Raw genomic sequence first — 144,179 nt, 5'->3', positions numbered from 1 at the left:
CAGCGGGGTATGTGCGACCTTAAGTCTTACTCATATGCATGCAGAACATCGCTCTTGGCACTGCGGCCACCACGAGCATCACACCTTTTTGGGTGAAAACAACACACTCTGGCTCTTTGGCCCTTACGAGTCTGGTTGCGTAATTGTTCTCAATGAGCATGCATATGATTCGATCTAAATAAATCGGCTATTCGACGTATTTTTATGCAACGAGTCCAAACCTAGCCAAGGCGCAACCTCTACTCCGGCTCAGTGGCCCTGACGAGCAAGGTTCCCTTGCAGTCACAGGGATACGAGTCATTCTGGCATCGTTCCATCAACGGACATCATTATGTCATTCAGCTGGTTCTGGCAGCTCTTCTGCCAACCATTTCGTTAGTACCTCCCTTGCTCTATCGGCAGTGGTGCGACACACCCTTTTACATTGTAGAAGACATTCCATGAACTGGGTAGCACTCTGCTGTATGATAGAGTATCCTGTTACGTTCTTTTTGAGCCATTCTTGGCTTCCTCAGAAATTTCAGCAGCACTTCCTCTTTTTAACAGAGAAAGTGTGTGTTTCTTTTATCCATTTCAGCGGCATCTCTCCTCTTTGGCAGAAAATCGCTACGCTTAACTCGGGAAATGGATGCGCACCGTTGTGCGTACCTTGCATCCATCAAGATTGCAGGAACCCTGGGCCATAGTCAGGCCATACGTAATTGACTTAGTCTTTACGTAAAGAGCATTTTGCCAAAAAGCGAAGCGTTTCCAATAGGGGCTTCATTTATCAAGCAGAATCTTGAACAAGGAGCGGTAAGAGAATCGCATTGGCGATTTGGAGTTGATCTCCATTTGAACGCTCATTTACGCGCCATATAAGTAGTATAAGCAGAAGCCTGTGCTTTATACAGCGGCGGCGTAAAGAAATGCATATACTATTGTTCGGGGTGTTTAACCGAATGAAATATTCTACATATATATTTGTAGAAAGCAGGAGCCTTGGTGTCATTCAACACGACGACATAAGTAAATGCATAATCGGAAATTGCAGAAAGCATGAGCCTTGGCATCATACGACGCGACGACAAAGGTAAATTACATAGCCTGTGCGATATAGGACGCGTCGGCAGAATCAACAAATATATACCTAGATCCGCATCCAACGATAGTTACGAGGCGAGCGGGTGAACACCGAAGTGTTTTGAAGGGCTCAACCAAAAACTAAGGCGAGATACCATTTTGAAGAACACATATACTGCGTATTTGAACATATATATCCGATGATAGTTACGAGACAAGCGGGTGAACACCAAAGTGTCCAAAAAGGGATCAATAAGAACTAAAGCAAGATACTACTTCAGAAAGTATATACTATATACAAACAATCAAATACTTGAGAGAGATGGATCAACGAAGCGAACTTACTTCGATTTGAGGAAGAAACGACTCTGGAGTGCTTCGATGCTTCGAACGAGGCTCGACTTCGAAAAGGATCAACTCTGGACTTTAGACGAAAAAGGACTTGGACTTTGACTTTGAACTAAACCATGTTCAAGTCAAGTCAACTGGGTTTGAGCTAGGTCAGGTGGGTTAGGACTAGGTCAGGCAGGCTAAGACCAGATCAGGCAGGCTCATACCAAGTTAGGTGGGCTCAGGTGGGCTAGGCTAGGTAGGAGAGTTTTAGAGAGAGAAAGAGGAGGAGAGAGAGAGGGGTTGGCGATTTTCTAAAGGAGGAGGGGTCCTCTATTTATAGGGGAGGTTGCTTAGGGGCTAGGCAACCCCATTTACCCAAATGCCCTTGGCTTTTCTGAGAATTTCTTCCATGAAAAGTGCTGGAACATGCTGGAAGGCTCTGGAAGGTCCTTGAAGGTGCTGGAACATTCTAGAATATTTTTCTGAGAAATATTTCTGTGGGTCCCACCAATATTTCTGTGGGTCCCACAAAAAATTCGGGTTTTCGGTGATTTTTTTCACAAAAATTCTGAGTACGTCATTCTCTTCGTATTGACGTAACTAAGAAAGTTGGCTCGAGAAAATCTTTTGATTTCGTTCAGGTAGGAAGTTATGGCTTCCAGAGTGTTTGAGCATATATTCGTGATTCGACGAATATCCTAAGTACAACTGGCTCACAGGAATTGATTTGTTTCGCATTCTAAGAAAAATGCTATTTTTATTAAGAAAATGCCTCATGAGTTTATTCAGATATTTTCTGAAAAATTGCGGGTCTTATAGACCCTGTGAGCGGTCGTTTATGACGATGTGTGTGTCGCAATTATTTTTATTGCTTATGGCCTTTGTTGAGGATTGGGTTCCTGTGGACACCGCAATTTTTTTAAAGGTTTATAAAAATGACCTTTTTACCCCTGACCCCATTTTTTGAGAAAATCAAAGCAATTTAAAAGCTAAAATTCAATTATTCTTCAAATTTTCTGGATTGAATTTCATGCTGATATATTTTAACTCGATTCTGGATCCGGACCCAGTGTTCAAAATCCAAATTTGAGCTTCGTTATCCAAATTTTCAAAATACCAAAAATAACCTTTTGAAAGGCTCAGGCACTCAATCCGGTATCCGTTTGGATCCATCATGTTATATTCCTCGATTCAAGGTTCAAAACTCGAATATTTTCTCAAAACTTGGGTCCAAACCCATTTTCTAAAGAAATCAAACCCAAATTTCTCAAAAAACCCTTCTCTTTGTAAATATTTCTGAAAAATTATAAAATGACTTCTAAATCTCTTATTTTTCTTAGTTTCATAACTTTATATACTAAAAAGAAGAAAAAGAGCAAAAAAATCAAAAGGAAGAGAAAAGTGCAAAAAAGGCGATAGAGTAAGCCTTTTTTCGTTTCTTATAAAAACCTCTTTTAGCAAATTCTCTTAAAAAGAGCCTCCTTTGGAAATTCGTAAAGGAACCTGAGGGACCCCGTTACAAGCCTTTTAGGGTTTTCTCTTTGAGAACCCTTGAAAGGAAGAACGGATGGCCGTCTCTCTCCATCCATTTCTCTCTTCATTCTCTCTCCATTTTCGCCCATCCACCTAGGTTTTCAGCCCAAACCATCCATCTCTGAAACCCCTTTCCTCCATCGTCGATCCCCAACGGCATGGCCTCCTTCCAAAATCATCTTCCCCTCTTTAAGAGGGACGCAATGGGGAAGCATTCAAGGACTGCTTCTTCACTACCGCACCCTTCTTTTCCCTTCCAGCTTCTTCTTCCCTCTCTACGATCCATCTTCACTGCCCCACTGGCGCTCCCGATTTCTTTTTTTCACTTTCCCCTTTTCCTTTATTTCTCCCTTTATCTCTCTCGGGTTCTCGTGGGCATCGGCTGAAGAATCTCTGCAACATCAGATTCTCCACCTGAATCCCTCTTTCTTCTTCCCCTCTCTACCGAAGAGAGCCCTCTCAATTCTCCCGCAAAACTCTGCAAAAACAAAGAAAGTCCTCCTTCATCCTTCAGAGTTTCTGTGAAACTATGGTAAAGAATCCCTTCTTCCTTTTGTTGTTTTCCTTTTTTTTCTTTTTTTCTCTTTCTTTTTCTTCTTTTATGGATCTCTTTGAATTTTAACGTATATTCAAAACCGGATTTCTTCTATTTTCAATTTCTCTATGTAATTCTTGATCGGCAATTTTAGTGTTTATTTCTATAGATCTCAGATTTCTGATTGAATCTCTTCCTTATACGTTGATGTTCGACGATGCCTCGCAATGGCATCGTCGATCCATCTAAACTTCAGTTTCATCTTCGTATTTGTTTTACCGTTGTCATTTACTTTTCTCTGTCTTATTTCTAAATTTTCTATTTTCCCCTCCATCAACGCACTACAGATGAACGTTGGGTTGCTTGTAGCAACTTCGATCTTCCTTCGTGCTACATCAACTGGAATCTCTGATTACAATATTTATTTTTCCTTTTGAAATTTTTGTAGTTTAAAACGATTTGAATATTAATTAGTCCAGCGTATTTCTCTCTGTTATTCCTTTGATGTTTATGTAATTTGTGAATGGGGATATCGTTTGATTTGGTGATTTATGTTTTCTCTCAAATCCCATCTATGCGATTTACAAGCTGTTTTGATGATTTCCACCCTTTTGGGGTATGTTTCTGCAAGTTATAATTCGGACATGATGTTCATCATAAACCATTCTTGTGTTCCCAATTCTTATACTTAAGGCAAATGAGAGAACTGATCATTATGTGTGAGAAACGTGAAGTAACACTGATAAATAAGGATACCGTGGGTTGAACTGACCCAAAATGTCTGTGAATGCCATGCAAGAGGCGATGGTTACCAAGGAGATCAGTGTGAGGCACCCATCAAACAGGTGAGAGTTTTGTTCTAGCCAAGTGAGCAAAGTTTTTGTAGACCTTTGTTGTGTTACAGTCTTACGGAACCCCTAAAGATAGCCAATGTCTCCCTGAGAAGGCATAGCTCTGTGCCATTAGGACCCTAGCCATAGGATAATGCCTATTTCCAGTTGTAAAGGCATCCATTATCATCTCACTCTTAACAGGAAATCTAAAATTCTAGTTTCAAAATTGGAACATGAGGCAAAATGCAGCGCTGACATTTGCAGGACCCTTGGTTTCCTTCAGTTTGAAGGTCCGGACTCTAATTCAAAGATCGCAGCATTCTGTGTGGAAGATAAGTACTATATAAGGTGGATCAAGGAGTTGCAAAAATATTTAGATAAGGCAAACAACATAGTGAAGCCATTCTGCCCACCAGAGGCCCTGAAAGCTGCTCTGAGTGTCACGTCTCCTGTTCCATTTAAAGCATTTCCTGCAACATCTTTTTCAACGTCTTTTACTAGATCATGTTTTAGATAAACATCTGCATTCCTTTTGCACTCATAGAATCATTTGTCCTACATCATCATCAAACTATCCTATGTTAGAGTTTGATGATGATGTATCGTCATTTCGGTTAGCATCATTTTTTTTCTCTGCTAAAAATCGTTGGATACTTGTGCAGCCTGCTTCAAGTCCTCTACACTATCATGCTGAGTTGAGGCCTTAGAGGGTTTAGAGTCTTGTAGCTGGGGTTTGTCATAGAGATGTTAAACCCCAAAATCTTTGTGTTGATCCTCTTGAGGTTTGTAACTTTGGAAGTGCTAAGGTTCTGGTAAGAGGTGAAGCTAACATCTCATACAATTATTCTCATTACTATCTGTAAACACCCCAAATTTTTACTCACCTCCCCGACATCTTCACCAAACATCATCATTCAGCCTTTTGAAATCGCCGGAGGGCAAAATGGTCATTTTCTGAGCTCAGACCTTGCAAAAGTCCAAATTTCATCTGCAACTCTCAAAATTTCTCTATTTTTAGCTCAGATGTTCAAAATTTTACTCCTGACAGGAGACAGGCATCTCCAAGTCTTGGTTCAAGATTATATTGCATAAGACATGACATTGCATATCATTGCATGAGCATCTCATATCATTGCACTGCACAGCATGTCATTTCGAGGTCCAGAACTCTTGATTTCAAAATTTTCAATCCAGATTCGAATTTTAACTATTTTCAAAATTGATTTCAAAACCCTGGGTCTTCAAAATTATCAATTCTTCCCATTTTACCCCCAGGACTCTGAATTTCAAAATATTTCCTCAGGAAAACAATCTAGATAATTCTCAATAAAGTTCAACTCAGATTTTGCCTTTTGTCAGCTATTTCAACTATCATTTCTTTACAAAATTGCCCTACAGGGGCCAACTCTTTCCAAAAATTCCTGTTTTACCCATTAGTCCAGATTTTATGAAAATTCCAAAAAGAAGTTGTTGTTTTATCCTTATTTCAATAAAGAAGCAATGTGGGACCCACATTGAGGTGGTGTCACATAGGCTTTTCTTTTAAAAATTTGAATTTTGAAAAACCCAAAAAAATAGGAGCCTTGTCCTTTGGATTGGCGCCACTTGTCCTTTCTCTCCCATCCCATTTACCTGCCATGTGTCAGCATAGGGTTCACCTAGAGTTGGCGCCACATGTCACCTTCTCTCTTCTGCCATCCTTTGACACGTGTCAGTGTGGGGCCACCTTAAGATGCCGCCACATGTCATTAGTCATCCTCTTCATTTTATGCCACGTGTCAATGTCTACCATCTTCATCCTGTGCCATGTGTCATTCCAAGGTCACCATGAGATGCCACATGTCATGTGTTGTCCTGTTCAGAAAAAGTAGAACTTGTCTCCCCTGAGGTGGCACCATTTGAATTATGTCTCCTGCAAGTGACACATGTCACTCTCTCCTTTCCTCAGGAAAAGCAAGCGACACGTGTCAATCTCTGCTCCTTTCAGAAAAAACAGAGGACACATGTCTCCCTCCTATTTTTCTCAGAAAAGTAGATGACACATGTCATCTCCAGCTTCCTTTAGAAAAAGTAGAAGACACATGTCACTCCCTGCTTTTCTCAGAAAAAGCAAGTGACACATGTCACCCTCTGCTCTTCTTAGAAAAAGCAAGGGACACGTGTCTCTCTCTGCTTTCTTCAGAAAAAGCAAGTGACACATGTCACTTTCTGCCTCCTTCAGAGAAAGCTAGAATTCAAATATTCAAACTCCAGGCTGAGGTGGCGCAAATCCTGAACTTCACCTTTTCTATTTTGTGTGAGATGGTGCCACATGTCCCTTTCCCTCCTTTTCCTCCCTCTTGCCACATGGCATTGTAGGAGCCACCCTGAGGTGGCGCCACATGTCCACCCCCCATTCCTCCAGGGCCAACCTCCATTTGAAATTCAAATTCCCCTCTGAGGTGGCGCCATTTGAGAAGGCCTCCCCAGACAGCTGACACTTGTCCGCCACATGTCCAGACCTCCCTGCATCAGAAAAAGTAGAAAACCCCCCCTATGAGGTGGCGCATTTTGCTTCCTCCCTTCATGTTCTCCTGCCACATGGCATCGTAGGAGCCACTCTGAGAAAATGCCACATGTCAGCCTCTCCTTTCTTGCAGAAAAGTAGAATTTGAATTCTTCTGAGGTGGCACAGTCTGCTTCCTCCACTCCTATCCCTCTAACACATGTCAAGCACCTCCAGAGATGGCGCCACATGGCATGCTCCTACTGCTTCCAACTTTACACCTCAGAACACCTTTTAAGGTGGCGCCAATCCAGAGTTCCACTTGGCTTCAAATTTTATTTTTATTTTATTTTTAATAAAAGTAGCCCACCATGAGGTGGCACCACCTGAGGACTCCCTACAAAAGGTGAGTTTGAATTTCAAATTCCAAGAGAGCACCCTCTGAGGTGGCGCCATCTGGGAGCTTCCTACAGAGAAAATCAAGTAAACCACATTTTGAAAAATTTCAAATCCTGCTGAGGTGTCTCACCCACAAAAATCTTATTTTTTATTTTCTCAAAAATCAAAATAGCACCCCTAAGATGGCGCCACATGGAGGGCTCAGATTGAGCCTGTTTGAAATTCTAATTTTCTTCAGAAAGTTTATAAAAACAAGGCTCCACGCCCAGAGTAGGAGAGCATTTTTTTGAGAGGGGACCATTTTGTGAACTTGAAAATTCGACCTAGCCTTTCTGAAAATCTGACTTTTGCACTTTGGAATTCACGCCCCGTTGGCTCAGTGAAGAAGGTGTAGTGGGTCAATTTTGGTAAAACATCCGAAGCCCGGAGCGAAGGACGAAGGAAGCTCATGATAGCCGCCCCTTTCAAGAGCTTCTACGCTGCGTAACGAAGCAAGGTGCACTTCTTTTCCTCTTGATTTGATTCCATAATTAGATTCGGGAGTCGTTTGAAGAAAGAGCTCATCCGAGAGATGGATTGAGCTATTCTCATAAAATGACATATATAAAAATATTTAATTATGCTTCCTTGATGATTTTTAGCATTCATGCATTTAGCTAGTTTTAATTTGCATTTTATTTCATTAATTTAGCACGTTTCATGAATTAATTAGGATTAATTTAGCATTTATTTCAATTCTGTTCATTTTCAGTAGTTCCTTATTTTTGTCAGTCAGTCCACACGTCATTTTATGCATTTATATTTTATTAAAAATCTCAAACAAATCAGGGAATGCGCCCTTAAGTGTTCCTAGAATTGTGCCAAAAATTCGGAGGCATTTGAATTTGTTTATTATGGTAAACATTCAAAATAGCAAGTCGGGTTTTGTTACCCGGGATGCGTTTTAAAAATCATTTACCGACTTGTAAAATTGAGATCTCCCTCATGGGAGATCCGATTTTTGATGTGAAATATGTTCTGAACTTGAGAAAATGTCTAGTTTTTAACCTGATTTTCTCAGATTTTTCAGATTTTGTTTTATGTCTGACAAAAATCCGAGAGTTTGGGACACGTGTCAGAGCCTGATTTGGGCCTCTGAGATTTTGGATCGACTTAGGGCTTTGACTTCTCTTTGTTTGTTGCTCCAAATCCAAAACCGTAAAAAGTGAAAGTTATGTCCAAGGTATCCTCTGTTTGAATCTGAAAGCCTGTAATTTTTAGAACAGTGTTGACCCCTGCTTCGGATTTTTCTTGTCAGTCCCCTGTTTTGCTACATTTGTCTGCTCTGTTAGTTTAGGCAGGAATAGTTATATTTTTCTCTGTGTGTTTGTTGATCAAATGCCGAAGTCATAAACATGAAAGTTGTTTATGTAGGTGTCGTTGATAACTCTGATTAATTTCATAAATTTCCATGGCTGTTTTATATTTGTTTGGCATTTTACATCAGATTAGGGTGATTTTTACCTCTGTCAGAACTAAATCCCTGTTATTCAACTCACCGTGGCTCAAATCCCGAGACTGTAAAAACCAAAAATGTTCCATTTCGGGTCTTTTAGCAGTCTGCAAAATATCAGAAGTTTTCATGGTGTAAATCTTGCATTATCATGTTAAGCATTGCATTTGGTTCGGATCCATAGGCAAAATCCACCATTTTAGGACTTTCTTTGAATTGTAGCATTTAAATCATATCATTTCGTGATTTTAAACATTCTAGGCTGTTTATCAGAGTAAGTAGATGCTTCATACCGAATTTGGTGCAATTTGGAATCCATTTGAGGTTCGGATTAGCCACAATACCAAAACAGGGTCCCGCAGGACCCGGATCCAAGTGAAAAACAAGCAAAATTCGTTATTTTGAGTAAATTGCAAAATGCCAAGTTCTGATTTTACAGTCCTAATGTGTTTAGCAGCATGTCATACTGCATTTCATCATCATTGAATTCAATTTGAATTTCGAAATCCCAATTTTACTAAGTTTTCCTTCAAAAAACCTTGATTTTAAAGGTGTAACTTTAATTTTAGAGGTATTTTGGTTATTTTGACCCCAATTCCGAATTTCAAACTGTTTTCCACTGAATTTCTAGCATTTTCATCATTTCAAATATCAAGGAAGCATGAGAATAGGGTTTATATCCAATTAAGTCCAATAATTTCATAATATTATTGGAAAATCTTGGAAAAACCCACATATTTGAGCTAACCTTATTTCAAGTTTGGCAGGGACATTCAAATGGAGGAGCTGAAGTCTGCAATTCCATTTATTTTATTTATTTAGTGATGTAATAATGTAAATTTTGGAATAAGATTTTAATTTTCTGCTTAGACTAGGATGCATATCATATAGTTTGAATTTATGCAATATCCTGCTTATGTGATTCATGCATTTTATTTCAAAGCACTATGGATGTTCACGAATGGCACGTGAACTAACTCTTAGGGAGTTGATGGACTCGGTGGGATCCATATTTACGGCCCTAGTCGGAATATGGACGAGACCCACATCCATCATCTTTCTACTAGTCACATTAAGCCTACACTCTTAGGCTATCTTAAAAATGCACATCATATTTCAAATATTTTCAAAGTATTGTGCATTAAATCAATTAAACTCTGAACATATTCATGGCCACAGTCAGAATATGTGAAGGATTTATTTTGACTTAATACACATTTTTTCAACAAATTACTTAGAAAATCTTTCAAAGTGCATTCATTCACTCATATCATTTGCATCATGAAATCATTGGTTTTCTCATGCTTTTCTCAAGAAAACTTCATTCTCAAGAAATCGATTTCTCAAGAAACTCTGAGAACCTTTCAAAATCGATTTCCCCAAGTCAAGTTTTTCCACAGTTTTCCATGGAAAAGGTTATTTTCCTAAGATTTTCAAGAGAAGTCTCTCATCTTTCTCAAAGTCAAAATTGATTTCCAAGGTTAAAATTCTCAGGTTTTCAATTTCCCAAGTTTCAATTTTCCTCTTCCACAAGGGATTTCCAATGAATTTCCATCATTTTCCTAAGAAAACTCTCAAAGTCCAAGTTTTCCTAAGAAGTGTTTTCCTTTTCAAATGTTCACTTTTCTCTAGAATCACTTCCATTTTTCCAGGATTTTCAACCATCCATGATTTTTCCACAACTTCATGAACTTTCCCGTGATTTCAAAAACCCCTTTTTCACATGAGTTTTCCTGAGAAATTGACTTTCAGCTTTTTTCTGAGAGAATCTTTTCAACTCCAAATATTTTCCAAGCATACATCATGTTTTTCCTACTTTCATTTTCCAAAATCTCATAAGCACATGCCTGAATTCTTTGTGCATATAGGATAGAACACGATTTTGATGATTTAACTAAGTCAAGCACAATTTTGGTCTTTGGTTCGATTACCCCTGTTAAAGGCGGCAGGAACGGTCGAACCTCGTACCGACAGGTCGAGCCCCATCCCATGGATTTTCCCGCAATTTTCAAAACGGAGGTGAGTATTTCAAAACCATTTTCAAAATCCGGTCAAGTTTGAAGCGCGAAAGCATTTCCTCTTTCTCTCTTCCGCAAGGAGGGGAAGACGGGGGAAAAATTTCGCGACGATAACAGGTTTGGCGACCGTGATGGTATCTGTCCTTGTCTGACCTAAATTATGCTTGACTTAGTTTAATTATCAAAATTATGTTCACAAAATGTCAGCTCTTTTACTTTCAATATCATGTGAGCCTAGGAGCCTAGATTCTGACCTAGCTGACATTGATTGCATATAGCTTAGGCATGGTTTGGTAGGACTATATTGAGGAGAAATTTTCATGCTCACATAGACTTAGGTCTAAATACAACTCTCCTCAATTTAGGATCTGAATGCAAACAATGTATGCTTCTTCAAAAGATTTTCAAAAGTCTATCTCTCTAGGACTTAGAGCCCTCTATTTCTTGCATGTGATCATTTTTCAAAACCTCCATTACCTATCTTTACCCGGTCTTCACGTTGCTGGGCTCTCTTCCAGAACCTTAGTTCGGGACAGAGCCTCACAACTGGGCCAACTATTTGGGTTAACACCCCCCTACCACGTACCGCGGGCCACAGTCCGAAGTATATCGGTAGGCGCTCAAGGATGTTGGAAAACCTTACCTTAGAACCGGAGTTGAAATTATATGCCACGCACCTCGAATTTCGATTCAGGTATATCGGCATAACTGGATTGGACAAAGATGATCTGAACCTAGAGTTAGGATTAGGGTCCTACAGCTGTTTTCAAAACAATGCATCTAGAGTCAGTCTTTTAGGGAGTGCTGAATGTGCATAAATGTTTGTGCAGGATGTGATTGTTCTTATATTACCTCTATTTTTCCTAAAATATTTTCAAATACCCATATTTTCATCCTTTCCCTTTATTTTCTCAAACCCTGGAAGATTTTCCCAAATATCCAATTTCTTTCAAAACTCCAGGTGATTTTTCCTTCTTCCGTTCTACTGGATCTCGAATTTCCAGCTGCATTTTTATCCTGCCTGCAATTTTTCAAAATCATAGGTTTTCTCTCATTGGATTTTCAATTCTTTTGTCTATTTGCAAAAAATTCTTCACCTTCTTTTCCTCGTGTATACCTTGATTATTGCGGTGGAAATTGTTTACTATGAACACCCCAAATTTTCCAAAAAGTCTTGTAGAAATGACCCTTTTGCCCCTGATTCCATCTTCTGAGAAATTAAAGCAAAATTTTCAGACTTTCTGGATTAAAAACCATATTGATCCACGCAAAATCGTTTTCAGGTTCGAATCCGGTGCTTTAAATCCATATTTCCTCAAAACCCGGGTCCTAACCCATTTCTGAAGAAATTTCCCAAAAATAGCTTTTAATTCTCAGAAAATTTCCCTTTTGTAAATATTTTTTGCAAAAACACAAAAAAAATTAGTTTTAATCTTCGTTTTCTCACAAACTTTAGAATCTTATTATGAAAATACAAAAAAAAAATGAAAAGCAAAACACAAAAAAAACAAAAAAAAAAATGGAAAAACTACGAAGAAAACAAAATGGTTCAAGTTGATTTTTCTGAAAACCTCCCTTTCTAACCACTTTACAAAAATTTCCTAAAAAGGGGCCTTATTTTGAGAAATTGGAAAAGTTACAACGAACTCTCTCCCGCGCATGCTCTCTCCTAATTTACCACCGTTGATCTTCCAACAGTCTCCCCTCTCCTCAACCTTCGATCCTTAACAGCCTCCATTCTCGAACCATCCGGCCTCTCTTTAAGAGGAGACACCCCATCTCCTTGGGGGGAATCGGATTTCCTTCTCCAACGACTCTTCACTGGCATCCATTGTCTTCCTTGAGATCCATTCTCTTCCTTCTGGAGTCGATTATCTACGTTTACGCATCCCTTTTTTTTCAATCAATATCTCTTCTCAGCAAGCATCCACCAGTTTTATTCTGGAGGCATCCATTACAGTTTACCTCCGTCAAATTTCCTTTTCTGAGCGGTGATCAACGTCCATAAAACCTCTCATCAAGCAATATTGGCCAGCGAAACCAGAAGGTCGATCTCCCCCTTCCTTCAAGACTTTTTGCAGAATACAGTAAGCCCTCTCTCTCTCTGCTATCTCCGAGTTTCTATAGTTTTTTTTTTTTTTTTTTTCTTTTTCTTTCTTTCTCTCTCACCGACCCAACAAGACATTTCCGATGGTGTCGACTTGCTCATGCCAAGATCGGTCCATCTGTGTGCCACATTATCAGGAATAGTCGAATTCCAACATTTTTTTTTTTTTATTTATTTTCTGTTTTCTTCCCTCGGTTTGTATTTTTTTTTTCTTTTTTTTCTTTTGTATATAACGATCATGATTTCAATTTATACTCTGTATTATCATTCTCCCCTTATTTTGCTGCTGCACTCACGATGATTTCTTTTTACGCTATGTGTGTATTATTTCATAGCATCCTCCATCTCTCATCATTATGCAGTTCAAAATCGGCTTGAAGAAGATAACTATTTTGGCAAAAAAAAAAAATAGCACATAGCCTGATAAAGATCCCCCTTAGTTGAGAATTCCTTGGAGCAACAAAGATCCCAATGCTCATTGATTTCGGGATTGATAATTTCTGAAGGAAAATGCCTAAGAATTTATGAGTTTCTGCTCATGGCCCTCTGACCTACATGATTGTCTCATTCTCAGAAGTTCGGAGATCTTACCATGATCGTTTCAGCCAGTTGGACTGTCTCTAGCTGCCCTCTTTTGATATTTCATTGATTTCGGAATTAATTCTCTGATAGGTTCGATGTTATTAGTTCATGGTCCCTTACATCTAAGATAAACAACAATGTCGTTTTAAGTTTTATACTTCTCCAGCATATTTCGTTTGAACTCTAGAGAATGGATGAACTCTATACTGAATTATATAATTAATGAGCTGGAAGGATTGCCTCTGAGTGAGGAAGGGTAAACATGATTTCTTGTCCAGGTTGAAGACAAGTAACAGATGGGATCTCCAAAGATATGTCGATTCATTGGTTTGTAGATGCAAAATATGTAAAGGGGTCGATACACTATAAAATGAATACAGAACATTGATATGGGTGGTGATTGCCACTATTATATTAGCCATTTTTTTTTTTTTTGCTGCAGTAGAGTTTGCTACAGATGTTTTATCTGATAACTTTTTCCGTGCATATCCTCTGTGCTCTGTTCCTTTATAATAATTCTCTCAGTTCCAAGGTTTTGGAAGAGTCCATACATTTCAATAGATGATCTTACCAGAGCTTCTTCAAAAAGGTGTGATTCTGCACTTTGAATTCCGATGTTGGCACCTACCAACCTTTCATGTCCCAGCCCATGAATGTTTAAAATGAAGGCCTTCTTTTCATCTAAATTAAAGACAGATCTGGAAAATCCAGATCCGAGCTGGCAGTAAAAGTAACACAGGATCAATGTTCTGGAGGATTTACTTTCAGTTTGCTGAGAAGGTGACACAGTTTTGACAGGTTTTGTATACTTTCGATCGATTGATCGATTTATTATAACTCATTCGTTTATAACTGCTCCATTTAAATATTTCTTCATATACTCAAACATTGTGACCTCTGTTAGTAGCATAGCATTCACAGCCATAGTCGATGCATATCATTTACAAAATACATGCATCACAGCATACCTGCACGTTGATATATTTTCTGCAATACACACTGTTCACCCTTAGGCCAATTAAGAGATTAACTCGGTGTGTGTTGTTTCCTCTACACTTCAAAGAATGCTGATATACTCACCTTTTTATTAGTGTCTATTGCCCGCCATTTCCACCACCATACAGCCTCATCTGTTGTTGTTTCTTACAGCTCATTATGTGCTTAAGTGTTTGTGTATGAGCAGCCACCTGCTGCTTTGTTATATCATCCCGTGACATTTACAACAAATGTCTTGATTTGTTACAAGTATTTATAATCAAACACCCTGTTTTGCTGTAAACCTTTACAGCAAACCTTTTTTTGCTGAAAATCCCCATAGCTTACCTCCATAGCACACCATCAGTTTACTATGTCATTTTCAGTCATCAAGTGTTACATTTTTTTTTTTTCTCTGCTTTAGTTCCCTCACACTCATATAACCTATAATCCAATATAGCATACATCTACCCTGTGCTGGCCCCCTACAGCTGCACATTTTCCTTACTACCTAAGCATCCTTCCATCCATTAGATTCCCAATTTTACGTACTGTATGCTGATTTAATCACCTCACATCATTAGCATTGAGATCTACATATTGATATGTCATAGTGCCTACCTGTCATCTTTCATAACATGGCCATATGGATATTCAAAGTTGTTCTTTTATATTAACATATCATTGTGTGATCATACATTTGTTGAGATATTTTCAAAACAAATATGCCATTTTCCATCCTCTTTATCATACATATATTTTCATCATTTGATTTCCATATGTATATATATATGATTTTCCTTCTCTTTTCATTACTAACCTAGTTGTTTTGCAGGAAACATGTAAAAGACATCATTATTTGGGATTGTACATTTGATTTTATCCATTGTAATAGTTAGGTTGGAATAAGAATTTACATTTCTTGCTTTAGGTAGAATGAATGAGCATCATAGAATACCATGAATTGTTTACTCCATGCATTTTTTTTCTTTATTTCTCAAATTCTCACAATGGTGAAACACGAATGGCACGTGCACCATTTCATAAAAGGTAAGTTAATTCTAAGTTGATGATTTACACCAACGGCCATAGTCGGGGTGTAAACAAGACTTAGTATTCTTATCTTTTATGAAATAATACTGGATCCACACTGGATCCTCTTTAAAAAATCATCATATTCTTCAAATATTTTTTTTCTTTTATCAGAGTTTAACTTAGAATTAATTCAATATATATACCAATGGCCATAGTCAGGGTATATTGAGAGTTAATCCCATTCTAAACTCTATAAAAGCACAAAAATGTGTTTCATTCTTCACTAGAATTTAATTATAGATTATTATATAATACATTCAATGACCATAGTCAAGGATGTATTATATCTTCAATCTTATTTTAATTCATCTGAGGAATGGAATAGCTTTTTTTTAAAATTCTATTTCAAAGTTATTTAAAGTTCATTCATCATATAGGATAGAATCGCATCATATTTTCAAAACTTCCTTTTCGAAATTCCAAGTGATTCTTCTTCTTAAAATCAAATCTTATCCAAATTTTAATGCTATCTCATCTTCAATATTCAAAAATTCAATTTCAAAGTCCAATATTGCTTTGAAATTCCAAAATCATCTGATATTCAAACTTCAATCAAATTCGAAATTCAAATTAACTTTGAAGTTATCTTTTGGATTTCAAATCAATTTATCCTCAATCAATGTTTAGATTTGAAATCTCAAGCTTTAAATTTGGGTTTCTAAAACCCGAATCCATTTTCAAGGTCCTAGTTGGACTTCTCAAAATCCAAATCCAAAAACAAATCCTAGTCTCAAACTTGGATCCAGATTTCCAGGTATGAACTCCATTCCACTTTGGATCTCCCATCACAGATCCGAATTCCATCTAGGATCCAAACTCTTATTCCACTTTGGATCTCCAATCATAGGTCCAAAATTCATCAAGGATCCAGATCCTCGTTCTACCATCCAGATCCCAAAACCAATTCTCAAGATCCAGAATCCAACCCTATTTTGGGTCTCAAATTCAGATCCAAAATCCAACTCTTAGGATCCAGAATCCAATTCTACCATTGGATCTCAGATTCAGATTCAAATTCCAATTCTTAGGATCCAGAATCCAACCCTACTTTGGGTCTCAGATTCAGATCCAAGATCCAATTCTTAGGATCTAGAATCCAATCCTACATTGGATCTCAGACTTCAGATCCAAATCCATTCTAGGATCCAGAACCCAATTCTATTTTGGATCTCAGATTTCAGATCCAATTCCATCTTAGAATCCAGAGTCCAACCTTATTTTGGATCTCAGATTTCAGATCCAAATACCATCTCGTATTCCAAATCTTAAAACCAATCCCCTTCAAAATTCCAAATCCAAAATTCCATTTAAATTCCAATTCTTAAAGCCAATTCCATTTCATTCAGACCAAGTCCCTATTTCGAATCCTAAAAATCAATTCAAAACTCTATCCGGAACTTGGATTCGGATTTCATCTTGAAAATCCAACTTCTACAAATCTCATTTCTTAATTTCTTTAGATTTCCCATATTCAAAAGTGGAATTCAATTCCATTCCAGATATTCGTCCAAAGTTCAAAATTCTAAATTCAAAGTCCATTTATGACTGTGAAAAATTTCCTTCACTCTCTTTTTATTACAAAACTTCAAGGTTAAACTCCAAATTCCAGATTTATCTTCCCAAACTCTTGATCATTCTAAAAACTTAGAACTTTAATCTTAAGTTCTAAGTTAGGAATCATTTTCTTCACTTTATCAATTTCACTTGGAAGTTTTTCAAAACATTTTCAAAAGGAGCATACATCTTTGCATTCGCACAAGCATGATTCATTGTGCATTTAGATTTAGGATAAACACTTAGATAAATTCTTTGCAAAGCAAAAGGCATAAAACTCGACCCTTGGTTCGATTACCCCTGGTAAAGGCGCCAGGAACGGTCGAACCTCGTACCGACGAGCGGATCCCGTCTCCCGATTTTTCCCGCAAATATTTCAAAAACGGAGGCGAGTTATTTCAAAATATTTTTCAAAATTAAGGTCAAGTGAGACCCGCAAAAGAGTTCCTCTTCTCTCCTCTTCTTTCTCTTCTCTCTTTCTTTCCGTCTTTTATATTTCTCCCTTCAAAAAGGAGGAAAATAAGAGGTAGGAAAGGAAAAGAGAAGGAAGAAAGAGAACATTATGAGAGGAAAAATTTTGCGATGATCACAGGTTTGGCGACCGAGATGGGACACGTCTCCGTCCGGTCGAATTATGCCTTTTCTTTTGCTTTGATATTATCTAAGTCTTTATTCTACATATGGCAGCTACATTTTCATGCAAACCTTAGGAGCCTAGACTCTGTCCTAAAGCTGACATCATTGCATATAGGATTTAAGTATGGTTTGGTAGGACCATATTGAGGAGATTATTCCATGCTCACATTAGACTTAGGTCTTGAATACAACTCTCCTCAAATTTAGGGATTGAATGTAAACAATGTATGCAAGTGTATGCTTCTCTTTATTTTTAAATCTATCTCTTTAGGACTTGCATTAGAGCCATCTGACTTTTTGTTGAACATGTTTTCAAAAACATCCCTTACCTATATTGTCCCGGTCTTCACGTTGCTGGGCTGTCTCACTGAACCATAGTTCGGGAGAGAGCCTCACAACTGGACCACTTATTTGGGTTCGCGCCCCCCCTACCACGTACCTAAGGGCCATAGTCCGAGGTATATCGGTAGGTGCTCAAGGATGTTGGGAAGCCATTACCTTAGAACCGGAGAAATATTTCTATGCCACGTACTTTGAGCTTCGACTTGGGTATATCGGCGTATCTTGATCGGAATCAGATAATTTGAACCTTAGAGTTAGGATTAAGGTCCTACAAGCCATTTCAAATATTGCATTTAGAGTCAGCCTTTAGGGAGTGCTGTATGCGCATCCTTGTTTGTGCAGCTTTGGTTGTGTGATATTTTATTCTCTCATATATGTGTATCAGACCCTTTTTCAAAAACCCTGGGTGTATTATTCAAAACTTGCCTTTATTTCTAAAAACCCCAGGTGTATATTTCTCTCTACCTACATTTTCTTTTTCTCTTCTAGATCAAATTTTCTTCAAAACCCTGGAAAATTTCTTTAAAATTTTATCAACCTTTTCAGAAATTTCCAGGTTGATTCTTTAAAGAGTCTATCCATAAGTCCTGCATTCTATCTAATTCTCCTTATTTTCTTTGCCTCAGTATCTCTCCGATGGCATCTGAATCTCCCGATACTATCTTTCCTTGGGATCATGTCCTCTATCAAATAAGGGATGGAACCCCAGATCTGCGGGTCATCCAGTCTCGTACTTTCTTCCCACGGTGGTATTATTCTTGGTTCGCCACCTTCTCACGTATGTTCCCAGATCACTTGGATGACTGTGGGTTGGAGATGGCATCAGCGGTAGGCAAGCGAGTCGTCAATGGAGCGTTGATTCAGGCCGTGGCAGAACGATGGAATCCACGTACCTGCACATTCTGGTTTCCATGGGGAGAAATGACTCTACTGATGGACGAGTTCAACGACATTATGGGATTGCCTGAACCAGCTGGTCAGCCAGATGATCCTGTCGAGCAGCAATTTTTGATCAACATCAGAGGGGTAGATGTTCGAGAAGCCTTAGCAAGAGCAACGGGGAGCAGATCTTGGCCTCTCACCGAGATTGGTGGGAATCAGTTCATCGACCTGTTTGAATTATATCAAAAGTACGGAGCCTACAAAGAGGTTGACACTTTGTCCCGAGCAGCGAAGGACAGAATTCAGCACGCCATGATCCTGTGCACAGTGGGGTTAGCCTTCTTCCAAGATGGTCAGAATTTTATAGACATCAGAGTTGCCCAGCTCTTTCGGAGATGGGGAAGCAAGCAGACCCGTCAGCTCTCAGTCTCCATGGCCGCATTAGCCTTCCTTTACAGAGGTTTGGCTCGATTCGCTCTTGGGGAGACCATTCTGGTAGAAGGATGCACTTATGCCTTGCAGTCGTGGTTCCTACGCCACGTTCCCTCAAAAGCCAGTTCTTTCAGGTTCAACAGTAAGCAACCAAAGACAGTCATCCAATGCCGAGCTCAGATCGAGAAGCTGCATCAGGAGGAGATCAGCTGGGATTTCTTTGACAGAAAAGAGACTGTTCCTCGATACACTTATGCTCGTGACAAGCGCTACAAGTTGATGGGCCCTTTCTTTTGTGTCGATTATCAGCCGGAACGATGTCTGAGGCAGTTTTCACAGCGGCAGGTCCGTGCCAACACCCGTTTTCCGACAGGCAATGTGTCAGAATTCAACCTGCAGTCGGATCAGTGGTCTGGGGCATATCATGTCGCAAAATATACCTGGAACTCCTTTATTTCTCTGTCTATATTTCCTGGGCCAAATGTATCATCCGAATATCAAGAGTGGTGGCAAACTGTCTGCCCACCCTCTCTTTTTCCTTGAAAGTTACAAATATCAATAAAATTTTAGTTTTTGGCCAAAAATGTTATTTTCTGTATTTTGTTTGTAGCACAAATAAAAGTCACAAAAACTTGAGTGACGACCTAATCCCAGGTAAAAGGGATATTCCTTCCGCATTTCTTCAAATCTTATCATGGTTGACGACCTCGCCTAGGTAACAAGGCACATTTCTCTGTTATCATCAAATGGTAACACAATAATCACAAATCATGCGATGACCCAATCCCGGGTAATGGGATAATCTCTTGAAATTGTCTACCAAATCCCCTCATTTCTTGCTTTCTCTCGAAGAAATTATGATTTTCAAAAAGCTTCTCCATACTCTAACCATTCCCATATTCTGCAGGAAAGCTTAGGCATCTGAAAATGGTTCAGACAAGGGCTGACAAAAGGGCTGCTCAACAACACAGTGACAACGAGTCAGAGGAGATGAATTCTCCTAGATTGTCCAAAAAGCATGACTCCGGAAATGAAAGCGATGTTGATCCGGCCATGTACCGGGTTTTTCAGAAAATGATGACTAAAATGATGGCCGAGCAGGCTAAGGCGGCTCCAAAGAAGGTGGCTTCTAAGACCAAGGCTAAGAAGAAGCCCATGAAAAAGCCAGTCAAGATCAGCAAGCAAAAGGTACAGCATGACAGTACCTCTGAAGATTCTGAGTCAGCAGAAGAGAATTCTGAAGAAGAGCAGTTGATATACATCCCGAAACATCTGCGGCAGTCCAAGAGGCCGGTAGAGGAGCCAGTGTCAGTGAACAAGCCCAAGCATGGGCCCCCTGCAGAAGACTCTATCCAGGCACTGACCAAAATCGTCAAAGACCTGCAGGTCCGGGATAAAGGAAAAAGGGCATACACTAGGCAGGATTTCTACCTTGGTTTGGAAGGAGACATCAATTTGGAGAATCTCCCCCGAAAATTCATTAAATTCGATGGATCCGGAGACCCCAAGGCCCACCTTGCAATGTTCTTCGCAGAATGCGCCCGGTTCAGCGAAGACAACCGTGCCCTCTTCCTCTGTTTTCCCCGCAGTTTGGAGGGAATAGCCGCCAAATGGTATGCCGAGCATGTCAATCCCATCGAGTTAAGGGATTTTGACAAAGTCGTTAATATGTTTGTGGAACGCTTCCTATTCAACACGGAAGCTCTGCCCACCCTGAACCACCTGTGTAACCTGAAACAAGAGCCCAATGAAAAGGCTAGGGATTTTATCCACAAGTGGAGAAGCCTGTGCAACAAAATGAGAAACCCTATCTCTGAGGAGCATGCCCTCCAAGTCATTCTCAACAACTTCTCCCAGCCCCTAAAAAGCCTCCTCTTCCCATATCCCTCCAAATCGTTTATTGAACTGACGGAGCGAGCAGAATGGCGCGAGATGGGAGTAGAGAACAGGATGTACGAAGGTGTTGCCTTAGCCAAAAATGTGCAAGACCCAAAGAAGAAGGCACACTTCACCTACTCCGCCGAGGTTCCAGAGGATGATCAGGGCAGTAGCAGTAAACAGGGCAGTGGCAGTGGCACGAAGCCCGAGCAGAACAGAGGAAGGAAAGGGAAATTCTTTAAAAACAATGATAAGCCTCTCCCGACCGGTCCTCAACAAAAGGGGGACCTTCAAGAAAAACCTAAACATATAAACTGGAGCAGGGATCGGAAGTTTACTCCCCTCGACCAGCCACTGGAGAAGATTTTGGAATATTTGCTGTCTCACGGGATGGTAAAACTTCCCAAGGTGGCAGATCCACCAGTGCTCATGGGAAGATTTAAGGAACAATACTGCAAATTCCACAGAGCGATGGGCCACGACACTGAGTACTGCTTCGTCCTGAAGCATCTGATTCAGGATTGTATTGATAAAAGCATCTTCATCGAGGATAAAGAAGAGGGCAAAATGGACATTCTGTTCGCCCCATTCCCAAAACATTCAGTGTCAACCGTTTCAGAAGGTTCTTTTCTCCCGCAGAGTCACATACATCCTTGCTCCAGCAAAGAAATAAGTTTGCAGCATCAGGTGACGGTTCTACATCAGAATCAGCCTGCATTTCAGAGAGGGGATATCCTCTCATTTTTAAATATTAGAAACATGTCAGTTGAGAGTGGAAAGATCCAAGTTTTTCCAAAAAGATTTGTGAAAAGGGAAGCCTGCATAGAGGAAGCAGAAACCTCGAAAGCAGCAGAAGAACGGGCCAAAAGCCTTCAGAAGCCCATTACAGCGCTCTCCAACATCTCCATCTTTGAGTTGACTCACGACTCTCCCCAGCATAAAGAAAAACTAGATGATCTATTAAGAAAGATCAAAGTAAAGCCGGGCACCACGCCCGAAGACATGGCGCAGATAGTAAACCAAGCAATGACTAACGCGCCTATTACCTTTTCAGATGAGGACTTGCCTAAGCCTCATTCATTCCACAACAATGCATTGTATATAGTGGTCAAGACCAGGGGCATGACTGTCCCGCACGTACTCATTGATGGGGGCAGCAGTCTGAATATTTGCCCAGAAATGACAGCGAAAGCATTGGGATTAAAGGAGGAAGAATATGTGCCTGATCCCATCACCATCTATGGCTTCGATAATCATGGGCAAACTGCCAAAGGCAAAGTCTTTTTGGAAATCTTCATCAACTACTCAGTGCATACTGTGTTGTTCCATGTCGTCAATGTACCACCGACTTACAATCTTCTGTTGGGACGAACATGGATCCACAATGCCAATGCCGTTCCATCAACTCTCCACCAGTGCATCAAGTGGTCTAAGGGTGGAATGATCACCACCATTTTGGGTGAAGATCCTGAAGAGAGGCTGCCACAGCCTATGATTCCTCGTCCGACATTCACAGCTGATATTCCAAGCATCCGAGAAGCGGATGAGATCAATCTCAGTGACAGTCTAGAGATGCTGAAGCTAAAAGATGTCATGGAAGAAGAAAATGTCGCAGCCACGGTCCAATGGCGGGGACCTTGTTTCTTCAAGTTAGGAGGACGCATTGATTACGCCTCCTTCAAAGATCACCCTTTATTCCCCCAGTTCTCCAAAGCCAGAAAGGGATTTGATCTGCTGATAAAACATGGATATCAGCCATTCCGGGGCATAGGAAAGAATGAAGATGGTATAGTGGAGCCAATCGTTCCTACTCAGCATTCGGACAATTCAGGGTTGGGGTTCACCGGCCAGGATTCCAGCAAAAAGACAGTTTTTGTCAAAGAAAACAAGTGAAGATGATGCCTTAGTTTTCCTGCTTTCTTTTATTCTCTTTTTTGTAGGGACAATACAGTCCCATCTCTTGTTAAAATCTTGTAAATACTTTACTTCAATCAATGAAAGATCAAAATTTTCTTTTCAAATATCCATCAATTCCTTCTTATACTTTGTCTATATCATCACTCTTGCTTTATATAAAATTTTTTTATTTTTTTGCTCATCACACTTTCTCTTAAAAACAACCTCTTTTTGGCATTTTCAGGACCATTAAACTCCTGAATCAATGACAAGATTTGTTATCAATCCCAAGTATCTAAAATTGGCAAGGTTTCCTGAGATGAAAGACAGAGCAGAGGTCAGTCAGGCAACAGAGCAGACTGAAGAGCCAGCTGAATTTGATTCCACTATTCAGAATTTACCAGAATTTGCTCACATTCAGAAGCAGGATGAACCATCAGCCTTGGTTCAAGATCCAACTGAGGATATCAACATTGGGTCGGAAGATGATCCGAAGATTCTCAAAATTGGGTCGAGTCTAAGCGAAATTGAAAAAGCTAGACTCATCCAATTCCTCCAAAGGCATCAGGAAGTATTTGCCTGGACTTACGAAGATATGCCAGGGTTAGATATCAAACTAGTTGAGCATCGACTCAAGTTGAAACCAGAAGCCAGACCAATCAAGCAGAAATTGAGGAAATTAGACCCTCGAATTGAGCAACAAGTCAAAGAAGGACTGAAAGATTTATTGAAAGCAGGCTTCATCCGGGCCATTGATTACCCAGATTGGTTGGCAAATATCTTAGCAGTCCCTAAAAAAAAATGGAAAAGTTCGGATCTGCATTGATTTCAGGGATCTCAATAAGGCTACCCCGAAAGATGATTATCCACTTCCTAATATTGACCTCTTGATCGATAGCACAGCAGGTCACGCCATGTTTTCTTTCATGGACGGATATTCAGGTTATAATCAGATCAAGTTGGCCGTTCGTGATCAGTCGAAGACCTCATTTACTACTCCATGGGGAACCTTCTGCTATACAGTTATGCCATTTGGGCTCAAAAATGCCGGGGCGACTTATCAAAGGGCAATGGCCGTTATTTTCCATGATCAAATGCACAAGAATATGGATGCGTATGTGGATGACATTTTGGTTAAGTCTAAAGAAGAAGAGGATCACCTCGATGCTCTTAGTCAAGTTTTTGAAAGACTTATTCTTTACAAATTGAGGCTTAACCCTCAGAAATGTGTTTTTGGAGTAGAGTCCGGCAAACTGCTCAGCTTTATTATCAGCAAGAAAGGGATCGAGGTGGATCCTGCTAAAGCAAAAGCCATTATTGACATGCCGCCTCCAACTAATCTGAGAGAACTGCGAAGCCTTCAAGGGCGTATTCAGTCTATTCGCAGATTCATCTCTAATCTGGCCATGAGATGCGAGCCTTTCAACCATTTGCTAAGAAAAGGAGTTAAATTCGAATGGGGGTCAGAATGTCAACTCTCGTTTGAGCGCATCAAGCAGTATCTCCTTAATCCACCAGTTTTGAAGCCGCCTAAGCTGGGAAAGCCTCTCTTGCTATATATTTCAGTCAATCAGAATGCCTGTGGTGGATTCCTCGCTCAGTATGAAAAAGGCAGCCTGATAGAGCACGACATCTACTACGTGAGCAAAACATTCATTGATTATGAAAAGAAGTATTCTCAGATGGATAAGACTTGTCTAGCTCTGGTCTGGATGTGCCAAAAATTGAGACATTACTTGTTGGCTTCTGAAATTAAGTTTCTTTCAAAGCTCAATCCGCTCAGATACATTCTTGAACAACCTTTTCTCACTGGACGAATCGCAAAGTGGCAAGTCCTGTTGATGCAATATGACTTAGAGTATGTTTCTCAAAAGTCGATTAAGGGCCAAGCGATCGCAGATCAGTTGCCAGATTTCCCTCTGACAGAAGAAATTAAAACAGAGGATGATTTTCCTGACGAGCACATCTGTAATGTCCAACAGCCCCCAGTTTGGAACTTGTTCTTCGATGGCTCTAAAAATATGTCTGGCATCGGGATTGGAGTCCTGTTGATCACTCCAGAAAAAGAAATGATCCCTTATTCTCTTAAGCTTGGTTTCCAATGCACTCATAATATGGCCGAGTATGAAGCTTTAATACAAGGCCTCAAAATTCTGCAATGTTTCAATGTCAAGAGAGTGCACGCCTTTGGCGACTCACTACTTGTTGTCAGTCAAGTTAACACTGAATGGCAAGTGAAAGATCCCAAATTGATCCCATATCAGAAGATCGTCTTAGCTCTTGTTGACAGCTTCGAAGAATTTCAGCTCAATCACATCAGAAGAGAGCATAATCAGATAGCCGATGGCTTAGCCAGTTTGGGCTCCATTTTATCATTCAAAGGTGGTGAGTCATGTCGCTCTTTCGAAGTTGGCAGACTCGAACAACCCGCTTTCGATTCAATTATGCAAGTAAATCAGGTCAATCAAAAAGAGAAGCCTTGGTATCAAAATATCAAGAATTTCATTGAGTCTGGTGAATTTCCACTAGAGATGCCAAAGAGGGAGCAACGCGCAATTCAGCGTATGTCTACCCGTTATTTCATTCTTGCCAATGTCCTCTACCGCCGTGGGTTCAGTTCTGAGTATTCAAGATGCTTAGACAAAGAAGAAGCTATGAAAGTTATCCAAGAGGCACATGAAGGGATTTGTGGTGGCCATGTCGGCTATCAGACTCTCGTCAAGCAGATCGTTCGAGCAGGGTACTACTGGAACACCATGCAGCAGGACTGCCATCGATTTGTGCGAAAATGCATCAAGTGCCAATTGCACGCGCCCTACATTCATGCTCCGGCCGCATACCTACAATCAGTTGTTTCCCCTTGGCCATTTTCCATGTGGGCTTTTGACGTCGTCGGCCCAATTACCCCTTCTGCTTCTAACGGCCATAAATACTTCCTGGCTGCGACAGAGTATTTCACGAAATGGGTTGAAGCTGTTACTCTACACACAGTAGAAGGCCGCCATGTGGTTTCTTTCATTCATAAGAACATCCTTTGCCGCTTCGGCATACCACATGATATTGTCTCAGATAATGGAACCCATTTCAAAAATGAGAGGATGAAAACCTTCTGTGCTAAATTCAGAATTTGCCATCACTTCTCAGCTCCTTATTATCCTCAAGGGAATGGCCAAGCAGAGGCCACCAATAAGATCTTGATTCGTATTTTGGAAAGGACTGTGAAGGCAGGTCGAGATTGGCACGAGAAAATTCATGACGCGCTTTGGGCATATCGGACCACCATTCGGACTCCGACTAATGCCACTCCTTCAGAACTCGTTTACGGGACTGAAGTGGTGTTACCTCTCCATATCCAAAAGCCCGCTCTCAAATTCGCTTCTCTCATAGAATTGCCACTTGATCAGTATCAGCAGCAGAGATTGGTGCAACTAGGTTTACTGGATGAAAAGAGGCTCAAAGCAGCAGAGCACGCTCAAGCTTATCGACAGAGGATAGCTCGACATTATGCCAAGTCTGTCATTGAGAGAAAATTTCGAGTTAACGATTTGGTGCTCAGATCGACAGCTCATCTCAAGCATCGACCACAAGGCAAGTGGTCACCCAATTGGGAAGGCCCTTATGTGGTTAAGGAAGCTTTGCCTCGCAATTCGTACCGTCTAATCAATGCAGATGGGGTGGAGATGCCAGATCCCATCAATGCTCTGCATTTGAAGAAATTTTATACTTAGAATTTTCATTCAAAAATCTTTTGTACTATTCAAAGAGCCATTTCAATAAAAATAATGATCTTCTATCAATTCTTACATTCTCCTCCATGATACTGGGGCATTTTATTTTAATCCATAATCATCTTCTTCCATCATATGCAGGCAGGATTAGACGAAAGTTCCTCTCCTCAAATTTTGATAATTCTTAATTGGTCCTGTGATTTTTATTGTCTTTTCATTTGATTCATTTTGCTTTGATCAGATTTACATCAAGCTAATGCTCGTTTATGTCAAGTTTTAACAAATTTTCCAATCTTATTAAAAAAAATTTCTCTACTTTTATCTTCAAATCACCCTTTCAGGATAAGGGATAAACCTGATGCCTCCTCTCAATGAGGTATTCTTCCTTTTATTTCCCCGTTCAGGATAAGGGGATAAATCCTGAATTATCTTCTAAAAACTCATTTTGAAAATCTAGCTCATCTTCAAAACCCAGCTCTCGCACTGGTTATTTCTCAAAATTGAGCTCATTTGGAAAATCCGGTTCTCACACCGGTAACCTTCTAAAATCAGTCTTCTGACCAAAGACCTTTCTCCTTCTAAATTCAAGTTCTGACTTAAATCTCCCAAAACTTCATGTATTTTTCAAAAAAGATCCAGCTTTTGCCGGTCATGTATTTCCAAAGGATCCAGCATCTCACTGGTCATATATTTCCAAAAGATCCAGCATCTCGCTGGTCATGTATTTCCAGAGGATCCAGCATCTCGTTGGTCCTGTATTTCCAAAAGATCCAGCTCCCGCTGGTCGTGTATTCCAAAAGATCAAACCCTTAGGGTGCGACTCCTCAATTCTATCATTTCAAGGTCTTCAATTCTATCAGTTTCCCAACCTCTGGTTGTAATATCCTCAAAGTCTTATCATTTTCTCAACCCTCGAGTTATAATCTCCCAAATTCAATCACTTTCAAACCATCAGATTAAATCCTTCATTCTCAAAATCCAGTATTTTTCACTGGTCGGGATTTGAAATCCAGTTTTCATAACTGGTCGGGATCTGAAATCCAGTATTTTTCAACTGGTCGGGATTTAAAATCCAGTTTTCATAACTGGTCGGGATTTAAAATCCAGTTTTCATAACTGGTCGGGATTTGAAATCCAGTTTTATAACTGGTCGGGATTTAAAATCCAGTTTTCATAACTGGTCGGAATTTGAAATCCAGTATTTTTCACTGGTCGGGATTTGAAATCCAGTTTTCATAACTGGTCGGGATCTGAAATCCAGTATTTTTCAACTGGTCGGGATTTAAAATCCAGTTTTCATAACTGGTCGGGATTTAAAATCCAGTTTTCATAACTGGTCGGGATTTGAAATCCAGTTTTATAACTGGTCGGGATTTAAAATCCAGTTTTCATAACTGGTCGGAATTTGAAATCCAGTAATTTTTAACTGGTCGGGATTTAAAATTCAGTTTTCATAACTGGTCGGGATTTGAAATCCAGTATTTCTCACTGGTCGGGATTATCAAAATCCAGTTTCTCATAACTGGTCGGGATTTCCAAAACCTAATGTATTTCTTCAGTCCAGTTTTCTAAAGTCTGATTCTTACACCATTGCTTTACATTACAGCTAAACGTCTCATCAAAATCTATATTGAGTGATTATTTCACAATAAATGCATGAAAACTTTGCCAATTTGCTAAAAGCATTTGTTGATTCTAAAAGTCTGACTACACAAAAAGAATTTCCTCATATTACCTCTAATATTTCCTTCAAAAAGGTGGAACCTTTTGCGAAAAAGAGGTAAAATTCAAATCTTTTCCTGTTGATCAACCAAAAAGATGTAAGAAATGTCCTCGATATGATCAATGGAAGAAATCTTCAATGATGTTGAAAAGCCAGAAGCGAATTGATATTAACCTTGGCTATGGCACATGTTTTAAAATGACTTTCTGGCAACCAGGCAGTGGAAATATCTTAAGCTATAAAAAGAATTCACTCAAACCCATATCTCCTCATTTTCGTTTAAATAGTTGCAATCAAATATCCGCAAAAGGGATCTCTCAATTGTCGTCAAGATGAAGGCGAATTAAGCGAGTAGACCCCCGGGGCCAAAGAAGATTTGAAACATCTCCAAGATGACGGAGTTTGTGACGCATCCTTCTAGGGAAAGTTCAGATCACCGTCGAGATGAAGGCGAGTGTGATGAACCTACCAACAAACCCTAAAAGATATTTGATTTCTGCTAAAGACCTTTTTGAGCCAATGTCATCAATAGAACCCCTGAGATAAAAGAAGGATCAGAGCATCTCCAAGATGAAGGAGTTTGTGACGTGCCCTTCCCTGAAAAAAAAGAGAAAAAGTCAGGACATCCAAATGAAGGATGATAAGAAAAACCCGAGAAAGCCCAATGACTCAAAAAAAAAAAAAAAAAAAAAAAGAGTGCAAAAGATCATCGTGGGAAAACACCCAGATATCAAATTGCCGAAATTGCCAGAAGTCATCTTTTCTCATGCAAAATTCTTTTATCAATATCTCTTCATTTTCTGCTTTTATGAAACTAAGAATATTTCTTTTATTCTCATATCAGGGAAATGGATAGCTTCCTTAAAGAAAATCATCAGTGCTAAATTTTTGAATTTGACTCTTAAAACCGAGGAGCTAACCTCATTAGAGGAAATACTCTAGGTAAAAGAGGGAATATCCTTGCACATACGCGCACATTTTCAAGCATTTGAATCAGCTATGATTTTATCTTATTGGCAAAAACTTTCTAGCTGTTTCAAAGAACGAAATGAACATTCAATATCCATTTTTGATGCAACCTAGCATTGTTTATATCTTCCAGAAGAGTTGCCTCATTCAGTTGAAGTATTTCTTCCTGTCCCATTGCGGTTTCTTCAGTCAAGGATTCCGTATGGTATTTTCCCCACTCAGGATAAGGGTCAAACCTGAACCATTTGCGAAAGATTCTGTGATTTCAAAAGCTATTTCAGTCTCAGCAATGAGACGCCCAATTTCTTCCCCTTTTCAAAGCTTTAGGGACCCTATATTTCCTCCTTTCGCAAAAACCCCTCTCGGATTTGTTCGTCCAAATTCCGAAGGTCCCATTATGGTTTTCTCCATTTTTGAGAAACCTGTATGGTAGATTTTCCCCACTCAGGATAAGGGTCAAACCTGAACCATTTGCGAAAGATTCTGTGATTTCAAAAGCTATTTCAGTCTCAGCAATGAGACGCCCAATTTCTTCCCCTTTTCAAAGCTTTAGGGACCCTATATTTCCTCCTTTCGCAAAAACCCCTCTCGGATTTGTTCGTCCAAATTCTGAAGGTCCCATTATGGTTTTCTCCATTTTTGAGAAACCTGTATGGTAGATTTTCCCCACTCAGGATAAGGGTCAAACCTGAACCATTTGCGAAAGATTCTGTGATTTCAAAAGCTATTTCAGTCTCAGCAATGAGACGCCCAATTTCTTCCCCTTTTCAAAGCTTTAGGGACCCTATATTTCCTCCTTTCGCAAAAACCCCTCTCGGATTTGTTCGTCCAAATTCTGAAGGTCCCATTATGGTTTTCTCCATTTTTGAGAAACCTGTATGGTAGATTTTCCCCACTCAGGATAAGGGTCAAACCTGAACCATTTGCGAAAGATTCTGTGATTTCAAAAGCTATTTCAGTCTCAGCAATGAGACGCCCAATTTCTTCCCCTTTTCAAAGCTTTAGGGACCCTATATTTCCTCCTTTCGCAAAAACCCTTCTCGGATTTGTTCGTCCAAATTCCGAAGGTCCCATTATGGTTTTCTCCATTTTTGAGAAACCTGTATGGTAGATTTTCCCCACTCAGGATAAGGGTCAAACCTGAACCATCCGCGAAAGATCATTTGATTTCAAAAGCTATTTCAGTCTCAGCAATGAGACACCCAATTTCTTCTCTCTTTTCAAAGCTTTAGGGAACCCTATATTTCCTCCTTTCGCAAGAACCCCTTTCGGATTTGTTCATCCAAATTCCGAAGGTCCCATTATGATTTCTCCATTTGAGAAACTCGTATGGTAGATTTCCTATCCAGGCTAAGAGTTAACCCGGAACCTCGCTTCGCGAGGTATTTTCCATGCAGGTTTGGGATAAACCTAAGACTCTTGTTCCTACAAATTCCTCGTTTTAACCAAATGAGTTCTTCCAGTCCCATCATGGTTCTGCCCATTGATGAATCCATACTTTGTAGATCCATCCAAGAAAGGATTTTGACTTGAACTTCATTTCACGAGGCATTTTTCAAAATGTCCCATCAAGGTACTCATGTATTCCTTTCCTCATTTCCAAAATTCATTTTTTTGATATATCTTCGTCCCATCCAGGTTAAGGGCTAAACCTGAATCATTCCAAAAAGAGTATCTTGTCTCACCCATGAGACCTGATCAAAATTTTCATTTCCCACCATTTCAGAATTTCCATCTAAAGTCCCATCACATTTTCTACTCAATCATATCATCTTACAGGAGTTCGTCCCCCCAAAACCATTCAGGATAAGGTTCCAAGCCTGAAAAGCCATATTTTCAAAATAATTCTTCCACACCCAGTTCAGATCTACTGACTGGAGCATTTTTAAAAATTTGGAGTGTTATCTTTGCCACTAAGCTCGACTTTCAACCGGCTTAGTAGCAAAGAGGGGCATCTGTGAACACCCCAAATTTTCCAAAAAGTCTTGTAGAAATGACCCTTTTGCCCCTGATTCCATCTTCTGAGAAATTAAAGCAAATTTTTCAGACTTTCTGGATTAAAAACCATATTGATCCATGCAAAATCGTTTTCAGGTTCGAATCCGGTGCTTTAAATCCATATTTCCTCAAAACCCGGGTCCTAACCCATTTCTGAAGAAATTTCCCAAAAATAGCTTTTAATTCTCAGAAAATTTCCCTTTTGTAAATATTTTTTGCAAAAACACAAAAAAAATTAGTTTTAATCTTCGTTTTCTCACAAACTTTAGAATCTTATTATGAAAATACAAAAAAAAAAATGAAAAGCAAAACACAAAAAAACAAAAAAAAAAAATGGAAAAACTACGAAGAAAACAAAATGGTTCAAGTTGATTTTTCTGAAAACCTCCCTTTCTAACCACTTTACAAAAATTTCCTAAAAAGGGGCCTTCTTTTGAGAAATTGGAAAAGTTACAACGAACTCTCTCCCGCGCATGCTCTCTCCTAATTTACCACCGTTGATCTTCCAACAGTCTCCCCTCTCCTCAACCTTCGATCCTTAACAGCCTCCATTCTCGAACCATCCGGCCTCTCTTTAAGAGGAGACACCCCATCTCCTTGGGGGGAATCGGATTTCCTTCTCCAACGACTCTTCACTGGCATCCATTGTCTTCCTTGAGATCCATTCTCTTCCTTCTGGAGTCGATTATCTACGTTTACGCATCCCTTTTTTTTCAATCAATATCTCTTCTCAGCAAGCATCCACCAGTTTTATTCTGGAGGCATCCATTACAGTTTACCTCCGTCAAATTTCCTTTTCTGAGCGGTGATCAACGTCCATAAAACCTCTCATCAAGCAATATTGGCCAGCGAAACCAGAAGGTCGATCTCCCCCTTCCTTCAAGACTTTTTGCAGAATACAGTAAGCCCTCTCTCTCTCTGCTATCTCCGAGTTTCTATAGTTTTTTTTTTTTTTTTTTCTTTTTCTTTCTTTCTCTTTCTTTCTCTCTCACCGACCCAACAAGACATTTCCGATGGTGTCGACTTGCTCATGCCAAGATCGGTCCATCTGTGTGCCACATTATCAGGAATAGTCGAATTCCAACATTTTTTTTTTTTATTTATTTTCTGTTTTCTTCCCTCGGTTTGTATTTTTTTTTTCTTTTTTTTCTTTTGTATATAACGATCATGATTTCAATTTATACTCTGTATTATCATTCTCCCCTTATTTTGCTGCTGCACTCACGATGATTTCTTTTTACGCTATGTGTGTATTATTTCATAGCATCATCCATCTCTCATCATTATGCAGTTCAAAATCGGCTTGAAGAAGATAACTATTTTGGCAAAAAAAAAAAAATAGCACATAGCCTGATAAAGATCCCCCTTAGTTGAGAATTCCTTGCAGCAACAAAGATCCCAATGCTCATTGATTTCGGGATTGATAATTTCTGAAGGAAAATGCCTAAGAATTTATGAGTTTCTGCTCATGGCCCTTTGACCTACATGATTGTCTCATTCTCAGAAGTTCGGAGATCTTACCATGATCGTTTCAGCCAGTTGGACTGTCTCTAGCTGCCCTCTTTTGATATTTCACTGATTTCGGAATTAATTCTCTGATAGGTTCGATGTTATTAGTTCATGGTCCCTTACATCTAAGATAAACAACAATGTCGTTTTAAGTTTTATACTTCTCCAGCATATTTCGTTTGAACTCTAGAGAATGGATGAACTCTATACTGAATTATATAATTAATGAGCTGGAAGGATTGCCTCTGAGTGAGGAAGGGTAAACATGATTTCTTGTCCAGGTTGAAGACAAGTAACAGATGGGATCTCCAAAGATATGTCGATTCATTGGTTTGCAGATGCAAAATATGTAAAGGGGTCGATACACTATAAAATGAATACAGAACATTGATATGGGTGGTGATTGCCACTATTATATTAGCCATTTTTTTTTTTTTTTGCTGCAGTAGAGTTTGCTACAGATGTTTTATCTGATAACTTTTTCCGTGCATATCCTCTGTGCTCTGTTCCTTTATAATAATTCTCTCAGTTCCAAGGTTTTGGAAGAGTCCATACATTTCAATAGATGATCTTACCAGAGCTTCTTCAAAAAGGTGTGATTCTGCACTTTGAATTCCGATGTTGGCACCTACCAACCTTTCATGTCCCAGCCCATGAATGTTTAAAATGAAGGCCTTCTTTTCATCTAAATTAAAGACAGATCTGGAAAATCCAGATCCGAGCTGGCAGTAAAAGTAACACAGGATCAATGTTCTGGAGGATTTACTTTCAGTTTGCTGAGAAGGTGACACAGTTTTGACAGGTTTTGTATACTTTCGATCGATTGATCGATTTATTATAACTCATTCGTTTATAACTGCTCCATTTAAATATTTCTTCATATACTCAAACATTGTGACCTCTGTTAGTAGCATAGCATTCACAGCCATAGTCGATGCATATCATTTACAAAATACATGCATCACAGCATACCTGCACGTTGATATATTTTCTGCAATACACACTGTTCACCCTTAGGCCAATTAAGAGATTAACTCGGTGTGTGTTGTTTCCTCTACACTTCAAAGAATGCTGATATACTCACCTTTTTATTAGTGTCTATTGCCCGCCATTTCCACCACCATACAGCCTCATCTGTTGTTGTTTCTTACAGCTCATTATGTGCTTAAGTGTTTGTGTATGAGCAGCCACCTGCTGCTTTGTTATATCATCCCGTGACATTTACAACAAATGTCTTGATTTGTTACAAGTATTTATAATCAAACACCCTGTTTTGTTGTAAACCTTTACAGCAAACCTTTTTTTGCTGAAAATCCCCATAGCTTACCTCCATAGCACACCATCAGTTTACTATGTCATTTTCAGTCATCAAGTGTTACATTTTTTTTTTTTTTTTCTCTGCTTTAGTTCCCTCACACTCATATAACCTATAATCCAATATAGCATACATCTACCCTGTGCTGCCCCCCTACAGCTGCACATTTTCCTTACTACCTAAGCATCCTTCCATCCATTAGATTCCCAATTTTACGTACTGTATGCTGATTTAATCACCTCACATCATTAGCATTGAGATCTACATATTGATATGTCATAGTGCCTACCTGTCATCTTTCATAACATGGCCATATGGATATTCAAAGTTGTTCTTTTATATTAACATATCATTGTGTGATCATACATTTGTTGAGATATTTTCAAAACAAATATGCCATTTTCCATCCTCTTTATCATACATATATTTTCATCATTTGATTTCCATATGTATATATATATGATTTTCCTTCTCTTTTCATTACTAACCTAGTTGTTTTGCAGGAAACATGTAAAAGACATCATTATTTGGGATTGTACATTTGATTTTATCCATTGTAATAGTTAGGTTGGAATAAGAATTTACATTTCTTGCTTTAGGTAGAATGAATGAGCATCATAGAATACCATGAATTGTTTACTCCATGCATTTTTTTTCTTTATTTCTCAAATTCTCACAATGGTGAAACACGAATGGCACGTGCACCATTTCATAAAAGGTAAGTTAATTCTAAGTTGATGATTTACACCAACGGCCATAGTCGGGGTGTAAACAAGACTTAGTATTCTTATCTTTTATGAAATAATACTGGATCCACACTGGATCCTCTTTCAAAAATCATCATATTCTTCAAATATTTTTTTTCTTTTATCAGAGTTTAACTTAGAATTAATTCAATATATATACCAATGGCCATAGTCAGGGTATATTGAGAGTTAATCCCATTCTAAACTCTATAAAAGCACAAAAATGTGTTTCATTCTTCACTAGAATTTAAATATAGATTATTATATAATACATTCAATGATCATAGTCAAGGATGTATTATATCTTCAATCTTATTTTAATTCATCTGAGGAATGGAATAGCTTTTTTTTAAAATTTTATTTCAAAGTTATTTAAAGTTCATTCATCATATAGGATAGAATCGCATCATATTTTCAAAACTTCCTTTTCAAAATTCCAAGTGATTCTTCTTCTTAAAATCAAATCTTATCCAAATTTTAATGCTATCTCATCTTCAATATTCAAAAATTCAATTTCAAAGTCCAATATTGCTTTGAAATTCCAAAATCATCTGATATTCAAACTTCAATCAAATTCGAAATTCAAATTAACTTTGAAGTTATCTTTTGGATTTCAAATCAATTTATCCTCAATCAATGTTTAGATTTGAAATCTCAAGCTTTAAATTTGGGTTTCTAAAACCCGGATCCATTTTCAAGGTCCTAGTTGGACTTCTCAAAATCCAAATCCAAAAACAAATCCTAGTCTCAAACTTGGATCCAGATTTCCAGGTATGAACTCCATTCCACTTTGGATCTCCCATCACAGATCCGAATTCCATCTAGGATCCAAACTCTTATTCCACTTTGGATCTCCAATCACAGGTCCAAAATTCATCAAGGATCCAGATCCTCGTTCTACCATCCAGATCCCAAAACCAATTCTCAAGATCCAGAATCCAACCCTATTTTGGGTCTCAAATTCAGATCCAAAATCCAACTCTTAGGATCCAGAATCCAATTCTACCATTGGATCTCAGATTCAGATTCAAATTCCAATTCTTAGGATCCAGAATCCAACCCTACTTTGGGTCTCAGATTCAGATCCAAGATCCAATTCTTAGGATCTAGAATCCAATCCTACATTGGATCTCAGACTTCAGATCCAAATCCATTCTAGGATCCAGAACCCAATTCTATTTTGGATCTCAGATTTCAGATCCAATTCCATCTTAGAATCCAGAGTCCAACCTTATTTTGGATCTCAGATTTCAGATCCAAATACCATCTCGTATTCCAAATCTTAAAACCAATCCCCTTCAAAATTCCAAATCCAAAATTCCATTTAAATTCCAATTCTTAAAGCCAATTCCATTTCATTTAGACCAAGTCCCTATTTCGAATCCTAAAAATCAATTCAAAACTCTATCCGGAACTTGGATTCGGATTTCATCTTGAAAATCCAACTTCTACAAATCTCATTTCTTAATTTCTTTAGATTTCCCATATTCAAAAGTGGAATTCAATTCCATTCCAGATATTCGTCCAAAGTTCAAAATTCTAAATTCAAAGTCCATTTATGACTGTGAAAAATTTCCTTCACTCTCTTTTTATTACAAAACTTCAAGGTTAAACTCCAAATTCCAGATTTATCTTCCCAAACTCTTGATCATTCTAAAAACTTAGAACTTTAATCTTAAGTTCTAAGTTAGGAATCATTTTCTTCACTTTATCAATTTCACTTGGAAGTTTTTCAAAACATTTTCAAAAGGAGCATACATCTTTGCATTCGCACAAGCATGATTCATTGTGCATTTAGATTTAGGATAAACACTTAGATAAATTCTTTGCAAAGCAAAAGGCATAAAACTCGACCCTTGGTTCGATTACCCCTGGTAAAGGCGCCAGGAACGGTCGAACCTCGTACCGACGAGCGGATCCCGTCTCCCGATTTTTCCCGCAAATATTTCAAAAACGGAGGCGAGTTATTTCAAAATATTTTTCAAAATTAAGGTCAAGTGAGACCCGCAAAAGAGTTCCTCTTCTCTCCTCTTCTTTCTCTTCTCTCTTTCTTTCCGTCTTTTATATTTCTCCCTTCAAAAAGGAGGAAAATAAGAGGTAGGAAAGGAAAAGAGAAGGAAGAAAGAGAACATTATGAGAGGAAAAATTTTGCGATGATCACAGGTTTACCCACTTGCCTTCTCCTTATTCTAAACCCATTTGCGGATTATTGTTTTAAGAGATATCTCTTTCCTTCAAAATGGTGTTTTTCCTCATGGTTGACGACCTCGCCTAGGTAACAAGGCACATTTTCCGTTGTTATTTCTCTTACAAAGAATTACAACACAATTGTCGTAATTTCAGCGGCGACTCTATCCCTAGCAATGGGATATTCTTCCAATTGTCTACCATATCGTCAATAATCATTTTCCTCCCAATTCAAAATTCCCTCAGAGTCTAATCAAGACTTCATCCTGCAGAGAGCATCCATAACATTTGATGGTTCAAACAAGGTCAGAAAGAAGAACCACATCACAACAGTACTCCTCAGCCTCAGAAGAAGAGATGGACTCCCCGCGATCCGAGAGGAGTCAAGAGCAGCAGCAAGGGGAGGATGGCATAGACCCGCAGATGTATGCCATGTTCCAGAAAATGATGACCAAAATGATGAGTGAACAGGCTGGGACCAGTGCAGAGAAGAACCCATTCAGAGAGAAGTTCCATGGGCACAAGGATAAGAAGACTTCCAAGAAGCAAGTTCAGCCAAAAGAAATTTCAGATGAATCAGAATCAGAGGAAAACACCGATGAAGAATATGAAGTGCCTCCAGCATTTCAGAAACATAGCCGAGAACAAAGGAGGAGTAACAAATCAAAAGGTCAAGTTGCAGAAAAGCTTTTGCAGACACAGTTCAGGGAAATGGCCAAAGTGGTCAAGGATCTGCAAGCCCACGACAAGGGCAAGAAAGTCTTCACTAGCGAGGACTTCTACGACGGTTTAGAAGGGGATGATGATCTGGAGAATCTTCCCCGAAAATTCATCAAGTTCGATGGTTCTGGCGACCCAAAAGCCCATCTCGCCATGTTCTTCGCTGAATGCTCTAGGTTCAAGAGAGACAACAAAGCATTGTTCTTATGCTTTCCCCGCAGCCTGGAAGGAGTCGCGGCCAAATGGTACGCGAAACATGTCAATCCTATAGAACTGAAAGAGTTCGACAAAGTCGTGAATTTGTTCGTTGAACGATTCTTGTTCAATACTGAACGCTCCCAACATTGAGCCATCTCTGCAATCTAAGGCAGAATGAAAATGAAAAGGCAAGGGACTTCATTCGCAGATGGAGAGAGACCTGCAACAAAATGAGGGATCCTATATCAGAAAGACATGCTTTATCATTGATCCTCAATAATTTTTCGCAACCATTAAGAGGATTAATCTCTACATCACCCTCCAAATCTTTCATTGAACTCATTGAGCGAGCAGAATGGCTCGAGCTGAGCGTGGAGAATGGAGTCTATGAAGGCTTCACATTTTCCAAGAACAACCCTCAAGGTGAACAAAAGAAGAAGGCTCACTTCACTTTTGCGGCTAAATCTTTCAATAATAGCAAAGGCAACAAGAATGATCATGGCAACAGTTTGGAGGGAATCAAAAAGCAAAAGGGGAAGGACATCAACAGTGATAAACCTCTCCAATCCAGCCCTCAGCATCTAAAGAAAGATCAGGAAAAATCAAAGCACAAGGACTGGAGAACTGATCGAGAATTCACCCCTCTGGATCAGACACTCGAGAGTATCCTCGAGTATATGCTTGAGAAAGACCTTGTCCGGTTGCCTAAAGCCAATGACCCTCCAGCAATTATGGGCAGATTCAAAGAACAGTTTTGCAAGTTTCATCGAGCAATAGAGCACAATACAGAAAACTGCTTCGTCCTTAAGAACATTGTTCAAGACTGCATTGACAAGAAGCTCCTCGTTGAAGATGAAAAGAAGGACTAGTCATCCTGACAAAGATTTTTTCTATAATCATTCAAGAAGATGACAATGCCAACAATTTCCCATTTCCCATCTTGTTTTTCAAAAGAATAATGTAATCCCATTCTCTTTCCTTGATTTTAAAGCATCAATAAAGTCATCAATTTTTTTTTCAATAGCTTGGCGCCATCTTATTTACTTCCTCTTCCTTTTCATAATGTCTCTCTTATGAAGAATATCTTGAGGACATCTATCAGTCAAGAAGCTTGTCGCCTTATTCATCAATTATCCTTCTTTTATTCAAAATTTTCTCCTTAGTTACATTGGGGCATTTTTTGGAAAATTTATCTTTACCTCAAAACATCCTGTATGCAGGCAGGATAAACCATTTTCTCATTTCGCATATATATGCACTCATTTGCATCAATTTGCATTCATTTGCACTTCATTTGCATTTCATGTGCATGTGCATTGCATTTGCATTAACTATGCACCCAATTCCATCCCCATTCAGGATAAGGGGTTAATCCTGAAAATCAGACCACATACATCTAAATATGATGGTCTTTTTCATTGCAAGTCAAATAATCCAGTCCTCGAACTGGCCATTCTCAAAACTTTCAATCCAGTTCCTGCACTGACAATTTGCAAAATTTTGATCCCCTAACTGGGTTTTCCTCTGAAGATCTGAATTCCGATCCAAGCTCCTTTTCCTTCAAACTCCAACTTTCAAGTTGGTCCATATTTTTCTTTTGTTGATCCGAGTTCCGACTCGTGATCTCGATACTTCATTCGAGCTCAGATTCGAGCTCTTCATTTTTCTTTTGTTGATCCGGGTTCCGACTCGAGATCTCTTTATTTACTCGAGCCTTGACTCGAACTCTTCACTTTCTTTTGTTGATCCGGGTTCCGACTCGAGATCTCTCTATTCATTCGAGCTCTGACCTGAGCTCTTTATTTTTCTTTGTTGATCCGGGTTCCGACTCGTGATCTCTTTACTTTATTTGAGCTCTGACTTGAGCCATTCATTCTTCTGCATCGATCCAAGGGTCAGTCGAGTTCTCAAATTTGATATTTTGCCCACCAATTCCAATTCAAATCCTCGAGTCATTCAATTCTTCAATTTCGACCTCCGGGTCACCCAATTTCCAATTTTCAAATTACCAAAATTCTCAATTTCGACCGTCAGGTCATCCAATTTCAAATCCCCGTTCAGGATAAGGGGATAATTCTGAAACCATTCATAGAAGCAATCCAACTCTCTATAATGGTCCTTGTTCTTCATTGAACTGATAGTGTTCCAAGTGAACTGATAGTCGTTCTTCATTGAACTGATAGTGTTCAAGTGAACTGATAGTCGTTCTTCATTGAACTGATAGTGTTCCAAGTGAACTGATATTGTTCCAAGTGAACTGATAGTCGTTCTTCATTGAACTGATATTGTTCACAGTGAACTGATAGTCGTTCTTCACTGAACTGATACTGTTCCAAGCGAACTGATAGTCGTTCCAAGCGAACTGATAGTCGTTCTTCATTGAACTGATAGTGTTCCAAACGAACTGATAGTCGTTCTTCATTGAACTGCTAGTGTTCCAAGTGAACTGATAGTCGTTCTTCATTGAACTGATAGTGTTCCCAAGCGAACTGATAGTCGTTCTTTATTGAACTGATAGTGTTCCCAAGTGAACTGATAGTCGTTCTTCATTGAACTGATAGTGTTCCCAAGTGAACTGATAGTCGTTCTTCATCGAAGTGATAGTGTTCCAAGCGAACTGATAAGTGTTCCAAGCAAACTGACAATCGTTCTTAATTGAACTGATATGGTTCCCAATGAACCGATGGTCGTTCTTCATTGAACTGATATTATTCCCAGCGATGGTCATTCTTAATTGAATTGATATTGTTCCTAGTGAACCGATGGTCGTTCTTAATTGAATTGATATTGTTCCAAGTGAACTGATAGTCGTTCTTCATTGAACTGATAGTGTTCCAAGCGAACTGATAGTCGTTCTTAATTGAACTGATATTATTCCCACCGTTGGGCATTCTTAATTGAACTAATATTGTTTCCAGCGAACCGATGGTCGTTCTTAATTGAACTGATATTGTTCCCAGTGAACTGATAGTCACCTCCTTTGAGGAAAAGAGAGGAGAATTTTCGTCACGGATGCGTTAAGCTGGACCTCATGTGCTCTCTTTCATCAAGGATTTCAAGAAAATTTTGTCAATTTGTCAATCAATTGTTGATTTCAGAATCTTTATTGCACAAATCTTTATTTTAGTTTACCTTCAGCATTACTTCCAAAAGAGTGAAGCTTCTGCGGAAAGAGATTCAAACTTTAAATTCTTTCTATTGGCTAACCAAAAGGATGAAGGATAAATCCTCGATATGGCAAAAAAAAAAAGATTCAATGTTATTGAAAAGTCATAGGTGATCGATATTGATCGCAGTCAATGGCACATCTTTAAAGGCTATTCTTGTAAAGACGAGGCAGTGGAAATATCCTTAGTGCTAGAAAAGAGAGCATTTACCCAAACCCTGTCTCCTCAGAATCACCTAAGCTACAATTAAATATCCGCAAAAGGGATCTCTCACCTATCGTCAAGATGAAGGCGAATTAGGCGAGTAGACCCCTGGGGCCAAAAAAGATTCGAAACATCTCCAAGATGACGGAGTTTGTGACGGGTCCTTCCAGGGAAAGTCCAAAGCACTATCGAGATGAAGGCAGATGCGATGAACCTCTCGACAATCCCTAAAAGATATTTAATTTCAGCTATCATCCAAAGATCTCCAAACCCATCGTCCAAGAAGGATCGAAACATCTCCAAGATGAAGGAGTTTGTGACGTACCCTTCCAAAAGAGAGCAAGAGAGGAAAAAGAAAGAGAGAAAAAAAAAGTCAAAATATCTCCAAAATGAAGGAGAGTGTAGCAAAAACCCAGAGAGCCAAAAGAGTGCAGAAAGATTATCAAGAAAGAAGCTCTCAGGATATCAAGCTGCCAGATTTATCAAGAATCCTCTTTAATCTTGTGAAATTCTATTATCAATACTCTTTCATCAATTGCTTTCATAATATCAAATTCTCTTTCTTGTTCATATCAAAAAAATTGATAACTTCCTTGAAGAAGGTCAATTGCGAGCAATTTGGGTTTCAAATCTCGATTCTACGAAGTGAACCCTGTTTGGAGGTAATGCTTTGGGTAGAAAAGAAAGAATATCTTTGCAGCCATGTGCAACATTTTCAAAAACTTGGAATCAACAACAAAATTCTCAATATTTTGACAATATTTTCTAGCTATCCTGACGTGAAGTGAGAGCTTGATATCCGTCTTTGATACATCCAGACACCAATTTTAAATCCCTCTTAAGGACTTGATTCCTTCCCTTCTTTGAGAGCATGAACTCTCAGATTTGCACACTTCCCTGTGTCCCCACTGTCCCACCATAGACAGTCCCATTTCGGTTCGAGGTCAAACCACCAATCATTTCCCGCAAAAGGCAATTTCAAAAGCTGATTTTAGTCTCAGCAATGAGACGCCCAAAATCAATCCCTTTTCAAGCTTTAGGGACCCCATTTTCCTTCCTTTTGCAAAAACCCTATTGGATTTATTGCGCAAAATCCGAAGGTTCCATCATGGTCTCTTCCTTCGAGGATTCCATTTCATTTTCCACCCGATCAGGATAAGGGTATAAACCTGAGCCTCATTCAAAGAGGTATTTCATTTTCCGCCCGATCAGGATAAGGGTACAAACCTGAGCCTCCTTCGAAGAGGTATTTCATTTTCCGCCCGATCAAGATAAGGGTATAAACCTGAGCCTCATCCAAAGAGGTATTTCATTTTCCGCTCGATCAGGATAAGGGTATAAAACCTGAGCCTCATCCAAAGAGGTATTCCATTTTCCGCCCGATCAGGATAAGGGTATAAATCTGAGCCTCAATCAAAGAAGTATTTCATTTTCCGCCCGATCAGGATAAGGGTACAAACTTGAGCCTCAATCAAAGAGGTATTCCATTTTCCGCCCGATCAGGATAAGGGTATAAACCTGAGCCTCAATCAAAGAGGTATTTCATCTTCCGCCCAACCAGGTTAAGGGTACAAACCTGAGTCTCATGTTATGAGATATTCCATCCCCAATCAGGTTAAGGGCCAAACCTGAGCTTCGTTCCATACTAGGTATTTCTGTCCCATCAGGGTTAAGGGCATAAAACCTGAATTTCACTCTCATAGAGTGAGTCTTTTCTCTTCATTCTTCGCTTCATATCTACCATCTTCCTCGGGCTAATTTCTTCATACCTAGTGAGATCCTTCTAACTGGGGCATTTTTTTATGTATAGCCCAAATTTGGTGTGTTTTTCTTTGCCACTAAGCTCGGTCATGAGCCGGCTTAGTAGCAAAGAGGGGCATCTGTAAACACCCCAAATTTTTACTCACCTCCCCGACATCTTCACCAAACATCATCATTCAGCCTTTTGAAATCGCCGGAGGGCAAAATGGTCATTTTCTGAGCTCAGACCTTGCAAAAGTCCAAATTTCATCTGCAACTCTCAAAATTTCTCTATTTTTAGCTCAGATGTTCAAAATTTTACTCCTGACAGGAGACAGGCATCTCCAAGTCTTGGTTCAAGATTATATTGCATAAGACATGACATTGCATATCATTGCATGAGCATCTCATATCATTGCACTGCACAGCATGTCATTTCGAGGTCCAGAACTCTTGATTTCAAAATTTTCAATCCAGATTCGAATTTTAACTATTTTCAAAATTGATTTCAAAACCCTGGGTCTTCAAAATTATCAATTCTTCCCATTTTACCCCCAGGACTCTGAATTTCAAAATATTTCCTCAGAAAAACAATCTAGATAATTCTCAATAAAGTTCAACTCAGATTTTGCCTTTTGTCAGCCATTTCAACTATCATTTCTTTACAAAATTTCCCTACAGGGGCCAACTCTTTCCAAAAATTCCTGTTTTACCCATTAGTCCAGATTTTATGAAAATTCCAAAAAGAAGTTGTTGTTTTATCCTTATTTCAATAAAGAAGCAATGTGGGACCCACATTGAGGTGGTGTCACATAGGCTTTTCTTTTGAAAATTTGAATTTTGAAAAACCCAAAAAAATAGGAGCCTTGTCCTTTGTATTGGCTCCACTTGTCCTTTCTCTCTCCTCCCATTTACCTGCCATGTGTCAGCATAGGGTTCACCTAGAGTTGGCGCCACATGTCACCTTCTCTCTTCTGCCATCCTTTGACACGTGTCAGTGTGGGGCCACCTTAAGATGCCGCCACATGTCATTAGTCATCCTCTTCATTTTATGCCACGTGTCAATGTCTACCATCTTCATCCTGTGCCATGTGTCATTCCAAGGTCACCATGAGATGCCACATGTCATGTGTTGTCCTGTTCAGAAAAAGTAGAACTTGTCTCCCCTGAGGTGGCACCATTTGAATTATGTCTCCTGCAAGTGACACATGTCACTCTCTCCTTTCCTCAGGAAAAGCAAGCGACACGTGTCAATCTCTGCTCCTTTCAGAAAAAACAGAGGACACATGTCTCCCTCCTATTTTTCTCAGAAAAGTAGATGACACATGTCATCTCCAGCTTCCTTTAGAAAAAGTAGAAGACACATGTCACTCCCTGTTTTTCTCAGAAAAAGCAAGTGACACATGTCACCCTCTGCTCTTCTTAGAAAAAGCAAGGGACACGTGTCTCTCTCTGCTTTCTTCAGAAAAAGCAAGTGACACATGTCACTTTCTGCCTCCTTCAGAGAAAGCTAGAATTCAAATATTCAAACTCCAGGCTGAGGTGGCGCAAATCCTGAACTTCACCTTTTCTATTTTGTGTGAGATGGTGCCACATGTCCCTTTCCCTCCTTTTCCTCCCTCTTGCCACATGGCATTGTAGGAGCCACCCTGAGGTGGCGCCACATGTCCACCCCCCATTCCTTCAGGGCCAACCTCCATTTGAAATTCAAATTCCCCTCTGAGGTGGCGCCATTTGAGAAGGCCTCCCCATACAGCTGACACTTGTCCGCCACATGTCTAGACCTCCCTGCATCAGAAAAAGTAGAAACCCCCCCTATGAGGTGGCGCATTTTGCTTCCTCCCTTCATGTTCTCCTGCCACATGGCATCGTAGGAGCCACTCTGAGAAAATGCCACATGTCAGCCTCTCCTTTCTTGCAGAAAAGTAGAATTTGAATTCTTCTGAGGTGGCACAGTCTGCTTCCTCCACTCCTATCCCTCTGACACATGTCAAGCACCTCCAGAGATGGCGCCACATGGCATGCTCCTACTGCTTCCAACTTTACACCTCAGAACACCTTTTAAGGTGGCGCCAATCCAGAGTCCCACTTGGCTTCAAATTTTATTTTTATTTTATTTTTAATAAAAGTAGCCCACCATGAGGTGGCGCCACCTGAGGACTCCCTACAAAAGGTGAGTTTGAATTTCAAATTCCAAGAGAGCACCCTCTGAGGTGGCGCCATCTGGGAGCTTCCTACAGAGAAAATCAAGTAAACCACATTTTGAAAAATTTCAAATCCTGTTGAGGTGTCTCACCCACAAAAATCTTATTTTTTATTTTCTCAAAAATCAAAATAGCACCCCTAAGATGGCGCCACATGGAGGGCTCAGATTGAGCCTGTTTGAAATTCTAATTTTCTTCAGAAAGTTTATAAAAACAAGGCTCCACGCCCAGGGTAGGAGAGCATTTTTTTGAGAGGGGACCATTTTGTGAACTTGAAAATTCGACCTAGCCTTTCTGAAAATCCGACTTTTGCACTTTGGAATTCACGCCCCTTTGGCTCAGTGAAGAAGGTGTAGTGGGTCGATTTTGGTAAAACATCCGAAGCCCGGAGCGAAGGATGAAGGAAGCTCGTGATAGCCGCCCCTTTCAAGAGCTTCTACGCTGCGTAACGAAGCAAGGTGCACTTCTTTTCCTCTTGATTTGATTCCATAATTAGATTCGGGAGTCGTTTGAAGAAAGAGCTCATCCGAGAGATGGATTGAGCTATTCTCATAAAATGACATATATAAAAATATTTAATTATGCTTCCTTGATGATTTTTAGCATTCATGCATTTAGCTAGTTTTAATTTGCATTTTATTTCATTAATTTAGCATGTTTCATGAATTAATTAGGATTAATTTAGCATTTATTTCAATTCTGTTCATTTTCAGTAGTTCCCTATTTTTGTCAGTCAGTCCACACGTCATTTTATGCATTTATATTTTATTAAAAATATCAAAAAAATCAGGGAATGCGCCCTTAAGTGTTCCTAGAATTGTTCCAAAAATTCGGAGGCATTTGAATTTGTTTATTATGGTAAACATTCAAAATAGCAAGTTGGGTTTTGTTACCCGGGATGCGTTTTAAAAATCATTTACCGACTTGTAAAATTGAGATCTCCCTCATGGGAGATCCGATTTTCGATGCGAAATATGTTCTGAACTTGAGAAAATGTCTAGTCGTTAACCTGATTTTCTCAGATTTTTCAGATTTTGTTTTATGTCTGACAAAAATCCGAAAGTTCGGGACACGTGTCAGAGCCTGATTTGGGCCTCTGAGATTTTGGATCGACTTAGGGCTTCGGATTCTCTTTGTGTGTTGCTCCAAATCCAAAACCGTAAAAAGTGAAAGTTATGTCCAAGGTGTCCTATGTTTGAATATGAAAGCCTGTAATTTTTAGAACAGTGTTGACCCCTGCTTCGGATTTTTCTTGTCAGTCTCCTGTTTTGCTACATTTGTCTGCTCTGTTAGTTTAGGCAGGAATAGTTATATTTTTCTCTGTGTTTCTGTTGATCAAATGCCGAAGTCATAAACATGAAAGTTGTTTATGTAGGTGTCTTTTATAGCTCTGATTAATTTCATAAATTTCCATGTCTGTTTTATATTTGTTTGGAATTTTACATCAGATTATGGTGATTTTTACCTCTGTCAGAACTAAATCCCTGTTATTGAACTCACCGTGGCTCAAATCCCGAGACTGTAAAAACCAAAAATGTTCCATTTCAGGGCTTTTAGTAGTCTGAAATATATCAGAAGTTTTCATGGTGTAAATCTTGCATTATCATGTTAAGCATTGCATTTGGTTCGGATCCATAGGCAAAATCCACCATTTTAGGACTTTCTTTGAATTGTAGCATTTAAATCATATCATTTCATAATTTTTAGTATTCTAGGCTGTTTATCAGAGTAAGTAGATGCTTCATACCGAATTTGGTGCAATTTGAAATCCATTTGAGGTTCGGATTAGCCACAATACCAAAACAGGGTCCCGCAGGACCCGGATCCAAGTGAAAAACAAGCGAAATTCGTTATTTTGAGTAAATTGCAAAATGCCAAGTTCTGATTTTATAGTCCTAATGTGTTTAGCAGCATGTCATACTGCATTTCATCATCATTGAATTCAATTTGAATTTCGAAATCCCAATTTTACTAAGTTTTCCTTCAAAAAACCCTGATTTTAAAGGTGTAACTTTAATTTTAGGGGTATTTTGGTCATTTTGACCCCAATTCCGAATTTCAAACTATTTTCCACTGAATTTCTAGCATTTTCATCATTTCAAATATCAAGGAAGCATGAGAATAAGGTTTATATCCAATTAAGTCCAATAATTTTATAATATTATTAGAAAATCTTGGAAAAACCCACATATTTGAGCTAACCTTATTTCAAGTTTGGCAGGGACATTCAAATGGAGGAGCTGAAGTCTGCAATTCCATTTATTTTATTTATTTAGTGATGTAATAATGTAAATTTTGGAATAAGATTTTAATTTCCTGCTTAGACTAGGATGCATATCATATAGTTTGAATTTATGCAATATCCTGCTTATGTGATTCATGCATTTTATTTCAAAGCACTATGGATGTTCACGAATGGCACGTGCACTAACTCTTAGGGAGTTGATGGACTCGGTGGGATCCATATTTACGGCCCTAGTCGGAATATAGACGAGACCCAGATCCATCATCTTTCTACTAGTCACATTGAGCCTACACTCTTAGGCTATCTTAAAAATGCACATCATATTTCAAATATTTTCAAAGTATTGTGCATTAAATCAATTAAACTCTGAACATATTCATGGCCACAGTCAGAATATGTGAAGGATTTATTTTGACTTAATACACATTTTTCCAACAAATTACTTAGAAAATCTTTCAAAGTGCATTCATTCACTCATATCATTTGCATCATGAAATCATTGGTTTTCTCATGCTTTTCTCAAGAAAACTTCATTCTCAAGAAATCGATTTCTCAAGAAACTCTGAGAACCTTTCAAAATCGATTTCCCCAAGTCAAGTTTTTCCACAGTTTTCCATGGAAAAGGTTATTTTCTTAAGATTTTCAAGAGAAGTCTCTCATCTTTCTCAAAGTCAAAATTGATTTCCAAGGTTAAAATTCTCAGGTTTTCAATTTCCCAAGTTTCAATTTTCCTCTTCCACAAGGGATTTCCAATGAATTTCCATCATTTTCCTAAGAAAACTCTCAAAGTCCAAGTTTTCCTAAGAAGTGTTTCCCTTTTCAAATGTTCACCTTTTCTCTAGAATCACTTCCATTTTCCCAGGATTTTCAACCATCCATGATTTTTCCACAACTTCATGAACTTTCCCGTGATTTCAAAAACCCCTTTTTCACATGAGTTTTCCTGAGAATTTGACTTTCAGCTTTTTCCTGAGAGAATCTTTTCAACTCCAAATATTTTCCAAGCATACATCATGTTTTTCCTACTTCCATTTTCCAAAATCTCATAAGCACATGCCTGAATTCTTTGTGCATATAGGATAGAACACGATTTTGATGATTTAACTAAGTCAAGCACAATTTTGGTCCTTGGTTCGATTACCCCTGTTAAAGGCGGCAGGAACGGTCGAACCTCGTACTGACAGGTCGAGCCCCATCCCATGGATTTTCTCGCAATTTTCAAAACGGAGGCGAGTATTTCAAAACCATTTTCAAAATCCGGTCAAGTTTGAAGCGCGAAAGCATTTCCTCTTTCTCTCTTCCGCAAGGAGGGGAAGACGGGGAAAAATTTCGCGACGATAACACTATCGAGTTCCAAAACTCATATTTGGAGCTACAGAATATACCACTCCTATTAATATATGGTCAGCAGGAGGTGTTTTAGTTGAGTTACTTCTTGGACAGCCACTGTTTCCTGGAGAAAGTGCAGTAGACCAACTTGTTGAGATCATTAAAGTGCTTGGCACACCAACTGACAAAGAAGGTAACATCAGCAGATTTGTTCTGAATGCATTGAAGAAGAGACTGCATTATCAATTTTTGTCAGCATCCAAATGAATTCAGTTTGCTGTGAGAGTGGATGCTGTCCATGATTGTCTCAAATGCATTTAGAAGAATCTCCAAGGTTGAACTGTGTCCCCAGTACCTGAAATCAAATTGTGCATAAACCTCAACAAGGTAAGGTTGAACAGGATACTTCCTTGAATAACTTAATCCTTTATTATTGTATGTTGATCTTGTCACAGGTTTCTCCAATAACTCCCTGTTACCACTCTGTCATGTTACATTACTGTTATCATCACAAAATTTTTTCTTTTTGCGAGTCAAACTGACCTTTGAAAAAGATTTTGAAAATAACTCGCCTCCGTTTTAAAATGCGGGATAATTCTGAAGAATGGGACTCGCCTATCGGTACGAGGTTCAACCATTCCTGGCGCCTTTACCAGGGGTAATTGAACCAAGGATCAATCTACTGCTTTGCTCTGTTCAACTTGTCTAAACCATATTCTAATTCCTAAATGCACAAAGAATCAGGCATGTGCTATGAATTTCTGAAAATGCATATTTGAAAACATGATGTTTGCTTTGAATATTTGAAATACTTGGAAGATATGTCACTTGGAAAATCATGAATCATGTTGAAAGAACACTTATGAAGAATGTGAAAATCGATTTTTGAAGAATCTAGAGGTTTTTGTGAAAATCGATTTTGAGAAATGTGAAATAACTTTGGAAAACTTGATTTCTTTGGATTCAAACTTTGAAATTAAAAATATAACTTATAAAATCAAATTTGGAACTTGGGAAATACTTGAAATATCATTGGCAAATCAATATTTTGAGAAAATCGATTTTTGAATAAGACTTAGAAAAAATTGAGAAAACTGATTTCTCTTAATTGAAATTGAAATTTGTAAATGCATGATTTGAATGAATATGGATTTGAAATACTTGATTATGAGGAATTGAGAAAATCCTTTTTGTATTTTTGAGAAATGCAATGCATTTTGAAGTTAGCCTAAGAGTGTAGGCTGAATGTGGCTAATACGAAGATTACAAATCTGGGTATCATTCGTATTCTGACTATGGCCATAAATACAAATTCCACCGAGTTTGTCAACTCCATAAGAGCTAGTGCACGTGCCATTAGTGTAGACCATAGTGAATTTATGAAAATGTGCATGACTGATACATTCATCAGACATTTAATATTTGCAGAATTAAACTATATGCAATGCAATCCTAGTCTAAGCTGAAATTTAAATTCTTATTCCAAATTTGATTTAATTTACATCACTATTGAATTTAAATACAAGAAATTAAAGGAAAGTAAAGTCTTCAATGTCCCTGCAAAACTAGAAAACTTTGTTAGTGACGATATGTTGGCTTTTCTAGGTTTTTCCAGTAATATCTAGAAATTACTGGATTTTGCTAAATATAAGCCTTTTCCATGATTCCCTTAAATAAAAATTGATAAAATATGAAATAAAATTTAATACATATGAAAATAGAATTTGAAATTTCGAAATTGGGGTCAAAATGACCAAAATACCCCTGATAGCAAGACTATGGCCTTGAAATCAGGGTTTTTAGAAAGATATTTTGTAAAAATGCAACTTTTAAAATCCAAATAAGAATAAATTGAACTAAGTATGATGTGACATGATTAAAAATATGAAAATTAGGGTTTAGAATTTCGAAATTTAGGTCAAATCACCAAAATGCCCCTAATAGCAAGACTATGGCCTTGAAATCAGGGTTTTCTGAAATAGATTTTGATAAAACTTGAGATTTATGATGACAATAAACACAAAATAAAACATGAAACATACTAACATGATTACAAACATGAAAAAACCCTAAAAACATGCACTTATACATAAAAATCAAGAAATATCACAAAAATTGTGATTTTGGCAGTGTTTTTGGATCTTTCAGGTACCCTGTTTTGCAATTTTATTAATTCAGGCATCAAATGAATTCCAAATCTCATAAAAATTGTCACATACACTTATTATAGCCCTAAAATCAGATTGGAATTGCAAAAATAATTTTTTGACATTATTTTAATCCGAAACTTGCATTAAAACCCTAAAATAAGTTATTTTTAACCTAGGTCACAAACTAGTTTCAGAGTTAGACCCGAATCAGGGGTCAATCCTCCCTGAAAACTTCTGAATTTTTACAGAGATAAACTAGGAATAAAAACAGAGATTTCCCAAATTACAGATTGGAAAAAGCATCTCCGGTTAGGGAGAAACTCTTCCGACAATCTGAACTAAAATCTAACAAATCTAACAGGAGTTAAAACAGACACTTCAGATTGAAAATACAGGAATAAATAGAAATATTAATCTAAAATATCTAAGATTTTAGCAGTAAACAGTGATTAAAAAAATAACAATACTCACTTTTTACAGATTATGAATCAAATCTATGGTTTGGGATTTATGAATAACACAAGTCTGATTAGGGTTTGATAAACCCTAACGAGTTTTAAATTTAAAATCACACTTTCTGTCGAAGGAAAAATACTAAACTGATATAAAAAAATCTCAAACTTTCACAGTAAATAGATCTAGTCATTATGAATCCATGGCACTTTACAGATCTCAAATCGGATATAAGATAAGAAAAATATCATCACAGCAAGTTACCCTCCTGATTTTAACAACGATTTTAAAGATTTAAAAATCCAATTTGATGTCTGATTTTTCTAACAGGGTTCCCGAATCCCAAAAACTCTGATTGTTTTACAGTAGTTCAATTACATATGCATGTATCGCATATAAAAAAATCAGACATTAACAGTAAATATTTCAATACGAAATAACAAGCTCTTTTCTGATCTAAGCTTAAAACACACAGAAATTTGATAAAACCTAATAAAGCATGCATTAATCAATGAAAACAATAAAGAAAATACCAAAACAGTAAAATAAAAATTATTTCTATGCTGTAAAACATGTAATAAACATGAATAAACAAATAAATAAATAAATATTAGGGAATCAATGGCTGGAATTTGATGTTACCTTTAAAAGCATGGATTTAACCCATTAAAACGGTAAATCACATGTTTTATTGGTTAATAATGTAAAGACCTATGTTAAAATTGATTCTAATGGATTAGAATCTCTGTAAACACCATGAAACAGAGTTAGATCACTTTCTTGAACCTCTCTTGAGGTTCTTGGACTTGAATCCATGGTTTAATCCATGGAATAGATGGTATTAATGGCTAAAATTGATTTAAAACTATTAAAAACATTAAATAAGAGCTAAAAATTAAGGAAAAACAATTACCTTGAGGTTGCTGCAATGGAGGAAGGCTGAAGCTGGAGAGAGAGGCTCCAAGAATTTCTCAAGAGGTGTCTGAAAAAATTGACCCCCTATGGGTCTCAATTTGTAAAAAATTTTAGGTTTTGAAAATTAACAGTTTTGAAAATTTTGGACTCTTCTAAGGGGGGGCGATTTTTGGGTGGAGTTACTATACTACCCCTAGTCTAAATTATCCTAAATAATGCCTAATTAACCCCTAGCCTATCCTAGAAAATCCTCAAATGTGATGCCACTTGGCATTTTCCACATTTGGGTTTTTAAAGTTCTTTAAAAACCTTTAAAAACCTTTAAAAACACTAGTTTTAAAATCCAAACTTTAAAATGAGTTTTTAAAATAACTTTTGACCCTTCTAAACCTCGAACACTAACCAAGACACTCACTAACCTAGTCTAGCCCTGACTTACTCGAATATGGCGCCACCCCGAGTGGGCCCTACTTGAGTTTTCCAAAAAGCGATTTTAAAACTTGAAATTGAGAAAGTTTTAAAAAGATTTTCAAAATTAACTTTAAAATTAAAATTTTTGAAATGGCATAGGGTTCTAACTGGGTCAGAACTCCTCTAGATATGGTGCCAACTGAGTGGGCCCACATCGATTTTTGAAATCTTTGAAATAACACTGAAAATGACTTTGAAAAGGGGTTAAAATCAATAATTGAAATTTGAGATTTCTTGAACCTCTCTTGAGGTTCTTGGACTTAAATCCATGGTTTAATCCATGGAATAGATGGTATTAATGGCTAAAATTGATTTAAAACTATTAAAAACATTAAATAAGAGCTAAAAATTAAGGAAAAATAATTACCTTGAGGTTGCTGCAATGGAGGAAGGCTGGAGCTGGAAAAAGAGGCTCCAAGAATTGCTCAAGAGGTGGCAGGAAAAATCGACCCCCTATGGGTCTCAATTTATAGAAATTTTTAGGTTTTGAAAATTAACAGTTTTGAAAATTTTGGACTCTTCTAATGGGGGGCGATTTTTGGGTGGATTTACTATACTACCCATAGTCTAAATTATACTAATTAACCCCTAGCCTATCCTAGAAAATCCTCAAGTGTGATGCCACTTGGCATTTTCCACATTTGGGTTTTTAAAGTTCTTTAAAAACCTTTAAAAACACTAGTTTTAAAATCCAAACTTTAAAATGAGTTTTTAAAATAACTTTTGACTCTTCTAAACCTATAACACTAACCAAGACACTGACTAACCCTAGTCTAGCCCTGACTTACTCGAATATGGAGCCACCCCGAGTGGGCCCTACTTGTGTTTTGCAAAAAGCGATTTTAAAACTTGAAATTGAGAAAGTTTTCAAAAGATTTTCAAAAGTAAACTTTAAAATTAAATTTTTTGAAATAGCATAGGGTTCTAACTGGGTCAGAACTCCTCTGGATATGGTTCCAACTGAGTGGGCCCACATCGATTTTTGAAATCTTTGAAATAACACTGAAAATGACTTTGAAAAGGGGTTAAAATCAATAATTGAAATTTGAGATTTTTGAAAATAGAGTCTCAAGCGAACTGGAACTCCGGGTTAGAGTCCTGAACTCTTAGGATTATGAGATTTTGGATTTTAAAAGCCAAATAAAAAGTTTTTGAAAGAATTTATCAGAAATTGGTGAAACAAGTTGAAAAATACAGTCAGGTTTAGACTCCTAACTCAATCAGGACTCTGAAATAGAGTCCTGGATTAACTGGACTCTATAAAATGACCTAATTTTTGAAAACAAATGGAAATAAGTGAAAATGGAATAAAAACAGACTTCAAAATAGACTCCTGACTGGACTAGGACTCTGGGACAGAGTTCTGATCGGACTAAAACTCTAGATTTTTTTGGTATTTTTCTGAAAAACGGATAAAAAAACTTGTGAAAGCAGTGAAAACAATAACAAATATTGAAATAAGACAGAATTCTAATTCAACCAAAACTCTAAGGACAGAGTCCTAATTGAACTAGGACTCTCAGATTTTTGGATTTTCTAAGAAAATAAATGAGAGAATTTTGAAAAACAGTTAAAAACAGGATGAAATCGAAGTTTTGGTTCAGAGTCCTGTTCTGATTAGGACTCTGAGAAAGAGTTCTGATTTGATCAGAACTCTAAGAATTTTAGCTTTCTGATAAGCAAATGATGAAATTTAAGCAAAGCTTTTGAAAACTAGTGAAAATGAAGTGAGAAAATTAATTTTGGATAGAGTCCTACTTCGATCAGGACTCTGGGATAGAGTCCTGATTTGATCAGGACTCTAAGATAAAATCTCAGAATTTTGAAATTCTTTGATAAAAGTGTAATAGTTTTGGTAGATGAAAATATTTTTTAAAAGATTCTTTCAAAATTAAAATCAGGATCAGAGTCCTGATCCAACTAGGACTCTCTGAACAGAGTCCGGTTTTGACTGAAACTCTGAGTTTCTGACTCATTTTGAAAGATTTGATTGAAAATAGATAAAATAGCTGTAAAAGATTAGAGTTCTAATCCGATTAAAACTCTGAAAAAGAGTCCTGATCCGACTGGACTCTTGAAGAAGAGTCCTAATCCAACTAGGACTCTCTGAACAGAGTCCGGTTTTGACTGAAACTTTGAGTTTCTGACTCATTTTGAAAGATTTGATTGAAAATAGATAAAATAGCTGTAAAAGATTAGAGTTCTAATCCGATTAAAACTCTGAAAAAGAGTCCTGATCCGACTGGACTCTTGAAGAAGAGTCCTAATCCAACTAGGACTCTGAAATTTTTGCCAAAACAGAAAATCTTGAAAAGTTCTTTTCAAAAACAGGTAAAAAGGTAGTGAAAATTAAAATTTTTGATCCGACTAAGACTCCGGAAAAAGAGTCCTGATCCAATTAGGACTCTAAAATTTTTGAGATTTTTGATAAATGAAGGAATCCAGAAGCGACACCACCTAAATGGGCCTTATCTCAGAATTGAAATCAATTGAAATTGAGTTTGAAATGAATCCAGATTGTTTTCTGAGAAAACATTTCGAAATGTAAGGTTCCAGGGGTTGGAAAATGACAGAATGTTGAATAAAAACCCAGGTTTTGAAATTGATTTCGAAAGGAAAAGTTTTAAAACTCAAATCTGGATTAAATATTTTGAAAACATGGGTGCTGGATCTCGAAAATGAGATGTAATGACATGCAATGCCATGCAATGCAGTGAGATGATATGCCGAATGCATGCAATGATATGCAACAACACATGAAATGCATGAACACTGGATGAGGGTGAAAATTTGGGGTGTTTACAGATGCCCCTCTTTGCTGCTAAGCCGGTTGAAAGCCGAGCTTAGTGGCAAAGAAAACACACCAAATTTGGATTAAAAAAATGCCCTAGTTAGAAAATTTTAGCTGGGTATGAAGGAATCAACTATGACGGTGATCATGATAGATGTGAAATAGAAAGTAAAGAAGATTTACTTCAAAAGAAGTGAGATTTAGATTTTGCCCTTAACCTGGATGGGACAGAAAATACCTCGCGTAGAAACGAAGCTCAGGTTTGACCCTTAACCTGACCGAGAAATGAAATACCTCATCAAAATGAAGCTTAGGTTTAATCCCTTATCCTGACCGGGAAATGAAATACCTCATCAAAGGAGGCTCAGGTTTATACCCTTATCCTGACCGGGCAATGAAAATGAAATACCTCATTAAAAGAGGCTCAAGTTTGTACCCTTATCCTGATTGGGCAAAAAATGAAATACCTCATCAAGGAGGCTCAGGTTTGTACCCTTATCCTGATTGGGCAGAAAATGAAATACCTCATCAAAGAGGCTCAGGTTTGTACCCTTATCCTGATTGGGCGGAAAATGAAATACCTCATCAAAGGAGGCTCAGGTTTGTACCCTTAACCTGATCGGGCAATGAAAATGAAATACCTCATCAAATGAGGCTCAGGTTTGTACCCTTAACCTGATCAGGCAATGAAAATGAAATACCTCATTAAATGAGGCTCAGGTTTGTACCCTTAACCTGATCGGACAATGAAAATGAAATACCTCATCAAATGAGGCTTAGGTTTATACCCTTAACCTGATCGGGCAATGAAATACCTCATCAAAGGAGGCTCAGGTTTGTACCCTTATCCTGATTGGGCATAAAATGAAATACCTCATCAAAAGAGGCTCAGGTTTGTACCCTTATCTTGATTAAGCAATGAAAATGAAATACCTCATCAAAGGAGGCTCAGATTTGTACCCTTATCCTGATTGGGCAATGAAATACCTCAACAAAGTGAACCTCAGGTTTAACCCCTTAACCTAATTGGGCAATGAAATACCTCATCATAGGAGGCTCAGGTTTATACCCTTAACCTGATCGGGCAATGAAATACATCATCAAAGGAGGCTCAGGTTTATACCCTTAACTTGATCAGGCAATGAAATACCTCATCAAAGGAGTCTCAGGTTTATACCCTTAACCTGATCGGGCAATGAAATACCTCATCAAAGGAGGCTCAGGTTTGTACCCTTATCCTGATTGGGCAGAAATGAACGGAATCCTCTAAAGAAGAGACCATGATGGAACCTTCGAATTTTGCACAATAAATTCGATAGGGGTTTTGCAAAAGGATGAAATTGGGGTCCCTAAAGTTTATAAAGGGATTTGTTTTTGGGCGCCTTATTGCTGAGACTAAGTAACCTTTTGAAATTGTCTTTTGCTGGAATTGGTGGCTTAACCTCAAGCCGAAATTGGAATGTCTATGGTGAGACAGTGGGGACACTGGGAAGTGTGCGAATCTGAGAGCCCGTGCGCTCAGACTATACCAAAGAAGGGAAGGAATCTTCAAAACTCCCGTTATCAAGTCCTAAAAGGGATGGTGTCAGGATGCGCCAAAGATGAACCTCAAGCTCTCGCTTTATGCCAGGATAGCTAGAAAATATTGTCAAAATGTTGAAAATTATTGTTGATTCAAAATAATTGAAAGTGATGCATATTGTTTTGAAAATATCTCCTCTTTTCTACCTGAAGTATTACCTCCGACTGAGCTTAACTCCGTAGAATCAAGATTCGAATTCAAATTGCTTGCGATTGGCTTTCTTTCAAGGAAGCTATCAATCTCCTTGATATGGGCAGAAAAGAGAGTATTCTTGATATTGCGAAAATCATTGGTGAAAGAATATTGATAATAGAATTTCACAAAATTAAAGAAGATTCTTGGTATATTCAGCAGTCTGATATCCTTGGATTCTTTTCTCATGATGATCTTTCTGCATTCTCTTTTTAACAGAATTGGAGCTCTCTTGGATTTTTTCGAGAATTACATCATCCTTCATTTTGGAGATGTCCTGACTTTTCTCTCTTTTTTTTTTTGGAAGGGTACGTCACAAACTCCTTCATCTCGAAGATGTTCTGATCCTTCTTTTCTCTCAGGGATTATATTGACGGTTATTGGCTCTTTGGTTGAAAATCTCTTCATGATAGCATAAATTAAATATCCTTTAGGGTTTGTCGGTAGGCTCATCACACTCGCCTTCATCTCGACGGTGATCTGAACTTTCCCTAGAAGGATCCGTCACAAACTCCGTCATCTTGGAGATGATCCAAATCTTCTTTGGCCCCGGGGGTCGACTCGCTTTATTTGCCTTCATCTTGACGACAATTGAGAGATCCCTTTTGCAGATATTTAATTGTAGCTTAGGTGATTGAGGAGATATGGAGATTGAGTGGATTTTTCTGTGTCACCCAGGATATTTCAACTGCTTTATTTTTCAAGAATGGTCTTTAAAAATGTGCCATTGACTGTGATCAATATCAATCACTCATGTCTTTGCAACAACCTTGAATATTCTTTGTTGGCCATATCGCGGATTTATTCTTCATCATTTTGGTTGGCCAATAGAAAGATTTTGAACTTTGAATCCTTTTTCGCGAAAGCTTTGTCCTTTCGGAAGTAATACTGAGGGTATTCTGAGGTAATAATTTTGTGCAATAAAGATTTTTGAAATCAACAAATATTCGATGACAAATTGGCAAAATTTTCTTGAAATCCTTTGTGAAAGCGAGCATTTGAGGCACAACGCAACACATCTATGACAGAAATTCTCTTCTCCTTTCCCCAAAGGAGAAGATTTAGAAATTCGAATTAGAAATTACTCCTATCTTCCCTGAAGAGGAGGTGTTTGCAAAACGAACTTTCGAAGAGAAATTAAGCTTTCGTCAAAACTTCCTAACATTAGGCTTCTCTTATGGAAAGGGGGCCGGTATTGGTGAGGTCAGTGAATTGGTCATGAAGAAGCGAGTTCATCACACTCTCCCTGAAAAGAGGGTCCTTCACGATGAAATGGCCTAGTCTGAAATTATGGTCACAAGGAAAGCGAACTTCCGTCGAAGCTTTCCCTAAACTAAGGGTTCCTTGTATGAAATTGGAATTTTATTTTGCAAACGGTTCACAAAGACACGAGTCCCTTCAAACTCTCCCTGAAAAGGGGCTAAGTCAATAAATTGGATAGCATGCGAAAAGAACGAGCTCCCTCGAACTCTCCCTATACAAAGGGTCTCTCGCAAGAGAAATTTATTGGAATTGGTATTGGATGACCAAAAGGTCGAAATTTGGAAGTTGGAATTTTGAATTTTTGAAATTTGAATTTTGATATTTGAAATTAGAAATTGGAAGATTGGAATTTGGAATTTTTGAAATTTGAATTTTGATATTTGAAATTAGAAATTGAAAGTTTGGAATTTTTGAAATTTGAATTTTGATATTTGAAATTAGAAATTGGAAGTTTGGAATTTGGAATTTTTGAAATTTGAATTTTGATATTTGAAATTAGAAATTGGAAGTTTGGAATTTGGAATTTTTGAAATTCGAATTTTGATATTTGAAATTAGAAATTGGAAGTTTGGAATTTGGAATTTGGAATTTGGAATTTTTGAAATTTGAATTTTGATATTTGAAATTAAAAATTGGAAGTTTGGAATTTGGAATTTTTGAAATTTGAAATTTGAAATTTGAAATTAGAAATTGGAAGTTTGGAATTTGGAAATTGATATTCAGAAATTGGGAATTGATTGACCGAAAGGTCGAAATTGAAAATTGGAAATTAGATGACCTGAAGATCAAAATTGTGAATTGGTTTACTGGGAACAACATGGGTTCTGTAGGGATTCAGCCTAAGAACGACATTGCTTCAGTCGAGAACGACATTGATTCATTGAGAACGACATGGGTTCAATTGAGAACGACATTGGTTCACTTGGAACGACATGGGTTCTGTAGGGGTTCGACCTACGAACTATCAATTCCATAGGGATTTAACCTAAGGATCATAGTTTAAGGAGGAATGATTCCAACTTGTGAGCTTTAAATGGACCAAGTGCTAAACTGGGTTTTTGAGGGGAGATTCGAATCAAAATTCAACTCTTCAAGGAAAAACTAGATGAATTGGATTTTGAAAGAAAATTCGAGTCGGAACTTGGATCTTCTAGACCAACTCGCAGGATACTTTGAGTAGAAGTTCAAACTTTTAAAGGAAAGCTAGGTGGATTGGATTTGGAAAAAAATTCAAGTTAGAACTCTAATTTTCTAGACCAACCCTGAAGGAAAAGAAAACTCGGGTCGGAACCCGAATCTTCGAAGGAAAACTAAATCCATTGTGGATGAAAAAGAAATTTGAGTCGGAACTCGAATTCCGGAGGAAAACTAGATTAACTAGAAGGAAAGAAGATTTGAGTCGAAACTCAAATCCCGAAGGAAAACTAAACCGGTTAGAAGGAAAGGAAATTCAAGTCGGAGCTCGAATCCCGGAAAAAAACTAGATCAACTGGAAGGGAAGAAGATTCGAGTCGGAACTCTAATCCCGAAGGAAAACTAAATCAATGTGGACACTGAATTTTAAAGTGTACCAGTGCGAACACCGAATTTTAAGGATGTACCAATACAGGCATTATGTTTTGAAAAATTACCAGTATGAATACTGGGTTTTGGAAGATTACCTAGCATGAACACTGGATTTTTGAAGAATTACCAGCACGATCACTGGATTCTGAAGAATTACTAATTGATTTTGATGGAAGATTTTTAGTCTTCATCCACACGATGACTTGGACAACTGTCGGGGGCTCAGGATTTATCCCTACCCTGAATGGGTAGTTCGATGCAAATGCAAATCGATGCAGATGAATGCAGGTGAAATAAATGCATGCAAATGCAAATGAATGTAAATGGGTGCACATGCATGCGAAATGAAAGATTTGTTTATGCTGCCTGCATATAGATGAAAACAATTATTTAAAAATGCCCCAGTGTAACCGGGAAAAGAGAATCTTGATTATTATTCGAAGAAAATTTTGGAGGAATTACAAAGGATAAGACATGATTTAAGTATAGAATTTTTTCAAATGCCGAGCATTAATGGGATCTGGTAATTCCACTCCATCGGCATTGATGAGCCGATATGAATTGCGGAGTAATGCCTCTTTGACAACATAGGGACCTTCCCAATTTGGTGACCACTTGCCACATGGGCGGTGCTTGAGATAAGCCGTTGATCTGAGCATTAGATCATTGACTCGAATTTTTCTTTCAATGAAAGATTTTGCATATTGTCTGGCTATCCTTTGACGATACGATTAAGCGTGCTCCGCTGCTCTGAGCCTTTTCTCATCTAGCAAATCAAGTTGCACTAGCCGCTGTTGCTGATATTGATCAAAAGGTAATTCTAGAAGTGATGCAAATTTCAGGGCAGGTTTCTGAACATGTAGAGGCAGTACTACTTTAGTTCCGTAGACAAGTTCTGACGGAGTAGCATTAGTTGGAGTTCGAATGGTGGTTCTATACGCCCACAATGCATCATGAATCTTTTCATGCTAGTCACGGCCTGTTTCCAAGGTTCGCTCCAGGATTCGAATCGGAATCTTATTGGTGGCCTCTGCTTGACCATTTCCTTGAGGATAATAAGGAGCGAATAAATGATGATGAATTCTGAACTTTCAGCAGAATGTCCTCATTCTCTCATTCTTGAAATGACTGCCATTGTCTGACAGAATATCATGCTGTATGCCGCAACGACATAATATATTCTTATGAATGAATAAGATCACGTGTCGACCTTCTACTGTGCGTAGAGTGACTGCTTCTACCCATTTAGTAAAATATTTTGTTGCGGCAAGAAAATACTTGTGACCATTTGAGGCAGACGGAGTGATGGGACCTACGACATCAAAAACCCACATGGAGAACGACCATGGAGAGGCAACAGATTGTAAATATGTCGCTGGCGCATGAATAGAAGGTGCATGCATCTGACATTGAACACACTTTTTCACGAAACGATAGCAATCTTATTGCATGGTCCTCCAGTAATATCCTGCTCGGATGATTTGTTTGACAAGAGTTTGGTAGCCAACATGACCACCGTAAATGCCTTTGTGCACTTCTTGCACAACTTCTTTGGCTTTGTCTTCGTCCAAACATCTGGAATATTCAGAACTGAATCCACGACAATAAAGGACGTCGGCAAGAATAAAATATCGAGCAGACATGCGTTGAATTGCTCGCTGCTCTTTTTTTGAGAATTCTGGAGGAAATTCACCAGTTTTAATGAAATTCTTGATGTCACGATACCAGGGCTTCTTCTTTTGCTCAGCCTGGTGTATCTGCTCTACTCGGATGAAAGCAGGTTGATCAAGTCTACCAATTTCAAAGGAACGACAAGATTCTCCGCTCTTGAAAGACATGATAGATCCCAGATTGGCTAAACTGTCTGCAACTTGATTGAAGTCTCTCTTGATATAGAAAAGTTGGAATTCTTCGAATTTGTCGGTGAGAGATGAGACGATCTTCTGATAAGGAAGTAATTTCTGATCCTTCACTTGTCATTCGGCTAGGACTTGATTGACGACGAGCAAAGAGTCACCATAAGCATGCACTCTTTTGACATTGAAGTCCTGTAGAATTTTCAGACCTTGTATCAAAGCTTCATACTCGACCATATTATGAGTGCACTGAAAATCTAGTTTGAGAGAAAAGAGGATCATCTCCTTCTCTGGTGTGATTAGCACAATCTCGATTCCTATGCCTGCCATATTTTTGGCACCGTCGAAGAATAAATTCCAAATTGGGGGTTGTTGAATATTGCAGATCCGCTCATCGGGGAAATCATCTTCGGCTTTAAAGTCCTCTGCTAGAGGAAAATCTGCCAATTGATCTGCAATTGCTTGGCCTTTGATAGATTGTTGGGAGACATACTCCAGATCATATTGCATCAATAAGACTTGCCATTTAGCAATTCGTCCGCTGAGAAATGGTTGCTCTAGAATGTACTTGAGAGGATTTAATTTGGATAGAATCTTGACTTCAGACGCCAGCAGATAGTGTCTCAATTTCTGACACATCCAAACCAGAGCTAGACATGTCTTTTCTATTTGAGAGTATTTCTTCTCAAAATCAATTAAGGTTTTGCTCACATAGTAAATGGCATGCTCTATGAGACTGCCTTCTTCGTATTGTGCCAAGAAACCGCCGCAAGCAACTTGATTAACTGAAATATATAGCAATAGGGGCTTCCCTAATTTTGGCGGCTTTAAAATAGGAGGATTGAGAAGATATTTCTTGATACGATCGAATGATTGCTGGCATTCTGGTCCACATTCGAACGTCACTCCTTTTCTGAGCAAATGATTGAAAGGCTCACATCTCATGGCCAAATTGGATATAAATCGCCGAATTGATTGCATGCGTCCTTGAAGGCTACGCAATTCTTTGAGATTAGTCGGGGGTGGCATGCCAATGATAGCCTTGGTGGGATCCATTTTTATCCCCTTCTTGCTGACCAAGAAGCCTAGCAACTTGCCGGATTCGACTCCAAAAACACATTTTTGTGGATTGAGTCTTAGCTTGTAAAGAATGAGTCGCTTGAAGACTTAAATGAGAGCTTTGATGTGATCTTCCTCTTCTTTGGATTTCACCAGAATATCATCGACATATACATCCATAATTTTATGCATCTGGTCATGGAAAATGACGGCCATAGCACGCTGATAAGTGGCTCCAGCATTCTTAAGCCCAAAAGGCATAACCATATAACAGAAAGTGCCCCAAGGAGTGATGAAGGACGTTTTAGATTGGTCACGAGCGGCCAACTTGATCTGATTATATCTGGAGTATCCGTCCATAAAGGAAAACATAGCATGCCCAACCGTGCTATCAATAAGAAGATCAATATTTGGGAGCGGATAATCATCTCTTGGAGTGGATTTATTGAGATCACGGAAGTCGATACAGATTCGAACTTTACCATTCTTCTTGGGAACTGCTACGATGTTCACCAACCAATTCGGATAATCTATTACGCGAATGAATCCCGCTTTGAGTAAGTCTTCAAGTCCTTGACCTGTTGTTCGATTCGAAGATCCATTTTTCTTAACTTCTGCTTAACAGGTTTCGCATCAGGCTTTAGAACGAGGTGATGTTCTACCAATTTAGGATCTAAACCTGGCATATCCTCATAAGTCCATGCGAATACTTCTTCATGCTGCTTGAGAAAATTAGTGAGCCTTTCTTTTTCTCCCGGACTCAAACCGCTGCCAATCATGAGAATTCTAGGATCACTTTCTGATCCGATATTGATATCCTCAGTCGGACCTTGAACTAAGAATGATGGCTCGTCTTGTTTCTGAACTGATGCAAATTCTGGTAATTCTTGAAGAACTGAATCAAACTCTGCGGATTCTTCTGACTGCTTTGTAGCCTGAATGTATTCTGCTCTTATTTTGACCTGATGAATTACTGCTGATTTTGAACAGGCATTTGGATTAAGGACGAGCTTCTTGATAGATCGGGAAGACATTCTGAAAATTGGAAAATAAATTGATTCAGGGAAATCGCCCATCATAAAACAAATTGCTTTTATTGAGAAGATAATCGAAAAAATATGAGATCAAAGTAATGACAATTTTGCAAAGGTTTGATAATGAGAAGTAAAGAGACAAATGGCATCCAGGAAACTTGCAACTTTATTGAAAGATAGAATTGATCAAAATGACAATGACGAAAACGAAATGGGATATCATCCCGACAAAAGAATAGAAAAGAAAAGACAAGCAGATCATTTTAATGTGTCCCCCTGATGAAAACAGTGCCCTTCTGAGATCTTCTGCCACTAAAGCCTAATCTGGCCCTTTTAGGGCAATGCTGAGGAATTACTGGTTCGAGACGACCATCTCCATTTTTGCCTAGGCCTTGAAAAGACCGATAGCCATGCTTAATTAATAGATCAAATCCCCTATTGGCCTTCATAAATTGTGAGAATAGAGGATGATCCTTGAGTGTGCTGTAGTCGATTCGTCCTCCAATCTTGAAGAACTGTGGGCCTTCCCATTGGGTCGTAGCCACTGTATGCTCGGGTTGTTCTGTCATTTGCAATATTCTTGAATTTTCTTCAAAGCTGGCCTCTTCAATACCCCTAATGCTAGGGATATCGGTAGTAAAAGTGGGCCTGGGAACCATAGGTTGTGCCAACCTCTGCTCCGGATCTTCGCCCAAGACTGTTGTGATCATACCACCTTTTGACCACTTGATGCACTGATGCAGAGTAGATGGTACTGCATTTGTGTTGTTGATCCATGGTCTCCCGAGAAGCAGATTATAGGTGGGCGGCACATTGACCACGTGAAAGAGGATTGAATGGACCGAGTAGTCAATGAAGATTTCTAGAAAGATTTTTCTTCTCGCAGTTTGGCCATGATTATCGAACCCATAAATGGTGATTGGATCTGGAATATACTCTTCTTCTTTAATGCCCAAAGCTTTGGCTGTCATTTTTGGACATATATTGAGGTTGCTGCCTCCATCTATCAGCACGTGAGCAACTGTCATCCCTCTGGTTCGAACCACAACATACAGGGTGTTGTTGTGAAATACATGAGGCTTAGGGAGATCCTCATCTGAGAAAGTAACTGGAGCATTCGTCATAGCCTGATTGACTATGTGAGCCATGTCTTCAGGGGTTATGCTTGGTTTCACTTTGATTTTCTGCAGTAGATCATTCAACACCTGCTGATGCTTGGCAGAAGCTTCGGTTAAGTCCAAGATTGAGACATTGGATAATGTTGTAATTGACTTTGGCGCAGATGTCTCGCTTTTCTCTGGGGTTGACTTAACGAAATGCTTGGGGATCCATGGCATTCTTCTGGCTACCTCAGGGGATACCCCAGCGGGCTTATCAGATACCTTCATTTTTCTGAAGGCTAAAATAAGGTCCATTTTCTGAGTTTTGGACTGAGCATGTTGCAATACAAGGACCTGATGCTGAGCTTGCATATCTGTTTTACAGCATGGCCTGATATGCTCCTGTGGTTGAAACAACTGTTCGGTGACGACTGCTGTGGAATGACGGGGAAATGGCTCTTTCAGAATTTCTATATTCTCATCTTCGGCACCATCTACTAAAAGATTTTTGTCAATAAGGTCTTGAACGATATTCTTCAGAACAAAGCAATTCTCGGCATTATGTCCCATTGTTCTATGAAATTTGCAGAATTGGTCTTTGAATTTTCCCATAGGAGCGGAAGGATCGACCAGCCTAGGCAATTTGACCATCTCCTTGGTCAACATGTACTCGAGCACAGTCTCGAGTGATTGGTGTAATTGAGTGAACTTCCTCTCATAACTCCATCCTTAATGTTTTACTTTCTCTCGGGGTTTCGGTCCCTGCTCTAACTGAAGTGGCTTACTGAATTGCGGGATCGATTTTCCTTTCTGATCATTTTTGCTTGAATTTTCTGCCCCATAACAGAAGTCTTTATTTTGCCTCTTGCGATGATTCCATTTATTATTGCTGGCAGAGTGAGCAAAATGAGTCTTCTTCTTTGACTCATTCTGATTGTTGTTCTTAGCAAAAGTGAAGCCTTCATAAAAATCGTTTTCCATGCTTAACTCGAGCCATTCGGCCCGCTCTGTTAATTCAATAAAAGATCTGGATGGTGCAATAGAGATGAGGCCTTTTAGAGGCTACGAGAAATTGCTTAGAATCAAGGACAAAGCATGCCCTTCTGATATGGGGTCTCTCATCTTATTGCAAGCTGACCTCCAGTGATGAATGAAATCTCTGGCCTTTTTATTTTCTCTCTGCTTGAGGCCGCAGAGATGACTGAGAGTGGGAAGCGCCTCAGCATTAAAGAAGAATCATTCAATGAACATGTTTACCACTTTGTTAAATTCTTTTAGCTCGATTGGGTTAACATGCTCTGAATACCATTTGGCTGTTGTTCCTTCCAGACTGTGAGGGAAACAAAGGAAAAGTTCCCGGTTGTCTTGCTTGAATTTGGAACACTCGGCAAAGAACATGGCGAGATGAGCCTTGGGGTCGCCAGAACCATCAAATTTGATAAACTTTCTGGGGAGATTGTCCACGTTGTCGTCCTCATCCAAACCATCATATAAGTCTTCGCTGGTGAAGACTTTCTTGCCCTTGTCGCGGGCCTGCAGGTCTTTAACCATTTTCATCATGTCTTTGAGTTGTGACTGAGTAGGGTCGTCAATAGACTGATTCCGGGACTTATAAGCCGACCCCTGCCCCTGAGTCGACCTCTTGAATTCTTGCTTAGTTTCATATTCCTGGTCAGTGCCATCTGCTGATTCTGACCCGTCTGACATCTCCTCATGGTGATTCTGCTTTCTGATGATTCTCACATTCTTGGCTGCATGACCCTTATCTTTCTGCTTGATCTGGGTCTGCTCTGTACTGGCTTCGGCTTGCTCGGCTAGCATCTTGGTCATCATTTTCTTAAACATAACATACATTTGAGGATCAATGTCATGCTCAACTTGATGTCCTTGACTTTTGGCTGATCGGGGGGAGTCCATTTCTTCTTCTGAAGCGATTGAGTATGCAACACCTTCAACTGATGAGGTTTTCTTTCCGAACCTTGTATGAACCATCAAGTATCACAAAATGCTCTCTTGAATGTCGCTGATGCTCTCTGCAAGGTAGAACTGATGATTAGGCTTTTGAAGGAAATTTGGTTGGAGGAAAATATTTGTTGTGAATTTTGGTAGACAATTGAAATAATATCCCATTACTAGGGATTGAGTCATCGCTGGAGTTACGACAATTGCGCTGCTATTCTTTGCAAAATAAACAACTGAAAAATATGCCTTGTTACCTAGGCGAGGTCGTCAAACCAAGGTGAAATGAAGATTAAAGGAGTTTTATTGAAAATATGATTTTAATAATACACTTGACAAAGTGGAGGGGGAGAGACAATTTTCCACCACTCCAGATAATCAGAGGACACTCGAGGACCAGGAAAAATAGTAAGAGTAACAAAGGAATCCCATCCATGTCTGGCAGAATGGTATGCTCCGGACCACTGATCTCATGTGAGATCAAACTCTGGCAAGACCCCTGATAGTGGGCGAAACTCTACACGCTTTTGTCTCTGAGAGAACTGCCTCACACACCACTCTGGATGGTAGTATGCACAGAAGAATGGGCCAAGTAGCCTGAACCGCTTGCCGTATGCATAAGTATATCTGGGAGGTGATTCCTGACGATCAAAGTAGTCCCATACGACTTCTTCCTCCTGAAGGTTATCGATCAAGAATCGGTATCGAACAACTGGAAGAAGCTTTTCACGATTGTATCTGAATGAGCTGGCTCAGGCTGGCACATGCCGAAGGAACCAAGATTGCAATGCGTAAGTGCACCCTTCGACTAGAATCGATTCTCCAAGTGTGAAGCGGGTCAACCCCCGGTACAGAAAGGCGAGTGCGGCCATGGCAATGGAGAGGCGGCTGGTCTGACGACTTCCCCACCTTCGCAGAAGTTGAACTATCCTGATATCCATGTAATTCCGTCCATCGGGAAAGAGAGCTAATCCCACAGTGCATAGGACAATCGCGTGCTGGATTCTTTCTCGAGCTGTTCGAGACAACGAGCTAACCTCCGCAAATGTTCCATACTGTTTGTAGATTTCGAGCAGGTCCACATATTCGTTTCCATCCTCCTCTATCAATGGCCAAGACTTGTATCCTGTCATGCGAGCTAAAGCATCTCGGGGGTCCAGACCCTTGACATTAATCAAAAACTGCTTCTCCAATGGATCTCCAGGTTGACCGGCTGGCTCGGGCGATCCCATAATTTCTGAAAATTCATCTATCAGCAACGTCATTTCTCCCCATGGGAACCAGAAAGTAGAAGTGCTCAGATTCCACTGCTCCGCTAGTGCATGGATCAAATTGCCGTTAACTGTCTGCTTTCCCACTGCGGACACCAGTTCTAACCCACAATCGTCCAAGTGGTCCGGAAACATACGAGAGAAGTTCTTGAACCATGAATAGTACCACCAGGGAAAGAAGGATTCGGTGCTAAGGACTCGATGCTCGGAAAGACTTTGTTGCACCTCGTAGGAGATGTGACCCTCAAGGAAGACTGATTCAAGCTGACTGGATGCCATCAGACTGAAAGACATAGAAAATTAGAATAAGACTTGGGAAAATATGAGGATTTTGAAAAAAATGCAGGTAGGATAAAAATAAAGCAGGAATTTCGAGATTCAGAAGAAAAAAAGGATGAAAAAATCACTTGGAGTTTTGAAGGGAAATTTGGAAAATCGTCCAGGGTTTGATGAAATATGAAGAAATACTTCATAAAATGAAGTATTTGAAAAATCGTCCAAGGTTTAAAACATGGATAGTATATGGAAATGGATTGGGGATTTCTGAAAAATCGTCCAGTATTTTGGAAAATTGAGAAAATATGGAAAATAACAAGGAAATGACTATAACACATTCAATTACATCCTGCACAAAAAAGTATGCACATACAGCATTCCCTAAAAGCTGACTCTAGATGCACAAGTTTTGAAATAGCTGTAGGACCTTAATCCTAACTCTAAGGTTCAGATCATCTGTGTCCAATCATGCTATGCCTATATACTCGAGCCAAGGCTCAATGTACGTGGCATAAAATCAATTTCTCCGGTTCTAGGTTCAAGTTTTCCAACATCCTTGAGCACTTGCTGATATACGTTGGACTATGGCCCTTGGTACGTGGCAGGAGGGTTTTCACCCAAATAGGTGGCCCTGTTGTGAGGCTCTGTCCCGAACTATGGTTCTAGAAGAGAGCCCAGCAACGTGAAAACTGGGACAATATAGGTAGGGTGATTTTTGAAATATGAGCACATGCAAGCAAATAGAAGGCTCTAAGTCCTAAAGAGATAGATTTTTGAAAAATTTGAAGAAGCAAGCATTGTTTTCATACAATTCCTAGATTGAGGAGGGTTGTATTAGACCTAAGTCTATGTGAGCATAAATAATTCTCCTCAATATGGTCCTACCAAACCATGCCTAGTCTATATGCAATCCATGTCAGCTGGGTTCAAGTCTAGGCTCCTAGGTTCACATGATATCATGAAATAAAAGCTGACATTCCATGGAACACGATTTTGACAATTTGAACTAAGTTAAGCACACAATTGATCAGGCGAAGACAGGTCCCATCACGGTCGTCAAACCTGTTATCATCGCAAAATTTTTACTTTTTGCGAGTCAAACTGACCTTTGAAAAAGATTTTGAAAATAACTCGCCTCCATTTTAAAATGCGAGATAATTCCAAAGAATGGGACTCGCCTGTCGGTACGAGGTTCAACCGTTCCTGGCGCCTTTACCAGGGGTAATTGAACCAAGGATCAATCTACTGCTTTGCTCTGTTCAACTTGTCTAAACCATATTCTAATTCCTAAATGCACAAAGAATCAGGCATGTGCTATGAATTTCTAAAAATGCATATTTGAAAACATGATGTTTGTTTTGAATATTTGAAATACTTGGAAGATATGTCACTTGGAAAATCATGTTGAAAGAACACTTATGAAGAAACTGAAAATCGATTTTTGAAGAATCTAGAGGTTTTTGTGAAAATCGATTTTGAGAAATGTGAAATAACTTTGGAAAACTTGATTTCTCTGAATTCAAACTTTGAAATTGAAAATATAACTTATAAAATCAAATTTGGAACTTGGGAAATACTTGAAATATCATTGGCAAATCAATATTTTGAGAAAATTGATTTTTGAGTAAGACTTAGAAAAATTTGAGAAAACTGATTTCTCTGAATTGAAATTGAAATTTGTAAATGCATGAATTGAATGAATATGGATTTGAAATACTTGATTATGAGGAATTGAGAAAATCCTTTTTGTATTTTTGAGAAATGCAATGCATTTTGAAGTTAGCCTAATAGTGTAGGCTGAATGTGGCTAATACGAAGATTACAAATCTGGGTATCATTCGTATTCTAACTATGGCCATAAATACAAATTCCACCGAGTTTGTCAACTCCATAAGAGCTAGTGCACGTGCCATTCGTGTAGACCATAGTGAATTTATGAAAATGTGCATGAATGATACATTCATCAGACATTTAATATTTGCAGAATTAAACTATATGCAATGCAATCCTAGTCTAAGCTGAAATTTAAATTCTTATTCCAAATTTGATTTAATTTACATCACTATTGAATTTAAATACAAGAAATTAAAGGAAAGTAAAGTCTTCAATGTCCCTGCAAAACTAGAAAACTTTGTTAGTGATGATATGTTGGCTTTTCTAGGTTTTTCCAGTAATATCTAGAAATTACTGGATTTTGCTAAATATAAGCCTTTTCCATGATTCTCTTAAATAAAAATTGATAAAATATGAAATAAAATTTAATACATATGAAAATAGAATTTGAAATTTCGAAATTGGGGTCAAAATGACCAAAATACCCCTGATAGCAAGACTATGGCCTTGAAATCAGGGTTTTTAGAAAGATATTTTGTAAAAATGCAACTTTTAAAATCCAAATAAGAATAAATTGAACTAAGTATGATGTGACATGATTAAAAATATGAAAATTAGGGTTTAGAATTTCGAAATTTAGGTCAAATCACCAAAATGCCCCTAATAGCAAGACTATGGCCTTGAAATCAGGGTTTTCTGAAATAGATTTTGATAAAACTTGAGATTTATGATGACAATAAACACAAAATAAAACATGAAACATCCTAACATGATTACAAACATGAAAAAACCCTAAAAACATGCACTTATACACGAAAATCAAGAAACATCACAAAAATTGTGATTTTGGCAGTGTTTTTGGATCTTTCAGGTACCCTGTTTTGCAATTTTATTAATTCAGGCATCAAATGAATTCCAAATCTCATAAAAATTGGCGCATACACTTATTATAGCCATAAAATCTAATTGGAATTGCAAAAATAATTTTTTGACATTATTTTAATCCAAAAATTGCATTAAAACCCTAAAATAAGTTATTTTTAACCTATGTCACAAACCAGTTTTAGAGTTAGACCCGAATCAAGGGTCAATACTCCATTAAAACTTCTGAATTTTTACAGAGATAAACTAGGAAGAAAAACAGAGATTTCTCAATTTACAGATTGGAAAAATCATCTCCGGTTAGGGAGAAATCCTTCTGACAATCTGAACTAAAATCTAACAAATCCAACAGGAGTTAAAACAGACACTTCAGATTGAAAATACAGGGATAAATAAAAATACTGATCTAAAATATCTGAGATTTTATCAGTAAACAGTGATTAAAAAACTAATAATACTCACTTTTTACAGATCAAGAATCGGATCTTTGGTTTGGGATCTATGAATAACACAAGTCTGATTAGGGTTTTGATAAACCCTGACGAGTTTTAAATTTAAAATCACACTTTCTGTCAGAGGAAAAATATAAACAGATATCAAAAAATCTCAAAATTTCACAGTAAATAGATCTAATCACTATGAATCCATGTCACTTTACAGATCTCAAATCGAATATAAGATGAGAAAAATATCATCACAGCAACTTACCCTCCTGATTTTAACAACGATTTTAAAACTTTAAAAATCTGATTTGATGTCTGATTTTTCTGACAGGGTTCCCGAATCCCAAAAACAATGATTTTTTTACAGTAGTTCAATTATATATGCATGTATCGCATATAAAAAAAACAGACATTAACAGTAAATATTTCAATACGAAATAACAAGCTCTTTTCTGATCTAAGCTTAAAACACACAGAAATTTGATAAAACCTAATAAAGCATGCATTAATCAATGAAAACAATAAAGAAAATACCAAAATAGTAAAATAAAAATTATTTATATGCTGGAAAACGTGTAATAAACATTAATAAACAAATAAATAAATAAATATTAGGGAATCAATGACTGGAATTTGATGTTACCTTTAAAAGCATGGATTTAACCCATTAAAACGGTAAATCACATGTTTTATTGGTTAATAATGTAAAGACCCATGTTAAAATTGATTCTAATGGATTAGAATCCCTGTAAACTCCATGAAACAGAGTTAGATCACTTTCTTGAACCTCTCTTGAGGTTCTTGGACTTAAATCCATGGTTTAATCCATGGAATAGATGGTATTAATGGCTAAAATTGATTTAAAACTATTAAAAACATTAAATAAGAGCTAAAAATTAAGGAAAAATAATTACCTTGAGGTTGCTGCAATGGAGGAAGGCTGGAGCTGGAAAAAGAGGCTCCAAGAATTGCTCAAGAGGTGGCAGGAAAAATCGACCCCCTATGGGTCTCAATTTATAGAAATTTTTAGGTTTTGAAAATTAACAGTTTTGAAAATTTTGGACTCTTCTAATGGGGGGCGATTTTTGGGTGGATTTACTATACTACCCATAGTCTAAATTATACTAATTAACCCCTAGCCTATCCTAGAAAATCCTCAAGTGTGATGCCACTTGGCATTTTCCACATTTGGGTTTTTAAAGTTCTTTAAAAACCTTTAAAAACACTAGTTTTAAAATCCAAACTTTAAAATGAGTTTTTAAAATAACTTTTGACTCTTCTAAACCTATAACACTAACCAAGACACTGACTAACCCTAGTCTAGCCCTGACTTACTCGAATATGGAGCCACCCCGAGTGGGCCCTACTTGTGTTTTGCAAAAAGCGATTTTAAAACTTGAAATTGAGAAAGTTTTCAAAAGATTTTCAAAAGTAAACTTTAAAATTAAATTTTTTGAAATAGCATAGGGTTCTAACTGGGTCAGAACTCCTCTGGATATGGTTCCAACTGAGTGGGCCCACATCGATTTTTGAAATCTTTGAAATAACACTGAAAATGACTTTGAAAAGGGGTTAAAATCAATAATTGAAATTTGAGATTTTTGAAAATAGAGTCTCAAGCGAACTGGAACTCAGGGTTAGAGTTCTGAACTCTTAGGATTATGAGATTTTGGATTTTAAAAGCCAAATAAAAAGTTTTTGAAAGAATTTATCCGAAAATGGTGAAACAAGTCGAAAAATAGAGTCAGGTTTAGACTCCTAACTCAATCAGGACTCTGAAATAGAGTCCTGGATTAACTGGACTCTACAAAATGACCTAATTTTTTAAAACAAATGGAAATAAGTGAAAATGGAATAAAAACAGACTCCTGACTGGTCTAGGACTCCGGGACAGAGTTATGATCGGACTAAAACTCTAGATTTTTTTGATATTTTTCTGAAAAACGGATGAAAGAACTTGTGAAAGCAGTGAAAACAATAACAAATATTGAAATAAGACAAATTTCTGATTCAACCGAGACTCTGAGGACAGAGTCCTAATTGAACTAGGACTCTTAGATTTTTGGATTTTTTGAGAAAACAAATGAGAGAATTTTGAAAAACAGTTAAAAATAGGATGAAATCGATGTTTTGGTTCAGAGTCCTATTCTGATTAGGACTCTGAGAAAGAGTCCTGATTCGATCAGAACTCTAAGAATTTTGGCTTTTTGATAAGCAAATGATGAAATTTGGGCAAAGCTTTTGAAAACCAGTGAAAATGAAGTGAGAAAATCAATTTTGGATAGAGTCCTACTTCGATCAGGACTCTGGGATAGAGTCCTGATTTGATCAGGACTCTGAGATAAAATCTCAGAATTTTGAAATTCTTTGATAAAAGTGTAATAGTTTTGGTAGATTTAAAGATTTTTTAAAAGATTCTTTCAAAATTGAAATCAGGATCAGAGTCTTGATCCAACTAGGACTGTCTGAGGAGAGTCTTGTTTTGACTGAAACTCTGAGTTTCTGACTCATTTTGAAAGATTTGATTGAAAATAGATAAAATAGCTATAAAAGATTAGAGTTCTAATCCAATTAAAACTCTGAAGAAGAGTCCTGATCCGACTGGACTCTTGAAGAAGAGTCCTAATCCAACTAGGACTCTGAAATTTTCGCCAAAACAGAAGATCTTGAAAGGTTCTTTTCAAAAACAGGTAAAAAGGTAGTGAAAATTAGAGTTTTGATCCGACTAAGACTCTGGAAAAAGAGTCCTGATCCAACTAGGACTCTAAAATTTTTGAGATTTTTGATAAATGAAGGAATCCAAAAGCGACACCACCTAAATGGGCCTCACATGAGAATTGAAATCAATTGAAATTGAGTTTGAAATGAATCCAGATTGTTTTCTGAGAAAACATTTCGAAATGTAAGGTCCCGTAGGTTGGAAAAAGACAGAATGTTGAATAAAAACCCAGGTTTTGAAATTGATTTCGAAAGAAAAACTTTTAGAACTCAAATCTGGATTAAATATTTTGAAAACATGGGTGCTGGATCTCGAAAATGAGATGTAATGACATGCAATGCCATGCAATGCAGTGAGATGATATGCTGAATGCATGCAATGATATGCAATAACACATGAAATGCATGAACACTCGACGAGGGTGAAAATTTGGGGTGTTTACAATTACTATGTTAATCGATTGCCCTGATGGCAATAAATCACCTGCATCAATGAAGTACCATAATGCTTAGCCATCTGCTCCATCCCAACAATCAGAAAAAGCCATCCATTGCAAAATCAAGTTGCTGGCGTATTGACAAGAGGGCTTGATTGAGTCCTGTCATGGGGTTTCATCGTCTAGCTGCTTGGAAAAACAGGTTAGTTCATGTCTTCTTCCTACTGAATATATGCTCACTCATATTCCAATAGCAATCCTCTGCTCACTTTGAAATATACAGTCATTTCTTCCTATCAGTTAGTTTCATTGGCTGATTTTCATGCATTTTCTTTTTATGTCACTTCAATTTCTCTGCTATTGTTGTTTTCCATTATATTACGTGGGCTCGTAGTTTTCTTTAGTCTGATTCACCTCTTTATGTTTGTTGTATAGTTGATATCATACAACATTATTTCTTGCTCAAATTATCTCAAATACAGGTCGCATATATCAGATGCAACAGAATATCTTGATGTTCTTGTTGATCATTATTTGTGAGGTTATCTCAATCAAGGAGGTCCTGTTTAAACCATGAAATAATCTTATTTTTGGCATCTCGTTTCATTGTAATTTCATAACCTATAGCCCTTTCATCTTCACATCCATATATTCTAGGCATCTGTAGCATTTGTATTAAACATAGTTTGTTTTCACCATCATGCTAATAAAGTCACCTACAACGTTAACATACCATCAGCTGTGTCGCCTTCTACACATGTTTCTGCCACTTCCACAAACAACACTTTTTGCATATATTCTCTCTTGGTAGAATGATTTGGGATACCATTAGTTTGGAAGATTATTTTCGGCAAGAATCCAGTTTTTCTGAACTCAAGCTTCGATGTATGTAAGTTTGGTGACACTATTTAGGTTGCTCAGTTCCCCTTGCAGATCTACCACCCCCTGTGTATATTGTAACATAACAGTTGCTCTAAATTAGAAGTAGAGTTAGGCTTGGTTTGCTGAAAGCAAGGACCAAGCTCTGTTTTATCTTAGTCAATTAGATTTAATGATTCTATTTAGATGTTTATGACAATGCTTAATTTAGTGGTTTGAGATGCTTCAGCTGGATGAAGTTTCAAAAAAATTCAAATTTTCTGTTGAACATTGATCTAACATAGTTTTACTCAATTTTGCAGGATAGGATCGCAAAAAGGGAAAGGATAAATGCCCCCTCCCCCCTTGTATTCACATTGACATGTTCATAGATATCAATGCCTATATTTGATTAGCTATTCTTTTGTTACAGTATACTCGAGTTCCAAGCCTGAATATCTGAAAATCATGTTTTTCACGGTCATGATTATCATAATGGGTTGAGATTAAACTTAAATAGATTGATTTAATCATTACTTTTCATATACTGTTAACAGTTATGGGTCTAACTGCTAGACATGATTGGATGTGGAATCCTAGAACAGTTTGCTGGACATTGGAGTACAGTTTTTGCCCTCTTGTAAAACTCTAACCCACCATGATATCCAAAGTAATGTAGTGTCCTATCCATGCCCACTTTTTTTCCATTCCACTGCATTTACCATGGTCTAAATTTATATTTTGTTTTATCATTTAACACATATACAACCTTTCACACAATGCTCAACACTTTGCTGTGTTTTCACAGTGGTTCATAATGAACCACTGTGACTTCTTTTCCTCTATGGTAGTTCAACAATGGACTACATGTTATCATCACAAAATTTGACTTTTACAACTCAAACTGACCTTAAAAAAAGATTTTGAAAATAACTTGCCTCCGTTTTAAAATGTGAGATAATTTTGAAGAATGGGACTCGCCTGTCGGTACGAGGTTCAACCGTTCGTGGCGCCTTTACCAAGGGCAATTGAACCAAGGATCAATTATATGCTTAACTTTCCTCAACTTGTCTAAATCATGTTCTATTTCCTAAATGCACAAAGAATCAGGCATGTGCTATGAATTTTCTGAAAATGCATATTTGAAAACATGATGTTTGCTTTGAGATTTGAAATACTTGGAGAATTCTTGGAAAAGATAACACTTGAAAATCGTGAGCCTTGTTGAGAGATAATTTTTCTGAGGAAAGTGAAAATTGGTTTTTGAAGAAATCTTGAAGTTTTGTGAAAATCGATTCTGAGTAATTTAAAATAACTTTGAAAAACTTGATTTCTTTGAATTAGAGCTTGAAAATTGAAGCTTTAACTTGGAAAATCGAATTTTGAAGTTTGAAAATGCTTGAAATATCATTTGAAAACTTAGAGTTTTGAGAAAATCAATTTTAGAATAAGACTTGGAAATTTTAAGAAAATTGATTTCTCTGAATTGAAATTGGAATTTGCAAATGAATGAATTGAATGAATATGGATTTGAAAGACTTGATTTTGAGGAATTGAGAAAATCCTTTTTGTATTTTTGAGAAATGCAGTGCATTTTTGAAGTTAGCCTAATAGTGTAGGCTGAATGTGGCTAATACGAAGATTACAAATCTGGGTCTCATTCGTATTCTCACTATGGCCATAAATACAAATTCCACCGAGTTTGTCAACTCCATAAGAGCTTGTGCACATGCCATTCGTGTAGACCACAGTGAATTTGTAAAGAATGTGCATGAATTGGCATACATAGCAGTTATATATCAAAGTTTAAAACTAAATGTAATGCATCCTATTCTATGCAGAAATTGAAATTCTTATTCCAAATTTAATTACAATTTACATCACTAATAGAATTTAAATACAAGAAATTAAAGGAAAGTAAAGTCTTCAATATCCCTACAAAACTAGAAAAATAGATTAGTGAAGATATGTTGGCTTTTCTAGGTTTATCCAGCAATATCTAGAAATTGCTGGATTTCGCTAGATATAAGCCTCTTTCCATGATTCCCTGATATAAACTTAATGAAATATGAAATAAAACTAAATAAATAATAAAAATGAGATTTGAAAATTCGAAATTGAGGTCAAAATGACCAAAATACCCCTGATAGCAAGACTATGGCGTTGAAATCAGGGTTTTCAGAAAGCTATTTTGTAAAAATGCAAGTTTTGAAATTCAAATGAGGATGAATTAAACCAAATATGATATGACATGATTAAAAATATGAAAACTAGGGTTTAGAATTTTGAAATTGAGGTCAAATGACCAAATTACCCCTGATAGCAAGACTATGGCCTTGAAATCAGGATTTTTTGAAATAGATTTTGGTAAAAACTTGAGATTTATGATTGAAATAAACACAAAATCAAACATGAAACACCCTAATATGATTCTAAACATAAACCAACCCTAAAAACACACACTTATGCACGAAAATCAAGAAATATCACAAAAATTGTGATTTTGGCAGTGTTTTCGGGATCCTGCGGGGCCCTGCTTTGCAATTTGATTAATCTAGGCATCAAACAGATTCCAAATTTCATAAAAATTGGTACCTGCACTTGTTATATATCTGACATCATATTGAAATCATAAAAATAAATTTTTGACATTATTTTAATCCGAAAATTGCATTAAAACCCTAAAATATGCTATTTTTAACTTAAGTCACAAACCAGTTTCAGAATTAGACCCGAATCAGGGGTCAATCCTCTATGAAAATTTTTGAATTTTTACAGAAGCAAACTAGACATAAAAACAAAGGTTTTCCTAATTACAGATCAGAAAAATCATCTCCGGTTAGGGAGAAACTTTTTCGGCAATCTGAACTAAAATATAACAAATTTAACAAGGGTTAAAACAGCTAATTAGGATTGAAAATACAGAAATAAATAGCAAACTTAACCAAAAATTCCTGAAATTTTAGAAGTTAACATTAGAGATAAAAATAATGAAACTCTTTTTTTACAGATTGTGAATCGGATCTGTAGTTTGAGATCTATGGTCATTACAAGTCTGATTAAGGTTTTGGTAAACCCTAACGAGTTTTAAATTTAAAATCAGACTTTCTGTCAGAGGAAAAATACTAAACAGAGACAAAAAATTACCAACATTTCACAATAAATATATCATCTCAACATGAATCCACAGCATTTTACGGATCTCAAATCGAATATCGGATGAGGAAAATAACATAACAGCAAGTTACCCTTTTGATTTTAACAACGATTTTAAAGCTTGAAAATCCCGATTTGATGTCTGATTTTTATGACAGAGTTCCCGAATCCCAAAACCTCTGATTTTTTTACATAAGTTCATTTACACATAAATGTATCACAGATAAAAAAATCAGAAATTAACAGTGAGTATTTCAATCCGAATAAACATGCTCATTTCTGTTCTAAACTAAAAACACACAGAAATTTGATAAAACCTAATAAATCATGCTTTAACTAATGAACATAATAATACAAAATACCAAACAGCAAAAAGAAATTTATTTCTATGCTAAAACACATGTAATAAACATAAATAATTAAAAAAATAAATAAAAACATGGAATCCATGACTGAAATTTGATTTTACCTTTAAAATCATGGATTTAACCCATTAAAAGGGTAAATCACATGTTTTATTGGTTAATAACATAAAAATCGATGCAATAATCGATTCTAACGGATTAGAATCTCTGTAAAAACAGTGAAACCAGGTTAGATCATCTTCTTGGATCATTCTTGACATTCTTGAGGTTGAATCCATGGTTTAATCCATGAAGGTGATGATGCCAATGGCTAAAATTGATTTAAAGCATGAAAAAGTATTGAATAAAAATAAAAAATATAAAAAATATTACCTTGATGCTTGCAGCAATGGAGGAAGGGCTGGAGAGGAGAGAGAAGCTCCAAGAATTGCCAAAGAGAGAGATAGGAAAATCGTCCCCTATGGGCCTCTTTTTATAATAAAAAAATTAGGTTTTTAAAAAATTAGAATTTTGAAAAAATTGGACTTCTAAGTGGGGCGATTTTCTCTAATTGAGTTTGACTCTTTGAATTTCCTAATTAGGCTCTTACCTAACCTAAGACTCCTAGCTAAACCCTAAAAACTCCAAATGTGGCGCCACCTAGTGTGAGCCCACATTTGTTTTTCAAGTTTTAATTAAAACCTTTAAAAACAATAGTTTAAAAACCAAATAAAAAGATGGATTTTCAAAGTGGATTTTGAATCTTCTAAACTTCCAAAACTAAACAAGATACTAACTAAGCCTAGACTAACCCTGACTTTCTCAAATGTGGCGCCACCTCGAGTGGGCCCTACTTGAGTTTTTCAAAACGATTTTAAAACTTGAAATTGAGAGAATTTTCAAAAGATTTTCAAAACTAAACTTGAAATTAAAAGTTTTGAAATGGCATAGAGTTCCAACTGGGCTAGAACTCCTCTGGATGTGGTGCCAACTGAGTGGGCCCACATCAGGTTTTGAGAAATTTGAAATAAACACTGAAAATAACTTTGAAAAGAGGTTAAAATCAATAATTGAAATTCAAAATCTTTAAAAATAGAGTATGAGATTTTGGGTTTTAAAAGCCAAATGAAGAAATTTCTGAAAAGATTCTATAAAAAATGATGAAATAAGTAAGAAAATACTGTCAGGGTTAGACTCCTAACTCAATCAGGACTCTGAAATAGAGTCCTGAATTAACTGGACTATACAAAATGACCTAAATTTTGAAAGCAAATGGAAAGAAATGAAAAAGGAAGTAAAAACAGACTTCAAAACAGACTCCTGACTGGACTAGGCCTCCAGGACAGAGTCCTGATCGGACCGAAACTCTAGATTTTTTTTGGTATTTTCTGAAAAACATATGAAAGAACCTGTCAAAACACTGAAAACAATAACAAATATTGGAATAAAACAGAGTTCTGATTCAACTAAGACTCTAAGGATAGAGTCCTAATTGAAATAGGACTCTCAGATTTTTGGATTTCTTGAGAAAACAAATAAGAGACTTTTAAAAAACAGTTAAAAACAGGATGAAATTGAAGTTTTGGTTCAGAGTCCTGATCTGATTAGGACTCTAAGAAAGAGTTCTAATTCGATCAGAACTCTAAGAATTTTGGTTTTCTGATAAACAAATGATGAAATTTGGGCAAAGCTTTTGAAAACCAGTGAAAATGAAGTGAGAAAATCAATTTTGGATAGAGTACTGATTCGATCAGAACTCTGGGGATAGAGTCTTGATTTGATGAGGACTCTGGGCTAAAACCTTAGAATTTCGAAATTCTTTGATAAAAGTATAATAGTTTTGGTAGATTGAAAGATTTCTGAAAGATTCTCTCAAAATTGAAATCAGGATCAGAGTCCTGATCCAACTAGGACTCTCTAAACAGAGTCCTGTTTTGACTAAAACTCTGAATTTCTGACTCATTTTGAAAGATTTTAAAAGATTTGATTGAAAATAGATAAAATAGTTGTAAAAGATTAGAGTCTCAATCCAATTGAAACTCAAAAGAAGAGTCCTGATCCGACTGGACTCTTGAAGAAGAGTCCTGATCCAACTAAGACTCTGAAAATTTGGCCAAAACAGAGGATTTTGAGAGGTTTTCTCCGAAAACAGGTAAAAAGATAGTGAAAAGTAGAGTTCTGATCCGATTGGACTCTAGAAAAAGAGTCCTGATCCAACTAGGACTCTAAAATTTTTGGAGATTTTTGACAAGTAAAGGAATCCAGAAGCAACAACACCTAAATGGGTCTCATCTGAGAATTGAAATTAGTGGAAAATTGAGTTTAAAACGAATCCAGATTGTTTTATGAGAAAAACACTTCAAAATATAATGTCCTAGGGGTTGGTGAATGACAAAATGCTGATTAAAAACCCAGGTTTTAAAATTGATTTTGAAAGAAAAGTTTTAAAACCCGAATATGGATTAAATATTTTAAAAACATGAGTGCTGGATCTCGAAAATGACATGTAATGACATGCAATGCCATGCAATGTAATGAAATAGTATGTCGAATGCATGTAATGATGTGCAATGACACATGAAATATATAAACACTGAATGAGGGTGAAAATTTGGGGTGTTTACAGATGCCCTTCTTTGCTACTAATCCGGTATAGGGCCGAGCTTAGTGGCAAAGAAAAACACACCAAATTTGGACTATATATATAAAAAAAATGCCCCAGTTAGGAGAATCTGACCGGGTATGAAGGAATTAGCTCTGACGATAATGACAAATATGAAATGAAGAATAAAGAAGAAGATTCACCTCATCGAAATGAGTCTCAGGCTTAGCCCTTAACTTGGATGGGATGGGAAATAAAATACCTCATGGAAAAATGAGGTTCAGGTTTAACCCTTAACCTGAAAGGGGACGATACCTCATGGAAAAATGAGGCTCAGGCTTAACCCTTAACCTGATAGGGGACGATACCTCTTGGAAAAACGAGTCTCAGGATTAACCTTTAACCTGAAAGGGGACGATACCTCATGCAAAAACGAGGCTCAGGTTTAACCCTTAACCTGAAAGGGGACTATACCTCGTGGAAAAATGAGGCTCAGGCTTAACCCTTAACCTGAAAGGGGACGATACCTCGTGGAAAAACGAGGCTCAGGCTTAACCCTTAACCTGAAAGGGAACGATACCTCATGGAAAAATGAGGTTCAGGCTTAACCCTTAACCTAAAAGGGGACGATACCTCGTAAAAAAACGAGGCTCAGGCTTAACCCTTAACCTGAAAGGGGACAATACCTCGTGGAAAAACGAGGCTCAGGCTTAACCCTTAACCTGAAAGAGGATGATACCTCGTGAAAAAATGAGGCTCAGGCTTAACCCTTAACCTGAAAGAGGACGATATCTCATGGAAAAATGAGGCTCAGGCTTAACCCTTAACCTGAAAGGGGATGATACCTCGTGGAAAAACGAGGCTCAGGCTTAACCCTTAACCTGAAAGGGGACGATACCTCGTGGAAAAACGAGGCTTAGGCTTAACCCTTAACCTGAAAGGGGACGATAAACGGAATCCTTAGATGAAGAAACCATGACGGGACCTTCGAATTTTGCACAATAAATCCGAGAGGGGTTTGCAAAAGGAAGAAAGGGGGTTCCTTAAAGCTTGAAAAGGGATTGATCTTGGACGTCTCATCGCTGAGACTGAATGACTTTTAAAACATATGACCTTTTGCAGAAAATTCAGGTTTAACCCTTAACCTGAACGGGAACTGTCTATGGTGGGACAGTGGGGAGCACAGGAAAGTGTGCAAATCTGAGAGCCCAGGCACTCAGATTAAAATAAGAAGGGAAGGATCATGGACAACTCTTATTATCCGATCCTAAAAGGGATAACAGCAACGCCTGGATACATCAAAATAGACATCCAGTTCTCACTTTATGTTAGGATAATTTGAAAAGATTGCCAATAAGATAAAGATTGTAGTTAATTCAAGAATGATAAGCACATATATATATGAAGAATATTCCCTCTTGTCTACCTGAAGTATTACCTCTGACTGGACTTAACTCCGTAGAATCAAGATTCAAATTTGAATATCATTGCCATTGACTTTCTTTCAAGGAAGCTATCAATTTCCTTGATATGGATGAAAAAGAATGTATTCTTGATATTGCGAGAGCTATTGGTGTAAGAATATTGATAAAAGAATTTCACAAAATTAAATGAGATTCTTGATAGATTCGGCAGTCTGATATCCTGGGATTCTTTTCTCATGATGATCTTTCTGCAATCTCTTTTTAATAGAATTGGAGCTCTTTTGGATTTTTTGGGAATTACATCATCCTTCATTTTGGAGATGTCCTGACTTTTCTCTCTTTTTCTTTTTGGGAAGGGTACGTCACAAACTCCTTCATCTCAGATATGTTTTGATCCTTCTTTTCTCTCAGGGATTATATTGACGGTTATTGGCTCTTTGGTTGAAAATCTTATGGTGATAGCAGAAATTAAATACCTTTTAGGGATTGTCGAGAGGTTCATCGCATATGTCTTCATCTCAACAATGCTTTGGACTTTCCCTGAAAGGATCCATCACAAACTCCGTCATCTTGGAGATGATCCAAATCTTCTTTGGCCCTGGGGTCTACTCGCTTAATTCGCCTTCATCTTGACGACAATTGAGAGATTCCTTTTGCAGATATTTAATTGCAGCTTGGGTGATTGAGAAGATATAGGAATTAAATGAACTCTCTTTTTTATCGCTCAGGATATTTCCACTGCCTTATCTTTACAAGAATGATCTTTAAAAATGTGCCATAGCTTCGATCAATATCAATCACTTATGGCTTTGCACCAACATTGAATTTTCTTTATCGGCCATATCGCGGATTTATTCTTTAGCCTTTTGGTTGGCCAGTAGAAAGATTTTGAATTTTGAATCCTTTTTCACAAAAGCTTTGTCCTTTCGGAAGTAATACTGAAGGTATTCTGAGATACAATTTTATGCGATAAAGATTTTGAAATCAACAACTATTTTTTATGGCAATTTGGCAAAATATTCTTGAAATCCTTGGTGAAAGAAATCACTTATGATCTAAATGACACATTTGTGGCTATATTCTCCTCTCCTTTCGTCAAAGAAGAGACTCAAGCTTGACCCTTACCTGAACGGGTAACAAAAGATACTCCTCTCTTCTCTGAAGAGGAGGTGTTTGCAAAATGAACTTTCGAAGAGAAATAAAGTTTTCGTCAAAACTCCCTATTTCTAGGCTTCTCTTATGGAAAGGGGGCCGCTAACAAAGATTGAAAGGATATCATAGAGGAACGAGTCCATCACACTCTCCCTGGAAAAAGGGTCCTCGACGACGGGGGTGGCCTAACAAAAGACATTTAGGGTTACAAGGAGGACGAGCTTCCGTCGAAACTCTCCCTAGAAAAAGGGTTCCTTGTATGACAATAAAGATTGTTTTGCAAATTGTTAGTGAAGCACGAGTCTCTTCAAACTCTCCCTAGAAAAAGGGGTTCAACGAACGAACAACAAAGACATGCGAAAAGAATGAGCTCCCTGGAAAAAGGGTCCCTCGCAAGAGAAAAGATTGATAATGAACTAAATGACAGACGGATTCGACATAAAAGTCGAATCTTAAAAGACTATGATTGCAGGATACGACTCAAAGGTCGGACAAACATGATCAATATTGATAGGATTTGATAACCCAGAAGTTTGCTTGGTAAAATGGATGAACAGAGGTCTGACAAAATTGGTGACCCGAAGGTCGGATCAAAAGGATAGAGTGACCCAAAGGTCAGATAGAGATCGTTTGGTTCGCAGATCTGAAGTTTGAGTCTAGACCTCAATGTGAGAGTTATGTTGCGACTAGTATGAAGACCAAACTTTTGACAAAGTACCAATATGAGCATTGGATTTTAAAGGATTGCCAGTACGAGCACTGGATTTTAAGAGACTACCAATGCGAGCACTAGGTTTTGGAAGATTACCAGTACGAGCACTGGTTTTTAAAAGATTATCAACTGACGATGACTCAAACCCCTTGCCGAGGTCTTAGAATTTATCTCTTATCCTGAATGGGTGAAAAAGCTTGATGTAGAATGAATGCAGATGAATGCAAATGCAAAGGATGCAACTGAGTGCACATGCGTGCAAAATGAGAGATTTATTAGATCCTGCCTGCACACAAGTTGTTTTGAATAAAAGACAACAAGAATACCCCAGTATATTCTGGGAATTATAGAAGAGTAATTGATCATTTATTGAAAGGATTTGTGAAGCATACAAATGATAGAATAGAGATTTTCTAGGTGTAGAATTTCTTCAGATGTCGAGCATTAATGGGGTCGGATAGTTCTACCTCGTCTGCATTAATCAGACGATATGAATTACGGGGTAGTGCTTCTTTCACCACGTAGGGACCTTCCCAGTTTGGTGACCATTTGCCACGCGGATGATGCTTGAGATGAACCGTTGATCTAAGGACCAGGTCATTAACTTGGAATCTTCTTTCGATGACTGACTTGGCGTATTGCCTTGCTATCCTCTGACGATAAGACTGGGCATGCTCTGCTGCTTTAAGTCTTTTCTCATCGAGTAGATCTAGCTGTACCAATCTCTGTTGCTGATACTGATCAAGTGGTAGCTCTAGAAGAGATGCAAATTTAAGAGCGGGTTTTTTAACATGAAGGGGTAACACTACCTCAGTCCCATAAACAAGTTCTGAAGGAGTTGCATTGGTCGGGGTTTGAATGGTGGTTCGATATGCCTAGATTGCATCATGGATTTTCTCATGCCAATCATGGCTTGTTTCAACGGTTCTTTCCAAGATGCGGATCAAACTTTTATTTGTCGCTTCTGCTTGGCCGTTCCCTTGGGGATAATAAGGAGCTGAAAAATGATGATGAATTCTGAATTTCGAACAAAAGATCTTCATTCTTTCATTCTTGAAATGAGTATCATTATCTGACATAATGTCATGCGGTATACCGAAACTACAAAGAATGTTCTTATGAATGAACGAGACCACATGTCGACCTTCTATCGTACGCAGAGTGACAGCTTCAACCCATTTGGTGAAGTACTCTGTTGCGGCAAGAAAATATTTATGACCATTGGAAGCGGAAGGAGTGATAGGTCCCACGAAGTCGAAAGCCCACATAGAGAATGGCCATGGAGACACGACTGATTGCAAGTACGCAGCTGACGCATGAATGGAAGGTGCGTGCACTTGACACAGAACACACTTCTTTACAAAGCGATAACAATCTTGCTGCATGGTTTTCCAATAATATTCTGCTCGAATGATTTGCTTATAACAAGGGTTTGGTAGCCAACATGACCACCGCAAATGCCTTCATGTGCTTCCCGCACGACTTCTTTGGCTTCTTCTTCATCTAAGCACCTTGAATATTCAGAACTGAACCCACGACGATAAAGAACATTGGCGAGAATAAAATAATGGGCCAACATTTGTTGAATCGCTTTTTGCTCCTTCTTTGATAATTCCGGTGGAAGCTCACCAGTTTCAATGAAATCTTTAATATCTTGGTACCAAGGTTTCATTTTCTGTTCTGCCATGTTAACTTGCATTACTGGAATGAAAGCAGGTTGATCAAGTCTGCCAATTTCAAAAGAACGACAGAATTCTCCGCTTCTGAAAGACATAATGGAGCCTAGACTGGCCAAATCGTCGGCTATTTGATTAAACTCCCTTTTGATATGGAAAAGCTGAAATTCATTAAAATCGTTGACGAGAGCTAGAACGATCTTTTGATAAGGAAGCAACTTCTGATCTTTTACCTGCCATTCAGCTTTGACTTGGCTGACGACGAGCAACGAATCACCGAAAGCGTGTACTCTCTTGACATTGAAGTCTTGCAGAATTCTCATACCTTGTATTAAAGCTTCATACTCAGCCATATTATGGGTATATTGAAAATCCAATTTTAGAGAAAAGGGAATCATCTCTTTCTCTGGTGTGATCAGTAAGATGCCGATTCCTATGCCAACCATATTCTTGGAACCATCGAAGAATAAGTTCCAAACTGGAGACTGCTGAACATTGTAGATCTGTTCGTCGAGAAAATCATCCTCAGCTTTAACATCCTCTGCTAGAGGAAAATTTGCCAATTGGTCTGCAATTGCCTGACCTTTGATAGATTGCTGAGAAACATATTTCAGGTCATACTGCATCAAAAGGACTTGCCACTTGGCAATCAGTCCACTGAGAAATGGTTGTTCGAGAATGTACTTGAGAGGATTAAGTTTTGAAAGAATCTTGACCTTTGATGCTAACAAGTAATGCCTTAACTTTTGACACATCCAAACCAGTGCTAGACATGTCTTCTCTATCTGGGAGTACTTCTTCTCGTAATCAATAAAAGTCTTGCTTACATAGTAGATGGCATGCTCAATCAGACTGCCTTCTTCGTACTGTGCCAAGAATCCACCACAAGCGACTTGGTTAACTGAAATATATAGTAAAAGAGGCTTTCCCAATTCCGGTGGCTTCAACACATGCGGGTTAAGAAGGTATTTCTTGATACGATCAAATGATTGCTGACATTCTGGTCCCCACTCAAACTTCACTCTTTTTCTAAGCAAATGATTGAAAGGCTCACATCTCATGGCAAGATTGGATATGAATCTCTTAATTGATTGCATACGTCCCTGAAGACTACGTAATTCTTTGAGAGTAGTCGGGGGTGACATATCAATGATGGCCTTTGCTTTAGCCGGATCCACTTCTATCCCCTTTTTGCTGACCAAGAAGCCTAATAACTTGCCAGATTCAACTCCGATGACACACTTCTGAGGGTTGAGTCTTAGCTTATAAAGAATAAGTCCCTTGAAGACCTGACTTAAAGCATCAATATGATCTTCTTCTTCCTTGGATTTGACTAGGATATCATTGACGTATGCATCCATGGTCTTGTGCATCTGGTCATGGAATATGGCAGCCATTGCGCGTTGATAGGTTGCTCCGGCATTCTTGAGCCCAAACGACATGACTGTGTAACAGAAAGTGCCCCATGGTGTAGTGAAGGATGTTTTGGATTGGTCAGGAGTGGCCAGTTTGATTTGATTATATCCGGAGTATCCATCCATAAAAGAGAACGTGGCATGACCAGTCGTGCTATCGACCAAGAGATCAATATTTGGGAGCGGATAGTCATCCTTAGGAGTAGACTTATTGAGATCATGGAAGTCGATACAGATTCAAACTTTACTATTCTTTTTGGGAACTGCTACGATATTTGCCAACCAATTCAGATAATCTATTGCTCGAATGAATCCTGCTTTAAGCAAATCCTCAAGTCCTTCTTTGATCTGCTGCTCGATTCGAGGATCCATCTTTCTTAATTTCTGCTTAACTGGCTTCGCATCAGGCTTCAAGACGAGGCGATGTTCCACCAATTTAGGATCTAACCCTGGCATATCCTCATAAGTCCATGAGAACACTTCTTGATATTGCTTGGGAAAATTGATGAGTTTTTCCTTCTCATCTGTGCTTAGACAGGAACCGATCTTGAGAATTTTAGGATTATCCTCTGAACCAATATTGATGTCTTCAGTTGGATCCTGAACTAGGGTAGATGGCTCATCTTGTTTCTGAATCGCTGCAAACTCTGGCAATTCTGGAAGCGCTGAATCAAATTCTGCCATTTCTTCTAGTTGTTTTGTGACCCTACTGTCCTCCGCTCTTGCCCTGACCCAATAAATCTTTGCAGGTTTCGACATGATTGACAAATTGATGACTAATCTCCTTACTGATTGGGAAGACATTCTGAAATTTTGAAAAGGAGTAGCTTTTAGAAAAAGTTCATTCATTATGGCATAAGTTGCATGAGATGGAAAAGGATAAGAACAGTAAATTTTGAAGACAAATTGCAAAGGAATAAGAGAAAGATGGCATCCAGATAGACGAGAAAATTGATAGCTTTATTGAGGATTTGAAATGATGACATTTGACATAAACTGAAATGGGACCTTGTCCCTATAAACTGCAGAAATTAACTGAAAAAAAGAGAACGACAGATGGGGGGAAGCTTTCAATGAATCCCCTTAATGAAGACAATATTTTTGTGAGATCCTTTGCCTATGAATCCTAATCCTGCCCTGTGCGGATGATAGTCCGGGACCACTGGCTCTAGTCGGCCATCTTCGTTCTTGTCCAAACCTTTGAAAGGCTGATAACCATGCTTTAGTAACAGGTCGAACCCTTTCTTGGCTCTTACAAACTGCGGGAAAAGAGGATGGTCCTTAAAAGTGCTGTAATCGAGACGACCCCCGATTTTGAAGAAATGTGGCCCTTGCCATTGAACCATTGTTGTAGTATGTTTCGCCTCTGGTGTTGCCTCTAGTTTTAACATTTCCAGACTTTCGCTAAGAACAACTTCTTCGCTTTTCCTGATGCTAGGGATTTCAGCAGTATAGGTCGGTCGAGAAATCATAGGCTGAGGCAGCCTCTCTTCTGAATCTTCCCCCAGGACAGTAGTTATCATGCCGCCTTTAGACCACTTAATACACTGGTGTAGGGTGGATGGTACTGCATTGGCATTATGAATCCATGTTCGCCCCAATAGAATATTATACGTTGGCGGCACATTGACAATATGAAAAAGCACCGTGTGAACAGAGTAGTTGATGAATATTTCCAAAAAGATTTTGCCCTTTGTTGTTTGTCTGTGATTATCAAATCCATAAATGGTGATTGGATCAGGCGTGTATTCTTCTTCTTTTGTGCCCAGAGCCTTGGCAGTCATTTCAGGGCAAATGTTAAGGCATCTACAAGCATGTGGGGTACAGTCATTCCCCAGGTTCACACTACAATGTACAAAGCATTGTTATGAAATGCGTGAGGCTTGGTCAAATCCTCATCTGAGAAGGTTATGAGAGCATTGGTCATGGCCTGCTTAACGATCTGAGCCATGTCTTCGGGTGTGGTGCCTGACTTGACCTTGATTTTCCACAATAAATTGTCCAGGACTTGCTGATGCTTGGGAGAGGCACGCGCCAACTCAAGAATAGGGATATTAGAGAGGACAGTGATTGGTCTTTGCACTGTATCAACCTATTCTTCTAATGCTTTCTCTTTTTCTGAAACAGGTTTGATAAAGCCCTTGGGAAACCATGGCATTCTTTTGGCTACTTCTGGAGACACCCCAGCAGGCTCTTTTGAAACTTTCAACTTACTGAGAGCTGAAACGAGGTCCATCTTCTGGGAATTGGACTGAACCTTATGCAACACTAACACCTGATGCTGTATATCGATATCGTTGCTAGGACACGGTTGGATGTGATCTTGTGGCTGAAAAGGATGATCAGATATCACTAAAGTTGAATGCTGGAGGAACGACTGATTTAGTATTTCCATTTTCTCACCTTCGACCCCTTCCACCAACAGGTTTTTATCAATATAATCTTGTATAATATTTTTTAGAACGAAACAGTTCTTAGTGTCATGTCCCACTGTTTGGTGGAACTTGCAGAATCGGTCTTTCATTTTACCCATGACTACTGGTGGATCGACTACCCTTGGGAGCTTAATCATGTCACTGCCGAGCATATATTCTAGGACCATTTCAAGAGATTGATCTAGAGGAGTAAATTTGCGGTTATAACTCCACCCTTCACGCTTTGGCTTTTCTTGAGATTTCGACCCTTGATCAAGAATCTGCTGTGGTTGTCTGTCATACTGAGGGATCGATTTGCCTTTATGATCACTTTTGTTGGGATTTGACCCTCTGGAACCATAGCTGTGATCTTTCCCATTTCCTTTATTTTGGTTCTTGTTGTTATTGGCAGAGTATGTGAAATGGGTTTTCTTCTTTGATTCTTGCTGACCGCTGTTTTTACTAAACATGAAGCCCTCATAAGAGCCATTTTCTATACTCAACTCGAGCCATTTGGCTCGTTCTGTCAGTTCTATGAAGGTTCTTGATGGAGAGGTGAAAATTAATCCCCTTAGGGGTTGCGAGAAGTTACTCAGGATTAAGGATAGTGCGTGTCCTTCTGATATTGGATCACACATCTTGTTACAAGCAGCTCTCCATCTATGAATAAAATCCCTGGCTTTTTCATTTTCTTTCTGCTTTAGACTGTAGAGGTGGCTGAGAGTCGGGAGGGCTTCGACATTGAATAAAAAGCGTTCAATAAACAAATTGACCACTTTATCAAACTCTTTCAGCTCTATGGGATTAATATGCTCTGAATACCATTTTGCTGCAATACCCTCCAGACTGCGAGGAAAACAGAGGAACATGGCTCGATTGTTCCTTCTGAACTTGGAACATTCTGCAAAGAAAAGGACGAGGTGTGCCTTTGGGTCACCCGAACCATCGAATTTGATAAATTTCTTGAGGAGGTTGTCAAGATCATCATCCCCATCCAGTCCGTCATAAAAGTCTTTGCTCGTAAAGACCCTTTTACCCTTGTCACGGGCCTGCAGATCCTTGACTATTTTCATCACATCTCGGAGTTGTGGTTGAGTAGGGTCATTGACTGACTGACTCCAAATTTATAAGTTGACTCCTGCTTTTGAGTAGACCCTCTAAATGCCTGGTGAGTTTCATATTCGTCACCAGTATCTTCTGTTGATTCATCAGATGTTTCTTCGCGACGATTATGCTTTCTGGTGATCTTCACACTCTTCTTCGTTGTTCGGCTTTTAACCTTTTTCTTATTATGGGATTTTCCTGAACCGGCCCCTGTCTCCTCAGACAATACTTTGCTCAGCATTCTTTGGAACAACGAATACATCTGTGGGCCGATGTCATCATTAGCTTGCTGACTTCTGTTTCTAGCAGATTGTGAAGCGGCCATTTCTTGTACTGAAGCTGACAGAGAACTGATAATTTGTACTGGTGCGGTCTTCTTTTCGGACCTTGTCTGAACCATGTAAGGATGCAGATGCTCTCTTGAATGTTACTAACGCTCTCTGCAGGGTAGAATTAATGGTTAGGCTTTTCAAATAAATTTTGATTGGAGGAAAATATTTACTGAGAATTTTGGTAGACAATTGAAAGAGTATCCCATTACTAGGGATTGAGTCGTCGCTGGAATTACGACAATTATGTTGTCATTCCTTTGCAAAAATAAACAACTGAAAAATATGCCTTGTTACCTAGGCGAGGTCGTCAAACCAAGATAGGATAAATTTAAAGGAATTTTATTGAAGAAAGAAAAAACATGATTTTATTAATAGTAAACTTGACAAAGGAGAGGGGGACGAACAATTTTCCACCACTCTTGATAATCAGAGGACACTCTAGGACCAGGAAAAATAGTGAGAGTAACAAAAGAATCCCAGCCATGTCTGGCAGAATGGTATGCTCCGGACCATTGATCTGATGTGAGATCGAACTCTGGCAAGATCCCTGATAGTGGGCGAATTTTTATGCGCTTCTGTCTCTGAGAGAACTGCCTGACACACAACGCTCTGGATGGTAGTATGCGCAGAAAAATGGGCCAAGTAGCCTGAATCGCTTGCCATATGCATAAGTATATCTGGGAGGTGATTTCTGACGATCAAAGTAGTCCCATACGACTTCTTCCTCCTGAAGGTTGTCGATCAAGAACCGGTATCGTGCAACTGGAAGGAGCTTTTCACCATTGTATCTGAATGAACTAGCTCGGGCTGGCACATGCTGGAGGAACCAAGATTGTAATGCATAGGTGCACCCTTCGACTAGAATTGATTCTCCGAGTGTGAAACGGGTCAACCCTCGATACAGAAAAGCCAGTGCGGCCATGGCTATGGAGAGGCAGCTGCTCTGTCGACTTCCGCACCTTCGCAAAAGTTGAATTATCCTGACATCCATATAATTTCATCCATTGGGAAAGCGATCTAATCCCACAGTGCATAAGATCATCGCATGCTGGATTCTCTCTTGAGTTGTTCGAGATAAAGAACTGACTTCCACAAATGCTCCATACTGTCTGTAAATTTTGAGCAGGTCCACATATTCGTTTCCATTCTCCTCTATCAATGGCTAAGACTTGTGTCCTATCATGCGAGCTAAAGCATCTCGAGGATCCAGACCCTTGACATTAATCAAAAATGGCTTCTCCAATGGATCTCCAGGCTGACCAATTGGTTCAGGTAATCTCATAATCTCTGAGAATTCGTCCATCAACAAAGTCATTTCCCCCATGGGAACCAGAAGGTACTAGAGCTCGGATTCCACCGCTCTGCTAGTGCATGGATCAAATTACTGTTGACTGTCTGCTTTCCCACTGCGGATGCCAGTTCTAATCCACAATCGTCCAGATGGTCTGGAAACATACGAGAGAAGTTCTTGAGCCATGAATAATACCACCGGGGAATGAAGGATCCGGTGCTAAGGACTCGATGTTCTGGAGGACCTTGTCGCACCTCGTAGGAGATGTGACCCTCAGGAAAGACTGAATCGAGTTGACTGGATGCCATCAGAGTAGACTGGAAAACATGGAAAATTTGGAATAAGACTTGGGAAAATACAAGGATTTTTTTTTTTAAAAGATGCAGGCAGGATAAAAATAAAGCAGGAAATTTGAGATCCAGAAGAACGAAAGGATGGAAATCAGCTGGAGTTTTGAAGAAAATAAGGAGAATTTGAAAAAAATCGTCCAAGGTTTGAATAAAATAGGAAATTTCAGACAGTATATGGAAACAGATGAAAAAATTTAGAGATTTATGAAAATCGTCCAGTATTTTGAAAAGCTTGTGAAAGATACAATAAAAAGGAATAAAAGAAGCTAACATTCAATCACATCTTGTACAGACAAGTATGCACATACAGCATTCCCTAAAAGCTGACTCTAGATGTACCAGTTTTGACATAGCTGTAGGACCTTAATCCTAACTCTAAGGTTCAGATCATCTGTGTCCAATCATTCTATGCCTATATACTCGAGCCAAGGCTCGATGTACGTGGCATAAAATCAATTTCTCCGGTTCTAGGTTCAAGTTTTCCAACATCCTTGAGCACCTGCTGATATACGTTGGACTATGGCCCTTGGTACGTGGCAGGGGGGTTTTCACCTAAATAGGTGGCCCAGTTGTAAGGCTTTGTCCCGAACTATGGTTCTGGAAGAAAACCCAGCAACGTGAAGACCAGGTAAAGATAGCTGGGGTGGTTTTTGAAAATATGATCACATGCAAGAAAATCAGAAGGCTCTAAAACCTAAAGAAGTAGAGATTTTAAAATTTTTGAAGAAGTAAACAATGTTTTCATACAAATCCTAGATTGAGGAGTGTTGTATTAGACCTAAGTCTATGTGAGCATGAATAATTCTCCTCAATATGGTCGTACCAAACCATGCCTAGTCTACATGCAATCCATGTCAGTTGGGTTCAAGTCTAGGCTCCTAGGTTCACATGATATCATTAAATAAAAGCTGACATTCCATGGAATACGATTTTGACAACTTGAACTAAGTTAAGCACACAATTGATCAGGCGAAGACAGGTCCCATCACGGTCGCAAAACCTGTTATCAACGCAAAAATTTACTTTTGCAACTCAAACTGACATTAAAAAAAAGATTTTAAAAATAACTCGCCTCCGTTTTAAAATGCGGGATAATTCCGAAGAATGGGACTCGCCTGTCGGTACGAGGTTCAACCGTTCCTGGCGCCTTTACCAGGGGTAATTGAACCAAGGATCAATTATATGCTTAACTTTGCTCAACTTGTCTAAATCATGTTTTATTTCCTAAATGCACAAAGAATCAAACATGTGCTATGAATTTTCTGAAAATGCATATTTGAAAACATGATGTTTGCTTTGAGATTTGAAATACTTAGAGAATTCTTGGAAAAGATAACACTTGAAAAATCGTGAGCCTTGTTGAGAGAGAATTTTTCTGAGGAAAGTGAAAATCGGTTTTTCAAGAAATCTTGAAGTTTTGTGAAAATCGATTCTGAGGAATTTAAAATAACTTTGAAAAACTTGATTTCTTTGAATTAGAACTTGAAAATTGAAGCTTTAACTTGGAAAATCAAATTTTGAAGTTTGAAAATGCTTGAAATATCATTTGAAAACTTAGAGTTTTGAGAAAATCAATTTTAGAATAAGACTTGTAAATTTTAAGAAAATTGATTTTTATGAATTGAAATTGGAATTTGCAAATGAATGAATTGAATGAATATGGATTTGAAAGACTTGATTTTGGGGAATTGAGGAAATCCTTTTTGTATTTTTGAGAAATGCAGTGCACTTTTGAAGTTAGCCTAATAGTGTAGGCTGAATGTGGCTAATACGAAGATTACAAATCTGGGTCTCATTCGTATTCTGACTATGGCCATAAATACAAATTCCACCGAGTTTGTCAACTCCATAAGAGCTTGTGCACGTGCCATTCGTGTAGACCACAGTGAATTTGTAAAGAATGTGTATGAATTGGCATACATAGCAGTTATATATCAAAGTTTAAAACTATATGCAATGCATCCTATTCTATGAAGAAATTGAAATTCTTATTCCAAATTTAATTACAATTTACATCACTAATTGAATTTAAATACAGGAAATTAAAGGAAAGTAAAGACTTCAATATTCCTGCAAAACTAGAAAAATGGATTAGTGAAGATATGTTGGCTTTTCTAGGTTTATCCAGCAATATCTGGAAATTGCTAGATTTTGCTAGATATAAGTCTCTTTCCATGATTTCCTGATATAAACTTAATGAAATATGAAATAAAACTAAATAAATAATAAAGATGAGATTTGAAAATTCGAAATTGGGGTCAAAATGACCAAAATACCCCGGATAGCAAGACGATGGCCTTGAAATCAGGGTTTTCAAAAAGATATTTTGAAAAATGCAAATTTTGAAATTCAAATGAGGGTGAATTAAACCAAATATGATATGACATGATTAAAAATCGGAAAACTATGGTTTAGAATTTCGAAATTGAGGTCAAATGACCAAATTACCCCTGATTGCAAGACTATGGCCTTGAAATCAGGGTTTTTTGAAATAGATTTTGGTAAAAACTTGAAATTTATGATTGAAATAAACACAAAATCAAACATGAAACACCCTAATACAATTATAAACATTAACCAACCCTAAAAACACACACTTATGCATGAAAATCAAGAAATATCACAAAAAATGTGATTTTGGTAGTGTTTTCGGGATCCTGCGGGGCCTTGTTTTGCAATTTGATCAATCTAGGCATCAAATGGATTTCAAATTTCATAAAAATTGGTACCTGAACTTTTTATGTCTCTGAAATCAGATTGAAATCATAAAAATAATTTTTTGACATTATTTTAATCCGAAAATTGCATTTAAACCCTAAAATTTGATATTTTTAACCAAAGTCGCAAACCAGTTTCAGAGTTAGACCTGAACCAGGGGCTAATCCTCCATGAAAATTTTTGAATTTTTACAGAGGCAAACTAGACATAAAAACAGAGGTTTTCCATTTTACAGATCATAAAAACCATCTCCGGTTAGGAAGAAACCCTTCCGGCAATCTGAACTAAAATATAACAAATGTAACAAGTGTTAAAACAGCTACTTAGGATTGCAAATATAGAAATAAAAAACAAACTTAATCAAAAATTTCTGAAATTTTATAAGTGAATAGTATACAGAAAAATAATGGAACTCCTTTTTTACAGATCGTGAATCGGATCTGTGTTTTGAGATCTATGGTCATTACAAGTCTGATTAGGGTTTTGGTAAAGCCTAACGAGTTTTAAATTTAAAATCAGACTTTCCATCAGAAGAAAAATATTAAACAGAGACAAAAAATTACCAACATTTCACAGTAAATAGATCATTTTAACATGAATCCACATCACTTTACGGATTTCAAATCGGATATCGGATGAGGAAAATAACAAAACAGCAAGTTACCCTTTTGATTTTAACAACGATTTTAAAGCTTGAAAATCCCGATTTGATGTTTAATTTTTCTGATAGGGTTTCCGAATCCCAAAACCTCTGAATTTTTTACAGTAGTTTATTTACACATCCATGTATCACAGATAAAAAAATCAGAAATTAACAGTGCGTATTTGAATACGAAATAACATGCTCTTTCTGTTCTAAACTAAAAACACACAGAAATTTGATAAAACCTAATAAATCATGCTTTAACTAATGAAAATAATAATAAAAAATATCAAACAGCAAAAAGAAATTGATTTCTATGCTAAAACACATGTAATAAACATAAATAAGTAAAAAAATAAATAAAAACAGGGAATCCATGGCTGAAATTTGATTTTACCTTTAAAATCATGGATTTAACCCATTAAAAGGGTAAATCACATGTTTTATTGGTTAATAACATAAAAATCGATGCAATAATCGATTCTAACGGATTATAATCTCTGTAAAAACAGTGAAACCAGGTTATATCATCTTATTGACGTTCTTGAGGTTGAATCCATAGCTTAATCCATGAAGGTGATGATGCCAATGGCTAAAATTGATTTAAAGCATGAAAAAGTATTGAATAAAACTAAACAAAATATAAAAAATATTACCTTGATGCTTGCAGCAATGGAGGAAGGGCTGGAGAGGAGAGAGAAGCTCCAATAATTGCCAAAGAGAGAGATAGGAAAATTTTCCCCTATGGGCCTCTTTTTATAGTAAAAAATTAGGTTTTTAAAAAATTAGAATTTTGAAAAATTTGGATTTCTAAGGGGGGGTGATTTTCTCTAATTGAGTTTGACTCTTTGACTTTCCTAATTAGGCTCTTACCTAACCTAAGACTCCTAGCTAAACCCTAAAAACTTCAAATGTGGTGCCACCTAGTGTGAGCCCACATTTGTTTTTCAAGTTTTAATTAAAACCTTTAAAAACAATAGTTTAAAAACCAAATAAAAAGATGGATTTTCAAAGTGGATTTTGAAACTTCTAAACTTCTAAAACTAAACAAGATACTGACTAAGCCTAGACTAACCTTGACTTTCTCAAATGTGGCACCACCTCGATTGGGCCCTACTTGAGTTTTTCAAAACGATTTTAAAACTTGAAATTGAGAGAATTTTCAAAAGATTTTCAAAAGTAAACTTGAAATTAAAAGTTTTGAAATGGCATAGAGTTCCAACTGGGCTAGAACTCCTCTGGATGTGGCGCCAACTGAGTGGGCCAACATCAGGTTTTGAGAAATTTGAAATAAACACTGAAAATAACTTTGAAAAGAGGTTAAAATCAATAATTGAAATTCAAAATCTTTGAAAATAGAGTCTCAGGCGAATTGAAACTCCGGGTTAGAGTCCTGGATTTTTAGGACACTGAGATTTTGGATTTTAAAAGCCAAATGAAGGAATTTCTGAAAAGATTCTATAAAAAATGATGAAATAAGTCAGAAAATACTGTCAGGGTTAGACTCCTAACTCAATCAGGACTCTGAAATAGAGTCTTGAATTAACTGGACTGTACAAAATGACCTAAATTTTGAACACAAATGGAAAGAAACGAAAATGGAAGTAAAAACATACTCCTGACTGGACTAGGCCTCTAGGACAGAGTACTGATCGGACCGAAACTCTAGATTTTTTGGTATTTTCTGAAAAACAGATGAAAGAACCTGTCAAAACAGTGAAAACAATAGCAAATATTGGAATAAAACAAAGTTCTGATTCAACTGGGACTCTGAGGACAGAGTTCTAATTGAAATAGGACTCTCAGATTTTTGGATTTCTTGAGAAAACAAATGAGAGACTTTTAAAAAACAGTTAAAAACAAGATGAAATTGAAGTTTTGGTTCAGAGTCCTGATCTGATTAGGACTCTAAGAAAGAGTTCTGATTTGATCAGAACTTTAAGAATTTTGGTTTTCTGATAAGCAAATGATGAAATTTGGGCAAAGCTTTTGAAAACCAGTGAAAATGAAGTGAGAAAATCAATTTTGGATAGAGTCTTGATTCGATCAGAACTATGAGGATAGAGTCCTGATTTGATCAGGACTCTGGGCTAAAACCTCAGAATTTTGAAATTCTTTGATAAAAGTATAATAGTTTTGGTAGATTGAAAGATTTCTAAAAGATTCTCTCAAAATTGAAATCAGGATCAGAGTCCTGATCCAACTAGGACTCCCTGAACACAGTCCTGTTTTGACTAAAACTCTGAATTTCTGACTCATTTTGAAAGATTTTAAAAGATTTGATTGAAAATAGCTAAAATAGTTGTAAAAGATTAGAGTCCCAATCCAATTGAAACTCTGAAGAAGAGTTCTGATCCGATTGGTCTCTTGAAGAAGAGTCCTGATCCAACTAAGACTCTGAAATTTTGGCCAAAATAGAGGATTTTGAGAGGTTTTTTCCGAAGACAGGTAAAAAGATAGTGAAAAGTAGAGTTCTGATCAAACTGGACTCTGGAAAAAGAGTCTTGATCCAACTAGGACTCTACTTTTTTTGGAGATTTTTGACAAGTAAAGGAATCCTGAAGCGACACCACCTAAATGAGTCTCATCTGAGAATTGAAATCAGTTGAAAATTGCGTTTAAAACGAATCCAGATTGTTTTCTGAGAAAAACACTTCAAAACATAAGGTCCTGTGGGTTGGCGAATGACAAAATGCTAATTAAAAACCGAGGTTTTAAAAATTGATTTTGAAAGAAAAGTTTTAAAACCCGAATCTGGATTTAATATTTTAAAAACAGGAGTGCTGGATCTCGAAAATGAGATGTAATGCCAAGCAATGCAATGAAATAGTATGCCGAATGCATGTAATGATGTGCAATGACACATGAAATATATAAACACTGAATGAGGGTGAAAATTTCGGGTGTTTACACTACCACAGTGACTGTGTTTTCACAGTGGTTCACAACGAACCACTGTGCCTTCTTTTCCTTTATGGTAGTTCAATAATGAATTACCATAACTATTGTGTTTTCACAGTGGTTCACATTGAACCACTGTGTCCCCTTTCCTCTATGGTAGTTCATCAAGAACTACCATAGCTGCCATATTTCACAGGGGTTCACAATGAACCACCGTGTCTCTTCCTTTTTATGGTGGTTCATCAGGAACTACCACATTTCATGATGGTCCACCTTGGACCATCCTGGCACTTGTTCTCATCCATTGCAGATACCCTCTCACATATAGGCTTTCGTTTGCTTATGACATTGCCCATATATATATATATATATATATATGTATGTATACTTTCTCAGAATATGCCATGTGCATCTTTCTTTTAGCATGATGTAGCATCTTACTATAGAATTAGTATAATCATCTGCATTTATATTTCAAACTAATTTCTTCCATTTCCTTTACCTTGGCTTGATGTTGATTCTTCTTTCTTGCAGGAATCTCTAGAAATGTTGATTTCCCTCTTAGATTAGGATTTTATTATTCTAGTGTTGTAATAAGTTAGGTCTTAATGAGAATTTACATTTTTCAGCTTTAGATAGAATGAATGAGCATTGTAAATGTCATAAATTGCTTGTTTTCATGGTTTTTGTCTTTATTTTCCAAAATCACACAATGGTGACACACGAATGGCACGTGCACCATTTTATAGAAGGTGATTAATCCTAAGTTGATGATTTATATCAATGGCCATAGTCAGAATGTAAACAAAACTTAGGATTTTCATCTTTTATGGAATAACACTGGATCTACACTGAATCCTTTTCAAAATTGATCATATTTTCTTTTAATATTTTCCTCTTTTTTTCAGAGTTTAGTTTTAAATTAATTCAATACTTATATCAATGGCCATAGTCAGGATATATTGAGAGTTAATTTCATTTTAAACTCTATAAAAGTACCAAAATATATTTTATTCTTCACTTGAATTTAAATATGATTATTATATAATACATTCAATGACCATAGTCAGGGATGTATTATATCTTTAATCTTATCTTTAATTCATTTAAAGAATGAAATACGCTTTTTAAATCCAATCTCACATTCTTTAGATTCATTCATCATTGAGGATAAAATTGCATCATATTTTCAAAATTGTTTTTCAAAAATCCAAGTGATTTCCTTCAGATATCTTCTTCACTTCTCAAATCAATTTTCAAACTTCTGTAAATTCAAATACCATCTTCAGATTCTAAATTTGAAGTCCAATTTGACTTTGAAATTCATTTTTTAAAGCTTTAGGGAACCCTATTTTCCTCCTTTCGCAAACCCCTTTCGGATTTGTTTGTCCAAACTCGGAAGGTCCCATCATGGTTTCTCTATTTGAGGATTCCATTTTGGTCGACCCCTTCAGGTTTAGGTTTAAGCCAGAACCTTGCCCCACGAAGTTTCTTCCTTTTTCAGGTTTGGGTAAAACCTAAGTCTCGTTCCAACTAGATTCCTTGTTTTGACAAAGATGTTTTTCTTCTAATCCCATCATGGTTCTTCCCATTGATGAATCCATACTTCATATATCCATCCAGGATAGGATTTTACTTGAGCTTCCTCTCACGAGGCATTTTCCAAAAATGTCCCATCAAGGTCCTCATATATTCCTTCCCTCATTCAATTCATCTTGATATATCTTCGCCCCATCCAGGTTAAGGGCTAAACCTGAGTCATTCCAAAAAGTTGATCTCGTCTCACCCATAAGACTTGGTCAAAATTCTCATTTCCCACCATTTTGGAACTTTCATCCAAAATCCCATCACGATTTCCTCATCTTCTATTTAATCATATCATCTTCGAGGATTTCGTCTCCCCAAAACCATTCAGGATAAGGTTCTAAGCCTGAGAAGTCATATTTTCAAAATAATTTTTCCACACCCAGTTCAGATCTGCTGACTGGGGCATTTTCAAAATTTGGAGTGTTATCTTTGCCACTAAGCTCGGCTTTCAACCGGCTTAGTAGCAAAGAGGGGCATCTATGGACACCCCAAATTTTTCAAAGGTTTGTGAAAATGACCTTTTTCCCTGACCCCGTTTTCTGAAAAAATCAAAGCAATTTCAAAGCTAAAATTCAATTATTCTTCAAATTTTCTGGATTGAATTCCATGCTGATATATTCTAACTCGATTCCAAATCCGGATCCAGTGTTCAAAATCCAAATTTGAGCTTCGTTATCCAAATTTTCAAAATAAAATTTCAAAATACCAAAAATAACCTTTTGAAAGGCTCAGGCAGTCAATCTGGTATCTGTTTGGATCCATCGTGTTATATTCCTCGATTCGAGGTTCAAAACTTGAATATTTTCTCAAAACTTGGGTCCAAACCAATTTTTTGAAGAAATCAAACCCAAATTTCTCAAAAAATCCTTCTCTTTGTAAATATTTCTGAAAAATTATAAAATGACTTCTAAATCCATTATTTTTCTTAGTTTCATAACTTTATATACTAAAAAGAAGAAAAAGAGCAAAAAAATCAAAAGGAAGAGAAAAGTGCAAAAAAAGCGATAGAGTAAGCCTTTTTTTTGTTTTTTATGAAAACCTCTTTTAGCAAATTCTCTTAAAAAGAGCCTCCTTTGGAAATTCGTAAAGGAACTTGAGGGACCCCGTTACAAGCCTTTTAGGGTTTTCTCTTTGAGAACCCTTGAAAGGAAGAACGGATGGCCGCCTCTCTCCCTCCATTTCTCTCTTCATTCTCTCTCCATTTTCGCCCATCAACCTAGGTTTTCATCCCAAACCATCCATCTCTGAAACCCCTTTCCTCCATCGTCGATCCCCAACGGCATGGCCTCCTTCCAGAATCATCTTCCCCTCTTTAAGAGGGACGCAATGGGGAAGCATTCAAGGACCGCTTCTTCACCACCGCACCTTTCTTTTCCCTTCTAGCTTCTTCTAACATCTCTACGATCCATCTTCACCGCCCCACTGGCGCTCCCGATTTCTTTTCTTCACTTTCCCCTTTTCCTTTATTTCTCCCTTTCTCTCTCTCGAGTTCTCGTGGGCATCGGCTGAAGAATCTCTGCAACATTAGATTCTCCACCTGAAACCCTCTTTCTTCTTCCCCTCTCTACCGAAGAGAGCCCTCTCAATTCTCCCACAAAACTCTGCAAAAACAAAGAAAGTCCTCCTTCATCCTTCAGAGTTTCTGTGAAACTAAGGTAAAGAATCCCTTCTTCCTTTTGTTGTTTTCTTTTTTTTTTCTTTTTTTCTCTTTCTTTTTCTTCTTTTATGGATCTCTTTGAATTTTAACGTATATTCAAAACCGGATTTCTTCTATTCTAAATTTCTTTATGTAATTCCTGATCAGCATTTTTAGTGTTTATTTTTGTAGATCTCATATTTCTGATTGAATCTCTTCCTTATACGTTAATGTTCGACGATGCCTCGCAATAGCATCGTCGATCCATCTAAACTTCAGTTTCATCTTCGTATTTGTTTTACCGTTGTCATTTACTTTTCTCTGTCTTATTTCTAAATTTTCTATTTTCCCCTCCATCAACGCACTACAGATGAACGTTGGGTTGCTTGTAGCAACTTCAATCTTCCTCCGTGCTACAACAACTGGAATCTCTTATTACAATATTCATTTTTCCTTTTGAAATTTTTGTAGTTTAAAACAATTTGAATATTAATTAGTCCAGCGTATTTCTCTCTGTTATTCCTTTGATGTTTATGTAATTTGTGAATGGGGATATCGTTTGATTTGTTGATTTATGTTTTCTCTCAAATCCCATATGTGCGATTGGCAAGTTGTTTTGATAATTTCCACCCTTTTGGGGTATGTTTCTGCAAGTTATAATTCATACAGGATGTTCATCATAAACCATTCTTGTGTTCCCAATTCTTATACTGAAGGCAAATGAGAGAAGTGATCATTATGTGTGAGAAACGTGAAGTAACTCTGATAAATAAGGATACCGTGGGTTGAACTGACCCAAAATGTCTGTGAATGACATGCAAGGGGCGATGGTTACCAAGGAGATCAGTGTGAGGCACCCATCAAACAGGTGAGAGTTTTGTTCCAGCCAAGTGAGCAAAGTTTCTGTAGACCTTTGCTGTGTTACAGTCTTATGGAACCCCTAAAGATAGCCAATGTCACCCTGAGAAGGCATAGCTCTGTGCCATTAGGACCCTAGCCATAGGATAATGCCTATTTCCAGTTGTAAAGACATTCATTATCATCTCACTCTTAACAGGAAATCTAAAATTCCAGTTTCAAAATTGGAACATGAGTCAAAATGCAGCGCTGACATTTGCAGGACCCTTGGTTTCCTTCAGTTTGAAGGTCCAGACTCTGATTCAAAGATCACAACATTCTATGTGGAAGATAAGTACTATATAAGGTGGATCAAGGAGTTGCAGAAATATCTAGATAAGGAGAACAACATAGTGAAGCCATTCTGCCCACCAGAGGCCCTGAAAGCTACTCTAAGTGTCACGTCTCCTGCTCCATTTAAAGCATTTCCTGCAACATCTTTTTCAACGTCTTTTACTAGATCATGTTTTAGATAAACATCTGGATTCCCTTTGCACTCATTGCATCATTTGTCCTACAGCATCATCAAACTCTCCTATGTTAGAGTTTGATGATGATGTATCATCATTTCGGTTAGCATCATTTTTTTTCTCTGCTAAAAATTGTTGGATACTTGTGCAGCCTGCTTCAAGTCCTCTACACTATCATGCTGAGTTGAGGCCTTAGAGGGTTTAGAGTCTTGTAGCTGGGGTTTGTCATAGAGATGTTAAACCCCAAAATCTTCTGGTTGATCCTCTTGAGCTTTGTAACTTTGGAAGTGCTAAGGTTCTAGTAAGAGGTGAAGCTAACATCTCATACAATTATTCTCATTACTATCGAGTTCCAGAACTCATATTTGGAGCTACAGAATATACCACTCCCATTGATATATGGTCAGCAGGAGGCGTTTTAGTTGAGTTACTTCTTGGACAACCACTGTTTCCTGGAGAAAGTGCAGTAGACCAGCTTGTTGAGATCATTAAAGTGCTTGGCACACCAACTAACAAAGGAGGTAACATCAGCAGATTTGTTCTCAATGCATTAAAGAAGAGACTGCATTATCAATTTTCGTCGTCATCCAAATGAATTCAGTTTGCTGTGAGAGTGGATGTTGTCCATGATTGTCTCAAATGCATTTAGAAGAATCTCTCAGGTTGAACTGTGTCCCCAGTACCTGAAATCAAATTGCGCATAAACCTCAACAAGGTATGGTTGAACAGGTTACTTCCTTGAATAACTTAATCCTTTATTATTGTATGTTGAGCTTGTCGCAGGTTTCTCCAGTTCCTCCCTATTACCACTCTGTCCTGTTACATTACTATGTTAATCGATTGCCCTGATGGCGATAAATCACCTGCATCAATGAAGAACCATAATGCTTAGCCATCTGCTCCATCCCAACAATCAGAAAAAGCCATCCATTGCAAAATCAAGTTGCTGGCGTATTGACAAGAGGGCTCGATTGGGTCCTGTCATGGGGTTTCATCGTCTAGCTGCTTGGAAAAACATGTTAGTTCATGTCTTCTTCCTACTGAATATATGCTCACTCATATTCCAATAACAATCCCCTGCTCACTATGAAATATACAGTCATTTCTTCCTATCGGTTAGTTTCATTGGCTGATTTTCATGCATTTTCTTTTTATGTCACTTTAATTTCTCTGCTACCGTTGTTTTCCATTATATTACGTGGGCTCGTAGCTTTCTTTAGTTTGATTCACCTCTTTATGTTTGTTGTATAGTTGATATCATACAATATTATTTCTTGCTCAAATTATCTCAAATACAGGTCGCATATATCAGATGCAGCAGAACATCCTGATGTTCTTGTTGATCATTATTTGTGAGGTTATCTCAATCAAGGAGGTCCTGTTTAAACCATGAAATAATCTTATTTTTGGCATCTCGTTTCATTGTAATTTCATAACCTATAGCCTTTGCATCTTCACATCCATATATTCCAGGCATCTGTAGCATTTGTATTAAACATGGTTTGTTTTCACCATCATGCTAATGAAGTCACCTACAGCATTAACCTACCATCAGCTGTGTCGCCTTCCACACCTGTTGCTGCCACTTCCACAAACAACACTTTCTGCATATATTCTCTCTTGGTAGAATGATTTGGGATACCATTAGTTTGGAAGATTATTTTCGGCAAGAATTCAGTTTTTCTGAACTCAAGCTTCGATGTATGTAAGCTGGGTGACACTATTTAGGGTGCTCAGTTCCCCCTGCAGATCTACCACCCCCCTGTGTATATTGTAACATAACAGTTGCTCTAAATTAGAAGTAGAGTTAGGCTTGGTTTGCTGAAAGCAAGGACCAAGCTCTGTTTTATCTTAATCAATTAGATTTAATGATTCTGTTTAGATGTTTATGACGATTCTTAATTTAGTGGTTTGAGATGCTTCAGCTGGATGAAGTTTCAAAAAAACTCAAATTTTCTGTTGAACATTGATCTAACATAGTTTTACTCAATTTTGCAGGATAGGATCGCAAAAAGGGAAAGGATAAATGCCCCCTCCCCCCTTGTATTCACATTGACATGTTCATAGATATCAATGCTTATATTTGATTAGCTATTCTTTTGTTACAGTATACTCGAGTTCCAAGCCTGAATATATGGAAATCATGTTTTTCACGGTCATGATCATCATAATGGGTTGAGATTAAACTTAAATAGATTGATTTAATCATTACTTTTCATGTACTATTAACAGTTATGGGTCTAACTGCTGGACATGATTGGATGTCGTATCCTAGAACAGTTTGATGGACATTGGAGTACAATTTCTGCCCTCTTGTGAAACTCTAACCCACCATGATATCCACAGTAATGTAGTGTCCTATCCATGCCCACTTTTTTTCCATTCCACTGCATTTACCATGGTCTAAATTGATATTTTGTTTTATCATTTAACACGTATACAACCTTCCACTCAATGCTCAACACCTTGCTGTGTTTTCACAGTGGTTCATAATGAACCACTATGACTTTTTTTCCTCTATGGTAGTTCAACAATGGACTACCACAGTGGCTGTGTTTTCACAGTGGTTCACAACGAACCACTGTGTCTTCTTTTCCTTTATGGTAGTTCAATAATGAATTACCATAACTATTGTGTTTTCACAGTGGTTCACATTGAACCACTGTGTCCCCTTTCCTCTATAGTAGCTCATCAAGAACTACCATAGCTGCCATATTTCACAGGGGTTCACAATGAACCACCGTGTCTCTTCCTTTTTATGGTGGTTCATCAGGAACTACCACATTTCATGATGGTCCACCTTGGACCATCCTGGCACTTGTTCTCATCCATTGCAGATACCCTCTCACATACAGGCTTTCGTTTGCTTATGGCATTGCCCATATATATATATATATATATATATATATATATATATATATATATATATATATATATATATATATATATATATATATATATATATATATATATATATATATATATATATATATACATATATATATGTATACTTTCTCAGAATATGCCATGTGCATCTTTCTTTTAGCATGATGTAGCATCTTACTATAGAATTAGTATAATCATCTGCATTTATATTTCAAACTAATTTCTTCCATTTCCTTTACCATGGCTTGATGCTGATTCTTCTTTCTTGGAGGAATCTTTAGAAATGTTGATTTCCCTCTTAGATTAGGATTTTATTATTCCAGTGTTGTAATAAGTTAGGTCTTAATGAGAATTTACATTTTCCATCTTTAGATAGAATGAATGAACATTGTAAATGTCATAAATTGCTTGTTTTCATGCTTTTTGCCTTTATTTTCCAAAATCTCACAATGGTGAAACACGAATGGCACATGCACCATTTTATAGAAGGTGATTAATCCTAAGTTGATGATTTACATCAATGGCCATAGTCAGGATGTAACAAAACTTAGGATTTTCATCTTTTATGGAATAACACTGGATCCACATTGGATTCTTTTCAAAATTCATCATATTTTCTATAAATATTTTCCTCTTTTTTTCAGAGTTTAGTTTAAAATTAATTCAATACATATATCAATGGCCATAGTCAGGATATATTGAGAGTTAATTTCATTTTAAACTCTATAGAAGTATCAAAATATATTTTATTCTTCACTTGAATTTAAATGTGATTATTATATAATACATTCAATGACCATAGTTAGGGATGTATTGTATCTTTAATCTTATCTTTAATTCTTTTAAAGAATGAAATGCGCTTTTCAAATCCAATCTCACATTCTTTAGATTCATTCATCATTGAGGATAGAATTGCATCATATTTTCAAAATTCTTTTTCAAAAATCCAAGTGATTTCCTTCAGATATCTTCTTCACTTCTCAAATCAATTTTCAAACTTTTGTAAATTCAAATACCATCTTCAGATTCTAAATTTGAAGTCCAATTTGACTTTGAAATTCATTTTCGTATATCCCACAATTCAAATTCTAAATTCAATTTCAAAGTTCAATTTAACTTTGAGATCTCTGATTCATCTTCTGATTCCAAATTCAAACTTCAAATTCAAAATCCAAATTGACTTTGAAATTCATTTGTACATTCAAGATTCAATTTCTAAATTTCAAAACAAATTTTAAAGTTCAATTCAACTTTGGAATTCTAAATTCATTTTCAGGATTCAAATTCGAATTCAAATTAACATCTCAAAATTCAAAGCTCAATTTAAACTTTGAAATTCCTGATTCATCTTCTAAATTTAAACTTCAAAAAAAAATCCAATCCTAGATCTAGAACCCAATTCTATCTAGGATCTCAAACTTCAGATCCAATTCCATTTTAGGATCCAGAAGCCAGTCCTACTTTGGATCTCAAACTTTAGATCCAATTCCATTTTAGGATCCAGAATCCAACTCCATCTTGGAGCTCAGACTTCAGATCCAAATTCCATTCCGGATCTTGGATTCAATTCCAGAATCCCATTCCATCTTGGATTCCAGATCTTGAATCCAAATTCCATTTAGGATCCAGAATCCAGTTCCATCTTGGATCTCAGACTTCAGATCCAATTCCCATTTAGGATTCTAAATCCAGAATTCAATTTCATCTTGGATTTGAATTCTATCTAGGATCTAGACTTTGGATTCAAATTCCATCTTGTATTCCAAATTTCAAAACCAAATTCTATTCCAAATTCCAACTTTCAAATCCAATTCCATTTTATTCCAAAATCCAAGTTTATCTTGATTCTCAAAATTCCAAAAAAACCAATTCTATTTCTTAATTCTATTTTGATTTCTCAAATATTTTTCCGATTTCAAGCTTTACAAATGAAATTCAAATTACATTCCAAATTTCATCTCTATCCTAATTCAAAATTCTAAACTCAAAGTCCATTCATGTCTTTGAGATTTTCTTTCTTCTCCTTTTTATCTCATCTTCAAATCATTCCTTTCAAAGTCCAGATTTATTTTTCCCAAGCTCTGATTATTCCAAAACTTAGAACTTTAAATCTTAAAGTTCTAAGTTAGAAACCATTTCTTCACTCTATTCAACAGAAACACTTGGAAATTTTCAAACTCATTTTTGAAAGAGCATACATCCTTGCATTTGCACAAGCATGATTCTTTGTGCATCTAGACTTAGAATAAATCCTTAGATAATCTTTTAGCAAAGCAAAAAGGCATGAATTTTGACCCTTGGTTTGATTAGCCCTGGTAAAGGTGCCAGGAACGGTCGAACTTCATACCGACGAGCGGATCCCGTCTCCCAGTTTCCCCGCAAATATTTCAAAACGGAGGCAAGTTATTTTCTAAATATTTTTAAAATTAAGGTCAAGTGAGACCCCCGCAAAAGAATTCCTCTTTCTCTTCTTTCTTTTCTTTTCTCTTCTCTCTTCTTTTTTGTCTTTTATTTTCTCCCTTCAAAAAGGAGGAAATAGAGGTTGGAAAAGGAAAAGAGAAGGAAGAGAGGAAAAGATACAAGAGAGGAAAAATTTTGCGATGATCACAGTTCCCAAAGGATTCTCTGTGAGGGTAGGTATGATCAAGACCAGGTAATCTGGCTAGAGTGGTAGAATCTCTGTGAGGATGCACTGTCTAAGACCGGGTAGCCGCGGAGACAGTGAACTGTGAGGAAGTGTACTGTCCAAGACCAGGTAAACCATCTAGGGCGGTAAATCCGTGTGAGGTTGTACGTTTTCCAGATCAGGCGATCTGGCAGAGAACTTGTGTGATTTTGATGAAAAATTATGGTGAACAACATTGATCTTCTGATATTGATGGATATGGCCAGTTATGAATCTATAGGTTTGACTTTCTAGCGATAGCGGCCTTGTATGGTGTCGCTTGAGTTCGTTCGTAGAACATGCTTATTTGTCGTGCTGTCGCATGATTGAGTTGCAATGTGACCTTTGCTTGAATTGTGATGAATGTTGCCTGAATTATGTGTGTTGTGTGTTGTGTGCTCGTGATTTCTGTATGATTGCGGCAATTATCGCTTAGCGAGCTTGGTTCTTAGACCTACTGATTGATTTATTATGTCTTTTTGTCATGTTAGATGACTCGGAAGACTAGATGCAACGATATTTTGGGTGTTGTGAACAATCTTACAGAGGTTGTGCGACAGCAAGCGGTTGCGATACAACAGTTGGATGTGAATCTTCAACTTGTAGCCCAAAGTGGGCAGAATAGTAGTACGAATACCTATAAGCGATCCATAGATTTGAATCTTCCTGCTTTTGAGGATAAGACAGACCCTGAGATTGCTGAATCATGGATGCGTGAGAGAGAGAAGAAGTGTCAGAAAGTGTCTCAGAACCGCCAGCGTAAGTGATCACATCGATCGAATGTCCAACGAAAGTGTCTATGATGTGACGAAGATCATACTTTTGGAGCTTGTCCTCGTTTCGATGGAAAGTGTTTCAAGTGTGGACAACCCAGGCATATCATCAAGTTTTGTCCTAAGAAGTCTACGAAAGACTTAGTTGTGGCCGATTAGGCGCTATCAGACGAGATCTGACCATTTTGTTGTTGCTTGTGGTTTTGCGATTTCGCTGACGAAATCCTTTTTAAGGAGGGTAGGATGTAACACCCACAAAATTTTCTGAGGATTTACTGCCTACTTAGTATTGATATGTGTGATTTCATATATTTATGAGGTTATATAGCATAATTAAGTATATTTTGACTATGCCTTGTGATTTAGCTTTGCATGCGCGACCCGAAAATCGCGTAAATACACTATGTAAGTAAGAAGTGCCGAATTCTGGATGAATTAATCTTTGAAATTTTAAGGGTTAATTTATAATATATTTGTATAGTTTGTCCTCAAATTTGAGACCTATACAACGTAAAAACCTTGTCAGTGCATGTGAATTACGAGTTTTGCTCCAAGTTTGGACACGAATCATAATACGCTTAATTCTTGCAAACGAAAGACAATTTTCTTGAGAGGCATCAAGCATTCCATATTAATTGAGGTTTTGAAGAGAATTAAATGATTTATTGAAGTTAATTTAATATTTAAATGCATAAAATAAGCGTTGTTTTGAAATAAGAGCATGTGGCGATTTTGGATTTTGGATCCGGGTTAACTGGAGGACCCAAACCCATATGTGCGCATTCTAGGAGGACGTTTTTGGCTTTGGTTGACCAGCTGGTCAAGGTTTGACCAGTTAGGTGGCATTTTTGAAAGTATTTGCATGAATTTTGAAAAGAAGGCCACGATTGGCCATGGGTTTGTTTCAAGACACATGATGAAACTCATGAGGGGCGCACTTTCCAAAGAAAGTGCATGGGTGTAAACACCCCAAATTTTCCTCATCCATTCTCAAACAACCCTTCTCGTGCAGTGCCAACCCTGTTAGGTCAGTATAGGAGTCAAACCCTGAGCTAGTTTCAAAAAAATTACCATTTTACCCCTAGGTCATCCTGAACCCCAGTCAGTCGGAGTCAACAAAGTTCACTGGTCAGTTCAGAACATTTAAGAATATCAGTCATTCCAAGCTCATCTGAGCTCACAGTGAGAAGACCATTTCTATTTCTGACCATTCCTGCCAAAATGGGATCATTTCTTCAGAAATGAGCTCATTTCTCACTCAAGTCCAAGCCAATTGTCTCTGAGTCAGTCATTCATAGTCAGTCATACTTCCTAGAGTCTAACTTGAGCTCACTAGGAGTTCGAGTGCTTCTGTTTCAGTTCAAAACCATTTCTAAGTGTTCAGGAGCCCATTTTAGTTCATTTCAGCTCTTTCAGCTGAAATTGAGCTGAGTTCAGTCAGTTGAGCTAGTGTTTGAGCCTTGATTTTAGTTCATCTCAGTATTACTGACCTTTGTTTTAGCTCAAAGCCAGTTCAGGTTCGCAATTCACTTCGCTCCAATGACCATTTCGTATCATTTCTTAAAAAATGGCAGCTTTTCTTGAAAATTCAGTCGGAAAGGTCAGTTGAGTCAATATCATTGTCAGTTCATTTGAGTTCTAAAACTCTAAAACCCAGCTCAATCTAGTTCATTTCAGTTTAATCCAGCTCAAACCCTAATTTCCAGTGTCACTCTAGCTTGGCAGAGCTCGAAAATCATTTCTTCAACCATTTTTGCAAATTTTGTCAATTTTAACACTTTTTGAACTGGAACAACTGTCAATCGGGGTCTGACATCCAAAATTCTTCATTCAGGGTTAGCATTTCGCATAGCATTTCATGTCATTTCTCATCATTTCATATCATTTTTCAGCATTTCATAACATTTCGTCACATTTCATTCCATTTTCGAAGTCCAGAACTCCAGTTTTATAAATTTCAATCCAGATTGAGTTTTAAAAATTTTTAGAAATCAATTTCAAACCCCGGGTTTCCAAAATTGACATTTTTACCCCTGGGAGTCTAAATTTGGAAATATTTTCTCAAGAAAAATAATCTGGATTTATTTCAAACTCAAAATTTTCAAATTTTACACTGGATTTGCTTCGCAATGAGCTATTGAACTTCAAAATCTCAGCTCGTTTCAAAAATTGCCAAAAATAGCTCATTTTGTTTGGAAATAATTTCTCGAGAAAAACAATCTGGATTTCTTTCAAAATCAAATTTTCAAATTCTACACTGGATTTGCTTCGCAACGGGGTATTGAACTTCAAAATCCGAGCTCATTTCAAAAACTGCCAAAAATAGCTCGTTTCGTCTGGAATTTTTTTGAAAAGACTATTTTACCCCTTTAATCGTCAAAATGAATTTCAAAAGTGGAATTTGGACCCACTCTAAGATGGCCCATCCATTTGCATTTTCTTGTTTTAATTTATAAGAAAAGAAAAAAAATTATCTTTTTCTTTATTTTTTTTTTATTTTTTTATTTTATTTTCTTATTTTATTTTTTTAAGGTGGGACCCACAGGGGGGTCTACCACCCCAGCCCTCAATCCAGCCCATTTCCTTTCTTTCTTCCTCCATTTTCTTTTTTATTTTTATTTTTTTTTTCTTTTCTTTCCTTCTTTCTTTCTTCTTCCCTTTTTCTTTCTTTTTTTCCTCCTTTCTTTCCTCCCTCTCCACTTACGTACATCTTTTTCCAGCCCCCCTCTTTCTTCTTCTTTCCCTCTCCTTTCTTCCCTTTTCTTTCCTTTTCCTTCTTCCCCTCTTCTTTCCTTTCCTTCACTTCCTTCTTTCCCCTTCCTTCCTTACCCCTTTCTATTTCCTCCAAAAACCAAACGGCTGCAGCCATTTTTTTTCACGTATAGCCACTTCATCAAGGCTATTGGATATCATTAGAAACTTAGGTCTTGGCAAATCAAAGACCTAAGTTATTAAAACCAAAAACAAAAAGAACGGCTGCCCCATCTTCTAACCTCACGCCTCTTTCTCTCTCTCACTCTCTCTCTCCCTTGGTTCCTATCATACACAGCCACCATTATACACTTGCAGCAACCTCCAGCTCCTCCAGCCACCCCTTTTGGAAGCAGCTACAGCCGATGCCACCTCTTCCAAAGGCTCACACAACATCCAGCCACACAACACCTTTGCTCCAGCAGCCACCGTTGCTGCCACCTCTTCCAAAGGAGAGGGTGGTGTATGTTCCCCCCCCCGATGATTCACTGAATCCCACGTCTGTGTTCGGGGCTTTGAATGAGCACCACGTATACAAGCACATGGGGCTCGTATTCCTGTGTATGTTGACATAACTTTGCATTGGACTCTGGTGTTGTTGCAAAGACTTAAGTACCCTTTCTTGCTATTCTTCTCATAAAGTGATGGTTTGAGAAAATGACAAAAATGCCTTTCATTCAAAAAAGAAAAAACAAACAGTTCAAAAAAAGGACAAACATGTCCTCCATCCAGAAAGTCGAGGATGATGTTGACTCTTCAAAGTCTTCTTCTTCTTTCTTCGTAAAACACTGTAAAACCCTCTCTCTCTCTAGAGAAGAAATCAAGGGAGGATTCTTGAAAAGACTTAAGTTCCCCAAAGATGATTATTTAAGACCCAGTCTTTGCACTGCAGGATTATCCGAGAAAGAAATCTCCCCTGGAGGAGGCCATGAACATCAACCCTCTCACTCTCTCTCTCCCTTTGCTTTCTGCTTCTGTGCACATCCAGCAGAAGATCCTACATTGCTCCATCAAGCACCGACTGACCTGTACATTGACTCTTGTGGAGCCTGATTCAGAGTTTTTACCCTTTCAGGAGGAGGGTTTGGGGGCTCCTCCCAGCGTGGGTATCATCATTCAACTAAATGAGTTGTAGATCCTGATTCAGAGTTTTTACCCTTACAAGAGAGGGGTAAAACCTCATCTCACTCTCTCTCCCTTCTCTCTACTTCTGTGCACATCCAACAAACGATCCAACATTTCTCCATCAAACACCGACTGACCTGCACACTAACTGTAGCATCGTTCAACTTGATGAGTTCTGGAGCCTGATTTAGAGTTTTTGCCCTTACAGGCGGGGGGTTTGGGGGCTCCTCCCAGCGTGGGTAGCATCATTCAACTTGAAGAGTTGTGGAGTCTGATTCAAAGTTTTTACCCATTCATATTTTAAGGCATTAGATCGCATTTTTGAACATCCACGCATATGCAGTTTGCTTTCATCATGTTCAGTTGCTTTCTAGATTATACTTTGAATTCTGGTTCATTTTAGATCTATCAATTTGTATGTAACCAGAGCTCATTTTAATCTGAATTTTTTACTGCAACTTCATTCATATGTCTTCATGCTCTCTACCAAAAATTAGATAATTCAGAGTTTTTTTGACCCACTTTAAAAATTGAGATTCAAAACCTGTTATTTTGCACCGTCAGGATTTTAGCAGAATCAGAACCAACTTGCGAGAGTAATTTCTCCCTAACCAGAGATGATATTTCCGATCCGTAAAAACGGTTGTTTTCTAAATTGAATCTAGTTTGTTCATACCAAATTTCAGCGATTTCTATGGTGTTTTCATACTAGTTTTGGGTAAAAAACCATAACCCTGTCACCCTGTGTCATTTTAACAACTCAGATTTTGATCCATTTTGTTTGAATTTTATTTTCCTAATGGTAGATCATTTTTCAATTCTGTAAAACGGGTTCTCTTTGTTTATGTGTCTAGTTCATCCCTGTAAATTTTCAGAATTTTTCATGGTCAATTACTATTTTATTTTGATTAAATACCAGAACCTTGTATCCAAATTTTATAAATGTTCTCATTTTGGCCCCCATATCATGACTGTTGTAGCACTTCTTCAACAAATCGTTATTTGATTGGCAATATTCTTCAGCAAATTGTTGTTATGATTTTTTTGAGTCTCTAATGAGTCCCTACTATGATTTGTAGTATTTTTGGGTCTCCAACGAGCCTCACAATGATTTATAGTGTTGTCCGGTCTTTTAACTATGATTTATAGTGCTTTGGGGTCTCTAACGAGCCCCACAACGATTTGTAGTAATTTTCGGTCTTTTAACTATGATTTATAGTGTTTTCGGGTCTCTAACGATACCCACAGCGATTTATAGTGTTGCTGGACCTCGCTATAGCGATTTGTAGTATTTCTCGCTAAACACTACAGCGATTTGTGATACAAATCGCTATCCGAATCAGGACCAACTTGTCAGGGCCATATCTCCCTAACCAAAGATCGGATTTCAAATCCGTAAAAAGTGGTGTCTTCGTTATGAAGTCTAGTTTGTTACTGTAAAATTTCAGCGATTTATATGGTCTTTTGATACCCCATTTGGATCTAAAACCAGACTCCTATCAGCCTGCCTTATTTGAGTGACATAGGTTTTTATTTCATTTTGTAAGAGTCATATTTCCCCAACGGAAGATCATTTTCCAAATCCGTAAAAAGGGTTTTCTTTCTCTATGTGTTTAGTTTATATCTGAAAAGTTTTTTAACTTTTTATGCTCATTTGATATTTCAAACCTGTTAAAAACCGAGACACATAGAGGAAGTTTCAAACTTTTTAAGTTTTATAACATTTTATAATATGTCTCGGTTTTTAACAGGTTTGAAATATCAAATGAGCATAAAAAGTTATAAAACTTTCCAGATATAAACTAGACACATAGAGTAAGAAAACCCCATTTACGGATTTGAAAAATGATCTTCCGTTGGGGAGATATGACTCTTACAAAATGAAATAAAAACCTATGTCACTCAAATAAGGCAGACTGATAGGGGTCTGGTTTTAAATCGAAATGGGGTATCAATTGACAATAAAAATCGCTGAAAATTTATAAAAATAAACCAGACTTCATAACAAAGACACCACTTTTTACGGATTTGAAATCCGATCTCTGGTTAGAGAGATATGGCCCTGACAAGTTGGTCCTGATTCGGATAGCGATTTGTATCACAAATCGCTGTAGTGTTTAGCGAGAAACACTACAAATCGCTATAGCGAGGTCCAGCAACACTATAAATCGCTGTGGGTCTCATTAGAGACCCGAAAATACTATAAATCATAAGTAAAAGACCGAAAAACACTACAAATTGCTGTGGGGCTCGTTGGAGACCCCAAAGCACTATAAATCATAGTTAAAAGACCGGACAACACTATAAATCATTGTGAGGCTCGTTGGAGACCCAAAAATACTACAAATCATAGTAGGGACTCATTAGAGACTCAAAAAAATCATAACAACAATTTGCTGAAGAATATTGCCAATCAAATAACGATTTGTTGAAGAAGTGTTACAACAGTCATGATATGGGGGCCAAAATCAGAACATTTATAAAATCTGGATACAAGGTTCTGGTATTTAATCAAAATGAAATAATAATTGACCATGAAAAAATCTGAAAATTTACAGGGATGAACTAGACACATAAACGAAGAGAATTGTTTTACAGAATTGAATAATGATCTCGCATTAGGAAAATAAAATTCAAACAAAATGCATCAAAATCTGAGTCGTTAAAATGACACAGGGTGACAGGGTTATGGTTTTTGACCCAAAACAGGTATGAAAACACCATAGAAATCACTGAAATTTGGTATGAACAAACTAGATTCAATTTAGAAAACAACCCTTTTTACGGATCGGAAAGATCATCTCTGGTTAGGGAGAAATCACTCCCGCAAGTTGGTCCTGATTCTGCTAAAATCCTGACGGTGCAAAATAACAGGTTTTGAATCTCGATTTTTAAAGTGGGTCAAACAAACTTAGAATGATCTGATTTTTGGTGAAGAGCATGAAGACATATGCATAAAGTTTCAGTAAAAAATTCAGATTAAAATGAGCTCTGGTTACATACAAATTAATAGATCTAAAATGCACTAGAATTCAAAGTATAATCTAGAAAGCAACTGAACATGTTGAAAGCAAACTGCACATGCGTGGATGTTCAAAAATGAGATCTAATGCCTTAAAATATGAATGGGTAAAAACTTTGAATCAGACTCCACAACTCATTAAGTTGAATGATGCTACCCACGTTGGGAGGAGCCCTCAGACCCCCCTTTTCTGTAAGGGTAAAAACTTTGAATCAGACTCCACAACTCTTCAAGTTGAATGATGCTACCCACGTTGGGAGGAGCCCCCAGACCCCTCTCCTATAAGGGTAAAAACTCTGAATCAGGATCTACAACTCATTTAGTTGAATGATGCTACCCACGCTGGGATGAACCCCCAAACCCTCCTCCTGTAAGGGTAAAAACTCTGAATCAGGCTACACAACAGTCAATGTGCAGGTCAGCCGGTGCTTGATGGAGCAATGTAAGATCTTCTGTTGGATGTGCATAGAAGCAGAAATAGAAGGGAGAGAGAGTGTGAGAGGGTTGATGTTCATGGCCTCTTCCAGGGGAGATTTCTTTCTCAGATAATCCTGCAGTGCAGAGACAGGGTCTTAAATAATCATCTTCGGGGCACTTAAGTCTTTACAACCACTCCTTTTCAAGAATCGTCATTTTTTTTGCACCAATGGAGGAGAGGGTACTTAAGTCTTTGCAATCGCATCAAACACCAACGCTAATTAATGGTGACAAACATGGGGATACGAGACACACATGCTTACATACGTGGTGCTCTTTGGGACCCCCGAGCATGAGATGTAGCTAACTGCCCTGTTCGGGGGGGGGGGAACATATAACCTGCTTTGCTTCCAAAGGCTTCCACTACCTCCAGGCGGTTCACAAGCTAGTGTAGCAGCTCCAGCAGCAACCCTTCCTCCCATCTTTAGCTATCTACAACAAGGCACAACCTTGCTTCAGCAAAAACAAAAGCCTACCTTCATTGCAGCCCTTAAAGCACAACCATCCCCAACCCCTAGTCGGTTCCAGCTCCACCACAGCAACTCTCCTCTTGGCTGCAACTTCCAGCCATTGATGCCACCGCCAAGCTCCACCTCCAGCAAGCTTCAACATCTACTAACGTCAAGGCAGCCTCCTTCAGCCCATTGATCCCGCAGCTCCATCATCAAACACCACCTTGGCCCAGCCACCTTAAGACCCATCTTCCTTCCATTCTCCAAGAGGATTCACGCTCAGCCATTAGCCCTCTCTCATTAAGCTGATTTGATGATTAAAAACTTAGGACTTGATTTTTATCAAGCCCTAAGTCATTTACACAAGAGCATTCACGTAGCCACTGCTACTTTAGCCAAGACAGCCACGGCAAGGTCCAGCCCAACAATCTCCAAGGTGACGGCTGGCAGCAGCTCATTAGCACCCACTTTGATGCCTTCCTTCAGACGGCCCTCCATTGCAACTATCATTGCTTCCGGTGTATACAGACCTTCCCAGGCTCTTTCCCCTTTGGTCAATCCCAGCAAACACCAAGGAAACCCCCTCTAGCCTTTGCTTCAACCGATCCAAGGTAACAACCTATTTTTTTGCTTACACTCTACATAATTTTTATCAATGCATGTTGAGTAGGTTTGATCATTGCCTATTGAGATGAGGGATTTAGCATAAAGTTCATTCAAAACTCAGATTTGAGATCATACTTTTCTAAGTTTAAATCATAGAAAATAGCAGATGTTTTTGTTTCATATGTGTAGGCTATATGAACGAGGTGATTAATCCAATTCGATGGGTTAAGTCTCTCCTTTCAAATAGCCAAAATCAATGAAGTGCTTCATGCCTCCCTAATATTTATTTTTTTTATTTTTTTTTATGTTTTACCATCATCATGTAGAGTTGATGTTTTTTTTCACATTTAACGTTGCATTTAGTTTTATTTCTTAGTTTAATAGTTGTTTAGTTTAATTCTATTAATAGTTGATACTTAGTTCATATGTTTTAGACTCATATGCATAGTTCAGTCAATATTTCATGCATGAATTTTCTTTCAAAAATCCTAGAAATTTTATGATGGTTTCACATGTTTATTATTGTTTTCCTGCCGAAAATTTGGTTTAATTCGAGTTTCAAAACTCTCTCAAACAAATCAAATCCCAAACTGGGATTTCCCATTTCCAGAACTTCTAATTTCTGCTTTAGCAGACAAGAACCTCTGGCACCACCCTCATGGGAAATCCAAATCGTCCTCCAAAAATCACAGTGGATTCATAATAGAATCTACTAGTAATCTGGAAGTTTTGAGGTTTTTCCAATTAGTATTGACCTCTGAAAAAAAACGGATTTTCTAGACTTCTGGGAAAATCTTGATTTTCCTTCGTCAGGGTATAGACAGACTCTAATGCACCATTTCCATCAAATCTGTAACCTTTTGGCAAACTCTTTCAACATGAAAGTTGTTCCAAACATAATTTTGTGTCATTCCCCAAAATTTAGGAATTTGTGGATCTGTTTCATTATTTTTCCTGGATTTTCCCTTTCTGTCTAACAGATTCCAATGTCCAGAAATCTCAGAGATTTAGGTCTCTGATAACCGTATGGCTTTTTCCAAACCATAACCCGAATCCTAATGGTGTCAAAAGATCAAATATTTCTATGTTTGTCAGGAACATTTTACCATAATTTCAGTTTTTTTCCCATCTGTTTACTATTTTGCTCACATTTTCCACCGAAACCTGTCTGTTTCCTTCATTTACTAGAGTCGCTGGATTCCGATGCGACTTGCCGGAGTGGTACAGCTCCGACCATAGGTCAAAACTAGAAAGTGTAAAATTCAAAAATCCTTTCCTTACTGTCCTCTGTCACCCCATAAAATTTGGGAATTTTTTATAGAAATTTGATATCCTAAATCCCCTTTAGAATCAACATTTTAGGCAAAAATCACAAAATTTAAGGTTTTTATTTGAATTTCCATATTTAAAAATATAAAAAAATAGATTTTCGAGATCCATTATGTTTCTAGGGTTATTTTAGGTGTCCATGCCAAATTTGGTTTAATTACAAGTTCATTTGCTCCATGTGTTAGTTTATCTTTAAATTCATAAGCGAAAATCAGGCGAAAATCAGGTTAAATTCTATGTTTTAAGATATTTTCGCCATTTTAGGGTTTTTATCATGTACATAAGCATGTAGAATCATATTAGGGTTAATTTCAATCTCCTTTGCATTTCATATTTTTCAATTTTGCAAAATTTATTTCAGAAAACCCTGGTTTCAAGGCCATAGTCTTGTTATCGGGGGTATTTTGGTCATTTTGACCTAAATTTCGAAATTTCAATTTCTAATTCTCTAAAATTTCATGCATATCATCATATTTTATCATATTATGTTTGATTTATTTCATTTGATTTTCAAAATTCCAAAATTTATAAAAATTCTTTCAGAAAAGCCTGATTTCAAGGTCATCAGGGGTATTTTGGTCATTTTGACCCAAATTTCGATTTTTCAAGTTTATTTTCGAAATTTATTCATTATTTATCATGTTTATATCAAATGGGGTATGAATTTGGGTTTATATCTGAATAATATCCGATAATTTCCCATATTTTCGGATAAATTCAGAAAAAACTACATTTTTGTGCTAACCTTATTTTCTAGTTTTGCACGAACATTCAAGAAGAAGACTTAGCTTTTATTTTTTTTATTTCAATTCAATGTAACCTCAAATGTAATAATTTGGAATAAGAGTTACTTTTCTGCTTAGAATAGGGTTGCATTGCATATAGTTTAATTTATGCAAATTTCAATATGTGATGTATGATTCATGCACATTATTTCAAATTCACTATGGTTTACACGAATGGCACGTGCACAAGCTCTTATGAAGTTTATAAACTCGGTGGGATTCGTATTTATGGCCATAGTCAGAATACGAAGAAAACCAAGATTTATGATCTTCGTATTAGCCACATTCAGCCTACACTCTTAGGCTAACTTCAAAAATGCACTGCATTTCTCAAAGTTTCAAAAGGATTTCCCAATTCCTTAATTAAATTCCCTTTTTCAAATTCATATTCATTCATTCATATCATTCAAATTGCATTATTTTCAAACTCATTTTCCAATTTCAATTTAAAAAAAAATCAGTTTTCTCAAGAATTTCCAAGTTTTTCTCAAAATCCTAAGTTTTCAAAAGAGATTTCAAGGCATTTTCTAAGTTCAACCAAGATTTTCCAATGTTTTAAAATTATAAAAATTCAAAATCCCAAGTTTTCAGAAATCAATTTTCTCAGATTTCCCACTTTCCTGAGAACCCAGTTTCCTGATAATCCATTTTTCATTTCAAAAGCCTTTTCCAATGAATTTATTAGATTTCCTCAGAATTCTCAAATCCATTTTCTTAGAAAAGAAATTCCAAATTTCAAAAATTGATTTTCCCCAAGATTCAAGTTTTACTAAGAATTCATTTTCCAATCAAATTTCTGATTTCCAATGAAATTCAATGATTTTCCCAGGGATTCCATTTCCAACACTTTTCCAATCACTTTCCAGCATATTTCAATTTTCCAAAGCAAACATCATGTTTCTCAAACTTGCATTATTTTCAAAATTTCATAGCACAAGCCTGATTCTTTGTGCATTTTAGGAAAAATAGAGCATAATTTAGATATTTGAGTCAAGTTAAAGCACATAATTGATCCTTGGTTCAATTACCCCTGGTAAAGGTGCCAGGAACGGTTGAATCTCGTACCGACAGGCAGATCCCATTCCATGGAATTTTCTCGCAGATTTTCAAAACGGAGGCGAGTAATTTTCAAAACCAATTTCAAAACTTTGGTCGAGTTTGACTCGCAAATTCGTTTCTCTCTCGCAAGGGAGGGGGAAAATTTTGCGAAGATAACAGGTTTGGCGACCGTGATGGGACTTGTCTTCGTCTGATCAATTATGTGCTTTGACTTAGCTTAATTATCAAAATCGTGCTCTATGAACTGTCAGCTTTTAATTCCTGATATCATGTGAACCTAGGAGCCTAGACTTGAACCCAGCTGACATGGATTGCATGTAGACTAGGCATGGTTTGGTAGGACCATATTGAGGAGAATTATGCATGCTCACTTAGACTTAGGTCTGAAATACAACACTCCTCAATCTAGGAATTGTATGAAAACAATGTTTGCTTCTTCAAAAGTTTTCAAAATTCTATCTCTTTAGGATTTAGAGCCCTCTGTTTGCCTGCATGTGATCATATTTCAAAAATCACCCCACCTATGTCTACCCGGTCTTCACGTTGCTGGGCTCTCTTCCATAACCATAGTTCAGGACAGAGCCTCACAACTGGGCCACTTATTTGGGCTAACGCCCCCCTGTCACGTACCAAGGGCCATAGTCCAACGTATATCGGCCGGCGCTCAAGGATGTTGGGAAAACACAAGCCTAGACCCGAAGATGAATTTTTATGCCACGTACATCGAGCCTTGGTTCGAGTATATCGGCATAGCATGATCGGACACAGTTGATCTGAGCCTAGAGTCAGGATTAGAGTCCTAAAGCTCTTTCAAAATTGAAGCATTTAGAGTCAGCTTCTTAGGGATTGCTGTATGTGCATAATTGTTTGTAATTGAATGTATGATATTCATTTTCGCCTTATTTTCTCATATTTTTCCCAATTTTTCCAAAATACCGAACCATTTTCCAAAATACCTTATTTTTCATCTTTTATGAAATATCTCCTTTTTCTTAAAAACCCTGGACGATTTTTCTAAATTATCCACCTTTTCCTTCAAAACCCAGGAGATTTTCCATTCTTTCGTTCCTCTGGACTTCGAATTTCTAGCTTTCATTTTATCCTGCCTACAATTTTCAAAATTCTTGTATTTTTCCAAAGTCTAATTCCAGTCTTCTTGTCTTTCAGTCCAATGGCATCTAGTCAGCTCGATTATGTTTTTCCTGAGGGTCACATCTCCTACGAGGTGCGACAAAGTCTTCCTGAGCATCGATCTCTTAGCACCGGACCCTTCTTCCCCTGGTGGTACTATGTCTGGTTCAAAAACTTCTCTCGTATGTTTTCGGACCACTTGAGCGATTGCGGGTTGGAATTGACATCTACAGTGGGAAAGTTGACAGTCAACGACAATCTGATTCATGCACTGGCAGAGCGGTGGAATCCGCGCACTTGCACGTCCTGGTTGCCATGGGGCGAGATGACCCTGTTGATGAACGAATTTTTAGAGATTATGGGACTGCTCGAGCCAGCCGGTCAGCCTGGAGATCCATTGGAGCAGCAATTTTTTTTATCATTGTCAAGGGTCTGGACCCTAAAGATGTTGTAGCTCGCATGACAGGACGCAAGTCTTGGCCACTGATTGAAGAAAATGGAAATGACTATGTGAAACTGATCGCGATCTACCGACAATATGGGGCATTTGCAGAAGTCAACTCATTATCCAGAACAGTTCGAGAAAAAATTCAGTATGCGATGGTCATATGCACTGAAGGGCTCGCTTTCTTCTTAGATATACATATGTGTATGGCAAGCAGTTCAAGCTACTTGGCTCATTTTCCTGTACCTACTACTATCCAAAGCGATGCGTCAGGCAATTTTCTCAAAGACATAAGCGCGTAGAAGCTCAGCTACTATCAGGGGTTATGCCAGAATTCAACCTTGCATCAGCGCAGTGGTCCAGAACATACCATTCCGCCAGATACGACTGGGATTCTTTCATCATTCTCACTCTTTTCCCCGGTCCTCGTGTCTCTGCTGATCATTGAGAGTGGTGGCAGACAGTCTATATGCTCCCTCTTTCTCTAGTCCACTATTGATGCAATCATATTTTTCCTTCAATAAAGAAAAAAAAATCCTTCAATTTTCATTCTATCATGGTTTGACGACCTCGCCTAAGTGACAAGGCATATTTGCAGTTGTTCGTTCTCCTTGCAAAGAATGACAACATAATTTTTGTGACTCCAGCGGCGACCCAATCCCTAGTAATGGGATGTTCTTCCAATTGTCTACCAAATTCTCATCAAATATTTTTTCTATATTCATTTCTATCCTAAATCTTCATCATCGAAATTTAATCATCCATTCTGCAGAGAGCATCAGCATTCCCAAGTGGTTCAGATCAGATCAAGCAAGAAGACACCACTGTATCAGGGCATCAGTGATTTTAGAAGCAAGCAAGAAGAAATGGATTCTCCAAGATCTGCCAGAAGATAGAGTCTGAATGATAGGGATGACATTGATCCTGCTACATATCAGATGTTCAAGAAAATGATATTTGGGATGATGTCTGAGCAAGCTGAGGACAGTTTCAGAAAGGCTCCCATCAAGAAGAAGACATTTGTCTCCTTCTCTCAGAATATCACTGGTAAGAGCAACGAGTGATTCAGTGCATGTCAGGCCGATATTTTATTCTCGTCGATGTTCTCTATCATCGTGGATTCAGTTCTGAATATTCCAGATGCCTAGACGAAGATGAAGCCAAAGAAGTCGTGCAGGAGGTACACGAAGGCATTTGCGGTGGTCACGTCGGCTACCAAACTCTTATCAAGCAAATCATCTAGGCGGGATATTATTGGAAGACTATGCTACAAGATTGCTACCATTTTGTGAAGAAGTGTGCTCTATTCCAGATACATGCACCTTTCGTTCATGCGTCAGCAACATATTTGCAACCTGTTATCTCTCTATGGCCGTTTTCTATGTGGATCTTTGATGTTGTGGGCCCCATCACTTCTGCTTCAAACAGCTACAAATATTTTCTTGCCGCAACAAAATATTTTACTAAATGGGTCGAAGCTATCACTCTACACATAGTAGAAGGTCAACATGAGGTCTCGTTCATCCACAAAAATATCCTATGTCGTTTTGGCATACCGCATGATATTGTGTCAGATAATGGCAATCATTTCAAGAATGAGAAAATGAGAACTTTTTGTTCGAAGTTCAAAATCCACCATCATTTCTCCGCTCCTTATTATCCTCAAGGGAATGGTCAGGCAGAGGCCACCAATAAAATTCTTATAAGAATCTTGGAGCGAACTTTGAAAACAGGTCGTGACTGGCATGAGAAGATCCATGATGCATTGTGAGCATACAGAACCACCATTCGAACTCCAATTAATGCTACTTTGTCAGAACTTGTCTACGGAACTGAAGTAGTATTGCCTCTACATGTTCAAAACCTGCCTTGAAGTTCACATCACTACTGGAGTTATCGCTTGATCAGTATCAGTAGCAGCGACTGGTACAACTTGATTTGCTCAATGAAAGAAGACTCAGAGCAGCAGAGCACACTCAATCATATCGTCAAAGGATAGCCAGACAATATGCAAAATTTGTCATTCAAAGGAAATCTTGAGTCAATGATCTAGTGCTCAGATCAACGGCCTATCTCAAGCACCGTCTGGGTGACAAATGGTCGCCGAATTGGGAAGGTCCCTATGTTGTCAAAGAGGCATTACATCATAACTCATATCGGCTCATCAATGCCGACGGAGTGGATTTATCAGGCCCCATCAATGCTCAACATTTGAAAATTTTCTATACTTAAATTCTCTATTCCATCCTTTGTAATTCCTCAATATATTTTCTTCAATAATGGTCAAATTCTTCTTTCCCAGTTACACTGGGGCATTATTTTGAAAATTGTTTTCAAAACATCTTGTATGCAGGCAGGATCAAACAAATCTCTCATTTTGCATGCATGTGCATCATTTTGCATGCATGTGCATCATTTCGCATTCATTTGCATACATTCGCATTCATCTGCATCAATTTGCATTTGCATCGAGTTTCCCCTTCAGGTTAAGGGATAAACCTGAACTACCCATTCAGGATAAGGGATAAATCCTGAGACCTCGGCAAGGCGTTCAAGTCATCGCCAGTCGATAACCATTTAAAGTCCAGTGCTCGTATTGGTAATCTCTCAAAATCCAATGCTCGTATTGGTAATCTCCCAAAATCCAGTGCTCGTACTGGTAATCTTCCAAAACCCAGTATTCGTACTGGTAATCTTTCAAAACATAATGCTTGTACTGGTACGTTTTCAAAATCTAGTGCTCGTACTGGTACCCTTTAAAAATCTAACACTCGTGTTGGTGTCTTGCCCATTGGTCACATTATTCGATCTCTTAGGTGCAGTCTTCACGCTGACCTTTCATCAGAATTCAAGTTCAATATCAATTATGTCAATTTCGACCTTCGGGTCATCCAATTTCTAATTTCCAAATTTCTAATTTCGACCTCCGGGTCACCCAATTCTCTATTTCGACCTTCGGGTCATCCAATTTCTAATTTCCAAATTTCTAATTTCAACCTCCGGGTCACCCAATTCTCTATTTCAACCTTCGGGTCACTCGATTTCTAATTTTGACCTTCGGGTCATTCAAATCCTCAATTTCGACCTTCGGGTTATTCAATCCTTCAATCTCAACCTTTGATTTCCCATTTCGACCCCTTGTGTCATTCGACTCCCAATTTCGACCTTCGGGTCATGTAATTCTCAAATCTTGACCTTCGGGTCATCCAATTTGATCAATCAGGCCTCTAGGCCGTCCACTCTATCAAATTCTCAATTCAAGCCTTCGGGTTACGATCTTACCAACATCAATCATTCTCCTGCCTTCAGTTTACAACTTTGTCAATATCTATCACTTTCCAAGCCTTCGGGTTACAATTTCATTAATGTCAATCATTTTTAAATCAACAAAATCCTGCTTTTGAGCTGGTCGGTCAACAAATCCTGCTTTCGAGCTGGTCGGTCAACAAATCTTGATTTCTAGCTGGTCGGTCAACAAATCCTGCTTTCGAGCTGGTTGGTCAACAAATCCTGCTTTCTAGCTGGTCGGTCAACAAATCCTACTTTCGAGCTGGTCGGTCAACAAATCCTGCTTTCGAGCTGGTAGTTCAACAATTCCTGCTTTCGAGCTGATAGTTCAACAAATCCTGCTTTCGAGTTGGTCGGTCAACAAATCTTGCTTTCGAGATGGTCGGTCAACAAATCCTGCTTTCGAGCTGGTCGGTCATCAAATCCTGCTTTCGAGCTGGTAGTTCAACAAATCCTGCTTTCGAGCTGGTAGTTCAACAAATCCTCCTTTCGAGCCAGTCGGTCAATAAATCCTGCTTTCGAGCTGGTTAGTCAAAACAAAACCCAACTTTCAAGTTGATCTCTTACTAAAGTATTTTCAGGATTCAGTTTAGTCATGGATGTGTTGCGTTGTGCTTCAAATACTCGCTTCCACAAAGGATTTCAAGAAAATTTTGCCAATTTGTCATTAAATATTTGTTGATTTCAAAATCTTTATTGCACAAAAACATTACCTCAGAATACCTTCAGTATTACTTCCGAAAGGACAAAGCTTTCGCAAAAAAAGATTTAAAATTCAGAATCTTTCTATTGGCCGACCAAAAGGATGAAGAATAAATCCTCGATATGGCCAGCAAAAGAAATTCAATGTTGTTGCAAAGCCATAAGTGATCGGTATTGATCGCAGTCAATGGCACATTTTTAAAGATCATTCTTGGAAAATAAAGCAGTCGAAATATCCTGGGTGATACAGAAAAATCCATTAAATCCCTATATCTCCTCAATCACCTAAGCTGCAATTAAATATCTGCAAAAGGGATCTCTCAATTGTCGTCAAGATGAAGGCGAATTAAGCGAGTAGACCTTCGGAGCCAAAGAAGATTTAAATCATCTCCAAGATGACGGAGTTTGTGACGGATCCTTCCAGGGAAAGTTCAGAGCACCGTCAAGATGAAGGCGACTGCGATGAGTCTCCCGACAAACCCTAAAGGATATTTAATTTACGCTATCATCAAGAGATTTTCAACCAATGAGCCAATAACCGTCAATATAATCCCTGAGAAAAAAAAGAAGGATCGGAGCATCTCTGAGATGAAGGAGTTTGTGACGTACCCTTCCAAAAAAAAAGAGAGAAAAAGTCAGGACATCTCCAAAATGAAGGATGATGTAATCCCCAAAAACCCAAGAAAGCTCTAATTCTGCCAATAAAAAAAAAGAGTGGGCAGAAAGATCATCATGAGAAAAGAATTCCAGGATATCAGACTGCCGAATCTATCAAGAATCCTCTTTAATTTGTGAAATTATATTATCAATATTCCTTCACCATTTGCTTTCACAATATCAAGAATACTCTCTTTTCTGTTCATATCAAGGAAATTGATAGCTTCCTTGAAAGAAAGCCAATTGCAAGCAATTTGAATTTGAATCATGATTCTACGGAGTTATGCTCAGTCGAAGGTAATACTTCAGGTAGAAAAGAGGAAATATTTTTGCACCAATGTGCATCATTGCCAATTATTTTGAATCGACAACAATTTTTCAACATTTTGACAATATTTTCTAGTCATTCTGGCATGAAGCGAGAGCTTGAGGTTCATCTTTGGCGCATCCTGACATCAGTTGTTATCCCTTTTAAGGACTTGATAACAGGAGTTTTCAAGATTCCTTCCCTTCTGTTGGTATAATCTAAGCGCATGGGCTCTCAGATTCGCACACTTTCCTGTGTCCCCACTGTCCCACCATAGACAGTCTAATTTCGGCTTGAGGTTAAGCCACCAATCATTTTCTCGCAAAAGGTCACCAATTTCAAAAGTTATTTAGTCTCAGCAATGAGGCGCCCAAAATCAAACCCCTTTTCAAGCTTTAGGGACCCCAATTTCATCCTTTTGCAAAACCCTTATCGGATTCATTGTGCGGAAATCCGAAGGTTCCATCATGGTTTCTTCCTTCGAGGAATCTATTTCATTTTACGCCCAATCAGGATAAGGGTACAAACCTGAGCCTCCTTTGATGAGGTATTTCATTTTCCGCCCAATCAGGATAAGGGTACAAACATGAGCCTCCTTTGATGAGGTATTTCATTTTCCGCCCAATCAGGATAAGGGTACAAACCTGAGCCTCATTCAGATGAGGTATTTTATTTCCCGGTCAGGTTAAGGGTACAAACCTGAGCCTCATTCTGATGAGGTATTTCATTCCCCGGTCAGGTTAAGGGTCAAACCTGAGCTTCGTTTCTACACGAGGAATTTTCCGTCCCATTTAGGTTAAGGGCAAAACCTGAATCTCACTTCTTTTGAGGTAAAATTTTTTCTTCTTTATTCTCCATTTCATATCTACCATTTTCATCAGGGCTAATATTTTCATATCCAGTCAGATCCTTCTAACTGGGGCATTTTTATAGCCCAAATTTGGTGTGTTTTCTTTGCCACTAAGCTCGTCTTCAAGCCGACTTAGTAGCAAAGAGGGGCATCTGTAAACACCCCAAATTTTCCTCATCCATTCTCAAACAACCCTTCTCGTGCAGTGCCAACCCTATTAGGTCAGTATAGGAGTCAAACCCTGAGCTAGTTTAAAAAAAATACCATTTTACCCCTAGGTCATCCTGAACCCCAGTCAGTCGGAGTCAACAAAGTTCACTGGTCAGTTCAGAACATTTAAGAATATCAGTCATTCCAAGCTCATCTGAGCTCACAGTGAGAAGACCATTTCTATTTCTGACCATTCCTGCCAAAATGGGATCATTTCTTCAGAAATGAGCTCATTTCTCACTCAAGTCCAAGCCAATTGTCTCCAAGTCAGTCAGTCATACTTCCTAGAGTCTAACTTGAGCTCACCAGGAGTTCGAGTGCTTCTGTTTCAGTTCAAAACCATTTCTAAGTGTTCAGGAGCCCATTTTAGTTCACTTCATCTCTTTCAGCTGAAATTGAGCTGAGTTCAGTCAGTTGAGCTAGTGTTTGAGCCTTGATTTTAGTTCATCTCAGTATTACTGACCTTTGTTTTAGCTCAAAGTCAGTTCAGGTTCGCAATTCACTTCGCTCCAATGACCATTTCATATCATTTCTTAAAAAATGGCAGCTTTTCTTGAAAATTCAGTCAGAAAGGTCAGTTGAGTCAATATCATTGTCAGTTCATTTGAGTTCTAAAACTCTAAAACCCAGCTCAATCTAGTTCATTTCAGTTTAATCCAGCTCAAACCCTAATTTCCAATGTCACTCTAGCTTGGCAGAGCTCGAAAATCATTTCTTCAACCATTTTTGTAAATTTTGTCAATTTTAACACTTTTTGAACTGGAACAACTGTCAATCGGGGTCTGACATCCAAAATTCTTCATTCAGGGTTAGCATTTCGCATAGCATTTCATGTCATTTCTCATCATTTCATATCATTTCTCAGCATTTCATAACATTTCATCACATTTCATTCCATTTTCGAAGTCCAGAACTCCAGTTTTATAAATTTCAATCCAGATTGAGTTTTAAAAATTTTCAGAAATCAATTTCAAACCCCGGTTTTCCAAAATTGACATTTTTACCCCTGAGAGTCTAAATTTGGAAATATTTTCTCAAGAAAAATAATCTGGATTTATTTCAAACTCAAAATTTTCAAATTTTACACAGGATTTGCTTCGCAATGAGCTATTGAACTTCAAAATCTGAGCTCGTTTCAAAAATTGTCAAAAATAGCTCATTTCGTTTGGAAATATTTTCTCAAGAAAAACAATCTGGATTTCTTTCAAAATCAAATTTTCAAATTCTACACTGGATTTGCTTCGCAACGGGGTATTGAACTTCAAAATCCGAGCTCGTTTCAAAGACTACCAAAAATAGCTCGTTTCGTCTAGAATTTTTTTGAAAAGACTATTTTACCCCTTTAATCGTCAAAATGAATTTCAAAAGTGGAATTTGGACCCACTCTAAGATGGCCCATCCATTTGCATTTTCTTGTTTTAATTTATAAGAAAAGAAAAAAAATTATCTTTTTCTTTATTTTTTTTTTGTTTGTTTTATTTTATTTTTTTATTTTATTTTCTTATTTTATTTTTTTAAGGTGGGACCCACAAGGGGGTCTACCACCCCAGCCCTCAATCCAGCCCATTTCCTTTCTTTCTTCCTCCATTTTCTTTTTTTTTTTTTTTTCTTTTCTTTCCTTCTTTTTTTCTTTTCTTTCTTTCTTCTTCCCTTTTTCTTTCTTTTTTTCCTCCTTTCTTTCCTCCCTCTCCACTTAGGTACATCTTTTTCCATCCCCCCTCTTTCTTCTTCTTTCCCTCTCCTTTCTTCCCTTTTCCTTCTTCCCCTCTTCTTTTCTTTCTTCCTTCTTTCCCCTTTCTTCCTTACCCCTTTCTATTTCCTCCAAAAACCAAACGGCTGCAGCCATTTTTTTTCACGTATAGCCACTTCATCAAGGCTATTGGATATCATTAGAAACTTAGGTCTTGGCAAATCAAAGACCTAAGTTATTAAAACCAAAAACAAAAAGAACGGCTGCCCCATCTTCTAACCTCACGCCTCTTTCTCTCTCTCACTCTCTCTCTCCCTTGGTTCCTATCATACACAACCACCATTATACACTTGCAGCAGCCTCCAGCTCCTCCAGCCACCCCTTTTGGAAGCAGCTACATCCGGTGCCACCTCTTCCAAAGGCTCACACAACATCCAGCCACACAACACCTTTGCTCCAGCAGCCACCGTTGCTGCCACCTCTTCCAAAGGCTTCCACTACCTCCAGCCGGTTCACAAGCTAGTGTAGCAGCTCCAGCAGCAACCCTTCCTCCCATCTTTAGCTATCTACAACAAGGCACAACCTTGCTTCAGCAAAAACAAAAGCCTACCTTCATTGCAGCCCTTGTAGCACAACCATCCCCAACCGCTAGTTGGTTCTAGCTCCACCACAGCAACTCTCCTCTTGGCTGCAACTTCCAGCCATTGATGCCACCGCCAACCTCCACCTCCAGCAAGCTTCAACATCTACTAACGTCAAGGCAGCCTCCTTCAGCCCATTGATCCCGCAGCTCCATCATCAAACACCACCTTGGCCCAGCCACCTTAAGACCCATCTTCCTTCCATTCTCCAAGAGGATTCACGCTCAGCCATTAGCCCTCTCTCATTAAGCTGATTTGATGATTAAAAACTTAGGACTTGATTTTTATCAAGCCCTAAGTCATTTACACAAGAGCATTCACGTAGCCACTGCTACTTTAGCCAAGACAGCCACGGCAAGGTCCAGCCCAACAATCTCCAAGGTGACTGCTGGCAGCAGCTCATTAGCACCCACTTTGATGCCTTCCTTCAGACGGCCTTCCATTGCAACTATCATTGCTCCTGGTGTATACAGACCTTCCCAGGCTCTTTCCCCTTCGGTCAATCCCAGCAAACACCAAGGAAACCCCCTCTAGCCTTTGCTTCAACCGATCCAAGTTAACAACCTATTTTTTTGCTTACACTCTACATAATTTTTATCAATGCATGTTGAGTAGGTTTGATCATAGCCTATTGAGATGAGGGATTTAGCATAAAGTTCATTCAAAACTCAGATTTGAGATCATACTTTTCTAAGTTTAAATCATAGAAAATAGCAGATGTTTTTGTTTCATATGTGTAGGCTATATGAACGAGGTGATTAATCCAATTCGATGGGTTAAGTCTCCCCTTCCAAATAGCCAAAATCAATGAAGTGCTTCATGCCTCCCTAATATTTATTTTTTTTATTTTTTTATTTTTATTTTTATGTTTTACCATCATCATGTAGAGTTGATGTTTTTTTTTTCACATTTAACGTTGCATTTAGTTTTATTTCTTAGTTTAATAGTTGTTTAGTTTAATTCTATTAATAGTTGATACTTAGTTCATAGGTTTTAGACTCATATGCATAGTTCAGTCAATATTTCATGCATGAATTTTCTTTCAAAAATCCTAGAAATTTTATGATGGTTTCACATGTTTATTATTGTTTTCCTGCCGAAAATTTGGTTGAATTTGGGTTTCGGAACCCTCTCAAACAAATCAAATCCCAAACTGGGATTTCCCATTTCCAGAACTTCTAATTTCTGCTTTAGCAGACAAGAACCTCCGACACCACCCTCATGGGAAATCCAAATCGTCCTCCAAAAATCACAGTGGATTCATAATAGAATCTACTAGTAATCTGGAAATTTTGAGATTTTTCCAACTAGTATTGACCTCTGAAAAAAATCAAATTTTCTAGACTTCTGGGAAAATCTTGATTTTCATTCGTCAGGGTATAGACAGACCCTAATGCACCAAGTCCATCCAATATGTAACCTTTTGGCAAATGCTTTCAACATGAAAGTTGTTCCAAACATAATTTAGTGTCATTCCCCAAAATTAGGGAATTTTTGGATCTGTTTCATTATTTTTCCCAGATTTTCTCTTTCTGTCTAACAGATTCCAATGTCCACAAATCTCAGAGATTTAGGTCTCTGATAACCGTATGGATTTTTCCAAACCGTAACCCGAATCCTAATGGTATCAAAAGATCAAATCTTTCTATGTTTGTCAGGAACATTTTACCATAATTTCAGTTTTTTTCCCATCTGTTTACTATTTTGCTCACATTTTCCACCGAAACCTGTCTGTTTCCTTCATTTACTAGAGTCGCTGGATTCCGATGCAACTTGCCGGAGTGGTACAGCTCCAACAATAGGTCAAAACTAGAAAGTGTAAAATGAAAAAATCCTTTCCTTACTGTCCTATGTCACCCCATAAAATTTGGGAAATTTTTATCGAAATTTGATATCCTAAATCCCCTTTAGAATCAACATTTTAGGCAAAAACCACAAAATTTAGGGTTTTTATTTGAATTTCCATATTTAAAAATACAAAAAAATAGATTTTCGCGATCCATTATGTTTTTAGGGTTATTTTAGGTGTCCATGCCAAATTTGGTTTAATTACAAGTTCATTTGCTCCATGTGTTAGTTTATCTTTAAATTCATAAGCGAAAATTAGGCGAAAATCAGGTTAAATTTGATGTTTTATGATATTTTCGCCATTTTAGGGTTTTTATCATGTACATAAGCATGTAGAATCATATTAGGGTTATTTTCAATCTCTTTTGCATTTCATATTTTTCAATTTTGCAAAATTTATTTCAGAAAACCCTGGTTTCAAGGCCATAGTCTTGTTATCGGGGGTATTTTGACCTAAATTTTGAAATTTTAATTTCTAATTCTCCAAAATTTCATGCATATCATCATATTTTATCATATTATGTTTGATTTATTTCATTTGATTTTCAAAATTCCAAAATTTATAAAAATTCTTTCAGAAAACCCTGATTTCAAGGTCATCAGGGGTATTTTGGTCATTTTGACCCAAATTTCGACTTTTCAAGTTTATTTTCGAAATTTATTCATTATTTATCATGTTTATATCAAATGGGGTATGAATTTGGGTTTATATCTGAATAATATCCGATAATTTCCCATATTTTCGGATAAATTCAGAAAAAACTACATTTTTGTGCTAACCTTATTTTCTAGTTTTGCACGAACATTCAAGAAGAAGACTTAGCTTTTATTTTTTTTATTTCAATTCAATGTAACCTCAAATGTAATAATTTGGAATAAGAGTTACTTTTCTGCTTAGAATAGGGTTGCATTGCATATAGTTTAATTTATGCAAATTTCAATATGTGATGTATGATTCATGCACATTATTTCAAATTCACTATGGTTTACACGAATGGCACGTGCACAAGCTCTTATGGAGTTTATAAACTCGGTGGGATTCGTATTTATGGCCATAGTCAGAATACGAAGAAAACCAAGATTTATGATCTTCGTATTAGCCACATTCAGCCTACACTCTTAGGCTAACTTCAAAAATGCACTGCATTTCTCAAAGTTTCAAAAGGATTTCCCAATTCCTTAATTAAATTCCCTTTTTCAAATTCATATTCATTCATTCATATCATTCAAATTGCATTATTTTCAAACTCATTTTCCAATTTCAATTTAAAAAAAAATCAGTTTTCTCAAGAATTTCCAAGTTTTTCTCAAAATCCTAAGTTTTCAAAAGAGATTTCAAGGCATTTTCTAAGTTCAACCAAGATTTTCCAATGTTTTAAAATTATAAAAATTCAAAATCCCAAGTTTTCAGAAATCAATTTTCTCAGATTTCCCACTTTCCTGAGAACCCAGTTTCCTGATAATCCATTTTTCATTTCAAAAGCCTTTTCCAATGAATTTATTAGATTTCCTCAGAATTCTCAAATCCATTTTCTTAGAAAAGAAATTCCAAATTTCAAAAATTGATTTTCCCCAAGATTCAAGTTTTACTAAGAATTCATTTTCCAATCAAATTTCTGATTTCCAATGAAATTCAATGATTTTCCCAGGGATTCCATTTCCAACACTTTTCCAATCACTTTCCAGCATATTTCAATTTTCCAAAGCAAACATCATGTTTCTCAAACTTGCATTATTTTCTAAATTTCATAGCACAAGCCTGATTCTTTGTGCATTCTAGGAAAAATAGAGCATAATTTAGATATTTGAGTCAAGTTAAAGCACGTAATTGATCCTTGGTTCAATTACCCCTGGTAAAGGTGCCAGGAACGGTTGAATCTCGTACCGACAGGCGGATCCCATTCCATGGAATTTTCCCACAGATTTTCAAAACGGAGGCGAGTAATTTTCAAAACCAATTTCAAAACTTTGGTCGAGTTTGACTCGCAAATTCATTTCTCTCTCGCAAGGGAGGGGAAAAAATTTGCGATGATAACAATGGGGCTGGCGCCCCATGGCATTTTTGAAACATCTTTGAATAAATTCAAATAGCAAAACTCAGTTGGGCATAAGGGGTGGCAGCTAAGGGCATTTCCAAGTAATTACTACAAGTTTTAAAGTCTTTTTCAAAGCCTTTTCAATGGCGTTTTTGAAAGATTTCTGAAATTTTTCAAATGCATGACATACATTGGGCGTGAACATATAGGGGGGGGCGTGGAGCACCCCAGCCCTCCATCCTAGCTGGGTTAATCCCAGCCGTCCATTGCCTTATCCCTGCTTATTTAAGACTTGAAGAGAGAGAAAAGGGGTCTCTCTCTTGGGCGTTTTCCTTGGAGCTTCTCTCTCTTCCCCCTCTTCTTCTTCTCCAAACGTGAGTGAGTGTGAGAGAGTTAGAGAGTAGCAGCACGTTGGGTGCAGTTCCTAAACGTGAACACCATCTCCATCTTCCCTAAAGCCTCGAGGTGAGATTTCTAACTTCTTCATAATTGCACAATTTTCATTTTTGACTAAATGAAGCACATATCTCTTCTTTCCATCGTAAGGCAATGAAACCGAACTCCGTTTTGTGCATTTGATGAAATGCATGGAGATTTCAGTGGATTAGATGACGTTTATGATTTCGGTAATACCTTCTCTTGTAAAATCGTGTTTTGAATGGGTTGTGGTTGCATGCACTTTGTTTTGGATGTACGCATTTCTTTCTTGTTGATGCATGCATCTTTTCCTTTCTCAAAGGATGTGATGTAGGGCATTCGACCCCTTTCATGAAACCACACCACCTTGCGACCATGGCATGCAAGTGGGTTTTGGTGGATTAGACGAGTTTTTCTCATTTCATGTTGTCCTTGTTTCAACGCATCTAGTTCATGTATTGCTGATTTTCTGGTTTGGTCCCTCTCTTTTGCGTTTTGAGGGCTGCATATGTTTTTCTTTTCCCCTATTTGAGATGAAGTTGGGCGTGGGCTGCTGTGCTGCAGCCACCCCACTTGGCAACGAGGTCCTTTTTGTTGTCGGTGCGAGCAAGGGTTGGCTCGCCCATAGCCTAGACCCTTAAGACCCTCCTCCTCTCCTTCTATGGTTTCAGCCTTTACCGAACTGGGTTCAGGCTGGGCGTTGGTTTCCCCAAGCCTGAGCACATGCTCAGACCAATGGGGAAGGCCCCGTTGAGCCCATGGCACGCCGAGTGCTGGGACAACACTCAGGTGACCTGGGTGCGCTGGTGCCCATGCGCCAACGCTCTGGGCGCTGGCCTTCCGTTTGTTGGTGCAGGCGGCTATGCCTTTCACCACCTTTCTCTGGTGCATACAACATCCTCCGCAGGTCTGGACGCCCGTCCAGACCAGTGCTCAGACCATGCTCTAGCTCCCAGAGTTGGACCCGGGCCTACAGCAGGCCTGAGTCATGCCGTATGCACCTGAATCGAATTCGGTTCAGATGTTGCGCATGGACTGCATGGTGCAAGTCTGGACCAGACTTGTCGTGGGCTTCTTGGCCCATTTGGCGTAGGCACAAGTCTGTTCCAGACTTGGGTACGACACTCGCTGCACTTGAACCAACCCGGTTCAGGTGGCGTTTTGTGGACTCGAGATGGGGCAAGTCTGGACCAAATTTTCAGACTTGTTGTCAGCAATTTCGGACCCCATGGTCCAGCCGTTTTGGGGCCTGGACTCTTGTCCAAGCCAGTGGCTGCATGCCTGCAGGGCAGCAACACCCAGTGAGGACTATTACGCGATTACTGCAATTCCGTTATGAGTTAGCCGGTTCGGTCAAGTCTGGACCGAATGTCCAGACTTTCCACCGAGCCATTCCGGACCCCATGGTCCAGCTTCCTAGGTCTGGACCGTTGTCTAGACCAGCAGACCTTTTTGATGCCGCAGGGCAGCTGCAGCCTATTTATATATGTTCGGAGTTTCGGCAGCACTTTGGCTGCATTCTAGTTTGGGTGGTGTTGCGGGTTTCAGTCCAAAGCTTGGCCTTAGTTGCAACCAGAATTAAGTGGTTGTTGCTGCAGTTTGGGGCAGCAAGCGTTCGAGCCCTCGCCCTTGTGGTTTTGCAGCCTTTTGCATGAGTTTGCTAGTTGGCTAGCCGCACACCCCTATTGCACGACATAGTTGCCACTTTACCTAATCGCAAACTAATCTCATTGTCGCTGCCATGACAGCGAAATTATATAGTTAAATATGAATATTTCACGCGTGCAATGGCATCCTAAATGCATTGGAGTTTAGCACTCTATGCACTTTGTGGATTCGCAAATATGTAAAGCAAAGTAAAGCTTGACATGGTACGGTTCACTGAAACCGTGTGCTTATTGGCTTGCACGAGATCAATTTATCTGATTGCTTTGGTTTGATGATTCAAACACTTTTGTATCCACCTAAATGTTCACGACACTTGGTACTTGGCGCATTTTTCCGATGTACATGACCCTCGTTATGGGATTTACAAAAATTCAAGAGTTAGCACGTTACCATGACGGAGTAAGTGTTTGCACGACAATACCTTGTGTATCCACGTCGTAGAACTCCTTGGCGAGTTATTTTCGGGCTGTAGACCCACTTTGCGAGACGAGCTAGCTTATGTTAAAGATACGTGTTTTGTATGCTTGTGCACGCCTCTTGATTTGCTCGAGAGCTGCCTTACCGTGGCAAAATGTTTCTAACTGTCTCATCGTGAGGCACGTTGTTCTGCAATGTTAAAATAGCTTGTTTACGTACTTGTCGTATAATGCACACGCATCATTGCTCGCACCTGTGCTTTACTCGCTTAGTTCATATTATTGCATTGAGTTATGAAGCATGCTCACACCTGATTTGACTAGTATGCACTCATTATTATTTGCTTATGATATGCGATGCCTCTGTCATTGATATGATGGACTGTTTGGTTGATTTCTCACCAGCTCGAAAGAGTACTGACCCCGTTTTATGAAGATACAGGTGTTTGCTTAGGCGTGCGATGGAGCTCGGTGTGCGCAGTGGACATGGACCCACACTTCTAAACCCTTGTTGGATCTTGGCAGTTGTTGGTTTTGTATAAGGGATTTGGTTGTACATTTTGTAAATATAATAAAAGCTATTTCTTTCACTGTTGTTTCACTCCTGCGACCCGCCCCAGAGTTCGCCGCTTGTTTTCGCACTTCCGCACTTGCGCTTTTGTTTTCAAAAAAAAAAAAGTTTACCCAAAATCCAAAGGATTTTACAAGTCATGAAATCTGGGGGCGTCACATGACTAGCCTCCAACAAAAAGAGGATTTTCAAGAGAAGCCCAAGTACATCAAATGGGAGAAAGATCGAATCTTCACTCCTTTAGATCAATCTTTGGAAACAATTTTGGAATACATGTTAAAACATGGGATGATCAAACTCGCTCAAGTTGCGGATCCTCCCGTAATCTTAGGAAAATTTAAAGACCAATTCTGCAAGTTCCATAGGACGACAGGGCATGATACAAAGCACAGTTTCGTCCTCAAGCATATGATACAAGACTGCATTGATAGGAATCTTCTGGTGGAGGACGAGGAAGAAGAGCAGTCAGCGGTCCTGACCGAGCCATTTCTGGACCACTCAAAGAATTGAGGATGCCACATTTTTTCTTTGCGTTCCTTCCTTTTTGTCGGTCGTCTTGTAAGGGAAAGTCAGCCTAGTCTTTTATGAACCATTTTCGTCAAAGTACTTGTAAATATTCAGTTTTGTTATCAACCTTTGCTTATCAATGAAATGTCAATTTCCTTTATATCTTTGATATCCAATACTTCTTTCTTTTACCATACTAGGGCATTGAATTCCTGTTTTTTTTAGAATGAGGGACAATCCTGACATCATTCATGAGAGAAATGATATCATCTATGAGGGTTTTTCAAAAATCATGAAATTTTAAAAAGTTTCTGCAAAATCTTCGTTATGATAACCAAAAAGTTCAAATATTTTTTTCCAACCTTTGTCAAAAATCAACCCTCGTGTTGATCTTCTTTTCTAAAAATTGTTTCGAACCATTGTCTTAAAAAATCAACCCTTGTGTTGATCTTACTTTCCAAAATTGGTTTCGAACCATTGTTCTTAAAAATCAAACCCGTTGTTGATCTTCTTTTTCAAAAAGTAGGTTTTCAAACCGTTGCCTTAAAAATTGACCCTCATGATGATCTCTCGTGTTGATTCCGTTTCAAAGATCAGCTCTCGCGTTGATCATTCTTCTTGCGGTTGATCCTCTTCCCAAAAATGATTTCTCACTTGCCTTTCAAATGAACATTCTCCTCTCACTTTAAAAATCCCATGTGCAGGCAGGATCAGACAAACTCGTTTTTCTCAAATCTTATAAAAAATTTCAGTTAATCTTGTTATCTTTATTAGTTTCATTCATTTTATTCATATTTTTATCAAGTTTACATCAATTTTATCAAAATTTATCAAGTTTTATCAATTTTTCCTCAATTTATTAAATTTTATCAACTTTTTTACCCTTTCAAGTTTAGGGGTAAACCTGATGCCTCTTTCCCATTAGGTATTCCTTTTCTTCTTTCTCCCCCTCAGGTTAAGGGATAAACCTGACCCTCATTCTTCGAGGTGTTCCCATTCAGGATAAGGGATAATCTTGAGACCCCTCATAGGAGCAATAATGCTACCTATGAGAATTCTTTTGCAAGACAAGTGTCATCAATCTTTATTGATTTTCTAAATTTATATCAATTTCTCTTTATTAATTCTCCTTAAATTCTATTCTTTTCCCATTTAGGATAAGGGATAATCCTGAGATCACTCATAGGAGCAACAATGCTACTTGTGAGAATTCTTTTACAAAATAAATTTTCATCAATTTCCTCAAATTTTCTCCATTTTTATCAATCTTTCGTCAAATTCTATCTCCTTCTATCTTCTCAAAATTTTATTCTTTCTTTACTCCGTTCAGGATAAGGGGTTAATCCTGAAAATTTGACTGCATACAGCTAACTGTGCTGGTCCATCTAAATCATAAATCATAAATCTTGTCATATCCCTTCTAAATTCAAGTCTGAGGTTATCTCATCACAAAATCTTCTCTTTCCCTTTTAGGTGAAGGGACAAACCTAAACCTCGGCCTTCGAGGTATTCTTTTCCCTTTCAGGTTAAGGGATAAACCTGAATCATTTTTTATGATTTCCTAAATTCTCATCAAATGTCTATTCTATTTTCCCTTCAGGATAAGGGATAATCCTGAAACCTCGACAATCATTCCTGCTTCGATCTCCAAATATCTTAAGAATGTCGGTCTCCTTCCCGACTCTCAATTGGAAAATCTAGTGCTCGTACTGGTACATTTTCAAAAATTCAGTGCTTTTACTAGTATGCTTTCAAAATTCAGTCCTCGAACTGGTCATTTTAAATTTTTGATATTAGATCAAACCATTTTTCGGAACTTAGTCCTTGAACAGGTCATTTTTCAAAAAATTTCAAATAAAGAGCAAATTCATTTGAGGAACCCGGTCCTCGCACTGGTTATCTCTCAAAATTTTCAACTAAAGACCAAGTTCCTTTGAAAAACCTAGTTCTCGCACTGGTTATTTCTCAAAATTTTCAAAATTAAAAACCAAGTCCATTTGAAAAACCCAGTCCTCATACGGGTTACCTCTCAAAATCTTCAAATCTAAAGATCAAGTTCATTTACAAAACTCAGTCCTTATACTGGTTGTTTCACAAGAAGTCTCAATCTTAGATCACATCATCAAAGGTTCCAGCTCCTTCGCTGGTCGTTAAATGAAAGGTCCTAGTTTTCACTGGTCGTTAAATCAAAGATTTCAGCTCCTTCGTTGGTCGTTAAATAAAAGGTCCCAACTCCTTCGCTGGTCGTTAAATGAAAAGTCCCAGTTTTTACTGGTCGTTAAATCAAAGGTTCCAGCTCCTTCGTTGGTCATTAAATGAAAGGTTCCAGTTTTCACTGGTCATTAAATCAAAGGTACCAGCTCCTTCATTGGTCGTTAGATGAAAGGTCCCAGTTTTCACTGGTCGTTAAATCAAAGGTTCCAGCTCCTTCGCTAGTCGTTAAATGAAAGGTCCCAGTTTTCACTGGTCATTAAATCAAAGGTTCCAGCTCCTTCGCTGGTCATTAAATGAAAGGTCCCAGTTTTCATTGGTCGTTAAATCAAAGGTTTCAGCTCCTTCGCTGGTCGTTAAATGAAAGGTTCCAGCTCCTTCGCTGGTCGTTAAATGAAAGGTCCCAGTTTTCACTGGTCATTAAATCAAAGATTCCAGCTCCTTCGCTGGTCGTTAAATAAAAGGTCCCAACTTTCACTGGTCGTTAAATGAAAGGTTCCAGCTCCTTCGCTGGTCGTTAAATGAAAGGTCCCAGTTTTCACTGGTCATTAAATCAAAGATTCCAGCTCCTTCGCTGGTCGTTAAATAAAAGGTCCCAACTTTCACTGGTCGTTAAATCAAAAGTCTTAGTTCCTTCGTTGGCCGTTAAATAAAAAAGTCCCAGTTTTTACTGGTCGGAATTTCCAAAATCAAAAGTTCAACTCAAGGTCTTATTAAAATCTATATTGAGTGATTATTTTAGAAAGAATTCGTGAAAACCCTGCCAATTTGCTAAAAGCATTTGTTGATTCCAAACATTTTACTGCACAAAAGAATCACCTCAGCTTACCTCTAGTACTCTTTCCAAGAAGGTGAAACTTTTCAAGAAAAAGGGATAAAATTCAAATCTTTTTCCTGTTGATCAACCAAAAGCATGTAAGAAATATCTTTGGTACAATTAGCGAAAGAAATATTCAATGATGTTGAAAAGCTAGTAGTGGATCGATATTGATCATAGCTATGGAGCGTATTTAAAGGCGATTTGCTGGCAATCAGGCAATGGAAATATCCTGAGCTTTAAAAAGAATCCACTCAATCCATATCTCCTCAACCATTTAAGCTGCAATCAAATATCTCTAAAAGGGATCTATCAATTATCGTCAAGATGAAGACGAATATGTGAGCCAGACCACCGGGGCCAATGAAGATTTGGATCATCTTTGAGATGAAGGAGTTTGTGACGATTCCTTCTAGAGAAAGTTCAGATCACCGTCGAGATGAAGGTGAATGTGATGAACCTCCCGACAAACCCAAAAGGATATTTGATTCCTACTATCATCTAAAGACTTTTTTAGCCAGTATCATCAGTATAATTCCTGAGACAAAAGAAGGATCAGAACATCTCCAAGATGAAGGAGTTTGTGACGTACCCTTCCCCGAAAAAGAGAGAAAAGTCAAGACATCTCCAAAAGGAAGGATGATGTATAAACCTGAGAAAGCTCAATGACTTAAAAAGAGTGCAAAAAGATCATCATGGGAAAACACCCATATATAAAACTGCCAAAGTGTGAACACCCCAAATTTTTTAAAATTTTGTAAAATTTCCCTTTTAGTCTCCGACCTCATCTTTTTGAATAAATTGAGTCATTTTTAATCCAAATTCCAGTTATTTCTCAGTTTCACTGAAATCC

This window comes from Nuphar pumila, chromosome 11, assembly GCF_984573655.1.
Source record: "Nuphar pumila chromosome 11, dmNupPumi1.hap1.1, whole genome shotgun sequence".
In the NCBI taxonomy this organism is placed as follows: domain Eukaryota; kingdom Viridiplantae; phylum Streptophyta; class Magnoliopsida; order Nymphaeales; family Nymphaeaceae; genus Nuphar; species Nuphar pumila.
The sequence above is the reverse complement of the archived record's forward strand: the minus strand, read 5'-3'. Positions refer to the sequence as shown.